Source organism: Carettochelys insculpta, chromosome 14 (genome assembly GCF_033958435.1).
Source record: "Carettochelys insculpta isolate YL-2023 chromosome 14, ASM3395843v1, whole genome shotgun sequence".
Classification (NCBI taxonomy): Eukaryota; Metazoa; Chordata; order Testudines; family Carettochelyidae; genus Carettochelys; species Carettochelys insculpta.
In genome coordinates this window covers 30,984,758-31,128,936 of record NC_134150.1, presented here as the reverse complement: position 1 = coordinate 31,128,936, position 144,179 = coordinate 30,984,758, and positions in this window count along the sequence as shown.

The following is a 144,179-nucleotide window of genomic DNA, read 5'->3' as shown; positions in this document are numbered from 1 at the left end:
CCAGACCAGAACAGACTCAATATTTAAGTCAGAGAACCAAAAATAGTAACTGAGGTTAACAAATCAGGAACAAAATTATCAAGGTGAGCAAACCATAGAGTAGAGGGGTGGGGAGAGGGAGTCAAGAATTAGATTGAGCCAACTATGCAAAAGAGCCCCATAATGACCCAGAAAATTCCCATCCTGGTTCAAACCACGTGTTAATGTGTCAAATTTGAATATAAAAGGGAGTTCAGCAGCCTCTCTTTCAAGATTGTTGTGAAAATTCCTCTTCAGTAAAATGCAGACTTTTAAGTCATTAACAGAATTGCCCACTCCATTAAAATGTTGGCTGACCGGTTTGTGGATCAGGAGTGATTTTATGTCTGTTTTGTGCCTATTAACTCTTTGTCTGAAAGAGTTTGAAGTCTGTCCAATATACAAAGCATCAGGGCATTGTTGGCACATGATGGCATATATGATGTTAGGTGAGGAACATGAGAATGTGCCCATGACTCTGTGATTAACCTGGTTAGGTCCAGTGATAGTATCCCCAGAATAGATATGTGGACAGAGCTGGCAGTGGGCTTTGTTGCAAGGAAAGGTCCCAGGACTGGAGTTCCTGTGGTATAGACTGAGACTGTTGGTGAGAATCCTCATAAGGTTGGGAGGATGTCTGTAGGAGAGAACAGGCCTGTCACCTAGGGCCTTCTGTTTGTCTTTAAAGTGCTACTTTACTGCTTTTTTGTTTTGATTATCACTGACAGTTAATGAAGAGCCATTGTCAACTGTGGAAATGTTTTTGGGTGGGTTTTTTTTTTCTCCTGACAAATAATGCCGTTTTGATTAGGCTTTAATTTTTAAGAACAAAAGCAAAATTCTGACACAGAAGTTCAGTTTTCTTGTGATTCAGTTTTACCTTGTGAGAAACATGTAAATAAAACATATTCTGGATTGGTATTTCAAAAGAAAAAAAAGGTGTTTTGAATGAAAAGGTGGTGTTTTGAAAGCCAAAAAGGCACTGACATTTTAGTTAAAATGTTGGTTCAAAGTGAAACTTTTAGTTTTTTTTGACACTTTCAGTGGCAAAAGAAACAGAAATAGTTTACCTTATAATTCAGTTACATTTGACTTCATAAAATCTGCATTATTTCTGAAATTGCATTTATCTCCTGGAACTTTATTTCAGATAGCCTTTACCTCTGTTTTAAAAATGAGTATTGTTTGGGCAGAGATGGCTGAAGAGTGAGTTGGTATTCCATCAAGTCTGTTCAAATTCACCTGAGTACTAGCTTACTACTGTAGCTGGAAGATACGCTATCTAGAGCTGAGCTGATGTTTCAAAAGAGTAATGGGGCCCTTGAAGAGAATCAAAACCAATTTCATTCTGACCAAAGGGGAAAACTCTCAGTTCTTCAAGGCTCAAAGAGTATGACATGTCATTGGAGATGCAGTTGAGATGGAACTGGAATATCTGGAAGGCATGGGAAAACAAACAGGCATCAACTTATGTAAATAGTGATTCCCATTGTTCGTGTCCTGACGGAAACTGACATCACAGTGTAACAGGATGCTGGGGCAATGCCAGATACATTTTATGAAAGTCACATATATGACAAGTATCAGAGTGGTAGCCATGTTAGTTTGTATCAGCAAAAACAACGAGTAGTTGCATCTGATGAAGCATGTCTTTGTCCACGAAAGCTTATGCTCCCAAAAGTCTTAATCTATAAGGTGCCACAGGACTTTTCACCTATTTGTGCAGCATATAATGCATTCATAAGTTGGTAAAATATTCTACAATATAAGAGTAGCTTATGGAGTAGAATATTGTACATAGCCACCCAAGTGCAAGTAAGTTGGCTTGCTTAAATAAAGTCACGTTATACTTACTACTTTGATCTTTTCCGGGTGGCATTTTATATTGAGTCTGTCAATGGACAAATAGTGTAAAAAACCACAAGAGAAAAAAAAAACATGAACAACATTTTACTGTTGCATTAGATAATGTGTGATAACTTCCCATGAAAAATCCCAGACTGTAGTATGAACCAGAGACTATCCAACCATTAACTTTGAGAGAGCCCAGATTTGTTCTTTTTCTATTTGTCTATCAATTTGTTTCCAAATTAAACTTTATTAAAGTATTTAGAAACCATCTTTATTTACTGAACCTTTTAAAAAGAAAATAAAAATTCCTCTCAGTTCCTTCATTTCATTGATCGCTTCCTTTTAACTACTGTAAATCAGCAGCAATTGTATTTCTTAGACTTGAAGAGCTTTATGCCATTTTTAGATCCGTAACCATGCACTCCAGTTCCAGATCAATGAGATGTGATTAAGTGCAATACTTTTGAGACTCTTGAGTGATATAAAATCCCAATACCTTTGCACACCAGTAAAAATGCTTGTTCTTCAAATGTTATCTCATTTAAAAATTTGGAGACTTCGAAAGAAAACATCGCAAAAAAAGCATCGGTAGTTTAGTCATATAGTAAGACACTTTTTACTTTGTGCATCATTAGTTGATGTATTGAGAACATAAAAGCAGTGTGGTCTAGTGAGCAAGGTACAGGCTTAAGTGCTGAGATGTACCCCCCTCTGCCACTCACTGCTCTGTGTGCCTATATTACTCTTCATCTGTATGCTCTGTGGGGCAGGAATTGCCTATGTTTTTGTACTGCACCTTGCATAACGAGCTCCAGTTGGAGGTTTTATAAAGTATTACAACACAGGTAATAAACTGTGACTATAGTGACTCAGAAAGTTCCCATCACGATTTAAACCATGTGTTAATGTACCGAATTTGAATATAAAAGCCATCTTAGTCACTATGGCTACGTCTACACGTAAAGCCTACTTCGAAGTAGCTTATTTCAATGTAGCGACATCGAAATAGTCTATTTCGATGAATAACGTCTACACGTCCTCCAGGGCTGGCAACGTCGATGTTCAACTTCGACATTGCGCAGCACCACATTGAAATAGGCGCAGCGAGGGGGCGTCTACACGCCAAAGTAGCACACATCGAAATAAGGGTGCCAGGCACAGCTGCAGACAGGGTCACAGGGCGGACTCTACAGCAAGCTGCTCCCTTAAAGGGCCCCTCCCAGACACAGTTGCACTAAACAACACAAGATCCACAGAGCCGACAACTGGTTGCAGACCCTGTGCATGCAGCATGGATCCCCAGCTGCGGCAGCAGCAGCCAGAAGCCCTGGGCTAAGGGCTGCTGCACACGATGACCATAGAGCCCCGCAGGGGCTGGAGAGAGAGCGTCTCTCAACCCCTCAGCTGATGGCCGCCATGGTGGACCACGCAATTTCGATGTTGCGGGATGCGCAACGACTACACAGTCCCTACTTCGACATTGAATGTAGGGCGCTATTCCTATCCCCTCATGGGGTTAGCGGCTTCGACGTCTCGCCGCCTAACGTCGATGTTAACTTCGAAATAGCGCCCGACACGTGTAGCCATGACGGGCGCTATTTCGAAGTTAGTGCCGCTACTTCGAAGTAGCGTGCACGTGTAGACACGGCTTATAGGGGCTCGTCTGCATACTTGGCTCAATCTAATTCTTGACCTTCCCCCTGACCCCTCCACTCTCTGATTTACTCACCTTGATTATCTTTTTCTGATTTGTCCTACTTGCTTACTGTTTTTGGTTCTCTGTGTCTTAAATATTGAGTCTGTTCTGGTCTGGCTATGGTCTGAAGAAGTGGGTCTGTCCCACGAAAGCTCACCTAATAAACTATTTTGCTAGTCTTTAAAGTGCTACTTGACTGCTTTTTGTTTTGAAAGTGTATAGACTAGCACGGCTTCCTCTCTGTTATTATTTCCTGCTAGTTTATTTTTTGAGACCAACATGTTTTCAAACTTGTATTTGCTACGAATAATTCAGCTTCTTCAAATTGTTTTTGTTGTTGCTTTTCATCCCAGGAAGTTAATAATAGTCCTGAAAAAAAGCAATTAATCTAAAAAGTAAAGCTTCATTTTGAAGAATAAGCAACTTGTAACCTGGTTTAGAGCTGATGCTGCACTAACAATATAGCACTTATGATCTAACAGGGAAAATAAAAAGCTTTTTCTTCACATAAGCAAGTGCTGCAAGGGCCCTAAGATGCACAATCACCAGTTATACCCTTAGATTATATTTTAATATCTGTATGACTCAGATGTTTTCTTGTGAGTAAAATATCCCCATTTTAGCCATTTAGCTAAACAGTTTATTTGATCTCAATACGTAAATGGCTGTAATGGCTTTTAAAGAGACAGCAGCAGCATACAATCATAGGGAAACACAAAAGGTCTGATTCTCCTTTCAGTTACACTGGTATAACACCAAAATTACTCCAATTAGAGTTACACATCTATAAAACTGGGACAAGGAGAGGAGAATCAGGCTCAGAATTATCTTGAGTCATGTTTAGACCCTGTTAGTTCTAGGGATGTATGAATCAGGATGATAGTTAAATCAAGACTGAATTTTCTGTCAAGATTATTGGGATCTAGGCAGAAATCACTGGGGCTATGTCTACACTGTATTCTGCTTTTGGAAACAGAATACAAATAAGCAAGATTAAAAATGCAAATGAAATGCAGATTTACACAGTTTGTGCCTTATTTGCATTTTATCACGTGATTGGGCTTCCAGAAGAGGATTCTCCAGATGGGTTCTTTTGAAAACCAGCCTCATTTAAGGAAAAAAGTGTAATGCAGTGTAGCCGCAGTCTGGGTGAAATTCTCTGACTTCTGTTATGTAGGACATCAGAGTAGATTATCATAATAATTTCAATCTGTAACTATAAGAAAAATGAAAGGATTCAGTTTTTTCACACCAAACTGAAACTGACCCTTTTCTGAGGTTTGGGACCATTATTAGTAAATATTTCTGTTTTTATTTTACTTGTACCTTGCAATTTTTGACTCTTATAGGAGCCTGGTGTGTGAGGGGGAATCTCTTCTGACTGGCTTTTGATCCAACAGAACTTGCTTTTTTTTTTGGTGGGGGGCGGGAATCAGTGGGGCAGGTGGTCTCATCTTGCTAAATTTTCAGCTCATTTTTCAAAACTAAAAATGTGTTCCCTATCTTATGTTTGGACCCAGAAATTTATCAGTTAAGACACTGACAGAAATCTATGTAACATACTTTTTTATTCAATTGTCACATTGCTTTCTGTTCTGCCTCATTGTACTGCTTCACTATTTGTGTCTTGATAAATTCAAACAACTGCGTCTTGTGGTAAGTCACAGAACATGCACAATTACTTTGCATATACTACCATCCTCTCTGCTTATTGAATTGTCTGCCATTCCCCCAAATGCATCTAACCTAACATTAGAAATTTCAGCTGTGGCTAAGGAGGTCAGCATAGATTATCAGAATATTTCAGACAGAGTGGCTCCATCTACACTACAGCAATCTGTTGACAGAAGTCGCACAAAAGTGGATCGAAAAAGTGATCTGTTCTGTCAACAGAGAGTGGCCAGACTGTCTGGCCCTCTCTCGACAGAATGGCCAACTGGAAGCACAGCAGACAGGGCTGCCCTGTGACCCATAAGCCTTGTTTGTCGACAGAGGGCACCTCTGCAGAGCATCCACACTGCTTTTATGTTGACAGATTCTGTTGAGATGGGCATTCTGCCTCATCGGGGAGAGGCAGAAGGCTGTCAACAATAGTGCCAAGTTTTGTCAACAGGATGTTGACAGAAGGCATTTTTAGTGTGATGCTCTGTGAGTTTGTTGACAAAACAGGCCCTCTAGTGTAGACATAGCCAGTGAGGGGCTTATTCTCCTCTATGATACTCACTAGTCAGATTAAGGACTATTTAGAAGACCTGAACACACACAGATCCATAGGGCCAGCTCAAATGTGTGGGAGGATGCTGAGAGAGCTGGCTACAGAACCACTGGCCTTTATCTTTGATAACTCATAATAATCAAGAGAGGTCCTGAATAACTGGAAAAAAGGCAAATATACTGCCCATCATTTAAAACCAGGGAAAAAGGCAAATCCAGGGGACCAGTCAGCCTCATCTCATTCCCTAAAAAAATCATGGAGCAGGTCCCCCAAGACTCCATTTTGAAACATCTGGAGGAGAGGAAGGTGAACTGGAAGAGTCAATATAGATTGACCAAGGGCAAGTCATGCCTGACAAACTTAATTGCCTTCTATGATGAGATAACTGTCCATGGATATGGGGGAAGTGGTACCTTGGTGATATACCTTGACTCTAGCAAAGCTTTCAATATGGTCTCCCACAGTATTCCTGGCAGCAAGTTAAAGAAGTATGGATAAAATGAATGGGTTATAAGGTTCATAGAAAGTTGGCTACATCATCTGGCTGCATGGGTAGTGATCAACAGCTCAGTGTTTAGTTGGTAGCTGCTATGAAGTGGATTGGCCCAGGGGTTGGTCTTGGAGATGGTTTTGTTCAACACCTTCATTAATGATCTGTATGTTGGTGTGGATTGCATCTTCAGCAAGTTTGCAGATGACACTAAGCTGAGGAGAGGTAGATGTGTTGGTGGGTAGGGATAGGGTGCATAGTGACCTATACAAATTGGGGGATTGGGCCAAAAGAAGTCTGATGAGGTTCAACATGGTCCTGCACTTAGGACAGAAAAATCCCATTCAATGCTGCAGGCTGGGAACCAACTGGTTAAGCAGCAGTTCTGAAGAAAAGGACGTGAGAATTACAGTGGACGAGAAGCTGGACATGAGTCAACAATGTGTCCTTGTTGCCAAGAAAGCGTATTGGTCTGCATTACTGGGAGTATTGCCCGCTAATCAAGGGAAGTGATTGTCCCACTGTACTCAGCACTGGTGAGGAGGCTATATGTGGAATATTGGCCCCCCTCACTTTGGAGATAGTGTAAAAAAATTGGGGAGACTCCAGTGAAAGACAACAAAAATGATTAGAGGGCTGGTGATACATGACATATGGAGAAAGGTGGAGGGAACTGAGCTTATTTAGTGTGCCAAAGAGAAAAAAGGGGTGGGGGAATTTTACAGCAGCCTTTGGTTTTGAAGAGGAAGGAATCAGCCTAGTCTCAGTGGTGTCAGCAATGGGGGAGGTCTTGGTTGCATATTAGGAAAAAGAAGTGTTTGATTGGGAAGGTGGTGAAGCACTGAAATGGTTTGCCTAGGGAAGCAGTGGAATCTCCATTCTTAGAGGTTTTCAAGACCAGGCTTGACAAAGCCCTGGGCAGAATTATTTATTTGGGGTTGGTCTTGCACTGAGCAGGGGTTTGGACTAAACAAGATAATATACATTTCTGAGGTCTCTCCCAACCCTATCCCTCTATGATTCTGTGTTCAGTTGTAACTCTCAACTAATGTAACCATAGATTGAATCATTCAGGTGAGGATTTTTTTTTTGGACTAGCCACTTCAACAGATGCTTCAAAAGAACATTCATGTTCTAGTTCCTCTCTGCTGGGAACCAATGGAACTGCCGTGTCATCAGCTTCAGAATTCAGATCAGCCAAGTCACATGCAGACAGTGTCATGGCACTTTTATTGGGAGGTGTGTTCTGGGTGGCTGGATAGGGTAATGCCATATGACATCAGCTGTCACTGAGATAACAAAAATAAGGTCCCTTCTGAACTTGAGTTATGCCCTCTTGTGATCTCCTCTGTAATCTCAAACAAGAGCACATTGTCCAATACATAATACTATAGCTAAAGTGTGTCCATGGGCCTAGATCAGTCTGCTTGTTAGTTCTCTCTCTGCCAACCACTTTTTAACGAATCCAGGAGAGAAGGTGATTGCATCCTAGGAACCAACATGTGGATGAATGGTTTTGCTGCAAGTGTGGCATTCAATTATGCCATCCAGAAGTTTGTAGTTTGGCCTGTAGTAAACCTCATTGTTCTGCATCTCTCAAAGCTTGTTTCATGGTTTGAATAAATCATTCTGCTAAGTCATTTTTTTGCAGGTTGGTAGTATGTAGGTGTAACAAGTTTGGTGCTATCATAGCTCATGAAAGCTTGGAAATCTGCTGAAACAAGTTCTGTCCAATTGTCGCTTCCAGTTCGTTTTGGTTGTCCTGTGTGAGAAAAAAAGGCTTCATAGAACCTGGCATTACTGGCAGAAGTTATGGATAAAAAATTGAGGCCACTTGGAATATCTGACCATTACTACTGGAAAATTGGTGCCCAAGCATTGCCCAGTGATGTACAGATGTGTTTATTCCCAGGAAGCAACTGGCCAATTCTAAGAATATGGTGCCTAGTCAGTCATACTTGAAACACTCTTTCATTCAGTTACCCAAGCAAGTAATGGTTTCCTTAAAGACCTCACATTTATCACCATTCACCTGCAAGGCACATTCTTCCAATCTTTTTGCAAATGTGTGTCAGATTCTTCAAATGATCCTCATCACTGAATTTGGTGGCAATGATATCTAAGTACAACCTACCAGTTTGTTAATCCTTTGATTACCTGAGCCATTGCTCTCTACTAGACTTCTGGGCCAGATACCACTCCAAATGCAAACTTGTTTTCATTATTATTAGTGTGAAATTTCATTTATCCTTCCTGTATATCATTTAAGAAGTCCAGTTTCCTGAATTCTTTCCCTCTGGCCAGGGATAAGAAAATATTTTGAATGTGAGGTAAGGGGTATTGTTTCATACCAGATACAGAATGGTCACCTTTATAAATTTGTAACATTTAAGAAAAAATAACTGATAACATAAGCCTGTATTAGTGAGTTAAACTGGCACGTCATTTGCTGAAACAACAGATGACAAGTTCCATGTGTGGTTTAAAAGAAGCATTCATTTATTACTCCAGGGAAAATTCTGCACCTCTGCACAATGCAAAATTTTGCAGAAATTAATGTTGAACATGCAGAATTTCCATTTTGCCCTCTATACAAATAGGCTACAGAAATGTTGTCCACCACTAGGGGACACTGGATCTCACAGGAAGAGGACAAGGCTAGGCGGGAGGGAAAGGGAATTGGAGAGTTTGCCCACTATCCCTGTTATCAGGCCTGCTGACAGGGTGGGGGTGCAAAGGGGCCAGTTGCACTGGATCCCGGCATTTCAAAGGGGCCCAGTGCTCCAGCTGCTGCCAAAATAGCAGCAGTGGCAGTCAGATTTCTGGGCCTTTTGGAAACATTGAAGAGCGCTGTGCTACCACTCTGCAGTTCTGAAGGAACATGTGGAGACTCTGGGTTGACTACTCTAAGCCCCACCCCTTCTGCCCTTGCCCCTGCCCTTTCTGGGGCTGGGGAGCTAGCCCCCACCCTTGTTCCCTGGGCCTGCAACATCTGTCAGTGCCGCTTCCTGTGATGTAAGGAGGCAGCAGCATTTAGGAAACCCAGCAGAACCCAGCATCAGCCTTTTGCCTTCTGGATCCCTGAGGGGCCTAGGAGTGCTAGCCTGGCTTTGTCTGGGAGGAGGGGAGGGCACAGCTGGCATCAAGCAAGGGTGTAAGAGTCTGGGATGCAGAGGAGATGCATCTGTGCTCTGGAGTGCGGGGTGGAAGAGGGTGCATGCCTATCATCCTGACTGGGGTCTGTTGGGGAAATGGACAGTAAATGGGTTGGTGGGTGGGTGGGAGGAGTTTAAACTGTCTACTCTTGTGGGGAATTTGTGTGTGTGTAGGGGTGTGTGTGTGTTGTCACAGACAATTGCTGATGGGTATTTTAAAATAAATTACTAATATAAATGAAATTGGGGTGATGTTATTCTGACACACAAACTTGCAGAAGTTTGCAGAATTTCAAACTATTGTGAGTAGAAGTTTAATTTTTTAGATACAGAATTCCCCCTGGAATAATTTAACCATGTGGATTCCCTACAACATAATGGGATGATTGTCTGATCCATAACATGCCCCTAAAAAGAAATTGAATGTAGTCAATTCAAGTAAAGCTGATTCATGAACCAAAGTCAGATTCTGTGAAATGATGAGCTTGAAAGAAGTCAGTATGGGGAAATTTAACTTCACCCTGGTAGTGCAAACCCAGCCAATACCTACATTAGGAGCATTTGAGTAATAATTTTACTGGGATTAAACTGTTTACGTTTCCAGTTGTCTGCTCCTTTTGTTTCACATAGGCTGAGTCTACACTTGCCCCCAGCTTCGAAGGGGGCATGTTAATCAGGGCAGCAGGAGATTATTAATGAATTGCTGTGATGAATATGCAGCACTTCATTAGGCTAGTTCTCCCCCACAGCAACTTTGAAGTGTTAAGCTTTGAAGTGCTGGCATGCATGTAACCGCGGGCACTTTGATGTGCCTGTGCTACTTCGAAGTGCCTTTACTCCTCAACATGTTGTCATGGGGGAGAATTAGCCTAATGAAGTGTTGCATATTCACCCTTTGAAGTTGGGGGGCAAGTGAAGACAAACGCTAGAAATGTATTTGGTCTTGGTAGAAACCTAAAGTACTTATTGTTTCCATAGTTTACAAAACCCCAAACTCCACCTAAGTTCGAATTCTCTTCTGCTCTCGTGTACATTTTACCAGGCCAAGCATGCAGTTCTGGATTTGTTTCAAACCTGTGTCTTTTAGCCTGCTTTAAGACTGCGTCACAGAAAAGCAATGGCCAATGTTTGTTTATGTTATGCACCAATAGTTCTGTCTCTTGGGAACACAAGTTTATTTTTCTCATATCAGCATTCAAAAATCCTTCTTGTGCCCTTTGACCCACATGCTGAGAATATAAAGCTACAACACATGAAGAGAGGAAGTGACAGCATCTGTAGCAATAGTATGAGCTAATGTGAGTTAAGACTCTTCTTTCACATTTATGCTGTGATAAACTGGAGGTCTGTACCCTCACACAAGCTACTGAAAAGGATATTTTGGCATGCAGTCAGAGGCACTGAAGGCACTAAAAATAACTCACAGATGTGTGGGACCTGTTTATTGTATCTGACCATTGTGAAACCAGTTCAGCTAATTTTTTTGTGGATCTATTTTCAAATGAGAATGCCCATGTTGCACATTTGTGTAGCGTCAGTGGCACTGCAAAAGGGTGTTTGTAGTGGTAAATAGCAGAAGTGGAAACAAATATGCAAAAAGTTACTTGAGTACAAGTGCAGCTACTTTGGGGAGCAATGTACTCAAGTGCAAGTCACTGGTGCCCCTCCTGCAAACTACTTGAGTAAAAGCACACACATGTACACGTGCGCACAAACACACGCATCACATCTTTATTGTACCCAAGTACCCAGGCATGAAAGCAGCTGCACTTTTACTCAAGTAACATTTTAGGTACCTTTTCCGCCTCTATTGAATATGGATACTAAGGTCTACTTGGAGGGACAGTTGCTTGTTGTACATTTATTTGTGTGTTCTACAAGGGTGATGAGTGAATGTTTTTGGATGGATACTTCTATATGGAAAATAAGTCCTCTAGTGTCTCCATAAACTTCTGAGAACACAGCTTCAGGAATAGTGAACATACTTGTGCAAGTGAAACACATGGATTTGCTTTGGACACACTTTCTCCTTTGTTCACATCCTATGTGTTTTCTAGGAAGCAAGTTCCTGGAACCAAACATCCAAGTCACATATGTTCATTTGCATTTAGTTAGTATTTATGCTGGAGATGGCTTGTGCTCTTATCCTGCAGGCAGCATCATTTCTTGACCAGTTAAGAAAATGTTCTTATTTCTCTCAGCACAAATTTTATAAAAAATTAAAGGATTTTTATTTGTGAAGATACGCAGCCAGACTGAACTTTTATCCAGTAAACTCAAAAACAAATGGGTTTTTAACAGTTTTCAATTCACATTTTTTGAGGTTGTTTGGGTTTTGTTCCAAACCTGAAAAGTTTTCAGAATTACAGGCACTTTAAGTGGAAATCTTCATTTAGTTGAAAGCCTATTTTTGGGACAGAAAATTAGGTTGATAGAAATATTTCCCTGCCACTCTCCACTTTGAACAGGCTGTAGACCTGTGATCACAATGAATCCTGGCTTGGCAGGGAGCAAGGACACCTGGGCTGGGTGCACATAAACAGGTGTCAGGTTAGAGGTCCGTCCTTGCTCTTTGCAGCAGAGCATTGGCGATATTTGATTTGATGTTCCGGGTGTGTCAGAGGAGAGGAAATTTGGGGCTGTCCGTGTTCTATGGCTCACAACAGCTTTGCCTGCTGACCCCATCTGCAAGCCTGTCACCCTCTCACAGCTGCTTCATGCTGCCCCTTATTTGGGCCTTCTTCAGCATGTTCTCTCCTGCCCAAGTGTCACTGCCCCAGAATGAGAGCATCCTTTGTGCTTTTCCCAATTTCTGCCTCTTCTTGCTTCCCAAAACTTCATTGTCTTGCAGCTCATGCCAGCTGCATGCCTGTCTCCAGCCCTCCTTTCTCCTAGCCAGCCTGCTATCAACACACTGTGATCCATTCCCAGACCGTCATCATTTATGAAAAACATCATTCAATTGTTATTACTGTGTACTACTTAAAGTGTTATCAACACACATTGGGGATGGGACTGGTGATAGCTTGAGTCAGCAGAAAACTCCAGATTTGTTTGGAATGGGCCCTGTAAGCAATGAACAGAAACAATGTTCCATGTGACTAAACTGACCAATCAGAAGTAACTAACACATTAAAATATCAGTATTCTCTACTGAATCAGATCTATTTCCCATATAAAAATCACTCCCAAAAATGTCAAATAATTTTGAATAAGAAATGGCAAACTGATTGAAGATATTGTGCATGTAAAACAAGTTGCTAAAATCTCAGGTTAAAATATTTATTGTGAATTATTTGATTCGCTTTAGTTTAGACTTTTTTAATCCATTTTTGCACACACACATCAAGTGTTATTGACTGAAGCCACCATGTCTCAAGGTAGCCTAGGAGAACAAACAAAATTGCTATTTTAATTCAGTGCAAGTCAAGGTTAAAGGCACCAAAGTTTTATTTTGGTTTCTATTTTGTAAACCTAGGTTTAAGACTGAGGTTATAGTGATAAGAATAAGCTTCAGATTATAAGAATAACTCTGAAGGGGATGAATTAATTAGGATCAATAATAAGAATATCAATATTATGTTGTGCTACTGGTGCATTGCAATATGTGGGAGAATATGAGCCATTAGACTCTGGTGCATATGCCATCACTCCCGGTTGAAAATACAAGATTTAATTAAAAATGTTATTAATTTAAGCACTGGAATTTATCTGAGGCTAACAAATAAACAGGTAACATGCAACACAATTGAACCAAACACCATACGTCAACACAATGCAAGTAGGAGAGCTAGCTCCTGTCTTTATGTTTTCTATTGTTACTATGTTTCTAATTATACATCTTAGGGAACGTTGTTGAAAGACACGTCACTCACATATTTATTGATATGTCCTAACATCCACTGTAGGAGAGAGTTGGTTTTTCACTTTTTTTTTCTGTCTCATTTTGAGACATTTGGCAACAATTTCAACTTCATGCTCCATTTTTGCTGCATACTGAGGCAATTTGCTATCAGTGCACTTTGTTATTTCCTCTGCTTTGTCTTTTTGACCTGTGAGGTACATCACTGCAACAACTGCTCTTTGAATAAAAACATTTAGGGAGCTCTTCAGGCTGTCTGCTGTCTGTGTAAGTTTGCAGAACAGTTTTAACCTATAGGTACCAGAATTCTGTGTAAGTGCACTCTGTTGGCTGCAGGCCAAGTTTTACCAGTTGAGTTCCATGGACTACATAATATCACTGCTTAGCTTCAAAATGATTAGGGCTAGATGAACTCAGAGGTTTGGAGTTAAGTTTGAGTTGTACGATCATTCCGCAGGCAATCTCAGACATCCTCAAATTTAATACAGACCTAAAGTAAGTCTTCAGTGTTTGTCTTCTGTGATGGCTTCGCAAACATTATTTAGGGACATTACAACCCTATTTGAAAACAACTGGCATTTTCAGTACTGTTTTTAAAAAAAATCCATCATCAGCCTTAGGAGCTATGGTGTGCTGTTAGAGTGACACAATACCGTAAAACGAGGGAGAAGGGGAATCTCCAGCCTCCTGCTTAATATAATTCAGCCTGTGGCAAGTCTCTCGAAGCCCTGAATTTCAGTGCTCTCCCCACCATGTCCTGGTTCTAGAACTGTGAGCACTGGCTTACAGTAATCCAGGAGGCTCCACATGCTGTCCTTGCCTGTAGGCACTGCCTGCACAACTCTCATTGGCTGGGAGCCATGGGCAATGGGAGCTGTGGACAGTGGCTTCTGCAAGTAAGGGCAGCACACAGAACTGCTTCCCCAAGGGACTACAGGACTATACTGCCTGCTTCTAAATCTGGGCACTGGAGATATAAGATCCTTGTACCTCTTTCTGCATCCCACCCCCTTCCCACACCCCTCTCCCACAACCAAACTCCCACCCAGACCCTGTACTCCAACACCAACATCCTGCCCTGAGGCCCCTCCCAAACTCCAAATCTCTCTTCCTAAGTCCTACCCCAGAGCCTGCAACCCCAGTTGAAGCCTTTACTCCTCTTTCCCTTCCTGGAGCCACGTCCCATATCCTGAGCCCCTTATGCTTGGCCCAATCCCAAGTAGAGAGTTACCAACTTTCCTGACCAGACACCATGTTCAGAGCAATGGTGTATGGTCCATTCCATCTACAGAGTTGGCAACCCTCATCTCAGAGTTTAGGAGAAACTCTGAACCTTTGCACCCAGACTACCTATGGGGACATGTTTGCTCAGGAATAAGGTGACCATCCATCCCATTTTGGCTGGGACAGCCCCATATTTCAGGCACCATCCTGGCATCCTGATTTATTTTGCCTAGTGATTAATTGCCCCATATTCCACTTTTTTATGAGTGCAGGAGGCTGCCTGCAGTTCTGGTTCCCCATAGCTGGGGGAGCCAGGACCCAGACCGGTGTGGCTCCTGCCTGGCTTCCCCTGGCTAGTGGGAGTCAGGATTTGGGTTGGTGAAGCTCCTGCCCAGCTTCCTGAAGCTGGTGGAAGCCAGGAACTTTGCTGGCAGGGCGGCAGCCCCATTCCTGGTGCTCCAAGTCATGGGTCAGCAAAGAACCACAGCTGCCCCTCGCAGCTCCCCCAGTAGAGTAGCAGCCCCCACAGGGCAGCAAAGGCCTGACTCCCAAGTAGGATGAGCATCCATCCCATTTTGGCTGGGATGGCATCATTCCCTCGTGTCCCATATTTGGCTGGGAGAGATATAGTCACCCTACCCAGGACTGATTTTTTTGCAGGAGTCACTGTCCTCTGGTAAGATAAAAATTCCCCACGCCGGCTGTAAAACTGGAAAATATATTGCATCATATATATTTGTTAGACACACTCAGTGTCCTGTATTGTACATACACTGCACAATGTTAAATACTAATACATACAGCCTATATTTTTTCTTACATTGACTATAAAACTGGAGTTAATAGTTTTGTACACACAAAGACACACATGGCTTAACTTGTGTTCTTGCTTTTGTCCATTTAGAACATTACTGGTAGCAGCATGGTGTAATTATTTACCATGTGTCTACAATACACTGCAGTAGCATTACTGAAATTTGTATCCGTGTAAACATCCATCCATTCAGTCTACATCAGATATTACCAATGACACTGTGGGACAATTAAAAGGAGGCAAATGCAAGCTACTGAGGGAGCTGTCTTAAAACCTGCATAACTTGTACGTTGAGAAAGTAAACATAGCTGGTTGATTTTATAGTTTGGTTCCTTTTGGTAGCCTAAAAGTTACAGGCACCACATTTAGCCAATTAACTATTGTGGAACCCTGTTAAAAATAAACAATAACACGTGTCCTCTGGTGATAATGCTACTGCTAAAGCCTACCTCTTTTCATCTGTAAATCTCAAATTGGTTTGCATAGAAGGTATGTACCATTATCCCCATTTTATAAGTGGGGGAAATTGAAGCAAATACAAATGGACTGACTTCCCAAAGGGCACCAGGCAGTCCAGTAGAAGACCTGGGAATAGAATCCAAGTATAATGTCTGTGAGACTAGTGCCCTACCCACTAGAACACATTGCCTCTCTGCTGTTATTTACATAGCCTCTGTTTCATGGATATGCACACACATGCAGAGGTTAAACAATTCGTGTTTCTTGCCTAAAGAAATATATATTTAATTCTTCTGAATTGTCATTTGCTAAGACACTCCCAGCGCAAACAGCGTTATCAGAAACAGGAAGTTCTGTCCAGCTTAAGGGATAGACTTATGGTAAATAATAATAATAATAATAAATTAATAAAAAGGACATGTACATCAGTAAAGACACCAAAAGCACAATTTGTGTTTGCTATCATGGGGGCATTAAGGCTTGCATCTACTCTACTTGTCAACCATCTGTTTCTTGTGTGCCTATTAAGGCAACTGCTGTGCCTTTTCATTAGAGAACCAATGTTTGCCTCATTTTCAACCAAAGGATAAGTCTCTAACTCCATTACTCTTCACAGCAGAGGCTTCAACTCCTGGCTTCTTCATGAAATACATTTGTAGGCCAGAAGGTTTCATTCTAATATCCAAGGCTGACCTCCTAACTACAGGCCAGAGATCATTATCAAGTTTTCAGTTCTTTAGCCATATTTTTCAATCTGGCCAACTTCAACTCCCAACTTTGCCTTTCACTTCAATATCATGATTATCATTGCTATTCATAGTAACATAATCCTATATTGGCTGGAGCTGTTTGTGCTGTTCATGAGTCAGAAAGTGTCATTTTAGCTGTCACAGAAGGAAGAACAAAGCCTTTCAGTCAGGGCTGATATTTAATGAAGAAAGAACTCACATTTCTTTTTCTGTATTCCTTTTTAATATTCTGTTTTATCACTAGTAGACTTACCACACAACCTACCCACCGGCCTGTCCCGAGGACTGGCCTGAGACAGACAGGGGTGTCAAACATCCCACCCATTGGCTGCTCCCTCGGGTGGGTTGGGGGCGCTGTGCACTCTGGTTGCTAGCTTCAACTGGGGTGGCCTGGGCCATGCTGGTTGTATGTCAGTGCTCTCCAGGGCTGTTGAGGTCCATGCAGACCACCTGCCAGCATTCACCATAGGAAGCCCAGGGCGGTGGGTTTGTGTGGCAGACAGCTGCTGTTCCCCAGTGCAAGCCAGGGTGGTGGGTGCTGGCAGTCAGCAATTGATCACTGGGATGCTTACTGCTCCCTGTGGTCACTCGTGAATATAATTGCCCGCCCCCCATGCTTGGTGTCCCACCTGTGGCCATGAATGAGTAGAACTGTCCCTGCTGTTACCCTTCTTATTTTCTGTTTGATACAAACAATTTCATTCTATGCACGTCACATTGTCCTTGCACAGCCAATCCCTGACCTTGCTTCCGGTTATGATAAGAGAAAGCTGAATACCAGATTTGGTGTTCCTAGCTCTTTTCTTTTAGAAGCAGTTCTTGAACAAACAGACTCAGATGTGCAGACAGACAGATGCACATTTGTAATATCTATATACCTATTTCTCTCTCTCTTTATATATATATATATATATATACACACACACACACAAGCTATGTCTACACTGGGACACTACATTGAAACAACTTATTATGATGTAGCGAAATCGAAATAAGCTATTTCGACGTGTAGCATCCACACATCCTCCAGGGCTGCTGCCATCAATGTTCAACATCTACGTAGGAAAGCACTAAATCTAAATGGGCCCCACGGGGGAGAGTCTACACACAAAAGCAGCCCCACTCAGAATAAAGGGGTGCCTCGTGGTGGATGCAGCCTACCCCCTCCAGCCCTGGCTCATGCACCCCTACACAGGCCACCTCAGTGCCAGCCAGGAGCGGTTCAACACCTGCGTGAACCATGCACGCCAGGTGGTCAAGCGGACTTTCAGATGCCTCAAAGGCTGCTGGAGGTGTCTCCTCACCCACCTGGACGTGGGGCTCCCCAACATCCCCCAGGTTGTGGGCGTGTGCTGCACGCTCCTCAACCTGGTGGAGAGTAAGGGGGAGGCATTTGTGCAGGTCTGGGCTGTGGAGGCTGGCACAGCCTACCCCCAGCCAACTGCCGCCCCAAGCTGACAGCCAACCATGAGGGGATCAGGGTCCAGGAGGCCCTGTGGGGCCACTTCAACCAGGCTGCGGGATGAGTGCCAGTGGGGCAAGCTGGGTGGGCCACCCACCACCCACAACACACTACATTGCCCCCACGCCCACACAACTGCACCCTGAGAGCACATGACACATGCTTGTTTCGTTTTAAATAAACTGAACATGCTTGAAACCCAGAAAAAACAATTAGTAAGAGAGAGAAAGCTGTGCTAGTCTGTATACTATCAAAACAAAAAAGCAGTAAAGTAGCACTTTAAAGACTAACAAAATAATGTATTAGGTGAGCTTTCATGGGACAGACCCACTTCTAAATTATTTTGTTAGTCTTTAAAGTGCTACTTTACTGCTTTTTTGTTTTAACAAAAACAATGAACTTTCTAAACAACAAAAATTATGACCTTTCTAAACACGAATGGGGAACTATGTGCATGGGGGGGACAGCTAGTAAAGGGGGGTGGGACAAAGCAACATTTACAATAATGGGGGGACAATGTACAAAGGGGGGGCTTGGGTGGCCCAGTTCTTGGCCCCCTTCCCCTCTACTGTCCAGCGCCCAGCCTGGGGTGGCGGGGGGCATGACCAGCATCTGGGCCAGAGGCCCCATCGATACTAGGTGGGGGCTGGGAGGACCGGCAGGTATGGTCAGGCCTGCTCCTGAGCCCCACCGTCCTCCTCGGCAGGCTCCAGGGCAGGTGGAGGGAAGCTGGGAGAGACGGCAGCTGGAGCAGTGGGGGCCGCCATCCGCTCAGTGATCCACTCAAAGGTCCTCATGAAAGATCCCCAAGCCTCCTGGATCCAGGCCAGTGCTCTGTCCTGCAAGTGCAGCTGGCGCTCCTCCACTTGCAGGCGGCACTCTGACACCTACACCTGGCACGGGAAGGTGGCGAGGAGCTGGGGATCAGCAGCTGCCCGCGGCTGGCTCTGGTGGTGGCGGGCTCGTCCTGGGGCTGGTCCCTGCTCCACCATGTGGCTGCCACGGTGCGACATCCCCAGTGGGCTGTCTGGCATGATGGATGCGGTGCCTGTGCTGTCATGGCTCTCAGACGGTGCAGCTGTGAAATAGAGTGGGGAAGAGCGAAGACAGCTGTTAGTCTGGGCCCTGACCCGTGGCCCACGCCTCCCACCCCTCCGCTGCTGGGTCCCCATTCCCTGTTCCCCAGGGATGATGATGGGTGTGGAGTCTCCCCCCCATAGGTAACCTCATTTGGGGCTTCTGCTTCCCCCTACCCCCAGGGATGGTGCATGACACCATCCTGAGAGGCAGCTGCTGACGGGCTCTGAGGGACATACCACTGATGTCCCAGGGCCATGGTCTGCCTGGGCCATGGTGGGCCGGGGTCAGCTGGCTGTGTGGAGGGCCCTTTTCATGTCCCTTACCCCCACACATTAACCCAGGGGTGTGCACCTAGGCTACATACCTGACATTCCGCTCCCACGGTCAGGGGACACTCAGTGGGCAGACACCCTGCTGGAGCTGCAGGAGAGGAGGTCAACCAGGAGGCCACCATCTCTGAAGCCCTCCTCCTCCCCCTCCGCTGTCCCAGGGTGGGCTTCTCTGGGTGCCCCTCTTTGGGCTGGACTCTGGCTCCAGGACCTGGTGGGGCTCCTTGGCCAAGGTGTCAAGGCTGGCCGGGGGGGAGGAGGTTACTGGTGGCCCAGGATCTCCCTTAGCTCCCTGTAAAAGGGGCAAGCAGTGGGGGCGGTTCCAGACTGGCTGGCCATGCCCTGGGCCCAAGCATAACCCTGCCACAGCTCCTTGTCTTTACCACTGACGTGGTCAGGAGTGCAGACAGGGTGACCCTGGGCAGCCAGGCCCTCGGCCAGCTGGGCGAATGCATCTGTGTTCTGCTGCTTGCTCCCCATTATCTGGAGCACCTCCTTCTCACCCCATATCTCCAGCATATCCCGGATCTCAGTGTCTGATCGGGAGGGGCCCCGCCTCCTCTTCCCCTGCCAGCTGGATGGCTGGGAGACCTGGGTCCCCCTGGGAGGTGTGTCCTGGGGGTGCTCAGGGGGCTGGCTGGCTGCCATGGGCACTGGATGGGGGATCAGGGTGTCTGGAAGGCATGCAGGCTGTGCACATGTCTGTGCTGCTGCTTGCACACTCTCAGCTTCCTGCCACAGGAAATCAGGGGGCATGGAGCTTTAAGGGGCTGCTGCACGGGGTGACCATAGAGCCCAGGGGCTAGCCAGAGTGTGTCTCAACCCTTCAGCTGATGGCTACCATGGAGGACCCCACTATTTTGACATAGCGGGACACAGATCGTCTACACGTGCCCTACCTTGACTTTGGACTTCGAAGTAGGATGCTATCCTCTCTTCTGACAGGGATAGTGATTTTGTTGTCTCACCGCCTTATGTTGATTTCAACTTTGAAATAGCACACGGTGTGTGTAGATGTACTGGGCACTATTTCAAAGTTGGCCCAGCTATTTTGAAATAGCCAGCTAGTGTAGACGCGGCTACTATGCTGTTATTAATATGTGTTAACTTTCCATGCAGGTGTTAACAGGTTCTCTTGTTGTTCTTAAACAACATTTTAAAAAAACTCTGTTCTCAGGCTGCTTGCTTCTGTATATTTCTGAAGATCTATTTAGCAGGTTTAGGGGATGATCCAAAGTCCAGTGAATTCTGTGGAAAAGCCCTGAACTCAAAGCCCTGCACTCGCTGGGCTTTGAATCAGCTCTTTAGCATTAATGAGAAACAATGTATGGTTTGTTAAAATGTGTGCTGATATCCAGGGTGTAAGCAATTACATTCTTCCCCTAGGTATGATAGTTACGTTTGTTGTGTATATAAACATAAAAGTGTATATATAGCTGTACTAGGAAAACATTGAGCTAGAGATGCTATAAAAACAGTAACATTATTATCCCATTAATGTCAAAGCTTAGCTATTAAACCATGTTTCTGAGTACATGAAATGAATTGTCAATAATTTGCTGACTAATCAGTTATATGAGTTTGTGGAAACTTTGAGCACTTCAGGTAAGGCAGAATTTCTTTGAATCTGTTTGTGGCTCACTAATTATTTTCCAGAAATAGCAGGATGACATTCAATGCTCTCATCACACAGGGCGTGGGTTCTGTAGTAAGATTAAACCATTTCCTAAATTTAATTTTCCTGCTACTGGTTTACAGGATCATCTCTATGGCAGTGAGCAAGTGATGAGAGATAAATCTCCTGTTCTTTTCCTCTACATGTTCAATGCACCTCTTTTTTTTTTTTTTAACTGAGTCTTTGTCATATAGATTCAGGACTTTTCTACTGTGACTCAAAATTTAAAACTTTTCATCTATATTTTTGTAGCTAGCGTCTGGAATAGAGCCAGTGTATGCTATATCACAGCAGAACATAGGGATGTATGGGGCTGACATCACTTATTTATTCCTGCTTATTGTCCTGTTCACCAAGGTTCAGATCTCCATGGGACTGTTAACATGTCTTTAAAGATCTTAAAGCAGCTATCAGACTCATCTTGAGCAAGGAAATAAAAACTACAACAAACCGGCGGGCTCATTACAATAACAGCATGTCTTTGTCTGACAGCTAGGCAGGAAACTTTAAATTGGACTTGGTACTAACTGTGTATATTACAGGAATTGTGTTACATTTAGGTTGCCACTGCAAGTAATATTTCAAGTCACTGTACTAGCTATCAATTCCACCCAAATGTTTGACTTGTTTCTAAGGGTGACCATACTGTTGTATTACAGGTTCTACATGTTTGCCTCAAGTAGCTTTAAGGAAAGGATTGCTGCTGAAGATTAACTACAGGTAGGTAATAGTTTCCTCTCTCTCTCTCTCTCGCTCTCTAATGAGATTGGCTACATCTACACTACAGTTCTCTTCCAAAAGAGCTTCTTTTGAAAGAGTGCATCCACACACAAAAAAGAGGATCAAAATGGCAATCTGCTCTTTCAAAAGAGAGTGCCCACACAGCCCCCCTTCTTTTGAAAGAACAAGCTAGGGATAGAAAATGAAGACTGTTCTTTAAAAAGAAGGGCCCTGCAGAGTGTCTACACTTATTTTCTTTTGAAAGAAGTTTCCAAAGGGGCCACTCTTCCTGAAACGGGAAAGGAAGAGTGATTTTGAAAGGCACACCACATTCTTTTGATTTACTTTTGAAAAAAATGCTTTTTGGATGTAGATGCTCCATGGGATGTATTGAAAGGTCCCCCTTTTTTTGAAAAATCTTTTGAAAGAATTTGCTAGTGTAGATGCAGCCACAGTTTGTGGGCAGATATACCTGGACTTCAGCAAAGATTTTGATACAGCCTTTCACAATATGCTCACCAGCAAAGTGTAAGGTGGCTAGAAAACTGGTTAGATCTTTGGGCTCAATGGGTTGTGATGAACAGCTCAATGTGTGGTTGGCAACCAGTATCAAGTCGAGTCCCCCAAGGTTTGGTCCTGGGGCAGATTTTGTTCAATGGCTTCACTAATGGCCTGGACAAGGGGATGGGTTGCACCCTCAGCCCATTTGCAGAAGACACTAAGCTAGGGGGAGAGGTAGATATGCTGGAGGGGAAGAATAAGGTCCAGAGTGACCTAGACATACTGGAAGATTGGGCCAAAAGAAATCTGATGAGGACAAGTGTGGAGTCCTGCACTTACAACCTAAGAAATCCAAGCACTGATATAGGCTGGGGACTGATTGGCTAAACAGCTGTGCTTCAGAATAGGACCTGGGCATTATAGTGAATAAGAAGCTGGACAGAAATCAACAATGTGCCCTTGCAGCCAAGAAGCATAACAGCGTATTAGTAGGAGTATTGCCGGCAGATCTAGGGAAATGATTATTCACCTTTACTTGACACTAGTAAGGCAGCATATGGAAAATTGTGTCCAAATCTCCACTACCCACATCCTTTACAGAAAGGATGTGGATGCATTGAAGAGAGTACAATGGAGGGCAACAAAATTGATCAAGGGGCTGGAGCACATGACTTAAGAAGAGGCTGAGGGATTTAGGCTTATTTAATCCAGAGAAGAGAAAAGTGAGAGGGGATTTGATTGCAGCCTTCATGTACTTGAAGGAGGGTTACAAGGAGAATGAAGAGAGGCTGTTTTCAGTGGTAACGGATGACAGAATGAGGAGAAATGGACTCAAGTTGCAGTAGGGAAGGTCTAGGTTGGATATTAGGAAAAACTATATCACCAGAAGGGTGGTGAAGCACTGGAATAGGTTACCTAAAGAGGGGATGAAATCTTCATCCCCACAGGTTTTTAAGTCCTGACTTGATGAAGGCCTGTCTGCGATGATTTAGTTGGGATTGGGCAATTGGGCAGGGTGTTGGGCCTGATGACTTCCTGAGGTCTCCTCCAACACTATGATTGTGTGATTCAATGCTTTAATAATGGACAGGAATTGATTATTTGGATAGGGGAAATTGTCAAGGTAGGGGGAGAATGTCCAAAACTGGTTTGACAGTAGATGGAAAAGAAAATCTAGCTGGCTCTGATATGAAGATTAAGGCAATGGGTGTACAGGGTAGAGTTGAAGGGAAGACATATTTGTGTACAATGATAAATGTTTAGTTTTGGAGAGCACTTTTTTTTTTTCATTTTTATGTGCAACTCTGCTTCAAACAAGGTGCAGAGTATGTGAAATACTGTGGATGATCCCTGTGAATTTCCAGCTAAGTTTTTCTGTGCCCAAAAGATTAGGCTGAACTTCAGTTAGGAGATGAATATGAACCACAACTATTGTGGGTAAATTCAGTCCTCTGATATGTGTCCACAGACCTGTATCTTCAACTGCATGTACATATCTGATTTGACCTGTGGACTTTAAAGAAATTTGAAATTCAAACATAGGCATGGATCTGAATTGCACAGATGGCACCAATTTTGAACATGAAAGGAAATACTATGTGCTGCAAATTAAGAATAATCTAGGCATGTATCCCTGCTTTTACAGATTAAAAACTAAAATTCACTGAGAATGGGGATAAAAATGACTAATATGTATTGAGTGGAACAAGGCAACCAGAATGTAGTATGTCATGTAACGTATAGTTCTCTTCTTTGTTTCTACTTCATCAGGCAAAGTGATATGTATGACGTGCTTTAAAAATATCTTAAATAAACAAGCACAATCCCTTGGGATGGACAGGAAACCTTCTTTCAAGGCTTATTCACACAGAGACAGAGGAACACAAAAATTCAGCTTCATCAACCATATCAATATTTTACCATGGTTACAAATCTAACACAGATGCCAAGATATTTTATGTTGCCAAATGTTGCTTTCATTTTGCAGCACATGTTGTACATTCTTTTTTAGCAGTGAACACATCTGTTATGACTTCTTTCACTACATACATTGTTTCCTTCCCTGCTATTTGGGTTTGGAGCATTACAGACACATAAATCAGAAATGCTACCAATGCAAGACAGAGAGTTTACAAATATGGTTAATCTACATCATATGAAATGCTGCAGGTAGTACAGGAAAGATGGTGAACCCATTGCTTTGGAGGATGATACGCTCTTTCCTTCAGGGGGAGTTAAGGCTTGGAGCCGTTCTCATTTGCCCACATGTTTTAGCTTTCAGTTGTTTACGCTCCTAGCTGAGCACAAAGATTAAGGGAAGCAGCTGAAATGTAAATTCTCCCTGGGAAGGGGAAGAGAGAAGCAAGGAGGACCAGATGCCTCCTGCGTGTTTTGGTATCCAGCTGGTGTTTAACCAGCAGAGTTCCTTGTTTTCCGTTGAGGCTGGTTGCCAGCTTGCCATTGGAAATGAAGTACAAACTGGACTTCTGCATGTATGTGCTTTTGTACTGCCAGGCATTGCTCAGCTTAAAATTGACCCTGGCAGTCCATTCTTCCTTTTGCTGCTATAAGCCTTACTATCCCCTGCAGAGCTGACTCTCAGAAGCAGCCTCTTTGCAGTGAGTGGTGAGAGGTGCCCTACTGAGAGGAGAGTGAATGATTTTTGCAAGCGGAAAGGAAGCCGATCAGCAGCTACCAGGATGAAGAGGTAGGAAATGCTGGCAAAACAGCAGTGAAGAAGTGAGGTGAATAACAAAGGAAGAAGTGGTGTCAGGGAGGGAGGAGACAGAAGAGAACTGATTCTACTTATTGGCTCCAGAGTTGTTCTGGAAGGGACCTCTCTACAAGACAATTCAGCTAAAGCTGAATGAACCAGTGACACACCAGGATTTTCCTTTTTAAATCCAGCTATTTTATCTTAATTGGCTCTGCTGTGGATTTAGTTTCAAATACTGGTCTCAAGCTAAACTTGCCCTGTAATTTAGGTGTGTTTCAAGACTGTATTTGGCACATGATAGCCCCTGGCCTGAGAAGTCATGTTGGATTTAAATTAATAGATTTCAAGGCAGAGCAGGCCATATGATCAATTGCTCTGACTTTCTGTATAACTCTCACCAAAGAATTTCATCCAGTTACTATGGAATTAAAGCTAATAACATATATTTGACTAACATATTTTCCAGTAAGGTATCTAGTTGTAAGCTGATAGACCCAGGTCACTGGTGAGAGGGAATGAACTTGTTACCTTAGGACCTGAAGCTAAGTGCCCTTCTGCATCAGCCAAAAACCAGCTGGATCTCAACCAAAGCTGAAGAGCAGAGACTTCTCTCTCCCTTGTTAGTGGTCTCAGTGTCACTGGAGTTACATAGTGTTGAAGTGGTCAGGCTCTTAGCTGGTATAAAGTGGTTTCTACTCTACTTTTTTTTTTTTTTGGCTTTTTTTACTCATATATCCTAAAAAGTGGTTGCCAGGGGACAGTAGCTATGGCAGCGGAGGGCCAAGATGAATGATAAGACTGACATACCTTCTAGATTTTCTACTTTCCTACCAGAATTATCCCTCTAACTCCTACTGCATCATTGTCTTCTTCCTTCTTTTCCTCCTCTGAGTGCAGAAAGCCCTCCATTCTCCTACCTTCCCTTTACACCCCTTCTATCACTGCTTTTTTCCTCCTCCTACCTGACATTGTAACCCTCTGTCACATAACCTGGCTCCAGGGACACCACTCAGCCCCTTCTACTTCCACCTATTGCTTCATTTCCTCCCTGCCTGTCTAAACTCAAGGGATATCCTAGTGGCACATCTTCCTTTCCATTTCTCATGTCTTTTTGCCAGAGGTGCATTGTCTTAGCTAACCATCCTTTCCTTCCTACATTTAGGCAAAGCATGGCATGATTGTTAGAGAGGTCTCTGAGCTGGGTCTCCACTTCCATATCTTTGTATGCCACAAGTGCATGATGGGAAATTTTGTACAAGGCCAAACCCATGCTTTACCTCTGGTGAAGCTGCTAGTAAATTATTATCATATATCAATAGAATTTCTTGCCTACTTATATCCACTAGCCAGTGGAGCCATCATAAACAAATAGGTGCAGGAAGTAGTGGTGTGGAGGTAGTTCAGCCCCCACCCCCGATTTTCCACCCTGTGCCAAGGTCCCAACTGCCAGCCCACATCTGTGTCCCTGCTGCCACAGGTGGCCCTTGCTGCAAGCTGAGGATCTGGACCGTCAGTCCACAGACTGCGCTCTGCCACCAAGGACTCCACTGCCATCTGGGGTTCTGGTGAGTCTTCAGTGGGCACCAGGGCCTTACCATTGACTTCACACCTAGGGCTCCACAGCTGCTGTAGCATGAGGTGGTGAGGGATACAGACTGAATAGAGTGCTGAGGGGCGTACACCCACCCTCAACGTTGTTGTTCCACTGTCACTGCACAAGCATCTCAGAAGTCTGAGATTTGGGTGAAGTCTGTGGGTCAGGAGAATAATTTGAGATTTCTTTTGCTGATTCCTGCATTGCCACACTGTTTTTTGACCAGATGTACTGTGGAGATTCCAGGTGTAGGGATTCGGGGTGGGGATAGCAGTGTCAGTTCAGTTGTACTACAGTTTAGGAGATTGGTCAAGGAGAGTTTCCTCCCCATCTAAGGCCTCCAGAATTCAGTGAATTCCCCCAAAATAGCTATTAGAAATAAAATATTCAACACTAGATCTTTTTATATGCATAAGGATATCCACAGAAATTAGTGGAGTGTCTGAGCCCTGCTTGACTCTGAGTGTCAGTAACCGCTGTGTATTTTCATTCCAGTAGGTTATTTATGTTGTAGGTTTTAATGATGAAGTGTATTATGAGCCTTACTTATTTTGTCTTTTATGCTTCAAATTAAAATTAAGTTGCAGTGGTATGATCAGTAATTCATTTATTTTGCTATTAAGACTTCTGTTACGCTGAGTTTTCATCATTCTTTGATAATCAGTAATATTTATAGTTACAACGTGCCTCCTGTAGTAACAACCATTGTGTTGCCTGCCATAACCTGCTTCATATGTCCATTTAAAGATGCTTTTCATTGAAGTTTAACAAAGTAAATGCATTGCCAACCTTCTGATTCTTCCAAGAACTGAACTAGGGAAGAGAATTGTTTGTAGCTGGGATGTAAAAGACAATAGTACTGATTGTCAAAAGTGATCAGCTCCCATTTAGGCACTTTAAGGCCTTGTCTATGCATGGGCAGGAAAGTCAATCCCAGACACGCAATTCTAGCTACGCCATTAGGATAGACTTCCTGCCCTTGTGTAGATCAGGGCTCTTTGGGCTCACGCTGACATCCCTTATTCCACGTGACAGTGTGGAGTACCAGGGTTGATGACTGAGCCTGGAAAGATCAATTTTGCAGCATCAACTTGAGAGGTTTGATTGTGGCACGTCGAACCCCTGTAAGTATAGACATACCCTTGGTGCTCTGATTTTCAAGATTTCCATATACTGGGTGTTGACTGAGCCTTTAGAAACTGGACATGTCACAAAAACAGTTGCTGGATGCTGAAAACTCTCAAATATCTGGCCCAGACATTGATGCCTAAAGGTGTCATTGGCTTCCTTTGAAAATCTGGCCCTGAATATGACTTCTGGGCACTTAACAATCTGGCCTTCATAGTCTTGTCCTTGGACTTAAATATGGCTGACAGTACTTAGGGGAAAACATGGCTCTAGGTCCATAGGTACTGAGCACAGAAACATCCCTTTAAATAGCTTGTGAAATATCCAGTGGCCCACACTTGTTTCAGAAGCTACTGGAACCTGCCAGAGTAGCAATGTGTATGTGTAAACAGGCCTTGCATGTTGTGTGTAGTTAGTAAACATGGTGATTTTATCTCTGTTGTCATTGTTTGGATCCTTTATACCACATTTGCTGTGGATAGGGAGACAGATTGAATCCTTAGCATCACCATTCCAGATACATCTGTGCATACCCTTTGGGCGATTCAGCATATCACTTGCTATGTTCACTCTGAATCAATACTGAAGTGTAATGTTGTGGCAGCTGCCTATTGATGGAAGCTTAAATTAGCATTAGGGACTAGCCACAGACTTTGCAAGATAATCTGGCTTTATTTTTGCTTTCCTTTCTGGATTCAATGTATACTTATCTTATTACCAGGGAAAATTACTTTCCTTTGTGCTGCCCTTTGGAATTGTGAACAAATTGTTCCAGTACCTAGAATTGAAATGTTAGCCTTACTGGTGGTGCAGAGATTAAACTTGAATGCTGTCAAACTGCTATAAGTTAGTCCACTAAACAACCACAAAAAGCACCCTGGGGAAAAAAAGGAAGATACTGAATTAATCATGGAATCATATGTGTGCCTTCAAGAGCTTAACAGTTGTGGGAAGATATGAACAGTCAGACCAGTGAAACGGCTTTGTGCACACTGGAAAGTACACAGGAGAGACACCTACTGGTGCCTGTGAAGAAACACAGCTAAATGATATGAGCAGGTTCCACACATTCCAGCCATGAATGTAAAACAAATAGACCAAGTTGGAAGACATCATATAGTTTTAAAATATAGATCATTACTGATCTCTAAAAATCATCTTTTTGTATTACTATGGCTAGGAAATTATTCCATGTTTAGGGTCAACTCCCTGCTGGTACAATAAGGCCTAGATCTATTTCAGAGTACTTTACTGATTTTCACAAGGCGAGGATTTGATCTTCACAGTTCTTGCTATGTTTTACAAAATGACCAATTGGTATGTGAGCTGGCACTTTTTTCCCCCTGATATCTTTTGGTACTTTCAGTAAATGATTTTATTGCCCTTATGGCCATTTCCCTGGATTCTGTGAGTGGGTGTGTACGTAAAGATATAATTTTCTCCTGTCCCTCCTTCAAAGCAGACTCTATCAGAGTTGAGGCTGATGCATAGTGACTGCTTTGTCTATAATTAGCAATGAACAACAGATATTTAAAACCAGTGTCCCATAAACAAATGCGTGTATTGTCATAAGTCATATGTGTTTGCCGCTGGCTCAGTATAATAATGCACATTTGGCTTTTTAATCATAGTTCCTGGCTTGATATATCAGAATAAGGTATCTGAGAAGTCTAATGAGTTGATCAATCAGTGCTTGGACCAATGTCCATGGGATGTGCTTGAGGTGTTCTTTCTACATCAGATGTCTTTATCCTGCCACCTGGCTTGATGTTACCAGGGTGTCTGGTATTGGGGTATGGTAAGTCCCCAGTTTTCCTAGAGAAAGATTCAGCTTTTTTGGATCATCCTTGTCTAGAACTGGTAGGGCTGATAAACTTGCTGGGCCCCTGGACAAGATGGAAGCTGGCTCTGCCCTACACAGGCATACCAACAGGGATGTGGTATCAGGTGGAAGGGGTGGACTAAAGGAAGCCAACCTTCAGTGTAGCCTGAACCTCGCCCTCCCTTTCCAACCTGCACTGCCACCTGTAGTGTGCTGCCTGGCACTCTGATAATGATTTAAAGGGCAGCTGGGAATTCTGTGCCCATGTGAATTGCTGTGCCCTGGAAAAACAGACCCTTTGGCCTCCCCCTCTTGGCGGGCCTGTGTAGAGTAGAATTATGTCTTTCCTTTTGGACTATGGAACCCTCCCACAATCTGAAAGTGTGGGGGGGGGTGTTAATTAGTATCACTTCTGGCAAAAGCAGCCCCAATTTAGAATGTCTTGCCATAATTGCGAATAATCAGTGGTGTTAATAAACACAGATAGAGGATTCCATCTTTTTTGTTACAGACTAATGAAAAGATCTGCTTAATGTTGGTAGAGATTTTGCCTTTCAGTTGTGAATCTATCAAAAGTTTATAAGCTCCACATTTCACCAGGATTTCAAACACAAAGATTTTTTTCCAGAGAGTTTTAGCAGGTTTTTATGGAAATGCCCATTTATAATGTTTGAGTCAGAAATCAAAGATGAAATTATTTGATTTCAAAATTGAAATTCCCATACTATGATTTAAACAACCTGTTAAAATTGTCAGGGAGAAAAAGAGCAAACCGTCTCCTGCCCCTACCCTGAAAACTGGAACATTTAAGTGAAAGAAAATTCAAAAGCAAATGGAAAAACAAAAGACATTTTATGTGAAAAAGGTAAACTTGAGAAAATTGTAATATTTTGAGAAAATTATCGTTTTTGTCAGGTGACATGTGGGAGTAGGGAGACATTTTAGACCTAACTGGTTAATTTCACTTCAAGAGATTACCCAGATCTTTGGGTGCAGTGGAGCTACTCTCAGCATACCCGGTATGATTTTCATCACTTCATTTTCCTCTGCCCTGGTAGATGATGTAAGCTAACAATGTAACTTGCTATATAGTCACTAAAAACTAATTTTGAATAGCTACAGTTATGCTGTAAGTGTGTCTCAATCTCACATAAAATCTGAGCTTTCTTGCTTTAATGGTGGCATCGCCAATGTGTCTCTCTTTGTTCCTACGAGAAATTTATAGCTATGTGGCTACTGTAGGGTAGCCCGGGAAATGGTTTGTATAGGGCTTAATGGAGTCAACAGCAACACTCCCTTGAGTTTCATTGGAGAAGGATCAAATGCGTGTTCTGGCACCAAGTGGGTGATATGTCTCCACATCAAATTAGTCATGAGCTAAAGGGGTTGCTTGTTCTCTGGGGGAATATTATGTCCTTCAGTCGTAGTATTGTGTCCTTAAGTGGTATGGTTGGCAAGAATCCTCACAGGTGGAAGTACATAGCTTTGGTTTTATGTGGGAAAATGAAGGGATGATAGTATGTTGACCCAGTCTTCAGCCTCCTACTTTGTGTCTCTTGCAGGTCTTGATTACTGTTTTTGGTTCTCTGTGCCTTAAATATTGAGTCTGTTTTGGTATGGCTATGGTCTGTCCCACGAAAGCTCACCTAATAAATTATTTTGTTAGTCTTTAAAGTGCTACTTGACTGCTTTTTTGTTATGAATCATTTGAGATATTGTATTCTGAGATGAGGATGATAACAATCCACATTTAACTATGAATGCATATCAACTAACACATATAGTGTGCATTAAACATCCATGAAGGTAGACTATGGGATGAGCAACACATTCCAAGGGCTCTTGCACTGGGCTTTGGTCCATGTTTTGATAGTAGTTGTCTCTTCAGTACATTTATTCACACTGACAGAATCAAGAGGAAGACATGCATTTCTAACACAGAGCTAAGAGGTATTTGTTGAAATCGGTCATACTAGAGTTACAGACTAGTCATGTATTTGCATTAATACATATATACATATCTCATAGAGCTGGAAGAGACCTTGAAAAGTCATCAAGTACAGTCTCCTGCCCTCTCAGAAGCACTGAGAGCCATCCCTGACTTTTTTTTGTCTATTTGCCCCAGACCCTTAAATGGTCTCATCAAGGACTGACATCACAGCCCTGGGTTTAGCAGGCCAATACTCAAACCAATAGTCCAAGTGATTGTAATACAAAATACATCTTGTTAACACTGGTGCATTGTTTTGCTCTCTATCCTGAAATTATTAGTAGAATGGTATATCTGAGGTAAAACTTTCTAGATACCTCTCTTTATATCCTCATTGTGAGGCTCATACAAAGCCCATGGAACCTTTGAGTTGATTCAACAGGCTTTGGAGTAGGTTTCAGCGATACTGAATATTTTTCATTTCTTCATATTTTAGTGATGCCAACTTGTTAATGAACTTTCAAATTATTCTTCTAATGAGATGCATACTGTAATTTGAACCTGATTATCAATTAAATTCACCCAGTACTTCAAAGTGATGTGTGAGTACTTGGTATCTTGCAGTGTTGAGGGTACAATATTTACTAGCTGAAGGCTCTTACAGTTCTAAAACATGTCTCTAACAATAGTGTATTTATTTCTGTGAGTTTCTAAGTGGTATAGAAAAAAAAAAAATTAAGGCTGCGATTTTAGGAGCCTGTATCTTTCAGAATGGCATTAGTGAAGGTGTTTTAAAGAATGCTCAGAATGAGACACTGTAGTTAATGGGCATTTGTATGCACTGTATGCACAATGGATTTTTGGTTGGTGATGGTTGTGGTTCCTGGTACATGCAGAATTTTTGGTCCTTGTCTATGATAGGCATATGCACTTGATCTTAGATAAGCATTCCATTCAAAACCATGAATTGCATCATTATAAGATGGTAAAATGATTAATGTACATGATAATTTAACAGGAAGGGGTAATCTACACTTTAATCCAGCTACAAGAGCCTTGAATATTAGTATTTCCTCACACATACTTTGATTTTTGATGCACTTCTGAGACATTTCATATTGCTCTGATTAATTCTTATCATATAATTCAGCCCAGGGAAGAGGTAATAAGCAGAAAAATATGTACTTCTGGCTCCAAATCCATTCCTATTTCAGTAATGAGGAGTTGTCAGTGATAATTAGCTAAAAATAGGCAATTTTACTCTTTGGATTACAAAATACAGATTATCAGAGTTAAAAAGAGAGAAATTTGGGGATAGTTATTAAGGACAAAATTATGCCTAAGTCTAAATGATCATAGATGGACAGATGTTAGCAGCAAGGTAGCAGATGTCCTACAGCAATACTCTGGAGGACATTGGTTCTCATTTCAAAACCCAGAAATGTAAAATAAGTTGGACAGACAGAGGATATATATCCATTTGCTCAGTGAAAATGACACTTGCTCACTCATTACCCTTCATGTTTGAAAAACCGATCTGAGGCAGACTCATTGCAGCTGTTTGAAAAGCTGACAATATCAGACCTTGTTTCCTTTGGAGAATGGCCATGTTATGAATGTTTAATAGGGTCACCTCCTGTCTTTCCAATCATGAACTGCCTGGCAATGAATGTACTCTGAAAGGGTAAACAGGGGCAAGAACGTGGACACATAAAGAGTAGACAAAACACTTTTTTTTAAATAAAAATGGACATTTATAATCCAGGTGGGCCTAATCTGAAATCTGCTGATCCCATGAGTGACTTCAATGGGCTTTGGATCAGGCCCAGGTAGAATTGGGGGAAAAAATGAAACCACACAGGAAAAAAGAATGGAAACAAATCTGAAAAGTAGCTGTTTCTGTAAATATACTGTTAGTGTCTTCAGTATACATGAGAAAAGTGCATTGGTTGTAATATGTTGTCACACTGCACTTTCATCCCTGTTAAAAATAAATACCTTAAAGCCAAAAAGCTTATAGCTTTAAATTTGACACTTGGTAAGGGATGAAATTAACAAACATTTATGTTACCCCTTTACTTCGTGCAGATCAGATGTCTATAAAAAATTCAAACATGGCAGAGCAGTAAAACTAAAGTCCAAGTCTGTTACTGTCCAAAGTGGTGAAAGACCTCCTCCAAAAACAAGCCAGGAAACATATATGTCTCACAGACACCATTACATCAAGCAAACGTCAGTTGTCACTTGATGAGACCATTAACTAGACAAGTCCAAAATAAAATGCAGAGCAGAAAGGACATGTCGTGCATTCTATAAATTCTATGCTCCAAGAATCTATTAAAGCTGACAGGGAAGAAAGCTCCAAGTTGGTGAGCAGGCTGATTACACTTCGTTCTGTATTCCCTATTGACTTTGGTTATGCCATACCTTTCCATTTCCTAGAGAAATAAATTAAAAGTCAGAAGTAATTTGCCTGATGGAGGGTGCAGGTGGAATTTTGCTCAGAAGAGTATTCATTTGCTGTGAAAGCCAATTTAACCCCTTAATGTGGGGATAGCTTATTTTCTTTTGTTGACTGCTTTGTGGCAGCTAAAATAGGAACCTGATTAAATAGAGACAGTGAGAGATTGAGGTCTTGTTCTAACAGCTGGTGGATCAAGGCCTGTAATCTTATCTCTTAGAACACTGAGATGAACTAAGGATTTTGGCAGAGAGATAATCCTGGCTATTTTTGAGCTATAAAAGACCCTGCCAAAAAGAAATGGGAGAGTGGGGTAGATATTTTTCACACATAATAATAACATTACATTGTTTAAACACAGTTGGGTCAAAAGCTTGAAATTCATGTGGCATTGTAAAAGTGGAGATTACCTTCTACTATCCACTCTTGTATCTGAATAGGAAAAACAAAAGCAAAACCCCTCTTATTCACAAAGGAAATACAGATGTCTTCAGGCTTTCAAACATTGTGTTATCTTGAAATGTATTAATATAGCCAGGAAAAATCATGATTTCTGACAAAAAAACAAATCGATTCCTACCAGAATATAATTCTTTTTTTTAATTTTGAATGTATGTATACATGGAACCATTAAATATTTCAGATATGTTCTTAAATCCAGAGCTTGTTTTAAAATGGGGAAAAGATTTTTTTCATGCTTTTAATACTTCAAAATATTAAAGATCTTCTTCAACTTTCTTTCTTTCTTATCTCTCCCACCTTATCACTGAGTAAAATAATATAAATGATAAGCAGGTTGGGTTCCCTAGCTCCATTTTTGTCTTTTATCAGTGTAGCTTTTTAGAAGTTGAGGCAATTTAAAAAAAAACACTTATGGGGTTGGGATGGGAAAAAGAAAATGGAAAAGTGTAAAAGCACAAACCTGCCATGGACAGAATTATTTGCACTTCATTTGGGGAAGGGATGGGGAAGAGAGAAAAGGGGAAAAAAGAAGGAGGTCTGACAGAAAACACACTGAGTATTTCAAATGTCATTATTTTTAGTTAAAATTAAAAACCAGATTTCTCAAATTTTCCATAGAAAAACATTTCAGAAGTTTTCAGTATTAAATAATTTTTACTTTGTTTTGGTTGGAGGAAGATTGCAACTGAAAATTTGGAACAGCTGTACAAGGCACTCAGGTGGTATAAGTCATTATAATTTTATTTATCTCTGTATGGAGCCTATAACCAGGCATGACTCACTGCTGTGGCATGATCATTCAGGAATTAGCTCTTCCAGCCTCTGGAGGGCCTCTTCTGGATGGTGTCTCATCCATTGTTGCTTATCGGTTTCTCCTCCACCTTATATTAGAACCCGCATCACTTCCTGACCAAAAAGCCCTTGCCTTATGGTACTTTCCTGCCTCAGTGCCATAAAATCTGGTGTCCTCCCCTTCAGGGAACCCTGGAACCCTGTATCTTCCTTGCCTCAGTGTCCCAATGCCAGTCTTTATCTAGTCCCTTACCTCAGGGGCAAACTGCAGTCTAAAATGGCCACTCATCATTGGCAAGGCGATGAACCTGTTACCTTCTGCAGCCCTGGCTGCCTCTCTGCACTGCCCTAGGACCCGCAGGCCTTGTCTCAGGTCCTGTAGCCTGGGGCTTGCCAGTACAGAGCTCCCCTGGCTTACCTTGCCTTTCTCCAGCACTGCTCTGTCCATGGTATCCAACTTTAGCAGGCATCTAGGTCCCTCTCTCTCCAGGGAGCAAGAGTATGTTCTCAACCTGGCCAGCCGTCTCTTTTATACAGACCTTCTGGGTTCTGACTGGCTGCCACAATCATTCCCACTGACTGAGTCCCAGGACAGCCCTCTCCCATGGCTATTTTTAACCCTTTTTGTATCAGTGTGGGGCAACTGCACTGTGACAAGCCATAATGATTTACTCTAGCTAAGGAGCTGGGCAGTTCTGGAGGCATCACATAAGATTTTGAGTTTGATCCTTTTCCACTTGACACATATCAAAACTCTGCTGAGTTATGTGTGAGAAGGATCAGAAGCGATTGCTGGCTGTCTAACTGGGCATCTAATCCAAAAGGAACATACAGTATCAGGAGTATCGTGCCACCAGTTTTATAAAATACATAGGTCTAGTGGCTAGACACTTTCTATTCCCTTAAAAATGCTGTAAACCCAATTCTGGTTCTTAGCGATTGACTTTACATTCACCATTTGAATAGTGATCTTTAATATGATGCAAAGTCAAAATTCTCATCTCCAGTGTGCGTTATTGATCTCTGTCACACACTACAGCACCTGTAATAGAAATTTAAAATAGAGCCTGGGAAGGATAATTTTGCTCAGCCTTTCACATGCTATTTTAGTCGCTGCTAATGATCTATGGTCAGGGTCACATTTTGCTCTTGGATATCTATGATGAATGTCGGCTCTGATTTTTTTGCTGTCCCAATAATGTCAGTAGGCCAGACTCTGTCCATGGATATCACTGCATGACTACAAGTGGCTCAGTGCATGGTGGAATCTGAAGCCAGAATTTTGCTCACTGAGATATTGGTAACAATAAAGAGTACAAAAAAATCGGACTTAAGCTTCACTAGGAGAATATGAGAGCAGAGTTCTGCTCTAACTCCCTGTCTTTCCTCTTTTTGGCTGTGTCTACACCAGTGGCATGGTAACCAGCCAGAGCAGAGAATACTAATGAAGTGCTGGGATGAATATGCAGCATTTCATTAGACTAATTCTCCCCGTGGCAATTTCAAAGTTGCAAACTTCAAAGTGCTGGCATGCCGTGTAGCTGCAGGCACTTTGAAGTACCCGCACAACTTCAAAGTACCCTTACCCCCAAAATTTTTGGGAGTAAGGGCACTTTGAAGTTGCACAGGTACTGCCTGCAGCTACACGGCATGCCAGCACTTTGAAGTTTGCAACTTCAAACTTGCTGCAGGGAGAATTAGCCTAGTGAAATGCTGCATATTCATCAAGGCATTTCATTAGTGTTAGACGATCAAGCTGATTACCATGTCTCCTTTGAAGGGGGCTAGTGTAGACACAGCTTTTATGTGTCGTGTAAGATACACTGTTAAAATCACTTGCAGAATTGTTTTTGCTCCTGTAAGGCTTTTGGAGAAAAGTAAAAAAGCTTTTTAAAATTAATCACAGTGTCAAGATTCATAAAAGGTTTCAGATCTTTTCTCTTTCACTCTCTCTTCTCCCCCTCTCTGATGATTTCAGAGTATCACACTAATAAACTAGTAGACTAGTAGCGGTTTGACTAGATAAGTATGAATAGCTTAATGGCTGTCATGTATATAAATTCTGCTTGTCACTTAGCACTTTATTATTATGCTCATATTTAAAGTTTGATACTTACAGGTTAGATTATTTTAAATCAGGTAAAATTCCATTTGAGAGACATCTATTCATTTATCTAATAAATTCAGTTAAAAGATTTGCATGAAGTAGGAAATAAAATGGAAAAGAGGAAAAAAAGTCAGAACTGCCATTATCTCTTGAATTGCATACAATGGGGAACGATTCATTCAAAATGATTTTGTGTTTCATGCATATATATGAACATATGTTTAAGGCCTAATATGGAGATAATTGGAGGAAATAATTTGAAATAGGAGTCCAGTTTTCCACGCACAAATATGTGTACAACTGTTTATCTATGTTTATGTATGCAGTTACTAGAACTGTGTGCTCAGGTATAATACTTGTGTGGATAAACTGACACCTGAATGTCTAAATGGCCACTTAAATGTGTAATACGTAATTTTCAGATTCACAGTAATAACTACACTCTTAAGTCAATTAGACTTTTTTCTTTTAATTTGAAACTTACAGGCTGTGTCTACATGGGCACAAATCTTTGAAACAGCCATATTTCAAAGGTTACTAATGAGGCGCTGAATTGAATATGGCGCTGAATTGAATATTCAGCGCCTCATTAGCATTAGGACACTTCTGGCCTTTTCGAAAGGACCTTGCACCTTTTGAAATCCCCTTATCCTGCTCACTGATCAGAATAAGGGGATTTCGAAAAGGACCTCCCTGTAGCTGCGCTGAGCCATGTGCTTTCGAAGCGCTGTGGCCGGAAGTGTCCTAATGCTAGTGAGGCACTGAATATTCAGTTCAGCACCTCATTAGTAATCTTCGAAATATGGCTATTTCGAAGATTTGTGCCTGTGTAGACACAGACATAATGATGTATAACAGCTTCCTGATTCTTGAAATATTCCTATCTGAGATAAAACTGCCATTTTAATGGACCCAAACTGGGTTGATTGTGTGTGTTTTAAATTATTCTCTATGGAATCTCGTTGAGAGAGAATTTTTTCCCTTAATATACAGACTTCTGAAATTACCTTATGAGAAGTGACACCAATCTGTGACATAGTTGGTGTCAAGAGAATCATTCATTGTGAGGTAGATCATCCATGATACAAATGGTAGCTGTGTGTGTTATGGTGGTTGAACTTTAGATTTTCAGATCCATATTCCACAGATGAAATTATGCTACAATTCACCCCAGATCAGTCTGTCTGCATCTACACTACAGTTCTGTTTCCAAAGTACGTCTTTCAAAAGAGATGTTCTTTTGAAACAGAGCATCCAAACATATCAGCGGGGACCGAAGGTTCGGTCCATTCTTTTGAAAGGCACTCAGCACAGTTTGAACGAGAGCGTCCACACATGCCAGGCTTCTCATTCAAAAGAGCAGGGACAGGAAGTGCCATGGGCACAGTTGCATGGCAGATGAGCCCTTCCAGGGCCGCCGCCCATCGTCCTCTTAAAGGGCCCCACATACCTCAGCCTGCACATGCCAAGGGCCAGCAACCCTGTCCCCAGGCAGCGTGCGAGACAGAGGGAGAGAGAGTGAGAGCAAGAGACATCAGAAGTGGCATCCCGATCACACTTGGACCCTGACCAGCACCTCCAGTCCATCACAGCCATGGCCAGCGCTCTGGCCGAGGTTCTGGCTGCTGTGCTGTAGCAGCTCTGGGTGGTCACCACAGTAGCCACCCTCCTGGACGCCATCCTCAGGGTGCAACATCCCCAGCCAGTCCCCTGGGTCGTCTGCCATCTGTGGAGCTTCTCCACAAGCAGTGACTGGTGGTACCAGCTGGTGCTGGAGGACTGGGGCAATGACCGGTGACTACAGAACTTCAGGGTGACCAAGGGGACATTCCTGGAGCTGTGCCACTGGCTTGCCCCCGGCCTCCAGCACCAGGACACACACCTGAGGCTGGCACTCCCCCTGCAGAAGAGGGTGGCCATCGCCCTATGGAAGCTGGTCACCCCGGACAGTTAACAATCCATTGGCCACCAGTTCGGGGTGGGCAAAGCCACCGTCAGGGCTGTCCTCATTGAGTTAAGCCATGCCCAGCTCACACCTAGACTGCATGTGGGGAGCAGGGGGCATCCTGGTGACAGGCACCATTAGGAGAAGGGCAGGCACCCCAGGGTCAGGGCGGGGATGGGGATGGGCACGGGCGGGCAAGCCGCACCACACCACACGCTCATGAGCGCGCCTCCCTATGCACTGCAGGTTGTCTGGGTGATCAACAAGGTGCTCCTGAGGCAGCTGGTGCATGTTGGGGACCTGGACGATGCCATCCGGGGATTCCATGAGCTGGGTTTCCCCAACTGCTTCGGAGCCCTGGGTGGCACCCACATTGCCATCTGGGCCCCGGAGCACAGCTGCGGGGCCTACGTGAACCACAAAGGCTACCACTTGGTGGTCCTGCAGACTCTGGTCAATGCCAACGGCTGGTTCGAGGACATCTACGTTGGTTGGTCCGGCCATGACCACAATGCGAGGGTCTTCTGGAACTCAGGGCTGGGACGTCGTACGGCTGAGGGGACCTTCATCCACTGGCAAGAGTTCTTCATTGGGGACATGATGATGCTTTCCTGAGTCATGGTAGATGCAGCCAACCCCCTGCAGGCCTGGCTGATGTGGCCTTATACTGGGCACACCCAGCTGAGCCAGGACCTTTTTAACAAGAGTCTGAACTGAGTTCAGCCACCTCAAGGGGTGTTTTAGATACCTCTACAGGCTGGAGGTGGGCCTTCCCAACATCCCGGCGGTAGTCAGGGCCTGCTACACCCTCCATAACCTGGTGGAGGCAAAACGCAAGCCCTTTATATGGAGGCGGGCTGCCAAGGCAGGGCGTGCATACAAACAGCCCCCTGCTGCCCCGTGCCACTAGGCCCAGCAGGATGGGATGCGTGTAAGGGAGGCCCTGCTCCAGGCCTTTGAGCAGGGACCACAGTAAACCCCCCCTGCACACTGCCCCCCCACCCGTACCCTGCACACACACTCCCCCTCCACGTGCACCCTGTACACACACGCACACCCACCAGCACCCGTGCACAGGGGGACACAGGGTAAACCATAAAAATAAACCGTTTATAAGGGAAAACCATGCCCCTCATTATTTGGGGGAACTATATACACATGGGGGGAGGGTGAATGGGGAGAACTATATACATGTGTGGGGGGAACTATTTACATGGGAAGGGGGAAGGTGAATGGGGAGAACTATTTACATGGGAGCAGGGAGGGTGGCTGGGGTGGCGAGGTGGGGAATCCTCACCCCTCCAGGGGGCTCAATGGCCAGGAGCCCTGTTGCCCACACCCGCCCCTTCCTCCCTGGGTCCAGAGGCCCTGCTGGGGCCGGTCCAAGGCCAGTGGCACAGTGAGGTAGGGGTGCGGCTCAGGCACAGTCCCCGAACCTGTGCTGGGCTCGGCCTGGGGGGAAGGGGAGGCTGGGGGATTGGCCTTCACCGGGCCAGCCCTGGCCAGCAGGCTGTGGGCCAGGCCGATGAGGCTGGCCAGGGGGAGATGGGGAGGGAGCAGGGCCTCCAGGTTGGCCTCCTCAGGATGGGCATTGTGGGGAGGCAGGGGCTGTGGGATTGGGGTGGGGGGAACTCTGGGAGGGAGGGGGGATGCATGGGCAAGGGAGCCATGGGTGACAGTAGGCGTGCAATGGTGGGTGTGGGTGCAGGAGTGACCCATGATGGAGCAGCAGCAGGGGCCTGGTGGCCAACCATGGCCTGGGTGAGGGCGTCCAATTTGGACCACACCCGGTCCCATGCCTGCCGCTCCATGGCAAGCCACTCCCACATGATGCCCGTCAGCTCCCTGAGGGCAGCCGTGTGGGCCGTGTCCCCTGCCTTCTCCTCCCCATCCTCGTGGCACCAGCAGAGGGACCGATCACAGCCCCATGCTGTCCCAGATCGAGGCCTGGGCCAGTCCTTCTCACCCTCTGTGGTGGGGCTCCCCAGGCCCATTATGTGGCTGGTCCAGCTGCAGGAGCTGTGGAGACATAAGGGGATAGAAACGGGCCATTAGTCCCAGTGAGGGATCCCCTGAACCCACTGTCCCGTCCCACCCAACCCATCCTGGCGGTCTTGCAGGGACCACATCCAGGGTTCCCAGTCTGGGCTGTGGGAGAACTGGCTCTCTTTTGGCTCCCTTGGTCCCTCCACCGCCCGGCGGCCCATGCTGCTGTCCAGTCCACATGGTGCTCTGTGCCAATGTCAGCTCTGTGAGGCCAGGGCAGCGGGGCTGTCTGGCCTGCCTGTGCCCTGTGGCTGATGTCCTTGTGGGTGGGTTGTGGGCACCCTGGGTGGGACTGCGCTCCCTCACCCCGCGGCCACCAGCATGCACAGTATATACCTGTGGGTCTCTCCAAGAACTTGGGCAAAGTGTGGTCAGAGGGGGCCGGGCTGCATGGGCCCGAGGTAACGTTGATGACGAGGGCCCCCTCTCTCGAGCCCTCATCATCGCTGGTGTTCTAGATCCTTGAGGGGTACCTACAGGTAGCTTGTGATCTGGTACGGTCCTCCCCCTCGGTCCCCATCCCCATCTCCTCCAGCTCAGTCGGGGGGGTCCAGGTACACAGCTGGGGACCCCGCCTCCTCAGAGGTAGTCCAGTTCTCGATAATAGGGGCAGCTGATGGGTGCTGCCCCTGACTGCCCAGTCATGTCCCGAGCCTGGCAGTACACCTGCTGGAGCTCCTTGACCTTCGGCCTCACCCGGTCCAGGATCTGTGTGGGGTGACCCCAGCCAGTGAGGCCCTTGGCCAGGTGCTCAAAAGTGGGCATGTTTTGGCACTGGACCCCCATCTCCTGCAGGACCTCCTTGTCTTCCCACAGGGCGAGGAGGTCCTGCAGCTTGGCCTATGTTCAAGAGGGGGCCTGACATTTGGGGGGCTGTCTCTTCTCCTGGGGGTACTCCCCTGGTCCCTGGATGGCTCCTGGGGTGGGCGGGAGTCCCAGCTGCTGGCCATGGTGCCAGAGGTGCTGTGGCTTCCCCCAGGGTGTCGCGGCTGGGTGCTGTGTGGGCAGCAGCGTGGACTCCCTGCTGCCTGCTCACTCTCAGCTTCCTGCCTGAGGGATTCTGGGAGCCTGCGTGCTAGGAGGCAGCCGGACCCAGGAGCCATGGAGCTCCGCTTCAGCTGTGAGCAGCCATGGCAGACCCACTCTTCCGAAAGAGCAGGCCGTGGAGCATCTATACTTGCTCTCTTTTGAAATTGTCTTTCGAAAGAGGGCGCTTTTCCCATCCTGATAGCAGAGGACCAGCTTCGAAAGAATGGGGGAGTTCTTTTGAAGTTAATTTTGAAAGAGCGCCATGTCCGTGTAGATGCTCCGCAGCTTCTCTCGAAAGAACTCAGTCTGCTGATCCTAATTTTGAATGTACTTGCTAGTGTAGATGTACCCTATGTGTTTTCATTAGTGAAATATTTCCTCTATAGAATTTCTAAACTTTTATAAAGTACTTATGTTTCTGTCATTGTATAAATGTTAGATCACTAACATTATCAGTAGTGCATAACAGTTTTAAAGCTGAGTGCCACTGCAATCTTACAGACCATCTCAGTGCTCTCCAACAAGGTCTGAGTGTGTCTAATGTTCACTTCATGTTTAAAGCAATGTCTCATGAGGGGAACTGCCATGTGGAGAACAGAAGGCCTATTTTATGCAAATCATAATTTTGATTTCTAAATCTTCCATAATGCCTTAACCTAGTGAAAACAGGAAAATGAAAGGGATAGTTTCTGCGGCATTGTAAGAATTTCAGAGATCTGTGTATGCAACTTTTTTTATTGTGTGATATTATTAACTCTCTGTCCATGACTTTTCCATGCTACCAGCTCCATTTTGCAATCTCTCTTGTCCCTTTGATTCCATGCTACATTTAAATTCCAAAGAGTAATTATTCAGTGCTGATCATAAGAGATTTATGAAAATGGGATGGTCTACAACTCAAATACAAATATCCCCCACAAAAGACTGATTCCCACCAAAGACAACTTGTTTGTCAGGGGAGAGACTGACAGACAATGAAATCCCCTGTTATGGGTCTTGGGTTATCTGAAGATGAGAATCCAAAAATCATCTGACAGAGGGACGGGAAGGTTATAAAAGGGCAGAAAGAAAATCAGAGGAAAGCTACTGCAGAAGTCTCATGAGGCTCAGGAGACTCCTGTATACCAGAAATCAGGTGGGCCCTCTCAGACTCCAAATGGAAGGGAGCCTTTGTGTTTGGGGTGGGGTTGTTTGTTTGTTTGTTTTTTGTTATTTTTAACATGATCCATACTGTCTGCTTTTTTTTTTTTTATGTTTGAGTTACGGACAGTGGTTTTTCAGTATCCTGTGCAAAGTAAGTCTGTTCAGGATATGTTTTATGCCTATCACATATCCTTGGAAGCAGCCAAGAGGGAATGTGCAAATGGAGCTGTGACAGGAATCATTTGTCTTAGAAGATCTACATTTTCTCCATTCAATGAGGGTTCATCACTGAACATTTCAATCATCCTCAGGGGGGAAAAAAAAATGTCAAAATGTCCCACATACATCGAATACAATAGACACCAAGAGAATGTACATGCCATCCATTTCATTAATTCCCACCAATGACTGGTGCATTCACTACATACCACAACAGAACCACATGAACCAATGATTAAGCAAGCAGCCAGGGACAGACTGTACACTAAACTCAGCCCTGAGTAAAAGGGTGGAATAAATCTACCCCATCCGAGGAGAATCTCTAGAAGTAAAGAGGTCTAATGCCTCCCCGAATTCATCTGCAATACCTTATTTTAGGAGAGTGATCCCTGCCCCCCACACCCTGAATGTAACAGTTGGGATATATTATTGAACACCTGTCCAAGATGGTGATAGTTTCTGTGAAATGTCCAGGAAGACTAGCAAGGTGGTAGAAATAATGGATGATTTGAATTATCCCCATATTGTCTGGATACATGTCATGTCAGGGTGGGATGCAAGCTTCTTTACACCTTAAATGGCTGCTATTTGGTCTTGGCACTCACAAGAGGAGACACAGTGAGAGACAGTTCTTGATTTATGTGGTCCAATAAGTGAATGTAGCTGTACTACTTGTAATAGTGAGTGTAATATATTAAATTTAACATCCCTGTGATAAGGAAACCACCTCAGCAGCCCAACGACATGTAATTTCAGAAAGGGGGACTACATAAAAATGAGGTAGTAGTTAAACAGGAATGAAAATATACAGTCCAGAAGTGAAATCCATGAAAGCTACATGGAAACTTTTTGAAGAACTATAGTAGAGGCTCATCTTACACCAATACTCCACATAGAAGATGTAGTACAAGAAACAAATATGTGTCACTGTGACTGAACAACAAAGTAAGAGAAGCTGTAAGAGACAAAAAACTATCTTTTATAAAAGAGAAGTTAAATCTTGTTTAAGAAAATGGAAGGGAGCATAAACTCTGGCAAGTGAAGTGTAAATGTATAATTAGGAAGGCCAAAAAAGAATTTGAAGAACAGCTAGCCAAAGATTCAAGAAGTAATTGCAAAAAACCAGACCAAAACACAGTTTTAAGTACATCAGAAGCAGTAAGTCTGCTAGACAGCCACTGGGACTACTGGACAGTCAAGATGCTAGAAGAGAACTCAAGAGCTGTGACCACACTATCATGTAATTTCAAAAGCGATTTCAAAATGAGGGACTATTTCAAAACAAGCATCAGAGCAACTACATATAAATCGCTTATTTCAAAATCAACATCGGGTTAAAAAGGCAGTTATTTCAAAAGCATTGTTCCACTGCCATCTTGGGAAAAATGCCCCATTTTGATGTCTATTTCAAAAGGAAATGCTACACAGACCAGAGCCTCATTTTGAAATAATGACTCAGGAAATGGCAAGGGAAGAGCCAAATGGCTCACAAGACCTTCTTGGAGCATGGACCAGCCGGCCCCTTAAGGGGCCCTTCCCAAACACTCCCCTGCCCACCCCGTGCACGTGCTGAGGGGTCAGGCTGCTTGCGGCATGCAACCTCCAGCTCAGCACTGGTGGAGCCTTACTCAGCCCCAACACTGCAACCTGGCATGGACCCGCAGCACTTCACAGGTGGGGATATCCCAGACTTCATGGCCAGCCTGATGGTCATCCTGGCAGCATATCACTTCAGGCTTCATGCTGCCTGCCACGTGGCCAGCCTCCTGCAGGATCCACCCCCCATGGTGCATCCAGAGCACACCCTTCCCCAGGCCTGCCGTCACCTCTGGTGGTACCCCACCAGTGGGGAATGGTGGGACGACACACTTTGGGTGTAGTCATTTCTTTTCACAGTGACTCACTTCAAAGTGATGGATTAGGATTACCCCTTTCAACGTCATTTGCTAGTGTGGCCACAAGCAAGGATGATAATGTCATTGTGGATAAATTAAATTAATTCTTCACATCTGTTTTAGCAGCTGAGAATGTGAGTGAGATTACCCAACCTGAGCGATTATTTTTAGGTGATAAATCTGAGAAACCATCCCACTTTGATGTACCAGTAGAGAAGGTTTTAGAACAAATTAATGAAGAGGTAGGAAGTAATAGTAGTAAGTCACCAGGACCAAACAGTATATCACCAAAAGTTCTGGAGGAACTCAAATATGAAACTGAGGAGCTACTAACTGTGGTTTGTAATTTAGTATTTAAATAAGTTCCTGTGCCAAATGACTAACGTGATGCCAATTTTTAAAAGGGGCTCCAACAGTCATCCTTGCAATTACTGGCCAGTAAGCCTGACTCCAATACTGGGAAAACTGGTTGAAACTATAGTAAATAAGAGAATTTTCAAGACTCATAGATTAACATAATTTGTTGGGGAAAAGTCATTGTGGTTTTCTAGAGGGAAATCATGCCTCACCAATCTACTAGAATTCCTTTGGGGGCTGGGTTAGCAAGCATGTGAATAAAGGGGATCCAGTGGATACAGTGTACATAGGTGAAGGACCTTGTGAAAGGTTCTTAAGTAAACTAAATGGTCATGGGATAAGAGGAAAGGTTCCCTCATGTTTTGGTATATTGTTTAAAAAATAGGGAACAAAGGGTAGCTATTAATTATCAGAATGGAGAGAGCTAAATAGTGGTAGACACCAGAGGTCTATACTGAGACCTGTCCTATTTAACATATTCATAAATGATCTGGAAAAGGGGGTAGCAGTGAATGGCAAAATATACAGTTAAGATAGTTAAGATCAAACCATATTGCGGAGATCTACAAAGGTATCTCACAAAAATGTGTGACTGGGCAACAAAATGGCAGGTGAAATTCAATGGTGATAAATGCATATTAGTGTGCTTTGGAAAACATTATCCCAGTTATACATATAAAATGATGGGTCTTAATTTGCTATTACCACTCAAGAAAGATCTTGGAGTTGTGGATATTTCTCTCAAAGCATCCACATAATGTGCAGTGACAATCAAAAAAGTTAACCACATTGAGACTCAAAAGATAGATAAGAAAACAGAAAAGATCATATTTCCCATATATAAATTCATGGTATGCCTACATTTTGAATACTGTGTGCAGATGTGGTTGCTCCATCTCAGAAAAGATATGCTGGAACTGGAAAAGATTCAGAAAAGGGCAACATAACTAATTGGGGTATGGAAAAAACTTCTTCATGAGGGAAGATTTATCAGACTGGGATTTTTCAGCTTGGAAAAGGGACAGCTAAAAGGATTTGTGGTAGAGGTCTATAAAATCTTGACTTGGTGCAGAAAGTAAATAAAAAAGTCTTATTTACTCCTTCTCATAACAGAATAACTAGGGGTCATCTAGTGAAAACAAAACAAAAAGGAAGCATTTTATCACACAATGTACAGTCAACCCATGGAACTCCTTGCCAGAAGATGTCATGAAGGCCAAGGCTATAACAGGATTCAAAAAGGAACTAGATACATTCATGGAGGACAGGTCCATCAATGGATATTAATCAGGCTTGGCAGGAGTGGTTTGTCAGAAGCTGGGAATGGGTGACAAAGGATGGATCATTTTGATTATGTGTTCTTTTTGTTCTTTCTGGCGTAAGGGGCATTAGTTACTGTCAGAAGACTGGATACTGGGCTAGATGGAGTTTTGGTCCTGTAAAAGGCAGGTGGAGAATAGATGAGCAGAATCATGGGTCACTCCACTCTGCCAATTTTTCTCAGGCTAGTTCTTCGTGTTGCTCTGGGGTTTATGGAAGTCATAAGTATAGGCCTTTACACAGTGGAGTAAGGAGGAAGAAGACACCATCTCTCCAACTCCTGTTACATTCTCACATGGATTCACTACTACATGGCTGTTAAACACTCATCAGCCTTTTTTTTGTCACGTTCAATCTAGTTTTAATTTCAAATGTGAATATTAAATGGCAGACATGTGGCCATCCTGAATTTTATGGGGTCGCTGCTTTTATTTAAACCAATAAAAGTTTTGCAATTAACTTTGATGGCAGACAGACTGGACCCTTTATTTGCTTTAAAAGAAAAAGACTAAGTCCTGGTAAAAGGAAAATTCACTCTAGCGCCTTGCTATTAAGCATCTGCTGAAAATAGACAAGATGCTGCAATATTTGAGTGTGAATTATGGGTTACATGGATTAGCCAGGCCCCAAATGATCAACCTTATGTTATTGTAGGATCTTTGAAAAATACATACTTTATTGCAGTGGGAGATTGAGATTAGGCCTTATTTTACTTCCTCTGAACCAAAAAAATCAATGTCAACATGCTCATTACCTGCAGTTGAAGTAGGATTAGATCTACCGTGCAAGAGATTTTGGTCCCAATTTACTTTAACTCATACAGGTCTGTGCCATAATGCTGCCGTTGCTTTTCTTTCTTTCATACTGCAAATGGCCATTATATTTGACAGGCATCAAATGAGGTGTTCAAACTCCCAAAAGGGTAGCTACATTGGCCATACTGCCTGGTGGACAACCCCCCTTATGTTTGGGCTGCAACAAGTTACTAGCATTTTCTTTAAAAAAAGCTGTCATTGACTAAAGTAGGGTAGGTTTTTTAGTTCTAAATGATCTAAATATTTTTACAGTACAAAAAGTTCTTGCATTATCACTACCACTGGTATATTTTCATCTATCATGGTCAAAACTTGTCTAACAATCTACTTCTCATTCAGCACTAAGGAAATGACAACCATAAACTAAGAGGACAATAGGTACAGCACATCCTTTCAAAACACAATTGCTTATAAAGGCAGGATCACTTATTGGTGCTTTGAACAACTATGTCAACCTAAGCAAACAAGCAGTCATTTAGCACTTTAAAGAATAACAAAATAATTTATTATGTGGTGAGCTTTCATGGGGCAGACTCATTTCCTCAGATCTGGAGCTAAGCAGTAGAGCACTGACAGTTGTCTAACACAGAGATTTGAAAAAAATTGAAATACAAACTGACAAATCAGATTCATAGTACAGAAAAGGAGGGGGCCAAGGGGGAGAGGAGGGGAGAGAATTGCCAACTGTAGGTGTCCTGCATGAGATCACTCTGAATATTAAAGACGGGGAAGCTGTCTTTGTAATGAATAAGGTAATTGCTATCTCTATTAAGGTCAAGGCTCGACTTACTGAATCCGAGCACAAACTGCAGTTCACACATTTCCTTTTCTAATCTGCTGTTAAAGTCTCTTTGTTGTAAGACGCATATTCTCAGGTCTTTATCAGTATTGTCCACTCCAGTGAAATGCTCACGGACAGGTTTATATGTATTCAGATTCCTAATGCCTACTTTGTGTCTATTCATTCTTTGGCAAAGTGATTGTCCAGTTTGTCCAATATACATAGCAGAGAGGCATTGCTGACATATGATGGCATATATAACATTGGCTGAGGTACAGGAGAATGAGCATCTAATCTCTTAAATAATGTGGTTAGGTCCAGTGTTGTTATCTATAGAATAAATATGCGAAAAAAGTTGGCAATGGGTTTTGTTGTAAGGAAAAGTTCCAGGATTAGTATTACTGTGGTATGGCTTGTGGTTGCTCATGAGAATTTTCCTGAGGTTAGGTGGTTATCTGTAGGAGAGAAAAGGGCCTCTCACCTAAGACCTATCAGCCTGTCAGCCTAGTTCATGCACTATGCTAACAGTCTTCAGTGTGAACTCAGTCATTTTCTTTTCAAGAAACCTGGGCATTTAAAGCACAGGTGATATCATCAGTTGCTTATAATTTATTTTGTATTGTGACCCCCTGAAGAAGGATGTTTTTACACTCCTTTTTTTCTGAATTTTTGTGTGTGTTCATCATAGGATTGCGTGTGTGTGCATGTGTGAAATAGATAATAGAAACTCAAACTTAACTATGGAACTGCAGACTAGTGCTTCCATAACAATAATCGAAAAACAGATGGCACTACTTTTCCTGAGTAAAATGTGAAGAAACTTTCCAGGCATTACAAATGGAAGATTCTACTCCCTATCAGAGAAACAGATATGTTACTTTTGAGAGCTCATAAACCCCTGAGAGTTAGAGTCAAGTTCTGGAACCAGATTTATAATGTAAGAACAGATGTCATTGTTTGTTTGCGCCATAACATCTTTCACCCAAGGTGTCCCTACCAGATAAATTGTTCACTGGATAGCAATAAACCGTCCAACAAATTAATTGTTAGAAGCTTTTGAAAAATAAAGAACACATAAATGATGGGAGGCAACTCTTTTCTCCTCTCTTTAATTTGTTTTGGGTATTGATTTTAGCATTCATAATAAGTGAGAGCACTGTCAAGGGATGAATGTGATTTGGGCTGCAACCAAGTAGGATTTACGAGAGTGAGATCTGCTGTGTAGAACCCCTGCTATTCCAGAGCAGAATTGTTTTTGGCTGAGTATAAAACTTATGTGAGGTCAATGTATTTTGTGGTTGAGAAATGCATATACATGTTTGATTGAGACAATCATATTTATTTAATCAGTGGACTAGACTGCATTTGAAGCGGGAACTACAGACCCCTACCTCCTCTGTCTTTTACATACTACTAATATATACAGGATGGGATAATAATATAAAATAATCAATAACCCTACGTTTTATAGTAGGACAATGAGATTAAGTAAAATCAGTGTATCTTTGTGCCAGAGAGACATCATTTTGAAATTGTTTTGATTAACACTATTGGCTGCTTTTCTTTTGTTGTGACTATTCATGCATGCATGATGTCTCTTCATATAGTGGTGACAAGCATTAATACCGGCTTTATCCTAGACTAAGAAAATGTTGCTGGTACAATTTTAAAAACCTTTTTCACAACCCATTATTTTTATGGGAGATATTAGAATAACATTTCTCTTCCAAATGAGAAGTCTTCAGATGGATATAGAATCTGTAGGCTTTGACAAATTAATCACAACCAAATGCAAAAAAAAACCCTAAACCTGTTATTGTCATTAATAATAATAACAGTAACAGTAATAATAATATAGTGTTTATATGGGTATTATAATTGAAGGTGTTCTTCACACACTACTAAAAGAAGACGTGATTGTTAGAGGACTGACTTTATGAAGGAAAAAAAAAGTTACTGAACATCCACAACTACTCTTAAAACCAGTAAGGGTTACAGGTGAAAATTAAGGTATGAGCGTTCTGAAATTCCAGTTTAATGAAATGTGAGGGGAACAGCTGAAATAGTGTAACTTCATTGTATAAGAAAATATTGTTAAAAAAATGAAGTGAAAGGGTAAGAGGTATTACCAAGAGCATTTAAATAGAAATTAGCTTTTGGTTTTCCTGACATATTAGCTAGTTATCTGCCCAAAGTTGTGCAAGGAGTTCTGTATAGAAGAAACAGTATTTTAAAACTTTCCCAACTGATGTCTCATATGTATACATGAATCCCTTTGTAGTCTTTGCTGGAAAGTGATTGGTATAATTTGGTATAAGGATGGTCTAATTTCACTATGAAGCCTTTTGGAAATATCTGGTAAACAAATGTTCATTTTCATCTCCCTCAAATAAGGTAGCCCATGATGAACTTGATGCACCAATTTTAGGACCAAAGTATCACATCAGAGACCCACAGCTTCATTAATTATCTGGGCTAGTCACAAGGCTAGATAGTTCATACCATGATGAGACATAGTTGATGAAATGCAATATTGACCTTGAGGTATGTGCTAAAAAAGTAAGTTGTGATCTTGTTCTAGACCCTTCTCTCAATGCCTCATCTCCCAAAGCCCCATCAGTATGTCCAGCTTCAGTGGTATCTTCATTGATTTGAATTCCATAGAATATTATAGTTCTCCTGTATACAGCTGTCTATTTCCCCATGTCTGAGTCAGAAGCACTTTGAAAGTGGCCAGTGTATATGAGTCATTGGAAGTGTGCTGAAAATTACACAACACACATAAGGCATTTCACATCTTCATTGCTTTTTTTGCAAATATTAATGAATGTAAAGATTTTTTTTAAAGCAGAAGATGTAGGTTGTTCTTGGTCTTTTCACTAAAATTACTCTTGTTACAAAAACCAAAAAACAAAACACAACCTGGATTTTCAGTAAGGTTAAGGGAAATAAGAAGTTGACCACCTCCCATCAAATATCAATTACCTTTTTAGAAAATCTTAGTTTTTTTCATCATATTGTTCACATGAGAAACAATAATCACAGCAAGATGCAACATATCTGTGTAGATTTTTAAAATGTAAGATAAACCTACAGAGGAGATAAAATTTTAAATACATTTTACATATTTTACAGGGGTCCCTTTCAGTGTCTTTGACTGTTTGCTAATGTTTGAATGCAGAACCTCAACTTAGCTTTACCTAGATACCCACAACTGGCATCTTCAAAATGTAAAGTATTAATGAATGAGAAAAAATATCAAGTGCTTTTAAAATCACAGTTAATCATGCTACAATGCAAGAATGACAATTTTTCAGGTTTTTCAAAATGTCTCCATTAGTTAGATAATAATCTAAATAATTGAAATACAATTTGGTGTCTTGATAGGAGATGAATATGTGACTTTGAATCTTATTTCCAAGCATATTTACCATTTTCTTGTGCACTTTTAGTACAGTGATAGGAGAAACGCTATAATCTTCTAATAGCCTACAGCCCTTAGTTCCTTGTAAGTGTGATAATCGTAATTGGAAAGATCACATTAAGGCAGTGGAAGCATACTAGGATTTAGATATTTGAACATTCAAATCAAATGGTTGGGGGGAAAACTGTTCCTTGTATGGTACAGTTAAAGACTAAAAAAAACAGATCTGGCATTTTCCATGCTTAGTATTTATTAGTTAAGATGATCTGAGTTGGTCGTGTGTGGGTTATAACATACTTTCAGCAACTGCTTTTATCCAGTGCAACATTGGTACATATTACATCAAAATAATATTAATATCCCTATTACAACACAATCACACTTTTAAAATTGTTGTGATCTACTATATAGTTTAGAGTGCATCCATCTGTCTGTTTGCCAGTGCTACGTTTGCTCAAGAGCTCCTCTTATACTATAAGAGCTACAACCACAAAATTTGGTATGCAGCTTCCTCTTACCTTATCTTAAACCAAGATCAAGGGTTGGTTGTGCCTGAAAAGTGGGAAATGCCTGGAATCCCAGTATTTTCCAGAACATGGAAAGAAGGGCACTGACAGCAGGGGTGACATACTTAAGACTCACCCATGGGGGAAGTGAGCACAGGGAACAGCAAGACTGCAGAGTGGCCACTGGGGGCAGCCACAGCAGAAAAAACAGTGGCCATGTGGAGACAGAGCTCTCTACCCTGGAGGTAAGTGCACCTCTACCCCAACACCCCCATCCCCCCTACTTGGCCAGTGTGCCATGCAGGGGGAGCCTCCCCACAGCACCCCCATGCAGTTAGCCCCTCAATCGTTTGGATAATTATATCCTTCTTCTTTTATTTTCCAAACAGAAAAATAGCCTTATTGCATTTAAATACGCAAGCTAAACTGTGTCAATTTGTTAGTGTGTCTCATATCGAAGGGAATTACAAGGATGATTCCTTCTCTTCTTATGAGGATGTATCATGTATGAGGATGTATCATGCCTGGGGACTATTTTCTGGAGTACGTCCTAGTCATTGTAAGGGGAGCAGCATTGGGCCTAATGGCCCCAACTCAACAAAGTACAGAATTTCAGTAGGATTACCCACACATTTAAAGTAAAGCATGTGCTCAAGTGCTTTATGGTGAGATTTTATATGGGAGAGGAAGGGCAGTTTTTCTTGCGTTTGTCTACAGGCTTTTTATACCTTCTTCTTATTCATCTGGTCATTGCTGGACATGGGATACTGGAGTATATGTACCTTTGGCTTAATCTAGTAAGGCAAGTTCCATGTTCAGTTGCAGTTTTCTATTCAGCATATCTCTGCAAGAATACTGAAGAAAATTACACTCCTACTTTTTGCTCTGTCACTGTATTATATGTATCTGTAACAAACTTCTCCAATGATATTTGGATTTAATACCCTGTTAGAGCCTGGCTGAAATAATGGATTTATTAAAACTTTTCTTTAAGGTCCAACCCACAAGTCCTGAAGGATTTTTTCATGCCTCTCTAGATTGCTACATGGACATTTAGGTCCATTTTGGGATTCTTCTTCACCTTTTCTTCTGAAATAAGAATCAAGTATTGTCCATTGTCGGAGGCAGGATATTGGATTTATTTATGCCACAGGTATTATCCAGCAAGGAAGCCTTTTGTTCCTTTGTTCAATTCATAATAAACTGGTCTTGTGATCTTCCCAGCAAAGAGTTTCCAGTAAACATGGGTTTCTAGGGGCTGTGTCTACACTACAAAAATACTTTTGAAGTAACTTCAAAGTTGAACACCTACACACACCCTAGTTCAAAGTTAAACTTTGAAGTAGAGCACTATTCCATTCCTAGGAGTGGAGTAAGGACTTCAAAGTTGGGTTCCCTACATCAAAGTTAACTTAGAAGTAAGGGAAAATGCGTGTAGACTCTCTGCTGGCTACTTGGATGTAGTGCCTAACTTTGAAGTTAAGTTCCTAGTGTAGATGCAACCTGGGAGTTTTATCTACCACTTGAAGGAGCAGTGGATAGAGTCAATGACACATCACACATATGGTTTACAGTAATTCCTTCTGAAATTAGATGTAACTGTATGGCATGGAAGCATGGGGATAATTCTGGTCTTGAGGCATAAATCAAGTAGTTTTGCTGTTCACATATTTCACTGATCCTGGACTTTGCAGGCAATTTAAAATTGTTGCTCTAATAATTGGCTGGCACTTCTTATTTTATTTCATCTTCTCTTTTCCCAGGAGGGACCACCACAGAAAAAGTACCATCATAAGCCTCATATTAACACTAACAAACCAACCTTCCACAGTGACCAGTTCATCTGAATGGAAGTTGATAACTAAGCTGGCAACCAGCATACAGTGGGTGGAATAACAACAGCATCAGCTTTTCTCATCCTAGCCTTCTCTAATGTAATTAAATTCTGAGTCACGGACCTGCAGGCAAGGCATTCTTCCAACTGATGCTGCATTTCCTGAAGGTCAGCTGGAGAGTCACGTATTTCAGAAACTCTAATGTATAGTGTTACAAGTTTCCTGATTTAAACTTGCATTTGAAAAGCTCTGCAAGGCCAAACATAGGTGATGACTTCTCCAGTTGAATGATGAGATGTGGCAAGGTGTGAAAATGCTATCTAATTTTACCACATATAGGCTACTGTTACACTATGGTGATCTGTCATCAAAAGTCACTGTTGGAAGAGATTTCCTGACAAACCTTCTGTTGACAGAGTATGCACACACACAAAAGCCAGTCAGAAGAGCACTCTGCTCTATCGACAGAGTGGCCAGACTGCCTGGCTGCTCCCTTGACAAAACAAGCACCCGGAAGCACAGCAGACAGAGCTGCCAATTGTTCTGGATGACCTGTCTATTTATAGAATGGTCCCCAGAGATTGGGTCTACATGGACCTGTAGTGCCAGCATCTTCATGAAAATGACAAGTCTCTCATTAGCATAATTGTGCAGCTAACTAGCATAGCTGTGCAAGATTTCTCTGCCGGCAGAGGCTGCTGTCATCAGTAAACAGGCCATGTAGATATGCCTCTGATGGCAAAAACCTCCTCTGTCACCAGTCCCTTATGCATGAAAAATTCCAGCATAAGGGGCTGGTGACAGAGGAGATTTTTGCCAGCAAAGGTACGTCTACATGGCCTCTTTACTGATGGCAGCAGCCTCTGCTGGCAGGGAGATCTCACACAGCTATGCTAATTAGCAGACTTTTGCAATTGTGAAACTGCTTGTTTCTGTGAAGCTGCTGGCACTACAGGTCCTTGTCAATCCAGCCAGAGAGTTGAAAAGAATTAATGCTGTAGATCAAGTTGTAGAACTCTTTACTTTAGGTAATCATTAGATTTATATGTCAGTTCATAGCTAAATCTTGAAGTTTTCTTATGCCAAGATTGTTCTGCTGGATAGCATGTTTTGTTTTAATTGCAACCATTTTTGATAGTCTCGTGTTTTGCAGTTTCAACACTCAGAGGAATTCACACATAAGCAGAGAGACTGTATGAATTTTGTGTAACTTTAAAATGATATCTCTTTGTGATGGGCCTTAGCTTCCTCAATAACTTATTTCTAATTTCTTTCCCCATCCTTTTCATTAGTTTCATTATTTCCTTTTTAAAGACACATCTGAACTGACATTGTGTGCATGGGGTGCCAGATGGTACATGTGGGGTGTGCAAGTGCTTGATACTTGGATGTAAGAGATATTACTATGCTGCTGTCCAAGCGAGGTTGCTGCAGGGACAGAAAAAAGTATGCCTACTGTAAAAGTGAACTGAGTTTTCTAAATACTGGAATTTGGCTTTCAATGTCTTTGATTCTTGGCAACATGCCAGTGCCTGTTTCAAGCACCTTCCCCATAAAAAAACACCACCTAAGACCTTATCTATATTTACAAGCAGATAAGTGCTTTTCAGATCACAATTTTTTAAATCTCTATTTTCTCCCATCTCCTCGTCCTCTTCTTTATTAGATTTACTGTTTCAGTCATTAGTCTCATTCTTTTCTGTGCCTGAAGTGCAATGAAATGTTTCATCTCTACTCTTCTCCATAACTAGTTGGAGAAGTTTTGTCACTGGAATTACAAAATTGTACTTGAACATAGCACTGCCTTGTACAAACACTGCCAGTGGGAGAACTCAAGAATACATAAACAGGCATCAACAAATAATTCCAAGATATTTTTCTGTTTTCCCTACAAATTATCAAGTCCCTGACCATGCATTAACTGATCCTTACAATGCTTTTGTCACCTCTTCAAAGTGCTCCAAAAATTAAAAGAAACCTGTCTGCATCGATATATCTTTCTATTCTGTCTAGTCAGGAAGTATACTTTCAATTTCTCTTGCAAAGTAATATAAAGTTCTCCTTTGGGATCTTCTGGCACTTCCTGAACCTGTCTATGGTAAAGATATAGATGCTGCCAATCTTCATGAAAAATGAAATAGTTGTTCAACAGGATGGGTTATCTCTTTATGTATTTCTCCCTGTTTTTTCAGTTGCAAGAATAGTTTTGTGTGATGAACAAAAAAGAGTAAAAAATTGGACTGTAGGAAAAAGAAAGCAGATCCCTATCTGTCAATGAATATCCAGTAAAGCCCATCCTCTGGAATTTTTTGCTTTTGCTGTGTAATAAGTATGTCCCCCACACTCACCTCCAAAATCAATTTGGAAATGTCGTAATTTGTGTTTTGACATTGTTGGTTCAAATAAAACATGTCAGCATCCTCAAAACTGGAAATGTTTAATTTTAGTTTATTTAGCTCACATGGCACACTTTGTTTTGAGTTAGTTAAACCGTAAACTGTTTTTCCAAAGTGGAACGCTGCTGGAAGGGAATTGTCATTCTAGAACTGCTTGCATCCATGCTCCCATATGCATCGGGTTATCCTTCATAATGTTCCCATTATAAACATTTTAACACAAAGGATTGATAAATTATGTGTTATCCAGAGATGTTAGAGCCCAGAAGAATGGTAACTTGACCATTTAATTTTACCAAAACCAAGCAGTCTTGTAGCACCTTAAAGACTAGCAAGCTTACTCACTTCTTCAGCTCATTACCTGATAAATACATTTTTAGTCTTTAAGGACTAATTTAAGGACTTTAAGGACTAACAGGAACGCTTGGTTTTTGTGAAGCTGCAGGCTAACGTGGCTACCCCCCAAGATATTTTTCATTTCAGGAAGTGTCTGGTAGAAATTGGTGGGAGCACTTAAATATTTGATAAATAATACAGGTAAGGATGCTTTTATTTAAAACTAAACTTATTAAAGTACACAGAGAAATAAGCAGAATGTATAGGACATCCCAGACACCCCACAACTTAAGATGGTTTTGAGTAATCAGCGGCTGGATTTCCAGGGGCTGTCTTTCCATCCAGCTGATGAGGAATTTAGATGTCAGTGCCTTTCCCAGGCTACAGCTGCACAGCAGTGCTATTTCAAAATAAGCTGTTCCAGAAAGGATTTTCCAGACAAAAATGCATTTTGAAATAGTGCTCAGCTATTTTGAAATAGAGTCTCTATGCACAACAACAGCCTATTTTGACATGAAGCCATCGAACATACCATGGTTTATTTGAAAGTAGGCTCTATTGCCTATCTAAACAGCCCCTCTTTCAAAATGCTTGTTTCAAAATAGGTGCTATTCCTTGTGGAATGATGTTTACTTATTTTGAAATAAGGTAACTGCTATTCAAAATAGTGATTATTATTTCAAATTAAAACTTCGCTGTTTAGACACACCCCCAGAGAGAAAGCTCCCTTGTACTGCTCTGAAGTATTTACTTTTAATTACATAAGTTAACATCAATTAATCCACCGCTGAAGTAATTTGTAATCATATGGAGTTTTGGGTAGCTCGACAACAGGACATTTGAAGGAGCATTGCAGGCAGTTTGGGATGATGGACTAAACACAAAAACAGGATCTTTCATCTAAAATGATCTTTTGAGGAAGGAATCAGCATACTTGATTTTGAAATGGTCATTTTTATGTTTGCGTTAAAAGTCCATTAATACAAATTAGGCAGTTCAGACATCACAGATCCATTGTTTGACCATCTGCTACCTTGGGAAGAAACAATTGCAGTCTTTTAAACTCTTTCATGTTTTCAGGGGTCTCTTCAGAAGTCAGCTGATTCGAAATGTATTTCCCTTCTTTTTAAGATAGCTTATGTTCTGGAGCACAATTTTTACTGCCATGCGTGAACACCATAAGACAGTTTATGTCTGCACAATTGCGGAACACATAGGTCTCTGGATACCAAGTACAGAGTCAATGTGTTTTAAGTTGATTAGTAATTTGGGGTGCCTGAAATAAAGGGTGCCCAATCTGAGATTCCTTAAATAATCATGATTTTTAGATGCAGTTTTATGGATGAGACTCTCTTAGCATACTATGTGTACACATATACCATATGTGTAATTTATTTTGTGGGGGAGGATCAAAGCTAAGAGAACCCTTTAAATTCTCTCTTAAGCTTGAGGAGAGTTCTGCTCAACAGCTACCTATATTTTTAGCTGAGTACCACTTCTAAACATAGGGAAATTTTGTTAATGGCATTGTAAGCAGTCAGAACAATGTGTGTATTCTGAAAAAAGAAAACAAGATTGGTGAACAATGTACTGAAGTATTTTTGTGTGCCCCTCCAAAAAGAGTGAAAAGATCTTGGAAATCCTATTAGGAATTCACAGTAAGATTAGGGGAGATGTTTCAAAGAACATACGTGCAGATATTTATTTAATATATCAAAAGGATAGTCATATAAAATCAAATAGGGCTAAAACTAAGCATATAATGTTTCATTGGAGCAGTAATTTTCCTTAGCTCCAACTGCAGAAATGTTTATTGTCTTACTTTCTTTTAAAAATTACACAATTATCATAAAAAGCCAATATTATGAAGTTTAAAAAGCTTCTACAAATTCTGCAGAATCCTTTATTTCAGGTGGGAAAAAATTACTATAAAGGGGAAAATGCACTATTTCCCAGCTGCTGTGCAGTCAAACTGATGGTTATTTGATTTTGGGAAACATGATGGATGGAAAGCTATTTTCCTACTGATGTACAATATATTGACTGGGAAGGGAGAGAAGATGGAATTAACATTACACTCAGAAACTGAGAAGTTTTCATGATGCTGTGGAGAAATATATGACTTTGTATCAACATTTTTTCCAAATAAAATCTAAAAAAAAGAAATAAGCTTAATAAATACTTTAATAAAAATATTCTGACAATAGTTTGTATTATTGTTTCCAAATACCTTCATGTTGTTGCCTAAATGCATGGAGTAAGTTAAAATATACTTCACTGTGAGATAAGGGGAAAATGGCTTAAAGGTTTATAGACAAGGGTTTTTGGCAGAAGGTTAAATAGAAGACAGGTCTAATCCTGAGTCTTTTACATCTATTTTATTAATCTGGAGCATTTATTGTAGAAGGTACTTAGATATATATATTTTGAAGTTGGTGTACAAAAAAGTAGCTAGAAAAATAGGTTAAATTAATGCTATATATTATACCTGCAAGAAAGATTTGATACAGAGCAAAAAGTTGAGGTAGGCTGTGAACTCAGGTTTCAAAAACTGCTGACTGCATGCAGTACCTGGTATGACTGGCCTCTTATTAAGGTTGCCAGTGAAAAGACAAATGCTGTGAATAGAAATATTTATTTTAAAGGGGGGAAAGTCTAAAGCTAAAATTTTCAAAGGCATGAATGAGTGTTAGTCACCCAGAGAAGATATTTACAAAAGCAACTAACTGATTTAGGTGCTTGATGACTCTGCAGAGAATTTTCATGTGGGGTGTAATTTGAGTATTGAGTTCAGGCTGGGATTTTCAGACATCTAAGGCAGTTGGGGCCAGGTTTTTAAAAATGTTTAGATGCCTGTAGGATTATCAAAAGCACCTTGGTGGTGCCTATCCCCTATGGAAATCAATGGGAGTTAGGAATACAAATACTTTTGAAAATCCAACTAGGTATTTATCTGCATCTTGAGGCACCCAAATACCTTCAAAAATCTGCCCTGTAACGTCCTCCTTCCATTAGGAGGTTCTTAATATCTCATTTGAATTGAGAAGTTAGAGTTTGGCACTAACATTATTTAAGTTCTCTTGAAAATGTCATTCCTGGTTCCTAACTCATTGAAGGGTGCATTTATCTATCAGAATTATTTTTCATTGAACAATACTAAAAGACACTGCAGTAAACAGCAACTTGTTGATATTGACTTACCATCATGGCAGAGTGCTTTAATTGATGTCTACTGAAAGTGCAAATCTTCTCCTATAATCAGACACTGAGAGATGCACCTACAAATGTCTTTTTGCCTTAAATCAGTAGCCAGCTGCTTCATCACTAAGACAACGTTGACCAGAACCTGGAAAAGTAAACCAGCAATTAGCTATTGAAACCCAATTAAAATACTTTTTCTGCCCTTGTTTGTAAATATCCATGCTATTGAACTGTTCCCACTAAATGTATAAATGACAACATAATATCCAACAGTAACAGTTGGTGGAAACCATTTTAAGTAGCAGTTTAACAAACAGAAATGAATTTTAATTTGCAATGCCAGTTGAGCTGTAATAAAAACTAGTATTCCAGCTGTGAAAAAAATACAACACAGCTTGGTTTAGCATTAGTTACAGGTGTGTGTGTGTGTGTTTACACAATGTAATGGAACATTTTGTCTCTATACATACCAGAAGTTTTTAAGTCAGAAACCCCTTATGAAATTAGAGGCATATCTTCAAGAAAATAAACATTCAATTACAGTACTGTTTCTGTAGCTCGTTATGATTATCTAATTCACTTTCATATACCACAACTGTGCAATGCAGTGTCAGACATTTTGTATATTTTTATGGACTGCTTCATTTCTACACAGTGGTGCTATCATATGTGATTATAGTGTGTCTTTTTCCCCTCCTTCAATGGTCCAGCTCCTGGTGTCATGTAGTTACATGAAACTCTGAGCTATTGTTGCTGAAGAAGTCAGCTTCTAGGTCTCATGATGCCTGGAAAAAATAACTTTAATACATGATCCCAGTGCACAAAATGGGATATCCTGCACATATCTTGATGGCAAGGACTGATTGATAAACATGATATGTGGCCACTGTACAGTAGTCCATACAGTTTGAAAGGTCCAGACACATATTATATCCGCCAGAGTTGCTGGGGCCCCACCTTATACTCGATAACCTAGTAATTACACGAAACACCCACCATGTGAGATTCTATCTTACGTGGAACATGGATTTGAGCCCAGGCATCTAAGATGAATCTTTAACTACTGAAAGAGTAAGACGGGGCTTTTTCAATCTTGCCAGTTGAAGTTCTTCCTTTTTGTGTGAAGTATTAAATACTCCTAGCAGTACAGACATGAATAAGGATCTCTCACATACAAGGGAAAGGCCGTTACCTCTGGGCTCTGAAATTTCTCTGATAAAATCACTATGCAAGTAGTATACAGAATGAGAACTAACTTCAAGAGGAGAGAGCACATGAGGCCACAATGTCAAAGAATCACAGAATCATAGGGCTGGAAGGGACCTCAGGAGGTCATCTAGTCCAGCCCCCTGCTTCAAGCAGGATCAACCCCCACTAAGTCATCCCAGACAGGACCTTGTCCAGCCGGGACTTAAAAACCTCAAGGGAGAATCCACCACCTATCTAGGCAACACATTCCAATGCTTCACTATGCTTGTGGTGAAGTAGTTTTTCCTAATATCTAATCTACACCTCTCCCTCTTCAACTCCAGACCATTAGTCCTTGTTCTGCCATCTGACACCACTGAGAACAGTTTCTCATCCTCCTCTTTAGAGCTCCCCTTTAGGAAGTTGAAGGCTGCTATTAAATGACCCCTAAGTCTTCTCTTCTGTAAACTAAGCAAGCCCAAATCCCTCAGCCTATCCTCATAGGTCTTGTGCTCAAGACCCTTAATACTTTTTGTTGCCCTCTGCTGAACCTGCTCCAGCAAATCCTCATCCTTTTTATACTGGGCGGCCCAAAACTGGACACACTATTTAAGATGTGGGCTCACCAGTGCTGAATAGAGGGGAATAACTACGTTTCTAGATCTGCTCGAAATGCTCCTCCTGATGCACCCTAGTGTGCTGTTAGCCTTCCTGACTACTAGGGCGCACTGTTTACTCATATCCAACCATTCATCCACCATAACCCATAGGTCCCTTCCCATAAACACCCCAAGTGTCCAACAGCTAAGTGTGAGAATGGGTTCAAGACCCTAATCTTTGTAGACATAATGGGGACCTAATACTGGGTGACAGATCACAGCATTGGATGGGAGACCTTTTTCCTTAAGAAGGACTGATGTGGCTTAGAGATGGATCTTTAGGAGAGGTTTATACTAGTATAAAACTTGAGTAGATGGAGTCAGGAATTAGACCACTATCTCCTTTTCAGGCATGAGGCTTAAGTCACACTCATCCATGGCATTTCCTACTGCTTAGCTTAGGTGGCTACCTACTCAGTGTTCTGTCTTCTGTGAATCCCCTTTTTAGTGCAAAGTTTCCCCAGGCATTGTACTGGAAGGCTGGTTGCCTACCTTGGTGTTGTGAATTCTACTAGGTGATAAGACACCTATAGTTTCTACAGAGAAAGCCCAATGACAGTTAGGTTTGCATTAGCCATGAGTCTGAACACTTTAAGGCTACGTCTACACAAGAAGACTGTGTTGACAGACCTCACTGTCAGAAAGGATTTCCTAGCAAAACTTCTGTCAACAGATTGCATCTAAACCATGGGTGTCCAACCTTTTAGCTTGCCTGGGCCGCATTGAGTGAAGAGGAATTGTCTTGGGCCGTATATAAAATATATAATATAGTTAATGTATGTAAATCACATAATAACGTTAAAATTTTACGATCTTGTCAGGCTGCATTACTAGCTGTGCAGGGCTGCATGCGGCCCACGGGCCGCAGGTTGGACATGCCTGATCTAAACAAAAAGCAGATTGAAAGAGCAATACTCTCTATTGACAGAAGCAGACAGACTGCCTGGCTCTCTCTCGAAACAACAGCTCATGAGAAGTTGTGCAAACAGGGTTGCCTAGTGAACTGAAGCCCTGTCTGTCAATAAATGGGCCCTGGAGCATCTAGTTGGCTGTTTTGTCGACAGAACACTGTTTAAAGAGGAGTTGTAGCTGAACAGGGAGAGGTATAATGCTGCCAGTGGATATGCCAGGTTTTGTCGACAAAGTGCATTTTGAGTGCAGATGGTCCACAGTTTTTCCTGACAAATGCCCTATTTTGCCAGGACAATCCTCCCATGTAGATGTTGCCTAACTGAGGGAGCTGCACATTGCAAGAAGGACAAAAAAGGTGGGACTACATCAAAAGTTCTAAGGAGCTTTGATTACAAATCTGCCACACACAGGAAAACAAAGTAGGGAAATAGTGAATATAAGATACCTAATCAAACAGGTGGGCCACAAGGTGAACCCTCTGCGGAAGATATGGGAATAAATTGCTGAAGAACATCATCCTCTCATCTCCTGATAGAATTCAGATTAAACTCTGAAAACTGAAATGTATCATTTTAGCCTGCCTAGCTATGGATCTTATGATTAGTCATACAATTATCAAGTCCTTTTAAATAGCCCAACCATAACATTTGTCTTGCAATTGGCAAAAATGCTGAAAATATTTCTTCAACAAATGGAAAGACTGCAAATGAATGTCTGTTAGCTAGCTCCTACTTCTTCCTTAATTGGGACTTTAACATCTTCTGCTGTCATCCAATCTACATGTACATGTGCTAAACAAATGGATAAAAATTCACTATTAACTGGCATGGTCATCAATTGTGTTTAGAAAAGGCAGAAGGTTAGCATGGAAGGGTTGGACTTTGCTATCAAATATATATGAGAACCCAAAATATTGTTGAATTCTTCAGCTTAGTACAGTTTTATAAATAAGATATGGGCTATCATAATTTGAACTGGGAGAAAGGGCAAAAAATCTTATAAGAAATAAAAATGATTCTGAAATATTCTGTACCACTTAAAATGTGCAAAAGATTCCAGTTCTCCTGGGACCTGAGGGATGAGGAGAGGAAATCAGTGCTTCTCTTAGTTGTCAACATTACCAGATTTACCTGGTGTTGCTCAGGTCCATAACTCAATTTTTTTTTAATAAACTGAAAATATGCAAGTTTCATTTAAATGATTTTATTTTTTCAAAAATAAAGTGCTATTTTTATGAAGTTAATTATTATTTCAGAATTCTTACAAGAAAGGTTTGTTAAAATCTGCTTAATTTTTTAAATAATATTTAATGGTAATTCTATCAAGTGTATCATTTTCTTCATCGCTGTAAGCTCTTATCATTCAGTATGGGTGTGTCTACACTAGCCGGATACTTCGAAGTTGCCTGCACAACGTCGAAATAGCATGTCGTGTCTACATGTGCCTTGCGCTATTTTGATGTTGAAATCAACATTAGGCAGCGAGAAGTCGAAATCGCTATTCCTATCCGAAGATGGGAATAGTGCTGTACTTCAACATTCAATGTTGAAGTAAGGCGTGTGTAGATGACCCATGTCCCAGTACTAAGAAATAGCGGGCCTCCATGGCGGCAATCAGCTGAGGATTTGAGACCCTCTGTCCATTCCCTGAGGGGCTCTATGGTCCCTGCACGCAGGAGCCTTTAAAGCACCACAGACCTGGATTTCCTGTGGCAGGAAGCTGAGAGCGTGCAGGCAGCAGTGTGTGGCAGGCTGGCCAGCCCTGCATGCCCTCCAGAGGCCACAAACCACCACCCACCACCCATGGCATCAAGCCAGCCCCCAGAGTGCCCCCCAGGGCTCCTCCCGAGGGGACCCAGGAACCCCTGGCAGCCAAACGGGGGGCCAGAAAGAGGCAGGACCCCTCCTGGTCAGAGGCTGAGCTCTGATACCTGCTGGGGCTCCGGGGTGAAGAGGAGTTGCTCCACATGATGGGGAGCAAGCAGCAGAATGCAGAAGTGTTTGTCCAACTGGCTGAGGGCCTGGCCTCCCGGGGTAACCCTGCCTGCACACCGGATCACGTCTGGAGCAAGGTGAAGGAGTTGTGGCAGGGTTACGCCCAGACCCAGGACTTGGCCAGCTGGTCTGGGGTTGCCCCTGCCACTTGCCCCTATTACGGGGAGCTCAGGTCCATCCTGGGCCCCTGGGACACCTCCTTCCCCCCAGCCACCCATGGCACTACAGCCAATGAGCCCAGCAGGCGTCGGAGCTGGAGTCTACTCCGGAGACCAGCCCCACACCCCAGGGCCCACCCAAGGAACCACCCCTCGGGACGGTGGAGGAGGGGTCCAGCAGAGAGGATGAGGTGCTCCTCATAGACCTCACCTCCTAGAGCACCAGCTGGGTGTCTGCTCTTCGGGGTTCCTCCAACCGTGGCAGTTGACAGTCAGGTATGTACTCCACAGGGCACACACCCCGGGCCATGGAGCGAGGCACCAGACATGGCCAGGAGCCCCACACACCCTCAGTGGACCCTGACCTGTAACTGCCCAGTCACAGCATGGTTTCAGGACAGTGGCATGGCCATCAGCACCCACACCGCTGGACAGCACTGTGCCCTAATCCTGGAGGGAGGGGGACCATGCAGTGGGGACACAGTGGGGACATCAAACAGGGACACTACACCCACCAACGGGGACAGAGACCCAGCACCCAAGGAGGAGGCGGGGGAAATGGGCCATGGGCCAGGGCACAGTACTAAAAGCCTTTCTCTCCCTCTCTGCAGCTGAACCATCCGAGGCCCCAGGCAGCCAGGCACCCTCCATGGTCCCTGAGAGCCTGCTGGAGGTCAGGCACCACCAGTGCTTGGGGACACCCTCAAGGCCAGTGGGATGGGCATGCCACCACCAGACCCAGGGGATGGCCCTTGTGAACCCCCAGCTTCTGGTGGCTCTCCGGAGGGAGGCAGAGGTGGCTGAGGAGAGACTCCACTTCAACAGGGAAGAGTCCACCTGGTGCTGGGTGGCATGGCAGGAGTTCATGGGCATATTCCGGGACATAGCCGGGTTGATCCGGGTGGCTCTTGCCTGGCTCCTGCCCCCCTGCTTCTCAACCCGATGCCCCCCCACTCCACCTGCTTCGCCCCCTGCTGCGCTGCCTGCTATGCCACCTGCCAGCCCCCCTGGACCAGAGCCCACTGGGGCTGAAGACCAGACAGTGGAGGCTTCCGAGCTGTACCTGCTGGTCCTCCTGGCCCCCAGCCAGCTGTTCCAGGGACCGTGGATGGGGGGAGGGTGACACCTACCCCAGATTGATGAGCCGACAGCTAAGCCATCCACTGGTCCCCCATTTGTATATAGCTGTCTCCCTTGTGTATAGTTATTCCCGTTGTACATAGTTGTCCACCTTTGTATACTGGTTGAAGTTTTTGTTGTGAACATAACACAGTTACCAGTTTTCAATAATCCACAGGTTTATTTTCCAAAGAACCTGAGATGTGTGCTTGTTGGGGGGATGGTGTGCGGGCAGTGTGGGCGGTGTGTAGGGACTGCTCAGGGTCTCCCTGATCAAAATGGGCCCACAGGGCCTCGCTGATCAGTAGCCTCTTGCAGTGGGCCTGGCGACTGGGTGTGGCGGCCAGCTGGGGGAAGCCCGTGCTGGTGTCAACTGCCCACACCTGGACGAAGGCCTCCCCCTTGCTCTCCACAATGTTGTGGAGCGTGCTGCATGCACCCACAACCTGGGGGATGTTCTGGAGGCTGACATCCAGGCGGGCAAGGAGGCACCTCCGGTGGCCCTTCAGGCGGCTGAATGTTCTCTCCACCACCTGGAGGGCATGGTTCGGTCGGGCATTGCACCGCTCCTGGCTGGCATTGAGGTGGCTGATGTATGGGTGCATGAGCCAGGGCTGGAGGGGGTAGGCAGAGGGTCATGGTGGTGTTCCCACACAGGGATCTCTCTCTGGGAGATGTAGGTCCCTTCCTCCAGCCGGTGGCACAGGCCCAAGTTCCAGAAGATGCGGGTGTCGTGTGTACAGTTGGGCCAGCCCACGTAGACACCCTGGAAGTGGCCCTGGCTGTCCAGCATGGCTTGCAGGACCACAGAGCGATAGTCCCTGCAGTTGACGTATCTTCCCCTGTTGTGGTCTGGGGCACAAATGGGGATGTGGGTCCCATCCAGGGCCCCAAAGCAGTTTGGGAATCCCATGGCAGTAAATCCAACGATGGCTGCATCCAGGTTCCCGACTCAGATGGCTCTCTGGAGCATCATGGCATTAAGCACACAGACCACCTGTGGGAAGAGAACACAAGTGCCCACGAGGGTATGCAGGGTGCCCAAGGCCCCTCCCGCCAGGCCTCCTCCTGGGCACCTCCCCAGGTACCCGCCGCCTAGTCCCTCCCTACCTGGCACCCCTCCATCCCCAGCCCCAAACCCAGACCCCTCCTTCCCCAGCACCCCTCCCTCCCCAACCCTACACCCGGCCCCCACCCTTGCCCCCATGCCCCCCAGCGGGTGCATACCCAGGCCTCCTTACCTTCATGATGACAGCACCGAATGTGTCTTTTCCCACTCCAAACTGGTGTCGCACAGAGCGGTAGCTGTCCGGAGTGGCCAGCTTCCAGGCAGCTATTGTAATCCTCTTCTCGACGGGGAGTGTGCACCACATCCATGTGCCCTGGTGTCTCAGTGCAGGGGTGAGCCACTGGCAGAGCTCCAGGAAGGTCTGCCAGTGCATGCAGAAGTTCTGCAGCCACTGGTCGTCATTCCTCTCCCACATGACCAGCTGCTCCCACCACTCGGAGCTGGTGAGGTAGCTCCAGAGGCAGTGGAGTGCCCAGCAGGGGAGGAACGGGAGTCCTGTGGTCAGGGGCATCCCCATCTGCCCCCTGGGAGGGCTCCCCTGCCAGGAGCTGCTGGGCAGCCCCCTGTGCAGCACCTCGCTGGGCGCTTGCTCCCTGGGTGACTATGTGGAAGGCTTCCAGGTGCTGCTGCTGCTGCTGCTGCTGCTGCTGCTGCTGCTGCTGCTGGGGGTCCATGGCTGCTGTGCACTGGTCTGCGAGAGTATGGCTAGTGCTCTGCAGACCTGCTGTGCAGGCCAGGTGTGTCTGGGTGGGGCCCTTTAAAGGAGAGGCTTGCTGTTGCCCCGGAAGGGCTAGTCCAGCCTGCGACCCCATCTGTGGGCTTTCCTGGTCCCTTATTTTGATGGGGAGAGCTTGTGTGTGTGGACGCTCCACATTTCCTTCTGCGGCAGCTCCTTCCGACATTCCCCGTCACTACTTCGACGTTGAACGTCGATGTCAGCAGCCCCGGAGGATGTGTTGGACGATATGCATTGAAGTAGCTTATTTTGATGTTGCTATTTCGAAACAGGCTACTTCAATGCAGTGTCCTAGAATAGACGTAGCCCATGTGTTAACAAAAAAGGGCTATATATGATATGGTTTGCAGTAACCTTTTCTTCTAGTTTTCAAACCGTAAGCATTGATTTAGCTGTGCCAAAACAGAGCATTACACCAAATTTATTGTTTTTATCTCTTTTCTGTAAGGTTTATTGAGAAGCAAAACTACTCTAGGTTCATCCTGTTTTTCAGGCTCATATTATTTTCAGTCTCTGTCAACATTTTCTCAGTTCTGTCAGTTTTGAGGAATGTACATGATTTGGTGGTTCTGTCTCTTTTCTGTTTGATTTTATGAGAAGCAGTCACATTCTGGGAACATGCCATTTCCCTGGCACAAACTAACACTTACATTGCTTTAAGTTATGATAAGAGAATGCTGTATACCAGCAGGGCTGACAGCTGCACTGGGGCAAGGTGGGAGGGGTGCCTGGCTCCATGCCTTGCAAGGGTTGGTGCCAAGAGTGGGAGGGGCAAAGTCTAGGGCAGTCAGCTTTCAACACCACGCAGACTGCAGTGCTGGGTACCCCACCCCCAGCAGTGGACAGCAGCAGAAGAGCACTGCCATGGCACTTCAAAGGGACTCAGAGCACAGGCTGCCACTAATGCCAACGTAGTAGTGGCAGTTGGAGATGTGTGGCTGCCCCCTATTTCACCCTACCCCTTCATCAGAAAGCTTGATGTATGCTGACTTTGATGGTCCCAGCTCTGACTGTTTAGGAGGAGTTCTTGATAACTTTCTAAAATGTATACTAGATAAGTTGCCCTTTCAAAAATGGGTGACGCGGCATTTTTAATAGTCAGTTACACATGCTGTCAAGTCCATTTGGAAAGCTGATTTCTCAACTACAGCAACACTTGCATGTTCTGGCAATTCATTCAACTCACTGAACATTATCTTGAAAACTACTTTAACAGCCATGCACAAGGCCCCAGCACTGAAAAGGTTAATTTAGCAAATTGTATATCTCCATCCTCTTTTCTCTCTCTTCTGTTTTTGGTTACAGTGCTTATGTTGCAATGTTGGATAAGAGAGGGAATGTATAGGATTCAATTGCTGATTTTTGTGCTGTCACCTTTGCTGAAACCCTGGTTTTGGCTTCTTTTCAGGTTTCTTAATTCTTAAAATTGTATTTATTAAGGGGAAGCACCATTGCTCCTCCTCAAATCATTTAACTCCTCAAAGTGATATCAGTGATTGTCTCTGACGATGACATTGCAATGTAGGGCAAGCTGAAATGAAAGGTAATGAAAGGTAATGGGAAAAGTCAGCAGTAGGCAAGATGAGGCGATAATGCAAAGACAGGCAAAATAAAACGCTAAAAAGAAGACTGTGGAGCTGGAATTAGCCACTGTGTGGAATGGGCTGCATGTGTCACAGAAGCAATGCTCCTGTTGTGAGTGGGTGGATGCAGAATGTCAATGTGGCACAGAACTCTAATGCCTTTTGTTCCTAGGAGGCTACTTGACAGCTAACACTGCATCTAGCACAGAAGAGTTAGTAGAAGTTGCTATGTAGAGAAGAGAGGCTGGGGTTACTTGAGTGAAATGGTGGCGCAAGTAAACACCAAGTTGTTAGATCCATGCAAAATCATCATGACAAAACTGAAGGTGCTCAAAAGATGGCTTTATTACACATAGAACTTCTACCAAAGACATGCCGTGTAGCTGGTGAACATTGTTAAAAGTAGGCAGAAGGCTTTTATAGAGCATAGGTGTAAATTGCCCTTTGACTGAGTGCCAGCCCAAAGCTCCTGGATCAGCTACATTCCACTTAGCTACAGAAATCTAGAGTGGTAAGTGTGCAGTACTGGCTCTACATCAGAGGTGGAAAAATTACCCCAAAAGTTACTTGAGTAATAATGCAGCTGCTTTCACTTCTGGATACTTGAGTACAATAAAGATGTGAGGTGTGTATATGTGCGTGCATGCATGCGTTTATGTGTGTGCGTGTAATTTTACTCAAGGGCCACATCTACATTAGTAGCATCTGTCGACAGAAACTCTGTCGACAGAGTGCATCTACACCAAAGTAGATCGACAATGCAAATCCGTTCTGTCAACAGAGAGAAGCCACACTGCTCTGCCCTCAGTTGATAGAAAGGCTGACTGGAAACTCTGCATACAGGGCTTCCAATTGAACTGTAAGCCCCCTCTGTTGACAGAAGTGTCTACACTACACTTCTGTCAACACAAGGATTATTCCTCATATTTTTGAGAGATAACACTGTCAGAACAAATGCAGAGTTCTGTCAATACGCTATCAAAAGTTTTATGTGTGTAGATGCTCCCAGAAAACCTCTTCTGTTGACAAAACTCTCTAGTGTAAACACAGCTAAGTAGTTTTCCAGATGGACACTGGTGACTTTTAGTTAAGTACAGCCCCCCAGCAGCTGCACCCCCCAGCAGCTGCACTTTTACTCAAGTAACTTTTTGAGTACTTTTCCCACCTCTTCTCAGCATTCCTGCTCCCAACATACCAGTCAGCATAAAATAGACCTGCAGGTGATTGCTTGCCCCTGCAAAAAACAATGAAGCTTGACTTTTCTGGGGAACTTCCTTACTTTCCTCTTTTTTTCCCTTCCCCCTCCCAGACCAGGATTTTATTGTGTTTGGTATTGTAGAGCTACAGAACAAAAGGGCAGTGGCAGCCCCAACTGATTATGGCTTAAGTTTAAAGAGAAAAGAGATTGTGTGAATATGAATAGATGCCCAAAGCAACAAAGAAAAGCTAATAAGGTATGTCTCCTCATTACATTCTCCAATGTTTTCACCTGCCAAAATCTAAAATTAAGAAGTCTTGGTCAGTATCTTCAAGTCAATCATTAGTTTATGCCTAGCATATCCAAAAGATAAAGCTCCAGACAAATATTGTGGTCAACAAATGTGTTGGTTCAGCACAAAGCTCACACCACCAGGTTTAGCAGGCCAATGCTCAAACCTATCAATAGTTTGTAGACATCACACCAAAGGACGGATTTGAAGGACAATGAGGTGGCTTTGTACAGGTTCTCAGAGAGCTCCTCCTATGTGTGAGGGACAGCTCTGTGCTGCCCTTAACTCAGGATTATGCCCCTTCTTGACCAGAGAAGGTAATAGATATTTACCCAATCTTGTTACCAAATGGAGAATAGACTGTCTTCATCCTCTTTCACTCTTCCTGGAGTTCTTTGTCTATGGAGAAAGTTACATGCTATGACTTCCCTCTTTTTCCCCCAAAGTCTACAGAATATGTGTGAGTCCCTTTTGGGTTTCTGTCACTGCCATAGAGTCAATATGTATTTAAATGGGTAAAATAGGGAAGGAAAAAGGATAGAGTAGTATATGCCACTAAAATACCTCTTTTCTTAATTAAGAGTGCAGCTGTCTTATGCACACAAATGCGTGAGGTTGGTGGTGGAGGGAGAGAGATAGAGAGGCAGAGGCAGAGACTGGTGATGAAAAAGTGAGGATCTCAGTTAAACATTCTATAAAAAACCCCAAAAACAAAAAACAAAAAAAGAAACACAAAACCAAACCAAACCCAAAACACAACATTTTTAAGTTCTGATCTACCTTAAAAGCTTTCGTCACATGAAGAAGAAACAAATAATGAAGATCTCCTTACTTTCTTTTTTTTGGAAGGAAAAGGAGGGCTGTTTTTAGGCCAGTTTTGAAAGCTTGTTTTACTCAACATAAATAAGCAACACCTAAAGCAAATCGCCACTGTTCCTGAATCAGAAGTCTGAGTCACACAGCTTAATGGTGCAAGCGTGTACACACTGGGGTGGAGAAAATGATGTGGATCTTATGTCTGTATCAGTATTGCACCAATTTGCTTACAGACCAATGACTCAATGTCCCTTCCCCTGCTGGCACATTGTAATAGCATTTATAAAATTAACTGGGAGATGTAAGCTGCTGGTTTTTAATCAATTTTATACAGATATCTTGGTGGATGAGAACCAAACACTCGAAGACCCCAAAGTTCCCAAGCACTGTATGTTATCTCTCATTCTTTCTACGTGTATCCTACATGGTCATAATTAGGGTTACATATTATGCTAAATATTCTTTTTGACCTAATAAGTCATTTCCACAATGAACAGAGTCTTAAGCAAACTTGTAAACAAATTAATCCGGGTGAACCAGTAATCACTCAATAATCTTCCACAGGTTAGACTAAAAGTAGAAATAAAAACAAGATATAATATTTTAATTTTGTATGTGGTCTTACCCATTTTGGAGTACATGGCAATAGACCAGGAGGACTTTTTATCTCTTCCAATCTGAGTACAAACTCTTTATGAAAAGGTCACATTTGGCTGCATGATTGTCTGAGGAATACATTTTGTATCAGCTAAACATATGTCAGGAAACGAACTGTTGTTGTTTTACACATATATTTTCAGTCAAGGTTTTTGAAAAAGATGTGGGTTAGTATTAAGCCATTTTTACTTTTACTTTTGCTTTTAAGAATTATGACCCTGTCTTAAAGATTATTTAAAATGAATTTATTGATGGCAGTTTAAAATACAAAATTTTGGCTTCTATCTGATTTAAATTATTCCAATGAGAGAAGTTTTCATTTTAACTGTTCATCTGAAGGGTAGAGAATGTGTCGTAATTCAGAATTAAGCCCCATGAAATAAATTAGAAAGGCCATCAATATCTCCATTATAACTTTAAAAGAGTTACAGAAGAAATGGGCATGTCATGGGTATTGTAGAATTTCTTCACAAATCAAATTCTTTGAGTTCTGAAGTACATGTAATATTGTCCTCTTAAGATTAATTATGAGAAAGATTTTAATGTCACAATTTCTCCAGAGCAGACATTTGGAATATTATGGACAGGCTAAGCTATCTCAAAAGAATGAGAGAAAGTAAAAGAAAAAATACAGGAGTATAGTAATGATATTTAGATGATGTAGTAGAAAAACACTGCAGAGAAAAGACTGAGAAGCAAGATGGAGAGGGAGGTCTTCATTATTAATACCTTAATTGAATGCCTGGGAACCAAAGCCAAGAAATGTGAGATGACATAGACGTGGGAAAGAAATAATCATGGACATAAGGAAAAATACACTGAGGCTATAGTTTCACTGACTGGAACTGCTGACAGCAGTATGCAAATAGGCGGTCTTGAAAATGCAAATGGTGCTCATTTGCATATTTGCTCATAGCCAGATGCTGTCGCTGGCACAAAAAAAGCTGTGTAATTGTGGTTCTGCTGGCAACACCCCCAACTACCACCACCATTTGTCCACAGCCTCTTATGCCTGGAAAAAAATCAGGCATAACAGTCTGCTCGCAAAGGCGGGGTGTTGGGGGCACAACCACATTTCCACTGATTTTTTCTGCTGGCAGCAGCCTCTGCTGGGGAGCGAATATGCAAATAAGCAGCAATTTGCATTTTCCAAACCTTCTATTTGCATACTGCTGCTGGCAGTTCGGGTCAGTGTAACCATAGCCTAAGGGAGAAAGGATAATGAAGTGAGAAAGAGGGATGTAATCATAGAATCATGCATGAATCATAATGTACTGTGTCATGATTTCACTTGAGTTTACTAAGCTATATACCTGAAATGCATAAGCAGAATTTCACATGTACTAATACCCTGTCTTAAGGCAAATCAGGGTATTTGCAGACATGGTAGACTATGTCTACACTAGACAGTTTTGTAGACAAAATTGGGCATAGAGCATCTCCACACAAAATGTGTTTTGTTGGCAGAAACCATCGTCAAAAGAGCCATGTAGATGCTCTGTGGGTGCCCTTTTGCAAAGTGAGTCAAAAGATTGGGGTGCTTTTATGTCTAGACATGATGCAGCAATGGAAGTTTTGTTGGAACATCTTTTCTGACAGTAACTTGTGTAGACGTAGTCACGGAGTTTACATTTATGTGTATAGTCAATGCATTAGGTCAGTTTTGAAAATTTAGACCTCTGTGTGAACATGTTAGAGATGAACAGTCTCAATGAAGTAGGAGGCACATGAATACAGATATCACACTGATCAGCTGACTTCAGATAAACATCTTGTAATCACTTTCAAAACCACAGCCTTTTACTCCTGAAGATAAAGCAAAAGTATCTCTGACTCAACCATCACAGAGACTGACATACATATGGGACATTCCAGTATATAACATTCAGTGGAGGAAAATGATGTACTAAAACATGCTCTGGGCTGTAACAACTTGTGGAAAAAAAGCAAACTAAAAATAACTGGTATTTGTCAAAAAGATTTATGGAGATAGCATAGTCAAACAACTAAGTGTTGTAGAATTATATTACAGTGCGTATTCCATACAGGAGCAGGTTTGTGAAGCTAAATTTATAGCAGACTACATTGTTGTGGAATGGAAAGTCTTTACCAGTTCAAGAATTTTCCATGAAAAATTCTTGTGTTCTACTAGAACGTAAAGTAACATCTGAGGAAATAAATGCGAGGAACCGAGGGCAGCAGGAAATGATATAGACTCTGATGAATTTGTGGAGTTTGGGTAGGCAGTTATGGTTGGTATGGGATTCCACAGAATATCTCAGTAACAGACTTGATCACAGATTATACAAGAAAATCAGCCCAAATTTTTCAGCTTCATTATTCGTGTAGATGGGTCTCCCATCTGTATCAAGATTTCATGCTTTCCCTTCCTTTTTCATTTCAAAATGTCTTAATTTACACATAAACTAATAGGCTAATCCTGTCTGTTGCATGAAACCATCCTCTAATATTAAATAAATCTATTTCCATGCAGCCTGGGAAGAAAAATAATAAAAATGCCATCTGCAGTAATGCTGAAGGCTTATCCAGTGTATTTAGAATAAATACAAAATTGCTGTGATATTCTTCCTATGATTTCATGCCCATATAAGAAGGATTAATATACTGTATGAACGCACCAGGCTATAATAAAATAGAGGAATTAAAATCACTCTTCAACATACGGTAGATAAACCTTTGAAAATAAGTTAAAATTGAGCCTTAAATATCAGAATAATTTAAATGTATGAGCCATTTTTCACAGGAAAAGCTACTTTAGGATTGCTCATAATCAGGATATAACAGGAGGAAGCCATTGCATTTCCAGAGATTACAAAATTTACAGATACTTACAATTCAAAAGGTGGAAAAAGTCTACAGAAGAGGAGAAAAATAAAAATAATATTCACATTTATCATTTCTGCCACATTAAATGTTATTTGAAGGAAGAGTGTAATGATCTGGGAAAAATTAGAACAGTATTAATTTCGTACAATATTTCCACAGTTCCGGGGTGATCAGGGAAATCTAACTGACCATCAGGTGAGTACATTGCTGTAGTGCTACCCATTCCCAAGAATACCATTTCTACTTTTAGCAAAGAAGGAAGACTCTTCTTTTAAATCTGGGCTCAACTGTTATGTTCATCCCATATATTTACAATAGGCACCAAATTTAACAAACAAACAAACAAACAAACAAACAAACAAACAAACAAACTCTTACGTGTCATTTTGTAAACAGTGACAAACAGCTACTCAGCTCTCAACTGGGACTTGACTGCGTGTTCAAAGTTATGCTAAATGTGACCTAAAAACCATGAAAAAGTGAAGTATGTGAGAGCAAGAGCATGAAAGAGGAGTACAGGTATGTGGAGACTGATGGGCATTGACTTTGATTTTTTTTTCCCACTGACTGCCTGAAAAAGTAAAGCACAACACTTTAGAAACTCAAGATACATTTTGCAAGCAAAGAAGTCTTGCAAAATGGCTTCTGGTTTGCAACAGATCTATCCATGAGATGGACCTCATACATTCAAAGGAAAAATGCTTTGCCATTAAAATGTCAACACATTAGTAAGTCATATCTAAAATCCAACATTTATCGTCCTTTTTCGAGAATTTTTTCAAATGAGGAATAAGGAGACTTATGTGGTTGAAGCACTGGACTGGGCCAGAAAGCGTCTATAATTTATTCTTGACTCTGTCTCAGGCTCTGTATGTGACCTTGAACAGTTAATTCCCATACCCACATTTCCCGTTTTAAAAGTGCACATTACAATACTTCTTTTGTCATAGGGCACTGAGATGTTGAATTGATAAGGAATAGAATTGCATGAAAAAAAATTTGCCACATAATTTTTATACCGAAAAATGCTAATTCACGCCAAATAAAATATTTCATGAATGTATGTGAAATTTTTTTGTAAAAGCAAAACTTTGAACAACCATTTTATTCCATTCATTTATTTTAGTTTAATAGTAAAAAAAAAAAGTTATAAAGAGCTTAAAATTGAATTGAAATGGTTCATTTCCAATCAAGCTAAATATTTAATTGGAAAAGGGTCAGGAAACATGAGCTATGAAGAGTAGAGGCTTACAAAATATGCCTTATAAAGAGAGTTCTTTAGTTTATCAAACTCAAACAAAAGATTAAGAGGTGGGAAAAGATAGAATATCTAGTAGTTGAAAGACAAAACTAAAGAATTTAAGATTAGCAATAAGGCACAGATTTCTAACAGTGAGAGTAACTAACCTTTAGATCAACTCCCGAGGGATATGATGGATTCTGTATCACTTACAGTCTTCAAATCAAAAATGGATATCTTTCTAAAAGATATGCTCCAGTTCACCAGTAGTTATGGGCTTAATGCAGAAATTGATCAAGATTATCTGGCCTATATTAGACAGGAGGTCAGATTAATACGTGACTCTGAAACTGTGTGTCAGGACTCCAAAGTGGGTGGAGACCCCATGATAATGGGATTGATAGGGCTGGAGTTATATGTGTTGTGGCTTGGGTCCAATGCCTGAGCCCCAAAACCCAGAGCTGAAGCCAAAGCTCAGAGATGGTAGAACTCGTTACTTGTCTCAGTGAGGGTGGGGCAGGCTTAGGTTATGGCAACACCATGCTCCAGAGTTTAGGTAGTAATAGCATTGAATGTTGTTGTCAGAAGGGGGTGACAGTGCAATGAAATTTAAGAATCTCTAGATTCATCCCCACCCGTGGCTTTGCCAGCTTTGAATCTGTAAATTAATATATATGGCTCACTCAAATACCAAAGTGGCAGGCTCCAAAGACTCATGAAGGTATAATTTGTAATCTTGGTAGTTCTGAGTAAATTATTACTTTAATGTAGGCTGACCACGCATTCCATTTTTAAGGGGAAAGTCCTGTATTTAAGTCCTCCTCCAGGTGCCCCAGCTTTTTCCTATACATGGGCAAAATATCCCATATTTTCAGTCTCTCCTCCATTACCTGTGATGTGTAACCTATAGTTTAAATCAGCTTTTGCACCTAATGATTGGAAGATAGCTAATGTGACACCAATATTTAAAAGGGCTCTGGAGGTGATCCTGGCTATCACAGACTGGTAAGACTAACATCAGTATTGGGCAAATGAGTTGAAACTATAGTAAAGAATAAAATTGTCAGATACATAGATGAACATAATTTCCTAGGGGAAAGTCAATTTGGTTTATATAAAGGGAAACCATGTCTTATTACTCTACTACAGCTCGTTGAGGGAGTCCCTAAGCATGTCAACAAGGGGAATCCAGTGGATATAGTATACTTTGATTTCCAGAAAGTGTTTCACAAGGTCCATCACCAAAAGCTCTTAAGTAAAGTAAGCTCTGAAGAGATAAGAGGGAGAGTCCTCTCATGGATTGATAACTGGTTAAAAGACAGGAAACAAAGGGTAGGAATAAATGGTAAAATTTCAGAATAAATAGTGGTGACAAGTGGTCTCCCCCTATGGTCCATACTTGAAGCAATCCTATTCAACCTATTTATAAATGATCTGGTGGACTAATTTAGCTATACCTACTTGAGAGAGAGAGAAAGAGTTCTTGGAATTATTATGCATAGTTCTATAAAAACATCCACTCAATGTGCAGCAGCAGTCAAGAAAGCAAATAGAATGTAAGGAATCATTAGAAAAGGGATAGAGAATAACACAGAATATTGTATTGCCTGTATATAAATCCATGGTATGCCCACATCTTGAATACTGCATACAGATGTGGTCACCTCATCTCAAGAAAGCTATGTTGACGTGGCAAATGTTCAGATAAAAGGTAACGAACATGATTATGGGTTTGGAACTGGTGCCTTATGAAGACAGATAAAAAGACTGGTGCTTTTCAGTTTAGAAAAGAGGACACTAAAGAGGGATATGATAGAAGTTTATAAAATCATGACGGGTGTGGAAAAAGTGAATAAGGAAATGTTATTTACTTTTTTCCATAACATAAGAACAATTGGTCAGCAAATGAAATTAATGGGTAGCAGGTTCTAGCACAATCAAATGTGAATTTTTCTTCATGCAGCACACAGTAGACCTGTGGAACTCCTTGCCAGAGGATTTTGTGAAGACCTGGGCTTTAATAGAGTTCCAAAAATAACTAGACATATGCATGGAGGTTATGTCCATTAATAGCTATTAGTCAGGATGGGCAAGAATGGTGTCCCTAGCCTTTGTCAGAGGCTTGAAATGGATGACAGTACAGGGATTAATGATTACTTAATGATTACCTGTTCTGTTTATTCCCTCTGGGACACCTGGCATTGGCCACTGTTGGAAGACAGGATGCTGGGCTGGATGGATCTTTGGTCTCACCCAACATGGTGATTCTCATGTTCTTATGTAGTATGAGGAAGTGTTGCTGCTGGTCAGATCCCTGCTCACCAGCTACCCATCCCACCAGTAGTGAGTGAGGTGTGGGGTCCAGTGGCAGGTGATGGCATGCATTTCAGTAGTGACTGCTGGGGAGAGACACAAGGGGGGAATCAACCACATGACCCATGCCACAAGTGCTCCTTCCCATGCCACCTCTAGCCCAGGGGAGGACACTGCCTCTTTCTGCCCATACGCTGCTCCCTCTCTGTTTCTTCCCATCCCTGCTAATTCCCTGCCTGCACTCCACCACATCCTTCAAACCTCTTTTCATGAGCGACATGGACCAGGGGATTCACAGGGGGCCTGGTGCTGGCAGCAGAGGCCAGGACCTCCACTCTCACCAGCAGCAGCAGTGTGTAGGGAGTGTGAGGAGTGATTTGCAGCCTGTTCACACACCAACCCTGCAGGCTCCACAGCTGCCCCTCAGGCAGGAGCTTAGTATCCCCTTCACCCCCTCCGCCAGTCGCCTTCTCTGAGTCCTGCCCCCAGGGAGCATAGGGTTGCTCTGTCCCTTAGGAACACTCCCTTGCTGAGCCACCTTTCTGAACAGCTTCACTGTAGCCCCTGTAGTTAGGTTCCCTTTCCCCTGGAACACAATATATTCTCAGGGCTTAACACCTTCCTTCCCACTCTTGCTGAGGGGACAGGGGGCATCTGGGTTATGTCGGTGGCCTGTGGTAGCTTGGAGATGCTAGCTGCCTTTCAAGCTACTTCCAGCCACAAGGACATGGTAAGAAAGGAGTGGGAAAGATGTGAGAGAGGAGTATGGTTGTATGTTTGTATCATCTCTCCCCCTGTGAATCCTACAGCCTCAAAGATAAGAAGGTAAACAAAAAGAATCAAACTATGGAGTGTTTTCTTGACTGGGGCTCAGTCAACTTGATGTTAATTTGAATATCTGTACTGCATAGTTCTGATTGATTGTCGTTGAACTCACTTGAATAGGAGTGATTTTACCAAGTGTCACATATTTAGCATAAAGAAATATAGTCACTCTCTCCTAACGGCAATCATTGCAAGGAAATGTTCCAGGGAGAGACAGTGAACAGTTCATCACAACATTTTTACTAATTAATTCTGTGAAGGGCATTCCTTTACTCTATGGCAATACAGAGACACTAGATATAGATAGATAGATAGATAGATAGATATTTTTTTCTGAATCAGACAGGGCACCTAAAATGTCATCACTTTCTCTGAGAAATTACTCTGAGTAGATTCTGTTAACCGTCCTTGTCACATGGACTTGGTTCAGTCAATCAAAACATCTGATTCAATACCGTATGGCTTATGTGATAAACAACAGCCACATAACTTTATGAATACTCAGCACAGTATTTTTGTACAGATTCTAAAAGAAACACCAGAGTTATAACTGATTACAATATCTATTAGAAATGTATGATAGACACTGTAAATTCACATATATTTTTCTTGTTTACAAAAAATCATATTTTGCAAAAAAGAAGACAAGAAAAATCAATAACTATTTTATCAGTTCATCCCCAGTACTGTGTATTAGCTTATACCTGATGCTTTGATGGTAGAGGATAACCTTATAGTTTCTGTAGTTATACAGACCTATATTCAAAGAGACACTTTAGAGAGTGCCTGACTTCACACATATGAGTAGTTATTGTTCAGTGGGACTCTTCACATATTTAAACATTTTGCTAAATTGGCACTATCATATATTCTTCAAGTGAAACGCATTGAAATTAGACTAGCTCTCATTTCCCATTGAGTTACATCAGTGTAACTATTTATTTGGCTGAAACTAGTGTGCTGGGATACTGAATCAGACCCCATGTCTTCAGAAATCAATTTTTGTGAAAGGTAAGACTGAATGTATTTCGGCATTTAGTCAATTGGAGGACAATGGGTCCTCATCCTGCCCTATAAGAAAAGATTAAACACACAAATAGAAAAAAAAATCAATTTCTTCTTCTTATTTCTTCTCTGTCCCAGGACCTTCCACAATGAAGGTCACACCCACTTTCATTCATCCCTTATCGTATGACATTTTTCAAACCATACTTTGTGCTGCATGTTCATGCCTGGAGCATTGTGTGTCCTTGGCACATTCTTTAGGACAATACAGAACTCACTTATCTCTCTGAACTCAGAAGCATGCGTCATAGTCAGAGAAGAGTCTGTGAGCTCAGTAAAATGGTGGGTCATTGAGGTCATATATCTTTGTCATTGTTCCTTATTCTTCTTGACTCAGGGAGAGAGGGGGAGTTTTTCTCTTGTTTTCATTTTGTTTATTATAAGTTTGAGGTTATTTTGATAAATGATATTGTTTCTAGAAGGTTGAGACGGGTGTAGTATAACACAGACCTTAGAGCCAACAGCTGTGTGCAAAAACAGTTTGGGCAATGAATATTCATCCTGACCTGCAGACCTCCTGTTACTCTAGCCATGATCCTCACAAAACTAATCACAGATGAAACACAATTTGCATCAGTATATGAAAGAGAAACAGAGAGACATCAAAAACAAATCCCTGGTTAAAGGAATATGAGGTGAAATCCCAGCTCCACTGAGTCAATTGAAGTTTTGTCATTGGTGCCAGCGGAACCAGGACTCTACTCAGTGAAATCTTATTGATGTGTTTTGTGTGTGCAGTAAGTTAACCAGCTCTGGGTCAAATGAACTTGTGCTAGAGGTAACATTAATTCAGTTATCAGAATTTCCCATGTGTTTGAAGTTGGAGCTCCCCACTCGCTCTGTTTAGCAAAACTAAACCAATTTGGCCTTCTGTGCCAGCCCTTCGTATGTTGTTAAAGTCTTATACCTGAGCTTAAGTAGCTTCCATCACACACTCCACAGCTGCTTCTCATTTTGAGTAGTCCACAGGGGTGGTGAAATCTGGGGAGGGTATTGCACGGCTTTTACAAACCATTGAGGGTACCAATTATGACATCATGAGTTATTCTTTCACTTGTTTTTAGCTCATTTAGTCCTATATTAATAGTCTAGAAAATGCATATGAGCAGGGAAATTAGAGGAGCATGGCTCTGGTCCTGCTTTAATTTCCCTGCTTATGTTCCTCATTAAATGTGCCATAGTTTTGATGAGCTTTTTGTTAATCTCACCATTTTCATATTGTGCATATTGTAATTTCCTAAGGAAGAAGCCATACTGTGTGCATTGTGTACTCCAGTATTTGTTTGATCTGAAGATGCAGAATTTTCTTCTGTAATGACAGAGCGTTTTTGTTTTTATGGTTGCCAAAGTGGATAAAAAAATACCCCTTTGGGAATTAGCAGATAATGAATGATTGGCATTTGGTACTACTTTTTATTCTAGTGAGATGTTGGCATGCCACTCATTTGGAAATTTAGTCTTATTGAATGACACCCACATTTACCAGATGGTCTGTGTATCAACACCTTTCCAGAATATCACTTGGATCCTGGTTCTGCTTATTCATGGGTATCTGATTTGATTTTACCAAATAAATTAGTGTACACACTTATTTCCACTCTAGAATAAGTCATGGCACCCTACAGCAGGTGAAGCTATTGTTTTACTGTAATCACCCAATGTAGGCACAGAATAGGTCTGAGAGTTGCGTATGATGGGGTAAAAATGTATGCTTCCCCTTGCTCTGGGAGAGCAGTTAGCTTGCCTTTGAAAGAGATGTGATGCCATGTATCACGAAGTTCAGAGCCAGGCCTAAATGGAACAGTTGTGTATAGTAGGTTTTGGTCAAGTTTTTTGAACGTGATGTTTGAACCTCGTTTTTTGGGTCGTCAGTATCAGAACTTGCAGGGGGGAGCTTTTATTATTTGATGAGCGTCCATTGCTCCCTTTCCTGTCGGTCAGGATTTGGTGTCTCTAAAAATAAAGCCATCGGGGAGGGGGGTCTAAAACTAAAGGCCATATCACATGGAGTAAGTTTTTTTTTTCTATATTAGCACATAAAGTCGATTTTAAGGCACATAGCTTGATTTTATAATGTGACTCTTGACTTTAAGGGGAACTACATTTGACTTACTTGCCCCAACCCTTCTCAGGCTGCATAACACCATGTTCAAATGTAAAAGGTTGAATTAACACTAGAGTGGAAACAGCATTGTTTTAAATTGATTTTTTTTTTGGCTTCCAGAGGTATCCCACAATGCCCCAAATATGTCCATTCTGGCTGCTTCCTCCTCTGCTGCTCTCCAGGTATTCAGGAAGTTGGTATCAGGAAGCCTGAGAATTTGAATTCATTTTCTTTCTGGCCAGTGTGACTAGTGGATTTCAGGAGTGATTGTATCTAGCCATGATTTCTCAGGGTTGCAAAAGAGCCCTAACATAGAGTCATCAGGAGATCCAGGCTCTCATTTCTGTGTGTGGGGATGAATCTGTGCTATGTAACACCAAGGACGCACAGCAGTTCCAGGTGAAAATCAAGCCCCCCACCACCATGTGGCTGCTTGGTTGTGTGGGCCATGCTTCCAGACAGCAGTATGTCCTGCCCTGTGCAGGGTTTCAGTGCTTAAGAACGCTTCGTTCTTGCACAGGATTAAGCAGGAGAGGCCGAGAAACTTGTTTCGTATGCTGTACATTTTACAGGGCTGCCCCCTTGACCCTGCAAGGTGCCGTGCAGCTATTACATTTTTAAGACATACCTCCTGGAACTGTGCTTCAGGACATTTGTCTCTGCCTTTTGCCCTGTTCTGCACTGGATATTTTCTAAAGAGCATTGTCTTCTGTCCCTTTTTAAAAAGCAAGCCCAGCCCAGCAGGTTCTTTGGTTAAAGAGCATTCCTTATGCTCTCCCTGCAGTGCCACACTTCCTTGCAAAAGCATGTGACTCAGGGGACAATTTCCTGTGTAGGAATGGAGCTTGTGGGCACTCTCTCTTCACTCCCCCTCCCACACAGACGCTTGAGTTTGGGATTCTTTACCAGAAGAGACAAGGGAATCCCTGCTATTCACAAGCTAAATAATTATTGAGTGGGACCAGCAGACAACAGTGTCAAGGGTTCTTCTTTCCTCAAGTTTTCTATCATCTAATACTTCCTTAAGTTTTTCTTCTCTTTTCTTTTCTTTAGTCTTGGATTCCGTAATGAGTCTGAAGTAATTACAGTGCTTGAGCCACTATTACTGTGTAAGATTATTGAACTATTAAAAGTATTAAACTCTCTACCTCAAACCTGGCTCCATCAGCTCAATTTAAATGCTCAGCCTCTCTGTCTCTTCAGTTGTATTTATGTGTTCCACGTATCTTTGGATCATTAAGCAGGTACTTCAGACAAAGGTACATTTAAAGTGCATGATGTTTTCATTTCTGAGTTGAGACATTTTATCCCTTTCTCAGCTGTTGATTTCCATGAAAAAGCATTTTCCTGTGTCTCCTTCTGTTCTCTTATCTTTAGTTCAGTCTGGGATTCCATAACGAATCTTGAAGTATTTACAGTGCTGGAGCCACTACTACTTCTGATGGGCTCCTCACCTCATGTTTGAGATGTCCCGTAATGGCGCATATTTCCTCTCTAACCATGAGACACCAATGTCCTCACAGCTCTGGGGAGAGAACCCAGGAATCTTGGCTACCAGCGCTCCCATCCTCTAACCTAGTAGACTGCACTCCCAGAATGTGAAGAGAACATATGTCATTGTAGCTTCTTTCTTTGTGAAGATAGTGGTACATGTGGTCACTACAGACAATTCAATAGGTATCTCCACCAGCCACAAGTGGCACTTGGATACCATGGGCTTCACTCAAGGAAGAGACTCTTGAGCCACAAGTAGCCTCCTCTGAAATGACTTGAAGTAATAACAGTACTTGAACCACTTCTGTGCTCTAGGCAGATTAGCACGTCCATAGCCAGCTCTGATGGTGGCAATTATCAAAGTGTCCTGATGCAGGGGCAGGCTTCAGAAAAATGGCTGACTGTTTTCAAAGGCAAATGGGAGTGACCGCAATGCGCACTGAGATGATGACATCACATACCCACAACCACTTGTGGTGAATTTTTTCCCACAAAACAATGGCACAGACCCCCAAAATGCAAGGGGGCTGCAGGAGTTGTGGGATAGGTATCCACCACACACTGCTGTCACAGTCGAACTTAGGCAGTATAGTGGGGACACACTGACTCAACTTTGTGAGCAGGTGTGGACATTCAACTTTGACTTTATAAAATGTAGTGTTACAAAGTTGACTTCAACAAATTTGACTTTATTCCCAAGTGTAGACATAGCCTAAGTGACCTGTTATAGGCTAGTGAAAAAGTCAGTGTCAGAGCCAGGATTTTACCTCAACAATTGTTAGCTCTCAGATCTCGGCTCTCACCATGCCTTTGTAGCTCTTTCAGTGATGCATGGATACCAGTGAGTTCTGCATGAGTTAGATAGATAATAGGGCTTGGTATTTTCTGAATTTATTAATGACCATCGAGAAGCAGTGAGTGTGTATTGCCACTATGACCTATGCCTGAGTATGCCTGCTCACACTAGCCATCATTGACTTTGCCTGAGTATAAATACCAGTGTAGCCACAGTGTCCAGGGTAGTTGCAACAGAGGTATAGATGAATGCCAGATGTGGAAAAAGCACCTCAAAAGTTACTTGAGAAAAAGTGCACCTGCTTTTAAGATGTGATGTGATGTGTGTGTGCTTTTACTCAAGTAGTTTTCCAGAGGGGCACTGGTGATTTGTACTTAAGTATATCCTGCCCCACCCCCCAAAGCTGCTGCACTTTTACTCAGGTAACTTTTTGGGTACTTTTCCTGCCTATGAATAACACTTACGAATAACATCAAGTACAAACTCACCTGAAACTGGTCAGTATGTGCACAGTGTGGCTCAGCCATGCCTCTTCCTCACTTTGCCATGCTCCCTTTGCTACGCTGCTATTTATACCTGTGTCTGCTCAGCGGGAGCTAGCATGAGAGTGTGTATTTACAAGTTGGAGAATCACACCCTAACTTCTAGTGTAGACATACATGTGTATAATATATGCCGCTTGGGTCTCAGTGGCGATCTTGACATGTTGATTTGTCTGGATTTGTGCATAACAGGTGTAGTGAAGTGGTCAGTGTAGCTTTCCTGATCAGGTTTCATTTCTGCCTACTGGTCAGTCTCAATAAATAAGTGTTTGTGTGGGTGTATCAGCTACTGATTGAACAAATAAGTAGAAGACAGACAAATTCTAACTTTAAATTGTGATTAAACCTCTCTCATGACCTTGGGTTGATCATTCTTTATGCAGCTATCAATCCCAACTCCAAATCTCTGAACAGGGCTTCGGTCTGCAGACATATTTTAAAAAAAAAATATATAGGAGTGCAGTTACATATCTCACCAACAGTTATGTCCGAGCAGTACTGAATTTCTTACCTAGCCCTGGACAATTAATACAGAATGTCTATATTCCTTTGTTACTTTGGTACTTTATTCATTTGAATAGGTTTGTGGCTGCATTATAATTATCTTAAATATCTGCACAGGCGATTGTTTGTTTTTTAACAGATCTCATTGCCTGATTTTGTAATATAAAAGTAAAAGGATAGGTTTTTATGGTTTGAATAAAACAATTTATTTTATGAGATGTGTATAAGCCATAGTATTCAGTTCACCTGGTTCAATAGACAAAGCTGCTGTTGCTGTCCACTACACTAATAATGATTATACCATGAACTCAAATCAGGCAGAATGTGGACTGTATGCAGAAGGCTAATGAGGTGAGGGACATAAAGGGAAAAAAAGAGAAATGAATGATTGATGTGCCATAGGTCAAAGATATTTGAACTTTTGCAGATGCCTAGGGAAAACAACTGGGGAGGCTATGCTTCCACTGACATAAGAAAGCAATGACACACTTCTTAGTGCATAGTACTCCAGGAAATATTTTATGCTATGTGCTTCAAATGCTAACAATTCTACCAAACTAGACCAGTGTATGCTGATTCACACAGTCCCCAGTTGATAACCCTGATGGGAAAGGAAGCAGTATGTAAAGTTTTCAAAGTAGCTGGTAATAAAGAAAGCCAGGCAGAGGTGTTTCTGCGTTATTAGTAGTCGGGCCAGATTTTGCAATGCTGGGTCACACATGCTAGCTCCACTCCAGATGTCATTCTCCAGAATGTTTTGGTGTGAATCATGAAGATAACTCCTTAGTAGGAGAAAGGGTTGCAATTATCCCCTTTGTTTATCAACTTAGGCATGATGGGCTAACCAAATAAATAAAGAGATACAATGCTCACCCCAAACAGCTTAACATCTAAAGTTAGACAGAAGCACAGACAAGGCAGATGTCAAAAAAGGTTGGAAATAGAGCAGGAGAGGACAGGGTTATAGGTATAACATAGGAACCAAACACTCCTAAGAAGGCTGCAGGTGTTATTTGTTTAAAGTATGTTGAATTATACTTGGTGATATTTTCCAGTCCTGTTTGTTTATTGGATGGCCTGATAAAGCTTGAGGCAGCTGAGAGGAAGCCCAAAGGGGAGGGAGAAATAGCATTTGTAAGAGGGGAGGTAGAGCGATATGGATCATGAAGATGGACATTGGAGAAAATGAAGGCAGGGCATGTGTTCAAATGAATTTAGATGAGAAAAGTGAAGGGCATAGGAGCCTGGTGGTAGAAAAGTCAGGAACATGTAGGCTGGTGTGATGGGGTAGTAGGCAGTAAAGCAACAAAGGATATTAGCGATCCTTTAAAATGGATCTGAAGGTGCCAGCATGGTAAGGGATTGGAGTGTTGAATATTGTTTCCTTGTTCCTCACTGGAGTCAGGGCGCTCTGGCTGATTAATAACATCCAAAGATCACAATTGAGTCCATTTTACCCCTTGAAGCCTTCTGGGCACAGTGGTGGTGAACACTTTGGGGAGAAGAGAGATCAGCTGGGATCTGGTGTGATTTTTCAATTTAGAATGTTTTAGGTTAGCTTAACTTTGGTTCAGCCCTAGGTAATTTGAACAACACAATAGAATGAACCTTGGAAATTTGATAGAATCACACATCTTGTACTTTCTAGCCCTGATCTTCATTGTCTGTCTCTCAAACTAGGGATTATCAGCAGTATGCTACTTTCCAGCTTGATCTTTCTAAGTTGTAAATACAAAATAGGAATTGTGCTTTGGTCTTTTTTGGGGATTTAATGTTATGATCAGAACATTAGAGCAGTTCTTTTCATTCAAGGAAGAGGAAGCATTTAGCAAATGCTGTTGAACTAGATGCATGTTCTCTGTTGAACACTAAACACAGTCAAGCTGCAAGAAGCAGTATGCCTAAAAGAACCATTCTCTGCTAAGTGGCCGTTAGTGTAAAGTGTTGACTGGAATCCTGTGGAATGCTCGACCTCACAATTTAGGTACAATTAGGTCAGGTATGTGTCTGGAATGGAGATTTCACAGGAACAACTACAGGAGAACAAACTACAGCATTAACATTTCCTTTTCTTAATGTTGAGGTTCATCTGGCACAGTGAGAGCTTTTGCAGATGATTGGTACAAACATATTAATTAGAAGACAAAAGTTATTTCAATTTATTTCCTGTGAAGAACTATTATAATATGTAAAACTAACTAGTCAAAACTAATTAGCCATGGGGTCATGATGTCAGGATATGTCAGCATCATTATTATTTTATTTAAGAATGTTCCCTAAAATGGCAAGAGCATCCTAGCTTCCCAATTGTGCTAGTAGTTTTTTAGTGGTCTAGTAAAGGGTGATTAGTGGAAAACATCAACTGTAATTATGTGTGGAGTTGTTTTCATTGCAAACTCTTAATTAATCTCTCTTTTCCTGACACACAAATGTCAGGTTCCCAGGCAGTCTTGCAATAATTAGCCCTTTGAAGAAGAGTGAATGGTATCAATTCTCTTGCACTAACAGCTAATACTGGCTGCGCTTTGAATCCTAAAGCTCTGAATCCATTGCCATTTTGCTAGATAGTTAAGTCTGCACTCCTTATATGCTGATTCTACAGGACCATGGCAGTCTTCTCCCTAAAGGTGATTCTGTCCCTAACTCAGCCACTGTATCAGGACATACTTGCTGCTGCTTCTCAGGAGCACACTTCAATGAAGGCTTAAGGTGGAAAGGGGAAAAAGCCTTGTTGCTGTATCTGAGTGCATCCTCCTTTTTATGACAGTGGATGAGGCTGTAGGGTTTTATGCTTCCTTGTAAAACTGCTTGTGAACCTGGTAGAAAGTCAAATTTCCCTTTCACTAACAGCCTTTTGTACCTGTCCATGTTGACATGTAGCATAGCAGCCCTGTCTCCCTAACAGAGCACCCACGTGTCCATTGCACAATTTTGCTCATTGCCTACTTTCAAACAAACTTTTTCATTGTAGTTCTTAATGAGTAGCTCTTAATGGTTCTCAATCCTGCTGGAAAAGTATAAAAAGTGGGGTTCCTCAGGGGTCTGTGTTTGCACTGTTCTGTTCAATATCTTCATCAATGATTTAGATATTGGCGTAGAAAGTATGCTTATTAAGTTTGCAGATGATACCAAGCTGGGAGGGGTTGCAACTGCTTTGGAGGATAGGGTCATAATTCAAATGATATGGGTAACTTGGAGAAATGGTCTGAGGTAAACAGGATGAAGTTTAATAAGGACAAATGCAAAGTGCTTCACTTGGGAAGGAACAATCAGTTTCACACATACAGAATAGGGAGACACTGTCTAGGCATGACTACGGCAGAAAGGGATCTAGGGGTTATAATGGACCACAAGCTAAATATGAGCCAAAAGTGTGATGCTGTTGTAAAAAAAGCAAACATGATTCTGAGATGCATTAACAGGTGTGTTGTGAACAAGACACGAGAAGTCATTCTTCTGCTGTACTCTGCTTTGGTTAGGCCTCAGCTGGAGTATTGTGTCCAGTTCTGGGTATCGCAGTTCAAGAAAGATGTGGAGAAATTAGAGAGGGTCCAGAAAAGAGCAACAAGAATGATTAAAGGTCTAGAGAATGTGAGCTATGAAGAAAGGCTGAAAGAATTGGGCTTGTTTAGTTTGGAGAAGAGAAGATTGAGGGAGACATGATAGCGGTTTTCAGGTATCTAAAAGGGTGTCATAAGGAGGAGGGAGAAAACTTGTTCTTTTTGGCCTCTGAGGATAGAACAAGAGGCAATGGACTTAAACCTCCCTTGCTGCAGTTTAGGTTGGACATTAGGAAACAGTTCCTAACTGTCAGGTTGGTCAAACAGTAGAATAAATTACCAAGGGAGGTTGTGGAATCTCCATCGCTGGAGATATTTAAGAACAGGTTAGATAGGCTACGTCTACACATGCAGCCAACATCGAAATAGCTTATTTCGATGTAGCAACATCGAAATAGGCTATTTCGATGAATAACGTCTACACGTCCTCCAGGGCCGGCAACGTCGATGTTCAACTTCGACGTTGCTCAGCCCAACATTGAAATAGGCGCAGCGAGGGAACGTCTACATGTCAAAGTAGCACACATCGAAATAGGGATGCCAGGCACAGCTGCAGACAGGGTCACAGGGCGGACTCAACAGCCAGCCGCTCCCTTAAAGGGCCCCTCCCAGACACAGTTGCACTAAACAACACAAGATCCACAGAGCTGACAACTGGTTGCAGACCCTGTGCCTGCAGCATAGATCCCCAGTTGCCGCAGAAGCAGCCAGAAGCCCTGGGCTAAGGGCTGCTGCCCATGGTGACCATAGAGCCCCGCAGGGGCTGGAGAGAGAGCATCTCTCAACCCCCCAGCTGATGGCCACCATGGAGGACCCAGCAATTTCGACGTTGCGGGACGCGGATCGTCTACACGGTCCCTACTTCGACGTTGAACGTCGAAGTAGGGCGCTATTCCTATCTCCTCATGAGGTTAGCGACTTCAATGTCTCGCCGCCTAACGTCGAAGTTAACTTCGAAATAGCGCCTGACGCGTGTAGACGCGACGGGCGCTATTTCGAAGTTGGTGCCGCTACTTCGAAGTAGCGTGCACGTGTAGACGCAGCTATAGATGTCTATCAGGGATGGTTTAGACAGTACTTGGTCCTGCCACTGGGGCAGGGGGCTGGACCTGATGTTCTGTCAAGGTCCCTTCCAGTCCTAGTGTTCTAAGATTGTATGATTGGTCTAAAGTCTGCTAGCATTTATGACTTGTAGTACGATCTGGGGTTATCATGGAAATGGATAAAACTCTTCCATTCTTGCCAGATGTTGCTCCATCCCTCAGACATGCTGGAGCAATCTCTCTAACGGGAGTGCTGAGAGTATTGAACCAAACTGTAAACCCTGTATGTAATGGAAATCACTTCAAGCCAGGGAGTGCTGCAGCACCCTTTACACTCCTTGTTCCAGCATCAATGCCTTCCACCCTTAATAAAAAAAATCCCTCATGAAATATGGGGAGTGACAGCTCTGATAAGTGTCCTGGCTTATACCATGCACCATTATGGAGATGTTACTAGTATATTTTCCTTATGTTGTCAGTGGCCATCAGGCTCTGCTAAGAATAAAACCGTGTGTATCTGACCTACTCCTGTAAATCAGGTGGCCAGGTCTACCCCAGCAAGTCCTTTTGGAAAAGCAAGCTTTCTCCTGAAAGAACAAGCTGAGCATCCACACACAAAATGTGCTCTTTTGAATTCCTTTTGAAAGAATGAGTCTCTTCTTCCAGAGGCCCTGTTCTGCTCCCAAATGAAGAAAAGCACCTTTTTTTGAGAGATTCTTTCAGAAAAAAAGTGTATATGCTCTGGGGGCCCTTTGTGTGAAAAGAGCAGTCCTCATGGTGCTGGATTTTTTAATCCCTGTCCCATTCTTTCAAAAGAGTTGGGGCTGTGTGGCTGGTCTCTTTTTAAAGAGCAGATTGCTCTTTTGATTCACTTTTGTGTGTGTGGACATGTTTTTTTTTGAATGAAGAGTTTGTGGAAGATCATCTTTTGAATGATCACTGTAGTGTTGACACGGCCGCTGAGAATAAATCACAAGTGTGTGTCTCTAAGTGGAGGGTTTCCTGCAAAAAGTACAAGCATTTGCAGGAAAGTTCACTAATTCAGGGGAGAGAATGTGAGAGAATCCATGAGAGAATCTACTTATGTACTTGTGGGTTTTCCCCCCTTTGGTAAGAGCAGAGAAACAAATCACCAGTAAAATAAATAAATGAAGGAATGAATAAATAAATATGGAGGCACTGTTTGCAAAATGGACTCCAGGCTGGTGAATCCAACTATGTTATTTATTTAACAGAACATGGGAATGGAAAGCCATCACAGAACAATATAGGCATGCTTCCTTTCTCAGCTGGGTTTGTTCCCAAGTTTGGTGCTTTTTATGAACCTCTGCAGGACGCTATCTTCAGCCAAACCCATCCAGCCGATTAGATCTACCTGAGAGGGTGTGCCTAGAATACTGGGGAAAAAAATCCTATTCTGCTGAGCAGGACTGAAAAGTTGTAGGGCACATACAGAGAGACATCCTGCAACCAAGCAGGTACAGAGGAATTGGTGGGGCAGGGCAGGCCAGGGGAGAGAGCCCAGCAGCTGTGGGTAAAAGGCTGTAGTAGGGTGGTTTTGCTTCTGCGTGGGAGGCTGGTGAAGGTAAGGAGATTCCATTCCCCCTCTTTGATTTCCACAGACATCGTCTGTGGCGTACTTAGCAGTGCAATTAACTTAACATTTCTTACCGGTACTGTCCTATTGCAACCCAGGTCTCTGCCAACTCTTTAAATAGCTCCCTGCTGACTTTTGCTGCAGCTCAACCAGCTCTTGCCAGGGCCATGCACTCCCCTTTTCTCACTTCTGGGTTTACTAGCTGTGTGCTGGACCTAAAGTATGGTCCTCTCTCCAGTACCTGGGCCAGGTGCTAACTAGTAGCATTAGTCAGGGATAAAGTTCCCTCCTCTCCCCAGAAGAGAATCATAGAATCATAGAAGAGTAGGAGTGGAAGGAACCTCGAGAGGCCATCGAGTCCAGCCCCCTGCCCTCATGGCAGGACTAAGCACTTTCTAGGCCATCCCTGAAAGCCATCTATCTAACCTCTTCTTAAATATCTCCAGTGATGGAGATTCTACCACCTCCCTTGGCAATTCGTTCCAGTGTTTGATCACCCTGACAGTTAGGAACTTTTTCCTAATGTCCAACCTGAACCTCCCCTGCTGCAATTTAAGTCCGTTGCCTCCTGTTCTATCCTCAGAGGCAAGGAAGAACAAGTTCCCTCCCTCTGCCTTATGACACCGTTTTAGATACCTGAAATGCATGTGGAGTCCCAGTTATGAGATCTATGCTTGCAGGCATCTAGCAAATCCAAAATCCTTGGAGGGGATGGACAGCAAGAGATCCATGTACATATGTATCTTCCCGCTCTTCTTCTCTTGTTTCCCAGTCTGTCCATGTCCTGCCTCAACTTGCCCCATACCTACCTGGGGTTCCCCAGCAGGACTGATATGTGCACTGCTCAAGGGATGTAACAAACATGCCCCCTAAGCACCCCTTTTGGTGTCCTATCCTTGCCTTTCCACTGTAGAAATATATAGTGGGTCTGATTTCTTGTTGTTATAACCTTGTTTCATCATCTGCACCAGTGAGTGATATGCCACTGGATCAGAAGAGTTGCATTTTGCCACTACTTTGCTGTGATATAAATGATCACACAAGTTAGAGAGCAATATGGTATCAGGTCCAGGAGAGGTGTAGGAAGGTTTGATACAGGATTTTGACTTAGCTCCCCTCTGCATAATTGAAATCTAAAAGCTAAAATCCCAGTTTTCCTCCCCTTTTCAAATATGATTCGCCTCCCCTAAGCTTCTAAGCTTGTTTTCTATCCCAGATATAAGGAGCTTAGTTGGCTGAAATATACAAACTGCCCACATTTGCAATACAAGGGAGGCAAAGATATTTTGCAGTTTATGCACACAGTAGAAAATGATCTTCATAAGTTACTAAAGGTAATTGCTTGTGGAAAGAAAAAAACAGGCAACAATATTGATGTAAATGTATCTGGGGCCAAATTCAGCACAGTGCTGAGCTTCTCCAAATCTTGTTGAGATAGTGAGTGGCTTTCACTCAATACCCCTCAGGACATAGCTGACTTAGAGACAAGAAACTATGAGGTATATAAGAACAAGAGGCAAAAGTAGACCTCAGACCCTCTAGAAAAGGATTCTGTCATACTAATAGATAGCGAACAGAAGGATGTGCTCCAGTAACTACTCATCTGCCTAAAATAGCAATAGAGACAATGTTTTCTCTGATTCCTCTGAATAATAAATTTTAAACTCTAGCAAATACGTTAACATGCCCATTTTCTACCTAAATAGCCATGTATCATTCTCTTTCATCCTGCCCAAGTGATCACAGATGTATTTCACTCCAGATTTTCACAAGTGTTTATGTTAGCCACAGCAGATTGCTCTAAATACAATGTGTCAACTTGCTTTCAAGACCAACCGCTTTGCTCAATGCAAAGGCAAATATTTCTGAGTCTATTTACAGCTTGAAAATATCCCTAAAGAGCACAGCTGGCTGAACTGCAGTTAGCTTCATGTAGATTTAGTGCAACTGAGGAGAACTCCCCAAAGGCTCAAAAGACTAAGGACCTGGTTATTAATACTAGAAACTTCACCCATCATTGTTCGGGTCTGCCGGGGCTGGGGGCATGGTGGGTTCAGGAATCAGAGCAGGGGCTGGGGGACTCAGAACAGGGGCTGGAGTCCTAAGGGAGGGGATGGGAGATGTGGGGGAGCTCAGGGCTGGGGCTGTGGGAGGAGGCACAGGATCCTGGGCAGGCAGGGCTCAGCCCAGAGGACTCAGGACAGGGGGATAGGCAGTCAAGGCAGCTATCTGGGACTACCCATGGCATCAAGGGCAATGCTGTTCTGAAGCCAGGTCCCCCCAGGAGTAATCCAGGGCTTCTTGACCCAGGGCTGTGCTCCTTGTGGTAAGTAGGCTGCCTGGCTCCCCTGGCTGGTGGCTCCTTGGTGACTGGGGGCAGTGTCTGGGGCTGGGATTCCTGGCAGCTGCTCACAGGGTGTTTGTGTGTGGGGTGGGCCTGCGCTGAACAACCCAGCAGCTTCTGGGAGTGGGAGGGCTGCTGGTCAGCAAGGGTCCTCCCCCCAAATCCAGTGCTATGGCCAAAGGCTGGGGAGCAGAGGTTTGGGGACAGGTGGGCCACTTACCGGGGCAGATGGCCAGCAATATGGAGATCCCTGGCCCCAGCTGGCCATTCTCTTCCTGGAGCAACTGTCACCCTGAGGTCACTCTGTTGCATAATTGTTCCCCCACAGTCTCTGCTCCCAGTGTTCATTGTGGAACATAATTGTCCCTCCTATCAGATCCCCCTCTTTCTATGTTATAGTAAACAATCAAATTCCAAGCACATCCCATTTTCCTAGCACAACAGAAGTCTGACTTTGTTTTAAGTTAGGGTATTAGGAAGCTGTGTAACAAATTTGGTGGTCCGAGCACTTATAGTGTAGGAGTAGTTCTTGAAGAAATGGACTCTCAGATGGACAGTTGGACTCCTGGGCTACGTCTACACGTGAAGCCAACATCGAAATAGCTTATTGCGATGTAGCAACATCGAAATAGGCTATTTCGATGAATAACGTCTACACGTCCTCCAGGACTGGCAACGTTGATGTTCAACTTCGACGTTGCGCGGCACCACATCGAAATAGGCGCTGCGAGGGAATGTCTACACGCCAAAGTAGCACACATCGAAATAAGGGTGCCAGGCACAGCTGCAGACAGGGTCACAGGGCGGACTCAACAGCAAGCCGCTCCCTTAAAGGGCCCCTCCCAGACACAGTTGCACTAAACAACACAAGATACACAGAACCGACAACTGGTTGCAGACCCTGTGCCTGCAGCATGGATCCCCAGCTGCCGCAGCAGCAGCCAGAAGCCCTGGGCTAAGGGCTGCTGCCCACGGTGACCATAGAGCCCCGCAGGGGCTGGGGAGAGAGCATCTCTCAACCCCCCAGCTGATGGCCGCCATGGAGGACCCGGCAATTTCGACGTTGCGGGACGCGGATCGTCTACACATTCCCTACTTCGACGTTGGACGTCGAAGTAAGGCGCTATGCCAATCCCCTCATGAGGTTAGCAACTTCGACGTCTCACTTCCTAACGTCGAAGTTAACTTCGAAATAGCGCCCGACGCGTGTAGCCGCGACGGGCGCTATTTCGAAGTTAGTGCTGCTACTTCGAAGTAGCGTGCACGTGTAGACACAGCTATGGACAGACAGACAGGCATACCCTCTGTGTGTGTATATACACACACACACACACAATTCTGGTCCCATTGAGGTCAGTCAGGATTTTGCCCTTCAGTAAGACCAGGATTAGCTGCAAGACTATAGGAAATAATTGTCTGCATAAGAGCTGTTGTTTTGACTGGCATCTTCTTTTCCACATCATATTTCTTACACATCCAATGTCCAAGGATCCAATTGTTCTCACTTTGTAGCTTAGCATTTCCCAAAGCATGAGACATACCTCCTGGAAGGCATGAGAAGTAGATGGATCTGGGAGCAGGGAAGGAGTATACATTAGGGCTGCGTCTACACTAGCCAGTTCTTTCAAAAGATTTTTCAAAAGAAGGGGGCTCTTTTGAAAGAGCCCATGAGTGTCTACACACAGAAAGAATTCTTTCAAAATTACATTGAAAGAATGTGGTGCTCCTTTTGAAATCACTCTTCCTTTCCATTTCAGAAAGAGTGCCCTCTTTTGAAAGAAAATGTGTGCAGGTGCTGTACTGGACCCTTCTTTTGAAAGAGCAGTCTTCATTTTCAGTCCCTGGCCTGTGCTTTCAAAAAAAAGCTGGGGAGAAGGGGCAGTTTAGAAAGGCAGCTCAATCTTTTGATCCGCTTTTTTGGATACACTCTTTCGAAAGAAGCTCTTTCGGAAGAGATCTTCCAGAAAAGCTTCTTTTGAAAGATCTCTGCAGCGTAGACATAGCCTAGGACAAGGTGCTTCAGCAACACATGGGAAGTTTGATCTGGGTGGGGACTTTTTATCCTAAAAGGTATGACGCAGAGTTGAGTGGGGGAGAACTTAAAAATCTGGAGAATGATAAAATATCTAAATGTAGAAATGAACCCCCCAAAACCCCAAGGGTTCCGGATGTCCCCACCCTTTAATGGACCTTTGGTGGACTGCAGGCTTTGTGTGGGCAGTGAAGCTTTAATGGTTTCCCCCCCTCCACCTGGCTCCATGGCCTACAGGCTGTTGGGAGGTAGGCTTTGGTGGGCTACCCCACCACCAACTTCTTCCCATGGTCTGTAGACTATCTGGGGGTCGAGGCTCCAGGGGCTGCCCCCAGCCTCAGCACACACACACACACACACACACACACACACACACCATAGCCTGCAGGCTCTTCCTGGGTGCTTGTGGGGAGAGAGAACTGGGGCAGGTTCTAGATTTGGGGCAGGAGAGATATTTACCTGGTCTTTGTGGCAGGCAAGATGGTGGAATCCCACCCTTTCTGGCCACTCTTTTTGTGATGAAGCTGCCCCAGTGGCCACTCTCAGTATGTCCTCTTTGTGACCCTCCTTTTTGCTTCCCTCTGCCCTCTCCTTGTCCATGTTCTGGAAAACAGCCCCATTCTTTGCACTGCCCATTTTCCAGGCATAACCCAGCCCTGACCGTGGGTTAAGTTATGGTAGGAGGAAGCTGCATACCAAATATGGTGATCCTAGCTCTTAACGTTTAAGAGGAGTTCTTGAACAAATTAACTCACAGAAGCACAGACAGATCTACACACGATAGATAGATAGATAGATAGATAGATAGATTCCTGTCCTTGAATCAAAGCACCACAAAGAGAACAGCTGATGAAGGGAGAACTTGCATATTAAATTATAACAAGTATGCATTCAATCAAGATGCCTGTTTGTCACTGATAGAATAGGCAGGAGTCAAAGCAAGTTGCCATCCTCTGACATTCTTTCTGCCTGAAGGACGGCCAGTAAAAAACAAAAACCAGAAAAAAAATTGACATTTAAGGTACAGGCTTTGAATCATAAAATTAGCATCTAATAATATTTCAGAGGCATATTGTGTGTGATTAAATAGCACTTTAAGCTCTATTCTACCAGGGGGTTTCTCAGTTTGACATTTTTATTTGTTCTGCACAGAAATCTAATACCAGAGTTACCATTTAAAAAAAAAGAGGGAGTGCACTTGTATCAGTATCTACCAGCTCATATTATATTAATGTGTTATAGTGTATACAGCACATTAATGAAACGTGAGTTGGTAGATACTGATACAGATTCACTCCCTCTCAGGGGTGTCCTCTTTTTGAAAGTTCAAATATGGTAACCCTACAAATACTCATGTTTTCAGTCCAAAATAATTTTGTGTATTTAGTTTGAATTTTATATACTTTACCCATGTATTTTTTTAAATATTTTGCACAGTGTGTTTGAGTACACAAAATGGGGGAAACATGATGGAGTTAGAGAAAAAGAGAGAGAGTATTGCATCCTCATTTCTCCCTCTTAAAAAAAATAACAGAATTAATCTATAAGAAGACAGGGGCATTTTGGATACTTACATTTTTTGTATTTTGTTTTACTTTGTTAAAAATATGTCTGTCCTGCAAAGTGCTCTACATGTCGTGAGAGGTGCTGGTCACATTCAGTTCAAAGTAAATGGGAACTGAGGACACTCAGGATCTTACAGGAGGCATTAAGCAGACTGCGGGACCAAATGCAATACAATTTTCCCCAAGACATTTTGGCATTCATTTTTAAATATAGACAGTTAATATCTCAAATATGTATTTACACAACAGCCTGGAACCACTCCAGGAAGAACAATTTCACTTTATTGTCTATAATATGCATTTAAAAACATTTATAAATATGTATTTAACCATCAGACTAGAAGAAGCTCTTTCAGAGACAGTCTGTGCATAACACACATTTGTAAAACTCTTATTTAAATTCATTATTTACCAAAGGGAGACAGGAATTGGCTCCTTCAGACAAAGTCCAGACAGATTTTACATATACTGAGAAATGTACAAACATATCTGATACCTCACAAGGACTGCTAAATGATCACTTGATTCAGCCTGAGTCATCTTTAAATTAAACCTCACGCAGGTTACAATATTAATTTCCAACCATATGAGTGCCTCTCTTGGAAGATGAGATCATTGTCTTCCTCGTCAGATTTTTTTTTTAAGTAAGTGAACAAGGATGGGATGTGGCCACAAAAAATAAACTAAATGCATTTGAAATGCTGGAGACTCAAAGTTTGCTGTGATGTTTCTTAGATCAATATTTCCAGGCAAAATGAAAGTCCAATTTATCTTCTTCCCAAAAAATAGTATACCTCAACATTTTGAAAGGTTACCCACCTATTTACCTACCTCATAAAGTTGTTGTTTTTCTTGGGGTGGGGGAGGGAAGTGGGGGTGTTGGACTGCAAGATTTAGCCTGGCTTCATGCTTAAACCATACAACATTATGGTGCTTTTGTTTCTATGTTTTTTAAATCTCTTATGTCAGCTCAGGATCATTTAAAACTGTATCCATATTTGTGACTCCAAGGAAACTTTCACGGAACATTCTCTGAGTGTCTGGTTTGAAATAAGACCCTGAAACATGGCAAGATGGATGGTTCCCTGTGAAGAACATGAGAGATATCTGTATTAATTTCGTAAATGTTATGTGTATCTGTGGTCTGGGTGGTTATTATTAGGGTAATCATATTTTCCTATGCTGAATATGGGACACTGGCAACATTACTCATAATCAAGTGAGTTGGCATCATAGAATCATTGAATACTGGAGCTGGAAGGGACCTCAAGATGTCAGCAAGTCTAGTCCCCTGACTTCACAGATGGACCAAGCACCATCTAAATCATTCCTATTGGGTATTTATCCCACCTGTTCTTAAATATCGTCGGTGACAGAGATTCTACAATCACCGTATACAATTTATTCCAGAACTTAACCAGAAATACTGCATAGTTCGATTCTTTTTATTTACTCTCTTATTTTTAAGATTTTAGGGTTTAAACTTGGAAGGATGTCACACAAACTCTCCTACCTCTCTCTCTCTCTCTGGGGCGGGGAGTGTCTGACTGACCCAATCCTTCCTGCCTGACGCTCTCTGCCCTCCATTGGCTGGCCTTTCAGGTCTGATCTGCCTCTCCTGGTACCCAGCATAGCATCTTCTGGGGGCAGGGTGAATGTAGAGTCACGTGCCCCAGTCCCACAATCTCTTCCAGGCTGGGGCCAGCAGCAGCCTTTTGAAGCTGTGCAGGAGGGAAGGGATGAGAGCTGCTCCCAGGGTGAGGGGGAAAGGATGATTTGGCAGAACTCATCTCTTTCACCAGCATCTGCTCTCATGTGGCTGGAAGAAGCTTCTCCCTTCCTGCCCCCATAGTGTCAAATGGCAGCTACCGTTTCCCGGCTGCTTCTGGCCACCAAGACAACCCAGCCACCTCCTGTCTCTGGTGACTGTGTATTCAGGAAGGGATTAAGCCCTAAGGATGCATTGTGCCCTAAGGAACCTGACTGCGGGGCTTTCAGCAAACCTAGCCAGAGGAGGCTTAGCAGAGGAGAGCAGCCTAAGGGATGGAGAAGAACACCTTTGGGAATGGAGAAGGACCCAGGGCTGGGAATGGGTGAAGAGGTGCTAGGCCTCGGCCCCAGGGGCCATTGTGGAGCCTTTAGGTTCAGAGTGGAAATTTCACCCCTCCACACCCTTCCTGCTACTCAGAGCTTAGTTGAGGGGTAGAGAGGCTTCCTTGTTGCAGTGTTGTTGTAGGCCTTCAGTACTGGCAGGGCTTGGCTCTTCCTGGCCAGTCTTCTGGGGCAGAGGATCTTGGGATTTCCTGGGGCATGGACCCAGCCAAAGGCAATGGGAGAAGGAAGGACCAGCCAGGCTATTTATGAGATCAGTGCTGCAGTCAGGGGCTAGTTCTCCATGCAGCATTGGGAGCAGGATGTGCTTTTTTGGGGAGGGGTGGTTTAAGCAGCAAAGCAGAAAGAGGACAATGAGAGGGGAAGCACCTAAAGGGCTGATGGATGGACAACAGAGGTGGCATATAACAGCTGCTGCAAGGCACCTATCTACACTCACCTACCACTGCAGCCAGTGCCAGCTAGAAAAGGGCTGGGGGAAGACACTGCTGGCTGAGAGCCAGCACACAATAGGAATTGCACTGACAGACCACCAGGGTAGTGCTAGGCCTCATATGCTGCATTTTTACCAAACCACCAGCCTTGCACACTCACCACAGTCAAGTGGCCCCTGGACCTCAGCCCCCTTCCCCACTCACTGTGGAGCATCAGAAGGCTGGTGAGTAGGGATCCAGGCAGCAGCAGGACATTGCAGCACTGACTGGGAGGAGACAGAAAATACAAGATAGTTTGCCATTTTTGAAGAAAAAATTGGGACACCCGCAACAGGCCTTAAATATGGGTCTGTCCCTTTATAAATGGGATATCTAATCACTCTAGTTATAGTGTTGCTGGCTAAAGAATAACTAAGAATGAAATCATGTTCAGGCAGATGTGCCACAGTCAAAGTGAACAGTTATAGAGTTAGAGTTATATAGTTATGGTTGGTGACATAAATGATGGAGATAAGGTCTTAAAAGCAGTTAAAATAGTCTCTGACAAGTCAGTGTGACAGAGTTCCTGCAGAAAACCAAGACTTATCACCATGACAGGAACAGGAGGGAGATACTAATGAATGCAGGAAATGAGTAGTTTAGGTCAAATAATATCCATTTAGTCTTTTGTTATTTTAATTCCTTTCTTGCTATTTGTCATGTTCCTATGGATAAAGGAATCCGAGTTTGTTCTGAAGAATCTCTTCTTTGCCCCTGCATTCCATACTGGTCACAAGCTCCTGGAGAGAAGTTTACAGCAAGGTTTAATCCTAGATAGCCCTGAGGTAGTGCAGTTTGTAAACAAAAGGTGGTCTGGTCAAGCCAGACTAGGTGTTGGATGCATTGGGGAATTCCATTCTGAGCAAAAAGCAGGTGTAGGCCTGTCTCTTAAAAACAAAAAGATACTGAAAGCATCTTTACTCCTGAACCATAATACCACCTATACATGAGGAACTCAGATTCACTCCACCAGTTTTTCTATTTTTCAGTGTGTTTGTCTTGTCCCAGTTTTAAAGACTGAAGCAAAATGCAAAATACTATGATAGGAATGGTCCACCATCCCCATTCTCTTTGCTCCTCCTAGCAATTGCTTTAAAAAGATGATCCTGTTAAATATTTTCAATCCCATGTGATGCTGAATTTTCAGTCAGCCAAAGGAAGACGTGTTGTGGAAGGGAGGGGAAAGCCCATGATTCCTGCCCTCTATGTCCTTGAGTAAAATTCTTCCTGAACCTAGATATGATTATCAGTTTATCCTTGTGAATTTAACTATGAGTCATCATACTATTTAGGAGGCTAATACTTTATATTCATTTTGACACTATCAACATCCACGCAATTTTCAATTCTCTGCTTGAATTCTAGTGAGGTGGACTCTGTCAGCTGGGAAATGTTATTTGTAAGATAACTTCTTAAAGGGCAAAAAAGGTCAAACATTGATTAACCTCTGAGAACATCTCACCTTTATAGTGAAGATACTGATCTGCTACCCTAGGAACCTCAGAGGATTCTTTATCCCTTCTGAGGAATAAGCCCAACAACATGAACATGGGTCTTAACATTTTTTTACTTGCTCTTCCTCACAATCTGGAATAGAGTTAAAATGCTCATGCTGAAGTGTGAAATGAAAATCCTTATTACAATATAGAACAAAGTCCCTGAAGGCCTAAAGTTTTCAATCTTTCATCCAGTAACAATCGTCCCTTGAAGTCTTCTGCTTGGAATACTCAGCTGTCATGAATCATCACAGGTTGACTGAGGATAATGGAGCTACACTAATATCCACTATGTGAATATGTAGCTCATTGGGTATAGCCTTCAGCTGAGGTTTCAAGATTTCTACTACAGGAAGGAAAAAACAAAAAGGGAACTAAACTATTTATCCATTGGAACGTCTACCAGCTTCCAAGAATAAACAGCAAATTATTTTCAGCTAATATTTCTGTTTGATGTTTAATAATTTTCCATCAGCAGCATTAAAGTGTTGTATAGCATACATGTATTAGACATTCCTTGTCCCATTTTCACAGTGTTTGGTGACCTTAAACTACTTTCCCATCATGGCATATTTTAGACCTCCCACTTTGCCCTCTTTCTAGGTCTTTTTTAATGAACCGTAGCTTACTTTACTTTAACTTTTTACTTAATGGGCTTCTTAACCTGTTTTCAATTCCCCCCCCCCCCCCCGCCTCCCGACTGGCTTAGTCTTTTATTCAATACTAATTTACTTTGTTTATTTTTGATTCCCACCCACTTCTCTTCTTTTCTAGTTTAGGCGTTGCATTCTTCTTGTCTGGTATCTAAATACCATTTCCCCAACATCTGTGTACAGTACACATATTTCCAGAAGGAGAAAATTTCATATTTTGCTTTTTTTCTAGGGACAAAGTTTTATCTAATTGTAAATAGGAGTTGAGAATATGTTTTCTAACAGTAGTAATTAACTATTTGTAATGCAACATATATGTATTATAATTAGGTGCTATTAACTGAAATTAAGAGTAAAGCAACAATTAATAATTCAAATACAGCTTCCATATAAAAAGTGCTGCTGTTAAATACAGTTAGTACATGTTCACTTGAAAAGGAGCATTTAAGAATTTAATTCCGTGCCTCCCAGTCCCCCTTTCCCCATGTGGGGGTTGGGGTTTAGCGTGATGTATGTCACATTGATTATAATATTTGCTCCAAAGGCTCCTGTTCGAGGGACATGAAGAGAAACTAATGGCAATCTTTCTCCACCCACCTTTCAGCTGTGCTGAGCACATAGTTCCACAAAGGCCTCGGCTCATACCTTCTATGTATTAAAATAATAGATCTGTGTCCTCCATGGTCTGTTGTCTTTTAGACAAAATACACTATTGAACTCTCAAATAAAGGGCAAAAGATCACTAAAAGAAAGACTTCTGTTAGCAAGGGACAGAAAGTTTTGATCTTATACAAAACTCATGTTCAGGTCAATGTAAGCTCCGTGTAAGCTTGAAACCTTGTCTCTGTCACAAACAGATGTTGATCCAATAAAAGATATTACCTCACCAATTTTGTCTATCTAATATCCTGTCATTCACATGGGTACAACAATGCTGCATACTGAAAAAGAGGACACATAATTATGCATATAAAGGCAGATAATAGGTTCAAACAATGGAGTAGGGTTTCAGTACATTGATTAGAAGTAAGTTTTGTCTGTATCTGATTTTTTTTATTTCAAATTTGGATATTTCTTGTTTTAGTTTTCATAGTTATCAAGCTAATGATTAAAAAAAAAATTCCCTATATCAATTGGGGAGTTGTTCACTAGTCCTTCATAGAAAAGATATTAAATACAGTGTCATACTGCAATCAAGAAACTGTTTTGTGTCCCCCAATTACTATATTTTTTCCATAACACCATCAGTCAAAAGAAGAAAATCCTATCAGCATCACAAAATCTCCCTTTAGAGTTTCATTGATCTTAGCCTTACAACAAGATTATCAAAAAATAGTCCTACATAAAGATAATATCTAGAGGCTTTTTGGCTAATCTCCATGATTCATTTTAGATTATAGCTGGTAGTTTTTAGATTCATACGTGCCCTTGTAAATAACATATAATAAATGTAACTATCTAGGTTTATTCTTAATTAAGATGTAATATTTATTTTTGTTTGCTATGGTTCCAACATGAGTAACAAAAAGCATGTCTGCAGACATTCTACAATTAGTCTTTCATCTGTCCACTAAATAAATAAATAAATCATACCACTTTAGAGACACTTTGTTTCTCTTTAGTGAGAATTTTTCTTTCCCTTTTTCTTGTATCTCAGGTAATGCATATTTGTATGTGCTATACTCATATATAACTTGTTCTGAGTGTTCTAATTGATTAACCTTGTCACATGTGTCTAGCAATTATATTTTGTAGATGTACGGCTATATAAGCCCCAGGTGGCTATCAACAGCCACACGATACCAAATGCCACACAATAATTTGAGTAAAAAGACAACATATGAAAGAAAGCAGTTGAATTTTGAGGAAGGAATCCCAAACTTCAATTCCACTATTGTGGCAAGAGAGATATTTTCCAAAAATAAAATCAGTTTAGAAGGAATACAGGGATGTCTCAGTTGACTGACCATTAAAGACAATGGAAAGATTTCAGTTACTTCAATGGAGTTTGATCAGTCCCAAATTTAAGTTACTCAAAAAGACTTAGGTAAATCCATATAAGCATGGCATCATCTAGCCCTTAATTATAGAATAATAATACTATTGTTATTACAAATTAATTCTTTGCCACTCTGCACTGATTTTGGTATCATGATATCTTCTATTCTAAGAAGAGCAATGTATTCTAAATGCTGAATACATATGGCATAGTGAATGTTTAACTTCTGAGTGCATCCAATATATATGTATGCATATAAATTGCATGGAAAGCATTGTTTATATCCTCTCTTCACACCTAAGGTAAATATAAAGTGATATCAATGGCTTTCAGAATATTTTTGCTAACACTATATTGTTCTCTTTAGAAAAAGAAAACAATACACACCCTTTACAAAGGAAAGTAAAATTTGCTTGTAGCTGCTTGTTTTCTTTGTTACAACATTTTCCCTTGCATTATTACTTAACTGCAGGAGGAAAACATTGTGCCTGCATAAACAGAGGTGTGGCCTACAAATGCCTGCACTATCCCAGATGACATTGCTGGAAATGGAGTGATTTATTCTTCTGCAGGTTCATTGTTGAATAGCCAATATTAAATACTTTGCTCACTGGCACACTAATAATAAGACTCTTTTGGGACCTGACCCTTCACCCATTAAAGTCAATGACTACTCTTTTTGACTTCACTACATGCAGAATCAAGCCCTGGATTGTCAAAGTAATTTGTTTTCTGTAGCTAAAATGCTACTTTTTTTTCAGCAGCAACAGAAGCATTGCTTACCTAAACAAATTTGTGGTACCACACTGCCAAAATGTCTTCCTGCAAATGTTCTTAGATAATATTTTCCTAGTTTGTTCCAATTTACAGTAGGGGTGGAGAACATTATGCACATCAGTGTTATAAATAACATCACATAAATAACAGCCGCACTCAGTACTGAAGCAATCACTGTCTTCCCATGTAATCATTCATTTATAGGGACGATGCAACACTCTTAAGTAGTAGCAACTGAAGTCACATCCTCACATAATTTTGGTTAGATTGCTCAATACTTCATTATGGCACACATTTTTCTCCCATCCCCTTACCTCCCTCCCATTGCTTTGCAATAATTTATTTGAATCTCAAAGTCATTAGGGCCTTATTTTAGAATACCTATGTGAACTAATGGAATTAGAATGTTAATACAAAATGCAAGATATGACTTTATGTTTACAATAAATGATGAGGACAGGAATAGGTTCCATTGTCTTCATGTTAGACAATTCCTACATTGAAAGAGTGTTGAACAAAACAGATATTACTGTTACACTTTCTACATGTGTAGAATAACTGGAAATTGGCTTGCTGAAGTTATTTAACAAGCCTCAGAAAAGCTATTTAGCAAAGAACTTAAGAAAATGCTTAACTTTTGAACATATTTCAATGCCAATATTTTTATGGAATTCAAATATATCCTAATAATAAAACATAAGCTTAAGCAATGCATTGAATAGGAAAGGATTTAAAAAATGCTTGGAAAATGCTTAAAAACATAGTTTATTGAAACATCCATGCTACCTTAGGTCCTAATGGAACAATTACTTCCAAGAAAATATTCAGTTCCATGTTCACTATAATTAATTTTGATCATATTCAAATTCATCTGAGTCAATATCATTTATCCCATTACCATTCAAGTCACTGGTACAAAATCAGATCCTATCAATCCTGACAATTGCATCAAGATATTTAGATGTTTCATGTTTAAATTACATAATTATTTTGTTGAAACAGTGTTCTTTATATATCTTAAATTTTTTCGACCTAATTAAGGTTAAAATAAGGAACTTAATTTATCTGATCACAAAGCTAATACAGATCTGACATACTCCATATTCAGTCATTCTATACTCCATACTTATTTTCCTAATCAAGATTTATCACGTTTGCCATAGACATAAGATATATAATCCATGCCATAGGTTTGTTCAAGTTCTTTGTGTTATCATACTTGAATACATGAACTTTAGTACCAAAATAAGTACCTTGGGCATGATTATGAGAGATTATTGAGCACCTGCAGTACTCAGTGAAGTCAATAGGACCTAAACATCCTCAACACCTTTGCATTTAAATGTAGACCTCCATGCTGGAAATGTTGGCTTTAAGTCTGGTCTCTTTGAAATTGGAATGCAAATCCCTATCAAATCTTTGGTCAGAAAATGGAAAATAAAATTCATTATTTTGTCCTTTATGTTTGTCATTTTTTTCCTTTTTGTTATAATTTTCTAAACAGATCCAGCAAAGACTATTCAGATCATTTTCATGGAAAGTACTACATATATACACAGTGCTTATGCTGCTAGTATCATAGAATTATAGAAGCATAGAATGCTAGGACTGGAAGGGACCTCGAGGGGCCATCAAGTACAGCCCCCTGCCCTAATGGCAGGACCAAGTACTGTCTAAACCATCCCTGATAGACATCTATCTAACCTGTTCTTAAATATCTCCAGCGATAGAGATTCCACAACCTCCCTTGGCAATATATTCCACTGTTTGACCACCCTGACAGTTAAGAACTTTTTCCTAATGTCCAACCTAAACCTCCGTTTCTGCAGTTTAAGTCCATTGTGTATTGTTCTATCCTCAGAGGCCAAAAAGAACAAGTTTTCTCCCTCTTCCTTATGACACCCTTTTAGATACCTGAAAACTGCTATCATGTCTCCCCTCAGTCTTCTCTTTTCCAAACTAAATAAGCCCAGTTCTTTCAGCCTTTCTTCATAGGTCACATTCTCTAGACCTTTAATCATTCTTGTTGCTCTTTTCTGGACCCTCTCTAATTTCTCCACATCTTTCTTGAACTGCGGTACCCAGAACTGGACACAATACTCCAGCTGAGGCCTAACCAAAGCAGAGTAGAGCGGAAGAATGACTTCTTGTGTCTTGTTCACAACACACCAGTTAATTCATCCCAGAATCATGTTTGCTTTCTTTGCAACAGCATCACACTGTTGACTCATATTTAGCTTGTGGTCCACTATAACCCCTAGATCCCTTTTTGCTGTAGTCGTGCCTAGACAGTGTCTCCCTATTCTGTATGTGTGAAACTGATTGTTCCTTCCCAAGTGGAGCATTTTGCATTTGTCCTTATTAACCTTCACCCTGTTTACCTCAGACCATTTCTCCAATTTATCCAGATCATTTTGAATTATGACCCTATCCTCCAAAGCAGTTGCAACCCCTCCCAGCTTGGTAACATCTGCAAGCGTAAGCAGTGTACTTTCTATGTCAATATCTAAACTGTTGATGAAAATATTGAACACAACCAGTCCTAAAACAGACCCCTGAGGATTCCCACTTGTTATACTTTTCCAGCAGGATTGAGAACCATTAAGAACTACTCTCTGAGTACGGTTATCAACCCAGTTATGCACCTACCTTATAGTAGCCTCATCTAAATTTTATTTGCCTAGGTTTTTTTATAAGAATATCATGTGAGACCGTATCAAATGCTTTACTAAAATCTAGGAATACCACATCTACATCTAGTAGTGGTGGTAATTGCATTTCATGTAGCATATTAAGTAAAAGAGGCCAAAGAAGTGTTAAAGGAATAGCATAGTGATGCTCAAAGACAGCCAGTGAAAACAGAAAACAGTTTAGCTTTTCTTATATTCCTAGCTTAGAGGTCATTGCTGTGGTGTAATGAACCAATAACTGTACAGAATAGTGCGGGGACAACAAAGAAGAGGGACCTACTTACTTGAAGATGGGCTGAGATTAAAATATTGCATCTTTTCTATTCATGCACTTTTGGGAACCAACTCCAAAATACACAAGCAATAGAGTTTACATATGCAAACTCTATTTGGACTAATTGGTTTTGTGTGTGACTAATCTAGCATCTGGCCATGCAGTTGTTGGTCCATTCATACAAACTGTACATGAGAAGGCATGAAAATCAGTACCAGTGGCAGCTATACTGCTGAAAGAACCACGTAGAGTGGCTCTTCGGGGAAAAACACATAAACCTTGTCAGCATTTATTGTATTTGGAAATGGTCAGAGAATGCAGTGGCATTACATGTACTGTGCTTCTAAACAATATGTGTCTTCTGAGGCATCCACACGTATTGTGCTATTCTAATTTACTGCTGACAGTAATTATATCTGATCATTATTTTATTCTACATTCTTTGTAATATTTCAAGGGTGTTTTTAAATATTCATGCCTTTTTAGCAAACAAGTTGTTAGCTTTTTCAATGGTAAAGTCTTTTGGAGCCTGTCTTTTGGAGAGCAGAGCGCCTCTTGAAGACAGAGGCCACCTTTTCATTACTTTGAAGATAATCAAAATATGAAGGGCAGTAAGTCAAGAACAAAAAGTTCAGGATAGCATAACTAAAGCTTATTGAATTTCTGCTGAGGAACCTGAAAAAGGCGGTTCAATTTGTTCCACATAGTTTTATCCTCTAAGTCTTAATCACGTGTACTGTCTTATTGTGTACAGTAAAAAGGCTAATTTGACTAAATCCATTCAGAAATGGCAAAATCAATAGTTCTCCTTTTGAAAGTCACTCAGTATATAGAATATGAGAATTTATGGTTAGTTTACACTGTCATGGATGGGTCTCTCTCTCTGGTAGCAATTGATAAAGCAGCTTTTGAAGTCAGGCTGTCACAGTAACATACTTAAATCCATCTTAATGTACCCCAGGGAAGCGAGTCTGAATTAACCGAGTACCTTAGTTTTGCAACAATAATAAGGTGAAAGGGAGTATGCAATGGAAACTGATTATGATGTGTGATACAAAAGGAGACAGAAACAATGAAGTAAAAGTAAAATGGGGATGGGATTAAGGGATTCTCACCCAGCCATGTGCAAAAACATTAAAATTAATGTTGTATTGTGTATCTAACAGCTGCCAAGTCACTGTAAAGTGCAGCATGCTTACTTTCCTCTTTGCCCTCACCAAGAGCACATTGGAAAACATATTCTCCTTCTTCTGTAGGCTGACAAAGTTAATCCTGCCTTGCATTGCTTATAGGGCTAATCATACTGCAGGATGTCTCTGCATTTGTCAGTGAGGATATTAATATATTTGTTAACATTGATGTTAAAGCGATGTGATGAATTCCTTATGGCTAGATTCTATCTGCTTTTTGTGTTGGTGAGCAAGCTAAAGGAGGGTACAAGCAGTTTCCCCTTGCATGGGAAGTATAAGGGGGAGGTGGGATCAGTGTGCCTTGTGCCAATAAAGTGCAAGTACTTATTCTCCTGGGGACATATGGCACCCCCAGGAGACCATGGAGGAAGCCATGGCTTTGTAAAAGTTCATGCGTTAAGCAGACTTTCAGGAAAGATTTTTATTAAGCAGTCTGAAAGGCCAGTGTTACATTCTGAGGCGCTTGACTTCAGTGTTCTAGCAACTTGGCCCAAAGTCGTATATCTGATTTGCAGGTGTCATATGCAACTTAGTCTTTCCTGAAGCCTGATCTTCTCTCTCCAGCACCACTTACAGTTCACAGCTCTCTCCCTACACAGAAGGACAGTAAAGCACACATAAGAACATAGAAACACAAAAATAGCCATGATGAGTCAGACCAAAGGTCCATCTAGCCCAGTATCCTGTCTTCCAACAGTTATCAATGCCAGGAGTCCCAGAGGACCTTTTGTTGCTATTCTTTGCTTCCTTTTTATTAAGCAGTTATCAGTGCATGAGAGAACCTTCCCTCTTATCCCACAACGGCTTACTTTGCTTAAGAGCCTTTGGTGAGGGACCTTGTCAAAGGCTTTCTGGAAATCTAAATGCACCATATCCACTGGATTCCAAACTGAAGAAGCGTTGGCCAGGGCATTTTGCTTCTGTGCTTCCGGGAGCTGATCTTAAACCTTATTGTGAGCTGTGTCTACCAGGGATAAATGAACTCGCAAACTTATCCAGTATGATTTGAAGAGATCTACCCATTCTTTGATTGATTTTGATTGATTTTGCTTCTCAGTCAGAGTGACTATGTCACAGAGCTATTTTTATTATTATTTATTATTTGATTATTGTTTATTATCATTTTGGTTATTCCTGTCCTTTTTGTCCTTTTATAAATTTTAAGAAAATTCTTTGATAGACCTTTGGGCTGTAGCAACACTGAATGCGCTGTACATGTGCAATTGACCTAATCTGTCATCTGAATTAATAGTGGCTAGAGACGTCTTATCATTTGCCTGTTGGTCAGAGGCTAATCTTTTGTTTCAGCTGTGCTTTGATCTGCTAAATTCCTTTTCTGCCACTAAACTGTCTGGCATCTGACAATTTATTTTGCTGCAGCTTGTATTAGTTATAAGATGTAAACATGTTTAACACAAGCTTTCTGCACCATCCTTACCCTCTCTGAAGACTTGATTTTGCACCACTGAGGTCAGCAAGAGTTTTGCCATCGATTACAAAGGGAGAAGGATCAAAAGACAGTAAAAAATGATTCTACATAATGTAAGGTGTATATTTTTACAGTAACTTTCATTTATCTCCACTGAGTAATTTTTCCTTTCCGTTTGTCTATACTATTTCTTAACACACTTCTGGGCTAGGAGATTCACTTTTTCAGTGTTGCTTTCAATAGTTGTAGAAGATGATTGCCAGTAGATAGGAAGAGATAGCTTTCATAATAGCTTCAAATGCTAAATATAGAGTACAATTTTCAGAATGGCAACCTCCCCTTTTGCAGGTGGAGTTTTCCTTTCTCAAGGTATGTGCTCCCTTTTGTGGAATTTTGAATTCCATCTTGATGGTAGCTTTCTAAATAATGTGGGTGTGGTCTGCATATTCCAAGGACCAGTGGGTTCTTTTTTGGTTTTGTGTGTGTGTGTTGGTACTTGCCAGTACTGAGTACCAGCACCTTGGCATCCCCAGACACAGGATTGGCTGGGGAGGGAGGAGCAGGGAACCAAGCTCCTTCTTTTTTTAATTTACAAAAAAAGCACTGCCAAGGGGGAATATGTATTCAAATTTGTATTCACAATTCATTTGGCAGTCCCAAAAATTTGCAGAAAGTTCCAAAAGGTTGTTTAGGAAGGACTGTTAGTTGGGAAGCTTAGAGGAAATATTAAGGAATTGAGAAAAGAATTAAAATATGTAGGTCACATTGATGGTATTTTGTGCCTCAAAGAGTAGATCAGATACAAGAGGTGAGTGTAAATCAACAATCCTGCCTGAGGACAGGAAAATGGCTGGACAAGTTGCAAAGGGAGGACCATTTATCAGTCGAACATTGGAAGGATTAAAGGTGATCATGGGAGGCTGGAAATGAGGAAGTTTCAGTACTTGAAGGAAGATATGACAGTAGTGCTTTTGACAGCAAAGTTGGAGGACAATGGAGAGATTCTGGAGATGTTGTAAAGGGTTGGATTAATTTTGGAGGGGACATACTTAGACATGAGGAGAGAATGAGAGAATGTACAAGTAAGTATTGAAGAAAGTGGACAAGAGGGAAAGGGGATTTTACAGGGTAGGTTCATATTCAGTTTTCATTGGCTAAGTTGTTCAGAAATGAGTGGTCATTTTAGAACCCCAATTTGGGACATTCTGATTTTCAGAGGAGGGAAGTTCAGCACTTCCTCAAAACCTAACTTCTTAAAAGGACCTTACCTTGAACACCCAGAAATAGTGGACCTGAATCGCTAGTCACTTTTGAAAATTGTGATGAATTTATGATATAGCTTAGTGGTGATAGCAGTAGCAAATATTTATAATATAGTAGTACCCAAAACTTCTGCTCAAGACTGAGGCTGGTACAGCAGAGTGCTATCCAAGCATGGATATTTTATTGATCCCTAATCTGAAGCACTGGCATAGTTGTATTAGCTGCATGTATAACCATCTCTCCCATAGTTCTCTGTCTCCCTCTTTTAGCTGGAGCAGAACCTGTTCATAGTTTGAACTCTAGAGGTCCCAGGTTCAGTCTCCAACCAGATGGTCATGAAATATTTAGGTGAACAGTGACATGAATAGGACTTGGACACATGCCTAAAGTTAAGCATTTGCTTAAATGCTTTCTTGAATAGAGATACATCCTGTAACTGAGTCCAGATTACATAAAAAAGAGGTTGGGGACCTTATGCATGTCCTCAGATTGGTTTCTAATGTAGTTTTCAAATTTATTTCTTTATTTGATTCTGAACGTTTTGCATGTTACTGATTAGAATTGCATCTCTTGTTCTCTAGAATTGAAGTGATTGTATATAAAACAAACAAAAAATTAGACGTAACTGTTCTGTATTGTAATTGTAAAGGAAAACTGACACTGGTTACAGAGTTCTGCTTGTGTTGAACTCAGTGTTATATACACATGATTTTGGAAGAAAGGGCAGTAGTATAAAATCTAGCTCGACCAAAAGTTTTATATATATTTACTTACTTGACTTATATATATATATATATATGATGAAAGCAGTGAGGACTAGTGTGGGTGGGTGGGTGGGTATATAAATATATATATACCCCCCCACACACACTAGTCCTCACTGCTTTCATCATGAGTCAAAATATAAAAGATGGGGAAAGTCATTTTATAAGCTTTATGATAATTTTTTTAAGCTGCCCTGTTTTAATTTATCATTCTAAACATGTTGACTGTAAGCACATTTTAAAAGCTCATAGAGCAATACATCAGGTTACCTCATATTAATTTACTTTTCATAGTTTATTTAATATAGTATTGATTGAATTTGCATTTGGATTTATGACCTTTTAAATGCTCAGGGACTAAAACAGTTGTCTAGCAAGCTGGAGGTGACAGTTGTGAAACTGAAATAGTTGGCCAATCAACTTTTTAAATAAATTAAAGATTGTGTAAACCAAAGCAATGTTGAAAATTAGAGCTTTGAAATGAGATCCTCAGTTCTGAATCAATACCAATGCACTCTGTGTTGTGTGTTGTTCACTGTCTACTTGAGAGGATTTCAGTGATCAGTCATAGGAATTCTGGGTCACAGAGTCAAAGAAGGAGTCTAACTCAGTGAAGGTATCAGACTAGCTAAGATCTCTTAGAAAGCAGTATGCCTTTCAGTTTTCTAAGATCAGAAACACAGATAAAGTTACATATGCAAATCGGACAGGTTATTAATAGGAATAGGAGAACTTGTTATACTAAGTCTAAAACTCACTGAAAATCATAAATGGGGTCTGATTCCTTGCTGATTATGTGCCAGGAAGCTATCTATGAATATGACCTTATCTTTGATTTTTTGAGTGGATTTTAAATTTGGAAAAAAGGCAATAGTCTCAAAAGAGTCTGTGATAGTTAAGACAACAGTGATTTTCATACATGGGTTTCAGCTTGAGAAGGAGGTTAAAAATATTTTAATTTAAATTCTATTTTGACTTATATAAATCCCTGGTTCTGAAATGTGATTATATGGATTTCTCTTTCTTCTTTATAATGATTTGCAAACATTCTGGAAAAGGAAAGATTGGTGTCCAGTAAGACATTGGGTAGGATTTGTGAAGACGCTGAAGTGCGTTTAATGCTAAGTTCTCATTATTTTGGTGGCAGATGGATGTCTAGTTCCTCCATGAAATCTGAACCTTTAAATACTTCCACAGGCCCAGCTTTTGTTTGGTTCAAAATACACTGGCTCTCAAATTTAAAATTTCATTGGAAAAGGGATTTTGTTTCAAGCAATAAATCTTTTCCTTTCTTGTTTGTAATACGGAATGAAAGAAGTATACCCCAATCCTCTGCTTGCCAAAAATTTTTCTTCTTGTTGGGCCTGCCCCTCAATTTATTATAGTCAATGGAAACTTGGATATTAACTTAAATCAGAATCAGTTCACGCCTATTATTTCTTCCTTTCTCCCCAGCTATTTTTAGCTTGCTAGCTTGAGTAGAGTGAACACATTTATCTATCTGTTGTAGGAAGCACACTCACAACTGCAGTGCAGACATATCACTGGCCTTGCTACCTTAAAAATAGTTACATAATATACCCAGTTTGGTTAGATCAGGCTACTATGATATACATTTACACGTGAATTTAACACACAGTAACCATCTGTAGAGGCAAACCCATTCATTTCAAAGGGTCACGTGCTGAGCTAAAGTACTATTCAGAGTGTGCAAACGAGGATGAATTTCTCTGTCTTGGTATTTAGATATCACCAACAGCATTGTTCATGACAGACTCAAATATTTTTTATTATGACACTATCATCATATCTATAACCCCCATCTTGGCTCAGGAACCCATTGCTGTAGGTGCATTAGAAACACAGAACATGGTCTTTCCTAGAGAGCTAACAGTCTAGCTGTGATGAGACAAGTAGATAGAAATAAATGGGTGAGGACATGGGAAAAGTGAGACAATATTTGTTAGGACAATAGGTTGTGATTTTCACATGCCAGCAGCCTAACTGCTGTCAAGTTTTCATAAGCATCACAGCAATGGAGAATATTGAAGGAGGATAATGAGGTCACCTTGTGCATGTTTATTTCTGTTTAGAGGTGGGGACGTTTAGTATATAGAAAGAGCAAAAAATGACATCCAGGAGCAATAAGAAAGCTAGGAACTGCATCCCAAACTCCTGATTTCCAGTCCACTACTTGTATCACAAGGCCGTACTTTCTTGTGCCTCTAGGTGATATTCGATCATATTTTTCAGATGAAAATTCGGTTTAGAGGTAAATGGTAAGACAGGATTAACTGATACTTACAATAATTCAATTAAATATAATTGTGTGTGTACTGACAAAAGACATAACTCTAATCAGTAAGTTTATGTTTTCCTTGTTACAAATTCCTTCACCAACACGATCTAGGAAGCTCTGAGAATTACCTTTAAATCTTCTGCTTTTTACCAAGATCTATAACTGGATCTAAGCTGTCATTACAGAATCAAATTAAGGCTGCTATTCAGGCATTGAGCATATTTGATCAATTTGAGTGCAGATTGTAGTATATGCCATTGGAAATTTCTGATTTGTTAAAAAGAGCAATTACTGAATTATCCATAAAAATATGGGGTAGAAAATTTCTCAATGGGTGATTCAGGAGGAGAATGCTACAGTTTTCACTGGTGTTCTTATGAAAGATAATTGTTTGCTTTGTCATGAAATTGATGTCCTCAAGAAGACAACTAAGATATGTACAGTAAACTCTTGTTTATCTGTTATTTGATCAACCAGAACTCTCAGATAACCAGCATAATGCCAGCAAACATGGCTTCCTTTTTTTTTCTGAAAGTTCCAGGGTGCTGCATGAGCCTATTCCTCCCCGCCAACTGAGTGGGAGCCCAACAGGCTTCTCGCACCACACGGCATCCCTATGGCAATGTCCTCACACAAGCAGCTCCTTGTGAGATGTGACTGTGCCTGCTGCCCCATAACTGTGCCCTGGAAGCAGATCTGCAGGGCACAGCAGTGTCTGCCACCCCACAAGCAGCTTTGTGGGACGCAGCTATATCCACCACTCCGTAAGTGTTTCCTGATGTCCCCAGCAAAAGGTAACCAGGGCAGCAGTTGAGTGGGACCTGACACTGGAAGGTGGGAGGAGCTGTATTTTCTTATTAGGGGCCACTGATAATGGCCTTTGCCTCTCCCAGCAGCTCTTAATTAACCGAAATATTTGAATATCTGGCAACCTCCCACTTCCGGGGTTGCCAGATATCAAAGAGTTTACTGCAATACCAGAAACCTTCATTTCCCTGAAACAGTTAATGAAAGGGATTTGAGATAATCTACACTTTTATTTTTAAGTACTTACTGAATCTGAAATTTTAATCTGTCTTTGCAAATCTTTCAACTTTGTAGGATCCCTGTATATTCTTCTTCCAGAGTTTTTGATCTAATTCTCCTGTGACAACAAGACTTTTGGAATCTTCAGGGCAGGATTGTTTCTGTTTCTCAGGAATTTGATGAAATATTCGCCATAATATCGAGAGAGTATTCAACCTGCCAAACAGAATTCAGAGCTACCAAAAATCATAGTTTGCTCTACATGCGGAGTTTTGGTTTTTGGTATGATCTGCAACTTCAGTGTTCTCTGCCAAGCTTTTTGTAATTAAGGATGATAAAGAGACACATTTGTATGATACTAAGGAATGCATAAACCACTGCATCAAACAGATACTAGGTAAAATACTACATCACTATACTGGGGGAGGGAATCTTAATCCCTCTCAAGTTAATGGGAACTTTGGTACAGGTTGAACCTCTCTAGTTCAACACCCTCAGGACCTGACTAGTGCCAAACCAAAGAATTTGCTGGACCATGGGAGCATTATTAGCAGCATTACCAACACTTCCACTGCTTACTAGGCTTCTAGAAGACATTTGGTATAAATTGCCATGAAATAACAGAATAGAACACTAAGAGCCTGGACTAGTGGCTGTAAACAAACTTTTTGAGACCACAGAAAACTTGGCAACACCCAGGAAAAGTGTATATCTGGCTAACTAAAATCATGCTAGACCACAGATGTTGCTGGACCAGAGAGGTTCAACCCACACTGATATCAGTGGACTCAGCTCCCATATCTTTCTCTATTCATATCTCTCTTTTTCATCTCTTTACCTATTTTTCTCTCTTCCTTTTCTCCTCCTTCCCACCTCCCAATTTCCTCCTGTTATTACCTTTCAGATGTTCACTGAAACTGTGTACCTTAAGGTAGTATGATACATAATCATCTTGTCTATTCCCTTACTTTATCTTTTGTATGCTATTCTTTATATTTCTAGTATGCTGAATTGTATTTGCCTGTCAATTGGCACTTGTATATCTGCAAACTACAACCTCATTCTGATCTTGGTTACGCCAATGAAAACTGATAATAATTTAATTGAATAGTTTGTGGTAAAACTTTTTTCTCCATGGCCCCATTTTGTGATAGCAAACTTCCTTTAAGGTGGAAACTTATATCTGGCTGCTGCAGTTCCGATAGTGGACAAGGAGTAAGGGACTGATTTAAGCATTGCATGATGCTGGAAAATCAGAGACAATGCAGAAGTGCAGTTTCTTTTGATGTATCATGCCCCTTGCCCCCCTCGAATCCCAGTGGTGAAGAGAATGCACAATGTTTGTGGGCTGGAACCACTGCTGGTTCTGGAGGGCTGTGGATTTTTTTTTCCTGATGCTGAAGTTTTTCTGGGATAGACAAGCCTATTGCTCTGATTTACTCTGGTGGATATCCAAAATAGCTCATTTATAGTCAGTAGATTTACTCTTAATATCCATGGGTAAATGAGATCTGAATCCATCCACCTGTAGAATGTAATTTGCCTATTCTATTAACTGCTAAGGCTCTAGTATGAGGCCACACCTCCAGCAGGCATCATACATCCAGCTAGAGCATGGGAAGACAAGATATAAAGATAGCCATTAACCACCTTTATACCCTCAGTATTCTGAAGCTACTGAAGTCTGCTGTGGTCCCAATACATAAATGAGTTCTCAAAAAGGGACAAAAAAGAAGGAAAAAAAGAAAAAAAGCTTTACAAAATGATGTACATTATTCAGAAGTTAACATAGCTCACCTGATATTCTGAAACACTTTGTGAGCTGATGAGCCATTTCCTTATGCAATTTTCACAATGTTCAATAAATTGTGGGTAACAGTGTTTGCCTAAAGCACCACTCATTTTTAAGAAACGTTTCTAATATAAAATAGTCTTAGTTTGCTATTCATTTTTAAAGACTTTTTCACACAACTAAGGAAAATACACAGGGGAAAGAAGGAGAAAGAGAGAAAACCACCAAAACCAAATTAACTGCAAAATTAACATAAAATATTCTCATAGGAGTCACAAAGCACTGAAGCAAAGGCTTTGTAGGTGCTCACAGTACTTGTAATGAAGACAAACCATGCAGGAACTACTACTAAAATCTATTCACCCAAGAAAACATATGGTGTTACATTTGGTTATATTCTCCATGCTGCCTCCAACGTTTCAGCATAAGGGACTGCTGACAGAGGGGGAGTTGAGCTGGGCAAGGCATGGCCACACAGCCTCCGAAGGGCCAGCACTCCCTTCTGCCGACACCGAACTTTTGTGGGGCTATGGTAATGAGCTTTGGGAGTATACAAATGGCTCCTTTTGCATAGCTCTGCTGGCAGTGGTGCTCGGCAGAGCACTGCATAGACCCAGCCTATATGTTTTATTGTGATTAGGTGCTACCGCCATCAGTTCAGTTGCATTTCAGTTTATAGACTTACTTGATATCACCTCGGATCAATCTGCTAGCAGGTTGTATTCTGTACATATTCCTCTGCCCCTGCTGGAGGTGTGATATAAAGAATGTCTGAGCGTTCCATAGAGATTCTAATTAGATAATAATCAGTTAGTACTTGTTCTGCACGTGCAACATAACATTTCCCTTCTATGGCATCAAAACACATTGCAGATACACATTTCTGATTAAAATTCTAACCCACGAGCCGGTTTATTACAAAGTCTGGAGACTGGAGCTGTCTGGTCTGGTACAGGTGTGTCTGAGATATTCCATTATTTAAAAGGTGTATGTAAGCATAAGAAATTGTTTGCAGTTTTTGGCACCTACAAAGTATGTATGTAAACATTTGTTGGCCTCAGTTCAGGCCTGCTGATGGGGGAGGAAATGGGGGAAGCCATCATGGGGCCTAGTGATTTAAAAGGGACCAGGGTTCCTAGCACCAATACTGATTCAGTGGCAATGGCAGTGGCCAAAGCCCTGAGCCTGTTAAATCACTGGCCAGAGCCCCAGGTGGCACTGAAGGGCTGGATGGGGAGGCAAGACCCCAGCTCAGCCCCAGCGCGCAAGGCGCTGCTTCTCCCAGGGGTCTGAAGATGTCAATCCCCACCTTGTACAAGGTCCAGCAAATTCTGTCAGCCACCATGGATCAGCTATGGAGTCTGACCTAAGGCCAATACAAGTACACTGTGAGAGGACTAACAAAAGGCTGTGTCCACATGAAAGGAAAATGAACAAGGTGTCCAAGGTCAAGAGATGGAATTAAATTAGTAAACAAACACATAAAAGAAATACAATGCCTACATTTTTTTTCTCCAGTGCTTTGGGACCTCGCTGATATTTGTACCATTTCTTTAAAGATTAAAATGAATCAAGGCAGGAGAGAGATTTTACCATTTGTGGTGGCTGTTGTCACAAGTCTTGACAGGTTGTAGCAATACTGCAGGGCATGGCAACAAGACATAGCAAGAATAAGGATATAAAGGAAATATATCTGAAAAGAATTTCAGTCATCCAGAAGACTGAAAGTCATAGAAAACAAATTAGAATTACATGCTCCATAACTCTTATGTCAATAATGGAGCAGGAGTTCTAGGTTGATAAGTAGAGAGAGTAGATTATTTTCCTCCTACCAATGTACTATGGTAAGCAGTCTCAGAGGTGTAGCCATGTTAGTCTGTAGCTTCACAAATAACAAGAAGCCCAGCTACACTTCAGAGACTTATGAATTTATTAGGTCATGAGGTTTTGTGTGTAAAACTCACTTCCTCGGATGAAAAAAGATGGAGTGGAAAAGCAGAATTCAGAGTTAATATAGTGGGGGAGTGGAATCAGATGTTTGTTGGTTGATGTATATTTTTATTTGCTAGAATCCATGGATGACAGAATACTTGTCAAGGTCTGGATTTTAAAAAGTGTCCATTGTTAGTCCAACTCCACTCTCACTGACATCGGTGATAAAACTCTCTATAACCTTCAGTGAAAGCTGAGTTAGACACACGCTGGGCACTCATGAAAATCCCCCCTCAATATTTTAAACACAAGCACAGGTCTCAACGTTTTCTTTTATTGCAGCCCTGTCTTCTGTCACATGTCTGCATGCTTCCTCCGTGGATTGAACAGATGTGGACAGCCATCTGCCACCTTGCTTGACAGGAGGTAGATGCCACTCTCTGGCATATATATGTGCTTTTCCAAGAGCAACAACTGGATGTGTGGCTTCATTCCATTTCTCCATTTGCTTGTGGCTATATAATTGTCTTTTGAGATGTGTCCCATTGAGTCTGCAATAGGGTCTTGCTTGCTGTTTTGCTGTCCAGTGAAACCACTTTCTCTTATTTTTCTTTTATTCCTGTCTTCTCTGTTTTATAGTGCAGAATTTGGTCCCTAATATATTCCTCAAAGGAAGTATCTGAGTGGTGAATTTGTACTGGGGTGGCCCCATCACAAGTTAAGATTTTGTGTTGCTAAGGATATTTAATTACCTATAACTTAAAAGGTACAAGTAAAAGAAAAAAATATGCAAGATGAAACTTTGCATACAAGATCTGTTCCTAGGAGGGACTATCTGCATTAAGTATAAGAGAGAATCCACACACTGATTTCATGAGCCTTAGAGAGATGTTTCTGCATGTGATTACTTGTGCTTGATCTGTGAAGTTTCCATTAGAATACATGCAAATTGCTTCACATACAGATGCCTTCTTCATCCTGTGATTTCACCTCAGTGGTAGCTGGTATGCACCAATTAGTCAGTATGTAACCTGGAATTTCTTTCATTTGACATGGCTTTTCTGCAGGCTGGATTGCAGAGGGTCAGGGGAGAACTGATTCTGATTAGGGGTGAACTGACATGAAAACACATCCTTTAGGCCAGACCACATCCTTTTTGTTCAGAAGTGTTGGCACTACCCCAATCTCAGAAGACCCATCACAAAAATTTTGCATACACTGTAATATTGTTTCTTTGATCCACAATGTTAGACATGCCACCCACCTTCAGTTATCACATGTAACAGCCCATTCATCATCTTCAATAACCGTGGTCTCAGCGCCCGTGGGTGTCTGATGCCTCTCTCACTATTTCTTTTCATCTTTCTCTATCCAGTGCAGAGTGGCTTAGCTTCTGTAGACTAGCTGTGCACCAATCTACTACATCATCTATCCATTCTCTGTGGGATCTGCCTCTCCTATTCGGACCATCCATTATGCCGAATACTAAGGTTTTGATTTTTTGTTCGTCGTTCATTCTGCCAATATGTCCAAATAGTTATAGCTTCCGTTTTATAACCTTCTGCAGCGGGTTCTCTTTCGGCTGTATCTTTCTATATAATTCCTCATTGGTGACCTTCTGCATCCAACTTATTCTCAGAATCTTTCTATAACAACTCCTTTCGAATGCCAATATTCTCCTTTTAGAATCTTTCATCATCACATGTAACAGCCCATTGATGTTAAAGAAAGCACTTGTGATCCAATCAGCTGCCACAGATGATACAAACAAGGTTGTCTACACATTCTATTTGCAATTAAAGAATAGAGGATACAATTACAAGATGCAGGAAAGAAAAAGATTGTTTAAATATGCTGACAATGGTATTATAAGTGGTTGTCTGGCATGGAAAGTTTCAAAGCATGAGTCCTAAAGGCATACTCTTTCAAATTAGGAAACAGTAACTTATTGATGTCTGTAGTTGTGTCAGCATGACTGAAATTCAGACTGTACATCACAGGAGAAGCTATAAAAATATGAGACTGTGAGGAACACACACATGAAATATGTTGCTCCTCTCATCTAGATAGATAGATAGATAGATATTCATGGAATTTAAGATCAGAAGGGACCAGTTTTTTGTCTAGTCTCTCTGTCTGTATATCACAGATGATTAAATTTTACCATTTACTCCAATAACTGATGTTTGACTGAAACATAAATTGTGTTTGGTTAAAGCAAATCTTCCAGAAAGGCATTCAGTCTTGATTTGAATACACAAAAAAAATGAAAAATCTGCCCCTTCCCTTGGTCGTTTGTTCCAGGGGTTAATCACACTCACGCTAATAACATAAAAATTGATATATTTTTTAAAATCTTCCTTTTTTCTCATTTGAATTTGTCTGGCTTCTGCTTTCAGATATTGTTTCTTGTTTTGCTGTTCTTCTCTGGATCAAACAGGCCTTCTATAACATTACATCCACAACATAGTTCTCCCATTCTGTAGCTGTAGCCTGCATTCCATATTTCTAGATGCAGCTTCTTGCTTTGGCTGTATGGATGAATTTTACCAAGCAATCCAGATAGTTCTGGCTGATGGCCCTGTCCTCATTACCCATCACTCTGCCAATCTTTATGTCATCTGCAATTTTTTCCTCAGGAGTGGTTTGTATTTATAATTCCACATCACTGATAAAATTGTTGAATATCACCAAACCTGGTGCCACCCTTGTAGAGTATGTTCATTCAACGAAAATAGTGAATACCTCACACTGCAACAGCCTTGGAAGGTATAAAGGCAGAATACTTAATTCCCTAGCTGTAAGTGACTGTCCTAGCAACAGCTAGGACAAAAAGCTGCTTCTAGTGTGGCAAGGACTGCTCTGTCCCTGGCCAGTGTTTGGGCTGGCAGTCTTTGCCCTAACAGCTAGTTATCTATAACTCTGTCTGTTTCTAACCCTTGGTCTCTCTGTGACTCTCCCTCTCTCTTCTCTCCTTCCTACCCCCTGCCCATAGAGACTTTTAAAGGCATCCAGCAGGCCTGAAGTAGAGTCATCTGGCCCCCATCTGCCTGGGCCAGATCCTTGCCAGCTCCTCCTCATTGTCCTGCAGGCCTTCACCTCCCATTAGCAGGCCTTTTAGCCTTTTGGGACTGCCTTTTTCCTGCTTTGTTGCAGCTCTCTGGCATGACCTTGTCACACTAGATAAAAGAAGCCTGCTAGACAGCAAGGACTCCACAGTAAAGGAGATCTCAGGAAAAGAATCTTAGCAATGTACCAAGGTGAACATCCAGGGGTTAATTCTGTTACTCAGAGTGTAAAAGTTTGGAGGCATATTCTAACCCTCCCTTATTCTATTTTAGTTTGTTTTTCCCCCTACTCTATGTAGTTGAGTAATTCAGCCAGTTTCCAGCCTGAAGTACTGTGAGTAAAGTATATTGCATGGTCCTTTTGCAAACATGGAAATGAGGAAAAATATAAGAATGGCATCTTAGGGGAAGCCCAGGAGCTTAATACAGAAAATTAGAATTGGAAACAATATACTAACATACTGGGCCACTATTTTCTTGTGAAAGAGATTTTAAATCAAGACAAATGGAAAGCAATTTTCCTCAGCATCTGTGGCAGTAAAACCTATTCCCTCTTAAGGAATTTGTTATAACCTTAGAAACCATAAGGTGAAAGCACTGCACATGGAGGCCAAACATGATCATGGACTGTTTCATAGTAAGATGCAGAGGCAAGGTGAAATGGTATCTGTGTATCTGACAGAATTAAACGATTAAGAGAATGTTGCTCATTTGGAAATGTCTTAGAGAGTTGGATGCAGGACAGACACATTTGTACTATTAATAATTAGAAAATTCAAAGACATTATAGAGAACAGAATTTTACCTGGCCCAGCAAAGTCAAATTGTGAACAGCAATAGAACCAGCAGTGAAATATTTAGAGGTTTTGCAGTAAGACGGGACAATCAAATTGATTCAATGAACAAAATACAAGGACAGTTTTGAGGCTCCTGGGGGGTGTTTGCTCCTTAGAAGACCTCAACGTGCATCATTTGTAAAGTTAAAATGGCCCAGTGTCATGAATGCCTCAGGCTTGCTCACCTATCCAGAAAAAACAAAGGTGGCTATCAAATAACATCTCAAGCTCAGGAAAATAGATGCCCAGAAGCTAGAGGAATAGGAAGACCACAGAGCCTATCACCTACAGGGGAAAACTGAGAAGGACAGATACAGAAAATATCTCTGAAACAATCAGAGTTAAACAATTGTTCAGTATAAATGGAAACAGATACTGTGTCTTCAGCTCCTGTGATCAGTAAATATATGTAACGAGGATGCACAACAGGACTGAGACCACCAGTGAATGAGACAGGTCCAAAATTTAGTAAGCTGGGCAAGTCATGGTTGTGGGAGACAGCAATAAATGTACTGCTAAAAATGTTAACAGATGCTTATATTTATTGTCATATGGAACATAACACATTGTCAGCACCTGGAATTTTCCAGAGGGCTGTGTGAAATTTGAAGAAAGATATCATGTGTGTTATAGTGAGGACTGATGACATTTTCATCACAGGAAGAAATGATGCTGAATGGATATCTGAAACAGATAAGATACTGGACACACTGGAAGCAGGAGGCTTTTCTTTGAAGAAAAGTGATTTTGTTTTTTAAAGAGACTAGAAATGATTTGCTTGGTCAATAGCATAGAGAAGGAGGTGTTTTACTCTGTGGCAGACAACATCGTGAAAACCGAATGTGCCTCAAACCTTGTTCTGGGGGAAGAGAACAGGTCCTTATAGTTCCTTCTTCATTTTTACTTGAGCAAACAAATTAATCCTGTCACGTGAGACTTCATCATTGGTTTAAGGACAGTATTGTCACCTAACCCAAAGAAATGGTGAGACACACAGTTTGATGTTTCCAGGTCACTGACTAGCGATGAATGGGAATATTCTAAGTTAGAGAGGTAAAGTCACTTGTTACTTGGAATAAAAAAAGCAATCCACCAATAGCTATACGAGTAGCCCTCGTACCATTCTGACAGACAGCAAATCTGTTGTGGGGCTCTTCAAAGAAAGCAAAGGTCTGCTGGTCATGGCAGGTGCTCAGTGACAGTGATGAGTTTCAACACCATCCATTTCTGAGTGTAGTCTATGAGACAGGATATCAGCATGACAACACATATTCCCTCAGTAGGTTGATAATACCAGAACCGTATGGTTCTAGAGTGTTTCCAGGAGTAATGGTGTTGCTCATAGAGGCAAAGGTTTCCTAAACAAGGAAATAGATGACACAGAATGTCAGCATGTCCAAATTACAGTGGTAAATACAACAGCCCTGTCCAATACTAGTAAAGGGGAAAAGTTCTGCCTCCAGGAGATAGAGCATGGAGAATGGATGGACAGTGTGGGGTTCAAGAATCCTTATTCCTACATCAGAATGAAATCAAGTCCTGATGGAGTAACATGAAGCACACTCTGGTCTTTTACATGTGAAATCTTTGGCTCTGAGCTATGTATGATGGCCAAATGTAGAAGAGGACATGGAAAAAATAGTAAAGGAATGTCACCAATATCAGGTACAACCAAAATCCCTGTTCTGAAACCCATTTTCTAGTGCAAATAGCCTGGACGACCATGGTTCTGTATGGATGTACACTTAGCAGGCCCACACACAGGGAAAATGTTTCTAATCATAATGGCTACGTCTACACTACCCATTCCTGTCTGCTCATAGGAATAAGGAGACTTCGAAGTAGGCGGGGTCATTTCGAAAAGGAGCCCCGTCTGGACGAGCCGCACAGCGGCGAGACGCGTCAATTTCGAAGTGCCACAGCCGCCCGCATGCTAATGAGGCACTGAATATGTATTTCAGCACTTCATTAGTAAACTTCGAAATGGCCATTTGCATTTTTGGCTAGTGTAGACATGGCCAGTGAGTCCACATTTGAAATGGTTACTATACATGTGAGCACTCAGTGACCAGGCTGTAAATTGAAAGGGGAGGGATTAGCAGAGTGATCATTAAGGGATTGGAACCATCTCCATCCTTCCTTTACTTTTCTTCAATTATCCCCCAGAGCCCCATGTTCTTACTGTATGTAGACAAAAAGCAATGTTCCCAGCCTGCTCTCCTGTAGATAGTCTGTTTCTTGTACTTTGAGCAGTTCCTGGATAGATGGAGGTGACTATTTTGCAAGTACTGCATGCTGTCAGAGAGTCTGAGGGTACTCTGTATCAGTCTGAAGTACAAAGTGTTTGAGGGAGACACCAGTGAATCCATGGAAGCAGTCCCTAATCACTTAATGTAGGGTTTCTGGGTTGTAACACTGAGGAGAGAGAGGACCTGGATTCCCCAAGTGACCCTCAAGGAGGGAAGTTAAAAAACAAAAAAACCCAACAAAATAAAACTGACCTGGCTCTTTATTACTCTGGAAGTGTAAAAGTGGTCCAGCCAAGGAGCCGGGTCATGCGAATGGGCAACTCACCCTGGTTTTGGAGTGACGATTGACAGGATCCACCAAAGCTGAAGGGACTGTTACACCATGCTTGGCCATAAGCCAGGGCATCATTTCAGAAAAATTCTCAAGGGTGCAAAGTTGTGTCAGCTTATAGAATGGTCTCTGCCTGAAATAGTGTCATGACTGAGGAAGAATGTGACAGTTCCAGCTTTTCTAACAACCATGTCAAAAATCTGAGGGCGGTATAAGTGGAGGACAAAAAGTGGAAGATACAAAGAAGCATATAGAGCTATTAAAAAGTCAAGAGGGGGCAACCCATAGCAAGAGACATCCTTGGACATGATGGGGTGCACAAGCCAGAGTGTGACTCCTTGAAAAGCACCCCATTATTAACTCTTTTCTGTCCATTAGTCAGGTCTTAATCCATTTAACACATGCTTTACTGATATTGTATTATTTAAAATCAGAAGCTTCTGAAATACTAAAACAAATTGCCTAAGGACATTACATTTTTACAGTTACCTTTATCAAGCATTTTGTAAATGTATCAAAGAATCAAATCATTCTAAGCATATTAAATAATACAATCAGGTTTCTTGGACAATGTATTTTCCATAAAAACATATTTCAATTCGGTAGTATTGTAATCTTGCATGAGCTTTTCCTTTCTTGTGCCCAGGACTGATGTCAGGCTAGCCAGTTTATAGATAGAAGAATCATTCTGCATAGCCTTTTTAATTATTGGCATGCTTGTAGTACTCTTCCAATCTTCTGGATTTTTCCTTCTATTCCAGTCTTTATTAAAAATTAAGCATTAGTGCATCAGAGATCTCCTCAACCAACTCTGGACTGGGACTCTGGAGTGAATTTGAGCTGATTTAAAAGAAAAGTTTATCCCTAATAGATGTTGTTTAAAATCCTCTTTAGTTACAAATAGACTAGAGAAGTAGTTCATTATCATTATGGGATACAAGTACATCATCCTTTTACTTTCAAAATAGAAAAGTGATCTTGCCTGTCTTTTCTGAATTATTATTACTAGTTTTACCATCTTCCTCTACTAATGGGCTTATATCATTGATATGATTCTTTTATTTCTAATACACATTAAAAATTTCATCTTTTTTTGAGCTCAGTCCTGCCAGCCATTGATTTTCCCTGATATCTTTAGCTTCCTTTATCTTTTTCTGTACTTCATAACTTCTAATTTATATTGACTTCTGTTTACGGCCTGGCCCCATTTGTTATGAATTGTTCTGTTATTTCTAATTGCTCTTTATTTTGGCAGCATGTCAAGATGGGTTTCTAAACAAAGTAGAACATGCATTCTCTCTCTAGATAGCAAACGCATGCTTATGAAATGTGCCAGACTGACAACACTGAAGATCACAGTTATCTTTCCCTCCATCCCACGGAACAGGTATAAAACATGTATTATTACAGTGTAAGATTCGCACATGCTGTTTCACCAGTGAGCCTTAAGAACCAGTCTGTCTGGGGATAATAGGTGCATTCATTTTCTGTTCCCATTAAATCTTTCGCCTCTCAAGAGACTGCTAACATGGGTGTCAAATAACGACAACTGTGACAGTGTTTTTGTGATGTTGACACCTTAGCATCAGGAAGTAGAGTAAGACCATCAACTTATTTTACGTAGGCCACCAAATAGCTGTCAGAGTAGTAGACTTCTTAATAATATGCATACAAATGAGACACAGTAATGAGATTTCAGATGAGAGTCAGTGCCTATACCTGCCTAGACATTGCTAGATCATTAAATTTCCTTCTTTCTAGTGTCACATGCCTTTTGGACAGAAGCTAATTAATGCTAGTTCTTACTTGTCTTTAGTTTCATATTAAGAAGTTAAACTTTCCCAGTGAAATTAGGATGAAATAATCAATCTCTTCGAAGAATGAAATGATTAATTAATTAACCTTGAAGGAAATAACTCATTTTTGCTTTAAAGCAGCACTGTATTGATAGATATCATGATTAGCTCCAATACATGGGGATAGCTGTAATTAAATAATTGTGATTCAACTTGCACACATGTATCTTCCCCCACCACCCATTTTTTGTTCTTTTAGTAAATTCCTTAAATATCATTTAATTTAATTAAAAGCTGAAAAAAGCATCTAATTGGAAACTGCTAGGATGGCAGGGCTGTTCACTCTGCTATGAAATAAGATTGTGATATTATTTCCCTCCAGTTTCTCCAAGTCCAACAAAAAGAAGAAAAATGATTTGTAAATTATAAGCTGCATCTTTGTTATAATATTGTATGCAAATGTATGAAGTCTACAAATAATTTTACAAGTCATCAAAACAGCAAAAGAGAATTGGGGACAGATTTCCACCTGGTGTAAATCAACATAGTTCCATAGTTCCATACACCATTTTACACCCAGTGAAGATCTGACACAACAACAGTTATAGCTAGTGATTTTTTTAAACTTAGTAGGAGACAATGGAATAGCTGTTGTACTTTCTTCTGCTATGCCATTACGTGTCTGTATTTTATGTTTAACTGGCCCAAGACAAAATGATCTTTCCTTTAAAATAAGAGTAGACCCACTACGATTGCCCTGGTTTGTCACCCTGGTGAACAGTCTCAGCATAGAAGTTAATTATAAGATTATTATAGAAACTGTCCTTACTGTCTCCACTTTTTTCTTGATATGGTTGCCTCCCACTCGGGATCAATCCACTCGGTATTGCTGCTCCACATTTTATACCTATCCTGTGCAGCAGGGCCAACAGGTACTGAGGGACCTAGATCTAGGAGGCCCTGACTCAGCACCATGGAAGCAAAGAGCCCTAATGGTGGAAAGGGCAGGGCCAAGGGTCGTTAACCCTTAGCATCACTCAGACTCCAGCGTTCCCACCCCGCTTTCCTTCAGAGCCACCCAGAGCACTGTAGCAGCAATGCTACAGAATTTCAAAGTGGCCCAGAAACACTGGGCCCTAGGACAAGTTCCCTTCTCCCCCTACTCCTTTATCAGTGGGCTTAATGCTCTGTCTCAGTAAACTACAGAACTGTTAATATGGAATGTGTACAAATGGTAAACATGATCATTTGTTTCTGAAAGCTGTTTGAAAATAAGGAAATAAAAGGCAGGCCATGAGCTTTAAAAACAGCATTTTAAACTTGTTCATTTTTTATAGGAGTGTAATTTCTTTAGAAATTGTTCTAAACCTCACAAAACTGAATGGAGAATGGTAATCTTTCTATGGATTTTTGAACCATCACATAGAATTTTACAATTCATGAAACCAACAAAGGAATACAAAGTACGTTATTTTAGATAGCTTGAAATGTATTGTTGTTCAATAAACTGTACTGTAGAAATTTATCCAATATGAGGTTTTTCTTTGACCTCAGTCTAGTTACACATGACATTATTATTACACCTAATGATGAAAATTATTTTATAGATGTTTTGCTCAATATATTGTCAATATAATTTCAGTAGTTTAGATCTTGTCTGCTGTTTAAATGTAATGACAACTTTAGTCACAATTTCAAGGATGGAAAAATGTCAGATGGGTTGCAGCTGACCCACAATTTAAGAAAAATATCAGTAAAAGCAAAGAGGTTACAAGTCATTGGATCTTGACTCATAATATGCTTGAACAATTCCTGGAATTGCTGTGATGCTCAATGCTCAATATATATGCAATTACCATAGATGGTGAAGGGAAAGGCTGCCCTCCATATATTTTAATCTTGAAGCACTGTGGATTGCTCTTTTGTAGTTTTTTTTCTTTTTTAGAGAGGTGAAAATATTGGATAAGTTCATTTCAACAGTGCATTGTAAAACATGGTACTATTGCAAAACAGGTGTTCAAATTTTTGCCTGAATCAAATCAAGTCCCATTTTAAAAGCAAACATGAGAACAAAAGACAACTATGGTTTTCAAGCTCTATAGTGAAATTCCATATAACAAAATATTCAATTGTGACTGTTAGTAAGACTCATTGATCCATCATTTAAAGGACACATAGAAAATATATTCATTTTTAAGTTTGTATAAGTGTGTTATTTCCTTGTTGGTTATTTAAAAAATATTTTGTTCATTGAATTGGGAAGCAGAAACAAAATAATATGACCAAAATGACCAACGAAAGAAATAGACGAAGCAAACAATGCACAATAATCATGTACCCAAAAATTATTTATCATACGCATTTTTTTGACATTTGTGTGGCAATATATTGCACCTGAAGTACTTAGGAAGTTAAGGAGTGTGTCCACAAAAAAACTGAGTGGCAACAAGACTAAAAGAGTTCAGAAGCATCTTGAACATGTTTGCCTTCTTGAACTGCTTCTTGGAACATTTATCTGACAGAGAAAATGAGTTGCTAAGGGACTTCTGAGATTGGATAAACACTCAGCCACTTTAGTTACCATTTAGTGGGTACATCCTCCATGAACAGCTCAGTCTGACTAGTTCAAGGGACATCTGCTTCTGATGAGGGGAACACTACAATCTTCCTTAAAATTCCACTTTGGTTTTGTGATTGTGTTTGGTTACACACTGGACAGCTTACCCTTCATTAAGAATTCAGAAACTTTATGCTTAAGGAGGAAAAGATTCAGCATCTGTATTTTGTTTTTTATACTGATTAAACAGTTAAAGTTTGTTCAGAAGATAGAAGAAATTCCAAAGGTTGTATAGTACTGTGATTTGTAGCCAGTCTATGATCTCAGGGCCTCCTCCTTCAATCTCAGAGATTCCAAATATCCAGGGGGACAAAGAACAGGGCATATGAGAGCATAAAATCAGACTGCTCGTTGATCAGAACGAAGAATAATGCATCAGAGCACAAAATAAGGCCACAGATACATGCCTAGAAGATTGACCCACTGATTCCTTGGTAGGGATGTGCAAAATCAACCTAAATCAGCAGTTGACCCCTCCACTCCTCTCAATCAGAAGGAGTAAGGGAGATCAATGGTGGAAACTCTCTTGTTGACCTTGCTGAGTGAGGACAGCCAGATAAGTCAATTTCATATAAGTCGATTCTAGCTATGCAATTGCCATAGCTAGAACTGTGTATCTGAAATGGACTTATTTTTGTAGCATAGACCAAGCCTGAGTGAGTCTTACCTACTATTTCCTCCACAATACTGAATGACAGAGCCATTGTACAAATGTATTCATAGAAGTCAGGTTTGGTTCACAAGCGATTTGTTATTTTAAAAAAAATTAACATTGGGCCAGCTCTTCAGTAGTAGTAGTAGTAGTAGGCATCCTTCAGTCTGCATAGACTATGGATCGCGCCCTTTAAAGTTTCAATTGAGGACTTCATTTACAGCGTCTATTGTGACTATGAAGACCCACACAAGAATGACAGTCCTTACTGCATCTCTTGCAGATGTAGTGGGTGTCTGGCAAGTCCTTATTGTGCTTTCTGTGCGCTCGCTTCTCTGCTAGCTGTCTGATCTTCATCTCGCCCTTCCGAAGGCCCTTCTGTAACCCCTGACTCCATCTGTTGCGGTCATCTGTTAGTTCTTCCCAGTTGTCCAGCTCAATGTCTACCTCTCTGAGGTCTCTCTTGCAGACATCTTTGTAGCGCAACTGGGGGCGTCCGGGAGGTCTTTTGCCAGAGGCTAGCTCATCATACAGAATGTCTTTTGGAATCCTTCCATCATTCATCCTGTGGATGTGGCCAAGCCAGCGGAGTCAATGCTGCCTGAGGAGGGTGTGCATGGTTGGGATTCCAGCTTGCTCGAGGACGGCTGTGTTGGTCACTCTGTCCTTCCATGATATTCCAAGGATGCGCCTGAGGCAGCGCAAATGGAAGACGTTCAGCCTCTTTTCCTGGCAGGCATACAGGGTCCAAGTCTCGCTGCCATAAAGGAGGGTGCTGAGGATGCAGGCTCTGTAGACTTGCATTTTGGTGTGAGTGTACAGCTTGTTGTTATTCCACACCCACTTGCTGAGTCTGGACAGAGTTGTGTCCACTTTTCCGATCCTCCTATTTAGCTCAGTGTCCAACGACAGGGTGTCAGTGATGGTGGACCTGAGGTAAATGAACTCGTGGACGACCTCTAACGTATAGTTGTCAATGGTGATTGATGGGGATTCAGCAACATCCTGACTGAGTACCTTTGTCTTCTTTAGGCTGATGGTAAGCCCAAAGTCCTTGCACGCTTTGGAGAACTGATCCAGCAGTTTCTGAAGCTGGTCTTCTGTGTGAGACACTACAGCAGCATCGTCTGCGAACAGCATGTCTCTGATGAGGACTTCCCGCACCTTAGACTTAGCTTTCAGCCTTGCAAGGCTAAACAGTTTCCCATCAGATCTGGTGTACAAAAAGATGCCCTCTGTTGAAGATCCAAAGGCATGCTTCAGGAGGAGTGCAAAGAAGATCCCGAACAATGTCAGAGCAAGCACGCATCCTTGTTTGACGCTGCTCCTGATTCTGAAAGCATCCGATAATGCGCTGTCATATTGGATGGTTCCTCTCATGTCTTCATGGAACGACTGGATCATCTTGAGTAACCGTGGAAGACAGCCTATCTTGTGGAGCAGTTTGAACAGACCATCCCTGCTGACCAAGTCAAAGGCCTTGGTCAGGCCGATGAAGGCTATGTAGAGTGGCTTCCTCTGCTCCCTGCACTTCTGCAGCTGCCTTAGAGAGAAGACCATGTCAACGGTAGACCTCTCTGCGCGGAATCCACACTGTGATTCAGGGTACACCCTCTCAGCAATCTTCTGGAGTCTGCCAAGGATGACGTGAGCGAACAGTTTACCAGTGACGCTTAGGAGGGAGATTCCACGGTAGTTGTTGCAGTCGCTTCTGTCTCCTTTGTTCTTATACAACGTTATAATGTTAGCGTCGCGCATATCCTGTGGAACCTCACTCTCTTTCCAGCACAGGCACAGTAGCTCATGTAGGGGTTCCAGGAGTGTGTCCGCGGCACATTTGATTACCTCTGGTGGTATACCATCCTGACCAGGGGCCTTTCCTGCTGCAATGCTGTCGATGGCTCTCTTCAGTTCATCCACAGTCAGTTCTTGATCCAGTTCATCCATTACTGGTAGGAGTTCGAAGGCATCGAGGGCTGCGTCAACCACAACATTCTTGCATGAATATAGCTCCGAGTAGTGCTCAACCCAGCGCTCCATCTGTTTGACTTTGTCAGCAATGACTTCACCAGATTTGGATTTCAGAGGTGCCATCTTGTTCTGGGTGGGTCCTAATGCCTTCCTCATACCCTCGTACATTCCTCTGAGATTACCAAAGTCAGCACAGGTCTGGATCCTGCTGCATAGCTGTAGCCAGTGGTTGTTAGCGCAGCGCCTGGCTGTCTGCTGTACTGTTCTTCTGGCCTCTCTAAGTGCTTGCTGGGTACTCTGGCTCGGTGAGCGTTTGTACTCCAGGAGTGCAGCGCACTTCTTTTCAATGACTGGAATCATTTCATTGGAGTTAGCTTCGAACCAGTCATTTGTGTTTCTAGCTCTTCTTCCAAACACCGGCAAGGCCATGTTGTAAACTGTATCCCTCAGATGTTGCCATTTGGATGTCGCATCAGCGCCCCCAGGGCCGCTGCGCAGATTTTCCTGGAGGGTCTCTTTGAACTTTTCAGCTTTCTCCAAGTTTGCCGTCTTTCTGGCGTCAATGTGGGGCCTTCCAGCAGGTTTAGAGTGGTACAGCTTCTTGGGTCTCAGCTTGAGCTTGGAGCAAACTAGCAGTTGATCTGTATCACAGTCAGCACTATGATAGCTGCATGTCAGAAGGACATTTTTGAGGTTATTACGCCTAGTGATGACCACGTCTAAAAAAAAATTACAAGCATATCTCCCTCAAAAACAACAAGCTAACCTCAACAATGAAAAAATTTTAGAAGTCTGCCCAAATGAAAGATATCCTTAGTAAAAGAGGCTATTTGGTATAGGCCTACCCCAAAGCTGGTTTAAATCATGGTAGCTCCATTTCCTCCAATTGAGTTTTGAACCTTCCCACCAGTTAAAGATTCCAGCCTTTGCTCCAAATAAAACGTGCAACTAGATCAAGGTAAAACTCTCACTTTTGACAAGTTTGGATCGCAGTAATGAGAAAGTTGAGAAACTTGTTCCAGGCATATCCAAAATTATACCAGGGTCCATATCCTGCATTGCATAAGACTGTGTCCTTTGATTGACATCAATGAAAATTCTGTATGCACCAGGAATATAGCCACTTACCTAAGTAAATATCTAAAAAGAAGCAATAATTATAATCAGCACTAGCATAAATAATCAAAAATTGATGTATAGAAAGTGTACAGGTTGCAAATCATTCTGATTTGAAAGGGTGGGAATGAGTAACATTGAGATATGCATTTTGAAATAGGCAGCACTTTGGTGTTTTGATTTTTGTTGTTTTTGAAGCAAAAATGCTGCATCACACCAAAACTATTGGTGCAAAGAAAGAGCCTTTGATTTACTGGATAATGCAAAGGTGGTTCTACCTGGTTTAATGAACTTATTCTTTTCTGAGCTAACCAGTTCATCATTAAATATTCTCTTGGAAGTTAGTGCTGTATATTTCATTTGTTGTCAATAGTTTATTCAAACTGCCATAAAAATTGAATAAATATTTACTGCATAGGGAAAGTAATTGTTTTTTTTTAATACAAAATCAGTTTACTCATACAGGTTGAAACTCTCTAGTCCAACACCCTTGGGACCTGACTGGTGCTGATTGAGAGAATTTGCTAGACTGCAGGAGGTCGATATTGCCTAGCACATTGCCAACACTTCCACTTTTTACATGGCTGTTAGAAGACATCTGGGGTAAAATGCAGCTAAATATCAGCACAGAACACTGAGAGCCTGTCCTGGTGGCTGTAAATAAACTTAATGGGACCACAGGAAACTTGGCTACACCCATGATAGGTGGTTGTCAGGCTAATTAAAATCATGCCAAATTGCAGTTGTTACCAGACTAAAGAGATTTGACCTGTAATGCATTGAAAACCCCTGGCTGGACACATATCACATGTATGTTTATTAATGTTCCACAGAACCCAGGATGGTCAGCTTTGTTCAAAAATCTGATAATTAATGATACAGCTTTTCTTCCATCAGGGAAAAGTGGAAAGCCAAAACTTCATTTGAAATGAATGGGACATTCGTCTCATGTGGGGATCTCTGAATTAATTCTATAGAAATTGGTAATAACATGAAACCTGGCTGGCTTTTGTTGTCTGTTTATTTGTTTACTTTCTAAGGGTGTCTGTGTATTAATTTTCAACTGAAGTAACAGATCCACAACCGAAAGTGTGTGATAATGTAGTGTATTTTCCTGTATAACAGAGAAAACTCTAGCACATTGTAAAATATCATAAAGATTCTTAAACAGATTGCAGGCATAGTGTTCTTTTCTCATAGGCATAACCAAGCTCTCCCTGGCTTCAATTCAGGAAAGCATTAAAGCATATGTTTAACTTCAGGCATGTTCTAAGTCCCATCAGACAGCTAAATGAAAATTAAGCAGGTGCTTAAGTACTTTGTAGAATAGAAATGGACTGCTGAATAATAGCCCCTATCAGAAACTCCCACTGAGATTCTTGAGATGAAGTCTGTGCATGGAGGTCTTGGAGGATCAAGACCATAATTATAGTCTATCATTTTACCACTAATGCATGATTGGGTAGTTGAAAATTTCCATGTTTAATTTGAATCCTGGTGGATTCACTTACAACATCATTAAAACCATCCAAGGTTGATCAGCCACTTTTGTAAATTTTCTGTAATATAAGGGGAATTTTGCAAGCCTGAAGGAGTCTAAGCATCTATACCATCCGTTTCTGGACAGGGCAACCCCAAGTCTCACAGGGGAAAAATAAATCCACATGATGGATTAAAAAAGACCAAGAGAGAGTGGGATTTCTGCCTGAAAGGAGGAACTTGTTGTTTCTGGGAATAGAAGTGGGTGAGGGGTGGGGGAGGAAGAAGGGGGGAAGAGATCTTGTGTGATCTCTCTTCTATTACATGCACATTTATTCATAAATGCAGGATAGATCTTAATTGGATGAGAGGAATATGCAGGACTTCACATCTGGAAGTGCTGGGCCATTCCTTTCTCCATTACACTGGTGTAAATATCCAAAACTAATAGTTGAATTCATGGGTGCAACCTTGAATTGAGGAAGATAAAGATATTATGTCATGAAAGGAAGCACAAATATTGTGCATTGAGCCAGATGCTGTGTATGTGTACAGGATAGAGGGTTCAAGGAAATATCACAGAGGTCTCACTAATGTTGTTTACAGAGATGAGATGAGATGGACAGCATCACTCCTTTGCCATGATGCCACTGACTGAGTAGATTTTTTCAGGGATGTTAGCAGGAAGCAGTCTCCTTGAGAATATAGCTGTAACTGTGGTTGGTCCCCATGCCATACTGAAAAATGATACAGAAGATTGCTTATATAGGCAACTATATCTCTCCCAAACAAAACATCCCAATTTTTCACCCTACTGTCCAGTATCTGTTATCTTTTCTTCTTCTGTCACACATGGAATAAAGTACGTTTCCCTGGCGTATTTATTGTGGCAAAGAAGAATCCACTTTAAACCGTTTAAGGTATTTCTATTTGGAATAATTCCAGAGGTGTGTCTATTTATCTCTTGCATTAAAATTCAAGAAGTTAGTTTAGCTTTTGGCTTGGCTTTGGGGTGAAGCTGTGTAGAATATATGCTTCTCTGAGATAATTTGCTTTCTAATTGGCATTCGTTTGCTGAAATACAATTAAAGTTATTGCTCTAATATTAACATCAACATCTTGATTGCCGTATAGAAATATGAATATGTATTTTTCTTACTCTGCTGCAAGACATCTTTCACTAACTTTCTCTGAACATGTAGCTCTTAATTAAAGAGGATTTTTAATTCATCCTGAAACAGTAATGCTTTTCTGGCAACTGATAGTCTATTGGAAGGTCACAGCTTACATTTTTGTCCAGTCTTGCATCACACAGGCTTGTTATAAAGGTGCCAGATGTTAATCTTCAATACCTAGGTTTCTGGAACTGCCTGAGCAAATAATTTCAGCTATGTGAAGTTTCAAAAATGAAACCTGAAAGCAGGTGAAACTCATCTACTCTGTACGTTAATTAAAAGCTTGAACAAGACAAACTATTGTGTGAAAGAAATGATTGCAGGCCTAATCCCAAGCTTGCTAAATATGATGGGAATTCAGTGGGTTTTGGATCAGACATTACAATGAGAATGGCATTATAAAGGTTGCTATAAAATAGGACTGAACACCACTTGCCTATTCAGAATAGCTTTGGTTGTGCAACCAGTTATCCAATTTAAAGACAAAACAAAAGTATCACGTGAAAACAGGGAGTGCCGTTCTTTTTATAACTTGTTACTCCTATTTTTCCCTTAGCACTTTTTCTAGTTAAAAAGAAGAATTGCACACAATTATTGCAATGAGCAAAAGCAGGGAAGTATTGCGAAATGTAGCATAAAGGAATAGACCACTTGGGACAGCAACAATCAGAGGTACAATAAAATAACACTTTAATTTTGTGGTGAAATTATTCTTTTTTTTTCTCAATGAGATCCTTTTAAAACCCTTTTTCTCATTTAGTAATTTTCTTTTTATGATACCAAAGGAATCCCCACACCTCATATTATTTTCTGAGCACACATGAATGTCCCTCTGAGTTACATATGATATTATTTTTGAATATTATACAAAATGTAAAATCCAGTCTTTATTTGGAAAAATAGCAATTAAATTGACTTTTATGCTGAAGTGAATGGTTTCCCATAAAATGGATTAAATTATAATATCTATCATAAATTAAAGTGTAATTTATGTAAGATTTTGGGGAATTGTTCAACATTATAAAACAGTACAATTTAAAAGTGGAGTAGAAACCTTTACTGATTTTAAACAGATCCCAGGTTGCACTCAACAAATATTTTATTTATTTATTTATTTTCCTCCTGGGGATCGTAAAAATAATTGGCTGCTCCTTGTTATAGTTTATGAAAACTGCTAAAGTCTACGATTTCCAGTCTATTTGTTAGCGCAAGTAAAATTCATAGATTACCTTTTTATGTAATGATAAAGGGGCTGCTGACATTTTAGCTCTGATCATTCACATTTTTTTCTATCTTTGGGTGCACTGTTATGAAGCTCCCCTGATGGATAAATTGTGCTTCTCACTGACATGTGGAGAACTGTCATAAATGACCTTAGCTAGCCAATATCAGGAGTGTCACTCATGTCAGAACTGAAGATAATTATATGGCTGTGAATGGACAACACTTTACAGCTGCAAATGTGAGTAGCCTACAAAGGACAGAGAAGAAGAAAAAAATCTATAAATTCCTCAGAGAAAAGAAAGAAACTAAAATGGAAAATTTTAATTGAACTGGCTGCATTAAATGTATGTTTTTCAAGAGAGATTGAATGGGAGAATTTATATTTATGGAGGATCAATTTATTGTTTCACAAGCAATGAACAGCGTGTATGTGAGCCCTCTTTTCTTTTTTAATGAGTAAGCAGATTGTACAAGATTATGTGTGTAAATTGCAGTTGCCCCTAAATTCTCTCCTGATAAATTAATCATGCTTCCTGGCCTAATTCACTTTATGGAGGACTCTGGCTTGCATTCCAATAGGTCTGTAGAGATACATGAGTGCCAGTACTAAAACTATTGGTTCACAGGCTATTTCACTTGTTGGTGAGAATAGCCTGCATAAGGCAGATCAAAATCAGTCTATGGACATTAGGCTATCTCCAACACAAAATTCATGAGACATGTTCTTTTAGATCACCACACTGACATTTCATCCATTGAGTGATTAGTGAAACTGATCTCTGCTCAGTCTTAAACACAAAGCCATCTGAGTGACAGAAGGCAGACAGTGAGCTATTTACATATGGAATATCTTACACCCTACTGCTCTTGCAAGGCCAGCTCTCAATTAAGAGAAACAGCAGGGAGTTCTACCTTAGGGTTCTGCCATGGGAGATCAACTTCATACATGACTCCACAGGAGATCTGCCAGTAGAGGTTGAGCCTTTCTAATCCAGCACCCTCGGGATCTGTCTGATGCTGAACTAGAGAATTTGCTGATCCCAGGGAGGTATGTATTATCTGGCAGCATAACCAATGCTTCCACTGCTTACTGGGCTCATAGAAGACATTTAGGGGAAAATTAGAGCTAAATAACAGCAGGAAACACTGAAAACCAGGACTGGTGACCAGAAAAAAAATTGAGAAAACCATGGACAACTTGTCCATACACTGATAAGTGTCAGGGGGTAGCTGAGTTAGTCTGTATCTTCAAAAACAAGAAGTCCTGTGGCACCTCATAGACTAACATATATTTTGGAGCATAACCTTTTGTGAGCAAAGACCCACTTTGTCAGGTGCATGAGTCGGGGGTTCCACAGGAGGGTTTAAATATATGGGCTGAAGAAAACGAGGGAGTCCCAATCAAGAGGATGGCCAGAGTTGACAAGGTTTGTTCAGTTATGGATGATGTGTCCCATTATCAGCATTTAATGTGGAATTGTGAACATCAAGAGAAAAAAAAATCAGGACAATTCAGTCAGGTCAATTCAGGTAGATGACTAAAATCATGTTGGACCATGGATGTTGCTGAACCACAGAGTGTTGGACTAGTGAGGTTCAACCTATATAAGTATTATGAAATATATTGAGATGGCACATAGAAAAGCTGTTCTGATCCTGCCCTTTCTAGGCTCAGTTTTGATGGTATTTGAATGCCTTCCACCTTGGGATCTGCCCCAGAACCAAAAGCACAGGGGTGAGCCTGGCTCTACAAATTCACAAGTGAATCTTCCAAAATTTTTGATGTACATTGCATCAAGTCTCACCAGTAGATCTTGTGTCATACCTGTTAAAATGAGGTCAGATTCTCAACCACTATAAATCAGCACAGTACCACAGGCTTCAGTAAAGCTATACCAGTTAAAATCTCCTGAGCTTCATGAGCCTGGTCCTCTGTAGCTTGTTTCAGCAGAAAACGCCTAGCAATTTTTATGCAGTGATCAAACAAAAACTCTCAAGAAAACTGGAACTCCATATCCCAAATATCATTGTGACATTCAAGGTTCTTATTTGGGTTTCAATGCAATAAAATCTATGACTTGTATTTATCAATCAGGATTCAGGTCTTAACAAGCTGCCAATAACCACAGTGCTATTTAGGGGCAGTCAGGTGCTTTCCTTTTTCGTGGAACCAATGCTTCCTCTTGCTAGGCTGTCGCCTGTTTTGAATTTCTTAAAGTGTCTTTTTAGTCCATAGATGCTGGATAAAAGTGAACTTGCCTCATTGATTTCAATGAGCAGTTCCAAGGTCAAATTTTATTCATCTGTAAAATTATCTATTAAAATTTTTTACTAAGGGAAACCAAGTGAGCACTGAAGGACGAGATAATAATCCATTTATGGAATGTATTTTGTTTGTACAGAACATCCTAATAATGGAGATGTGCTTTGCTTCTCAACTTTTATTTCTGGTATTAGGAATCTCAGGGTGATCACCAGTCTATGAAGAGTGATGTATAAAATATATAATGTACCCTTTTAATGGCTCCTTTCAAAGTGTGATGAATGCTAGGATTTCTCTTTACAGAGTAACTGGTTAAAATGCCAATTATTTCTTCTCTGGAAGATAAAGAAAGAAAAAGTTTTTCATTGATATTGCCCCTCTGTACACACACACACACACACACACACACACACACACAAAACTAAGTCATGAGAAAACTGATAGGCACTGTCTACGCAGTGCTCCACCCAGCGCCGCTGCTGGCAGAACTATGCAAAATGAGCTTCTTTGGGATTGCAAAAGGCATACTCCCAAAGCTTATTACCATATCACCATAAGAATTCGGTGTCAATAGAAGCAGGTGCTGGCACTGCAGAGACCGTGTGGATGTGCCTCTGCCAGCTAAACCCCCCTGTTGCCAGTCTCTTATGCCTCAATTTAAAAAAAAAAAACCTCAAAAATAACTAACATTTTGCAATCTCTTCAAAGTTTAGGGAGAAAGAGGAATTGGCTTTCATGTTATATTATTTTTTTTAAATAGGGGAAAATTGTGGAAATATTTTTGAAAAAATATTTGGGGCTTTTTGTTAAAAGTACATTTTGAGTAAAAATTGCAACCACTTCTTTGAATAACATTATATTCTTGCACATGTATACATTAAAATAGTAAAACCTCTTGGACAAGGCTTGGCACATTGTACCTGGCTGTAAGCAGGTATGCAAGTAAATGGGAAGAAAGGGAGGAAGGGTCATTCCCAGATTTTGCTCACACAGTTTCAGTGGGCCATAGCAATATTAAATACTTCAAAAGGATGAAGGAAGGAGTAGCCACATAGCTACCAGCAGAACTGTCCTCAGGTGGTCTTAGAACCGGAATCTCTTTTTCACAAACTGGGAGATATTGTGTTTGCTAGAGGAGGAAAAGTCGTCTCCTAGATCCTCCATAGCTCTGTTTTTCCCACTAAGGGCTAGTCTTCCCCAAAAGGAAAAAAAAATTACAAAGGTTTACAATATAATCTTCAGGAGGCTTATTAATTTTGAAGAAGCCTTGTTAAGTGATGTTTATCACAACTTTCCAGTCAGTGTGAGCTAAGACAAGTTATATCTAATAGAATCCAATTGCACAATATTGAGAATACCTTGAACCTGCCTGAAAAATAATGGACAAATGTCTGTTATTTTCCATAACTTGCTAGAATTGTGTTCTAACAGGGTCTAATTTCCTAGGGAAAGTAAGTTCATTAGCCTTCTTCAAGTATGAACACCTGCTCTTCCATTTCTTTTTTCCAGCCTGTGCCTTGTCTAGTTAGGTCTTTAGTGTTGCTGGTTTTCTGCATGTATGTACCTGTATAACCTATTGTTAACAGTATGCTGGAATTTTACCTTTCAGGGCACCTCAGAGTACTTTTCTACTAAGCAATGATTTGAAATCCTGTTGGGAAGTATTGGATAACTGAGTGCTGTACAATACTCACCAAGTTTCAAAAAGCTTAAAACATTAACATGAGCTAAACTGACAATTATAAAAAGGTGTCCTCAGATAAAGTGTAACAAATATCATAATATGACACCAATATTTCCTTTGCGACTGTGAGAATGATACAGATAGCTTATGAAACTAATAGGACTTTTACGATGCAGTAAAATAAATTGCATGTTTATAAACAGTCTTTAATGTACAGTAGCACAAAACACTTCAGACGCAGTCAATAGTAAACTGAAGATAATAGGTTTCTTTGAAGGGAAAGATTTGCAAAGAGGTCATTAGGTGCCTAGAAGTTCTCAGAGAAGGACACGGAATGTAATGATCCAACATGATTGTCAGGATGAGAAAGTAACCACCAACTGTAGAGAGACATAAGTGATGTTACATGTTTCTCATGCCCTTGGTTTCTGTGCTGTAACATTTTTCCCATTTCAGATAATCACATATTTCACTTTAGATATAAGCTCATTTTGGTTTCATTCTTCCTTTTTTTTTTTTTTAAATTTTTTTCCATGTTTGGGTCTTTATGGGATTGATCATCAGAGGTGTTGCACACCTCAACTCCCCCTTCTGTTAACACATAATGAGGCTCCCTACACCTCACATCACCAGGCAACACGCAGGATCTGACCCGATGTATCCTGAATCTTCTTGAAAATAGCATGTTTAAGTGTTCTGAGATATTTTTAATTATAAAAACACAGAATAGATATTTT